The 110930-nt window shown below is 37.6% G+C and overlaps 9 protein-coding genes and 5 long non-coding RNA genes across 21 annotated transcripts; 5 read left to right on the forward strand and 9 right to left on the reverse strand.

Moving 5' to 3' along the window:
* Window positions 1-34051: 34051 nt before the first annotated feature.
* On the reverse strand, window positions 34052-41172 carry LOC692763 (cyclin B homolog). Of its 2 annotated transcripts, XM_012693671.4 has the most exons (8): window positions 41091-41172; window positions 40613-40900; window positions 40327-40538; window positions 39726-39861; window positions 38421-38888; window positions 37670-37792; window positions 36655-36875; window positions 34052-35194 (listed from the first exon to the last, which is right to left on the reverse strand). In XM_012693671.4, exons 2-8 carry the CDS (start codon window positions 40640-40642, stop codon window positions 34807-34809), a joined length of 1578 nt encoding a protein of 525 aa, XP_012549125.1. In that variant the 5' UTR covers window positions 40643-40900; window positions 41091-41172; the 3' UTR covers window positions 34052-34806. The 2 variants fall into 2 exon arrangements, with proteins under 2 accessions (XP_012549125.1, NP_001037343.1); NM_001043878.2 differs by lacking the exon at window positions 41091-41172 and having other exon boundaries at window positions 34059-35194; window positions 40613-40793.
* A 1039-nt stretch (window positions 41173-42211) lies between these two features.
* LOC693084 (guanylate kinase) lies at window positions 42212-51256 on the forward strand. Of its 2 annotated transcripts, none has more exons than XM_062668464.1 (5): window positions 42212-42449; window positions 42520-42791; window positions 46208-46427; window positions 47638-47745; window positions 49248-51256. In XM_062668464.1, the coding sequence occupies exons 2-5, from the start codon at window positions 42531-42533 to the stop codon at window positions 49280-49282; spliced, it is 624 nt and encodes a 207-aa protein (XP_062524448.1). In that variant the 5' UTR covers window positions 42212-42449; window positions 42520-42530; the 3' UTR covers window positions 49283-51256.
* On the reverse strand, window positions 43665-45522 carry LOC134198912 (uncharacterized). Its single transcript, XR_009973197.1, has 2 exons — window positions 44033-45522; window positions 43665-43783 (listed from the first exon to the last, which is right to left on the reverse strand). It is a non-coding gene; the product is annotated as an uncharacterized LOC134198912 (long non-coding RNA).
* Window positions 50832-56621, reverse strand: LOC101740936 (retrovirus-related Pol polyprotein from type-1 retrotransposable element R1 4). 2 transcript variants are annotated; one of them, XM_062668657.1, is made up of 2 exons: window positions 55459-55598; window positions 50832-55236 (listed from the first exon to the last, which is right to left on the reverse strand). In XM_062668657.1, the coding sequence occupies exon 2, from the start codon at window positions 53000-53002 to the stop codon at window positions 52001-52003; it is 1002 nt and encodes a 333-aa protein (XP_062524641.1). In that variant the 5' UTR covers window positions 53003-55236; window positions 55459-55598; the 3' UTR covers window positions 50832-52000. The 2 variants fall into 2 exon arrangements, with proteins under 2 accessions (XP_062524641.1, XP_004930238.1); XM_004930181.5 differs by having other exon boundaries at window positions 53763-55236; window positions 55459-56621.
* On the forward strand, window positions 56621-59986 carry LOC134198913 (uncharacterized). Its single transcript, XR_009973198.1, has 2 exons — window positions 56621-56816; window positions 57389-59986. It is a non-coding gene; the product is annotated as an uncharacterized LOC134198913 (long non-coding RNA).
* LOC101740198 (uncharacterized) lies at window positions 57786-69140 on the reverse strand. Of its 4 annotated transcripts, XM_062668658.1 has the most exons (9): window positions 69007-69140; window positions 68453-68645; window positions 67334-67999; window positions 62938-62977; window positions 62105-62499; window positions 61511-61722; window positions 61230-61431; window positions 60227-60474; window positions 57786-58066 (listed from the first exon to the last, which is right to left on the reverse strand). In XM_062668658.1, the coding sequence occupies exons 3-8, from the start codon at window positions 67371-67373 to the stop codon at window positions 60260-60262; spliced, it is 1104 nt and encodes a 367-aa protein (XP_062524642.1). In that variant the 5' UTR covers window positions 67374-67999; window positions 68453-68645; window positions 69007-69140; the 3' UTR covers window positions 57786-58066; window positions 60227-60259. The 4 variants fall into 4 exon arrangements, with proteins under 4 accessions (XP_062524642.1, XP_037866905.1, XP_021206262.1 ...); XM_038010977.2 differs by having other exon boundaries at window positions 57786-60474; window positions 68453-68671; XM_021350587.3 differs by having other exon boundaries at window positions 57786-60474; window positions 68854-69104.
* Window positions 69141-69937: 797 nt separating this feature from the next.
* LOC101740649 (small proline-rich protein 2H) lies at window positions 69938-71076 on the reverse strand. The gene is made up of 2 exons (XM_004930179.3): window positions 70370-71076; window positions 69938-70213 (listed from the first exon to the last, which is right to left on the reverse strand). Exons 1-2 carry the CDS (start codon window positions 70601-70603, stop codon window positions 70025-70027), a joined length of 423 nt encoding a protein of 140 aa, XP_004930236.1. The 5' UTR covers window positions 70604-71076; the 3' UTR covers window positions 69938-70024.
* A 70-nt stretch (window positions 71077-71146) lies between these two features.
* Window positions 71147-72760, forward strand: LOC134198911 (sperm mitochondrial-associated cysteine-rich protein-like). Its single transcript, XM_062668659.1, has 3 exons — window positions 71147-71790; window positions 72237-72482; window positions 72628-72760. The coding sequence occupies exons 1-3, from the start codon at window positions 71449-71451 to the stop codon at window positions 72667-72669; spliced, it is 630 nt and encodes a 209-aa protein (XP_062524643.1). The 5' UTR covers window positions 71147-71448; the 3' UTR covers window positions 72670-72760.
* Window positions 72761-74184: 1424 nt separating this feature from the next.
* LOC105842204 (uncharacterized) lies at window positions 74185-74975 on the reverse strand. Its single transcript, XR_001139934.3, has 2 exons — window positions 74685-74975; window positions 74185-74540 (listed from the first exon to the last, which is right to left on the reverse strand). It is a non-coding gene; the product is annotated as an uncharacterized LOC105842204 (long non-coding RNA).
* Window positions 74976-77646: 2671 nt separating this feature from the next.
* Window positions 77647-78533, reverse strand: LOC101739977 (uncharacterized). Its single transcript, XR_209945.3, has 3 exons — window positions 78372-78533; window positions 78172-78260; window positions 77647-77957 (listed from the first exon to the last, which is right to left on the reverse strand). It is a non-coding gene; the product is annotated as an uncharacterized LOC101739977 (long non-coding RNA).
* Window positions 78534-84464: 5931 nt separating this feature from the next.
* Window positions 84465-85110, reverse strand: LOC101739886 (uncharacterized). The gene is made up of 2 exons (XR_209944.5): window positions 84724-85110; window positions 84465-84650 (listed from the first exon to the last, which is right to left on the reverse strand). It is a non-coding gene; the product is annotated as an uncharacterized LOC101739886 (long non-coding RNA).
* Window positions 85111-86372: 1262 nt separating this feature from the next.
* On the forward strand, window positions 86373-92273 carry LOC101739749 (uncharacterized). Of its 2 annotated transcripts, XM_012693847.4 has the most exons (5): window positions 86373-86646; window positions 86964-87719; window positions 88588-88642; window positions 91245-91656; window positions 92107-92273. In XM_012693847.4, coding segments are annotated over exons 2-5 (552 nt in total). In that variant the 5' UTR covers window positions 86373-86646; window positions 86964-87717; the 3' UTR covers window positions 92190-92273. The 2 variants fall into 2 exon arrangements, with proteins under 2 accessions (XP_012549301.1, XP_004930231.1); XM_004930174.5 differs by having other exon boundaries at window positions 91245-92273.
* A 1532-nt stretch (window positions 92274-93805) lies between these two features.
* Window positions 93806-96837, forward strand: LOC101742027 (uncharacterized). Its single transcript, XM_012693887.3, has 3 exons — window positions 93806-94233; window positions 95941-96042; window positions 96626-96837. Exons 1-3 carry the CDS (start codon window positions 94027-94029, stop codon window positions 96764-96766), a joined length of 450 nt encoding a protein of 149 aa, XP_012549341.1. The 5' UTR covers window positions 93806-94026; the 3' UTR covers window positions 96767-96837.
* Window positions 96230-110653, reverse strand: LOC101739608 (1-acyl-sn-glycerol-3-phosphate acyltransferase alpha). The gene is made up of 5 exons (XM_004930173.5): window positions 109629-110653; window positions 107384-107517; window positions 99193-99374; window positions 98850-99021; window positions 96230-97088 (listed from the first exon to the last, which is right to left on the reverse strand). The coding sequence occupies exons 1-5, from the start codon at window positions 109817-109819 to the stop codon at window positions 96943-96945; spliced, it is 825 nt and encodes a 274-aa protein (XP_004930230.1). The 5' UTR covers window positions 109820-110653; the 3' UTR covers window positions 96230-96942.
* Window positions 110654-110930: the final 277 nt, after the last annotated feature.

The raw sequence follows: 110930 nt of genomic DNA on the forward strand, positions 1-110930 counted from the left end.
ACTGAAACTTTCGACAGTAGTTAGTATTTTCAGCGTAGACGTTTTTCCGAAAATTCCATTGGTAGAACAAAAGATGATCTGGACGTACTATGAGCATTGAAAACTGCTTCACTCTAGTTTTGTTATTGATCCATTTTGTTTTAAATAACATCGAAGATAGGACTTGCGTATTCAATCGTAGTTCCTTATTCCGGTGACGTTTTACAATCATGCTTTACGCGGCAGTCATGTGCGACGATATCGTAAATGTAGTGTCGTTGAGAATCAAAGCTATAAACTGTAGATCGGCAGCAAATCGGCGAGCGTGTCGCGGAGACTGAGAAGGCTTTAGGACAAGCGACGTGCGACAAAGTTTTTATTTCCCCCGGGACACACCGATCGTAGTGCCGCTCAGGTGCTCCCCGCACTGATGGAAACCTATATTATTTGTTTGAGCAAAACTTTCTGGTCTCGCGTGAGATAAGTAAATTATGTTTGCGTCTCGAATGCCATCTTCTATTCAATGTCTCGTGCACATCGATTCTCTCCGGCAGTGCCTATAAATATTTCCAATTTTCATTTCGAGCGCAGTATTTTTCCTTCGCTCGAGTCTGGTATACCTTATAATATTAATTCATATGAAATAAGGATGAAATTTTAGGAAATGTGAATGAAACTTCAACTTCTTGAACTTATTCTTTCCACTAAGTCAAAATTTACTAACAATATTGCGCGTTTTCTTACGATGCGTATCTTAAATTTTGTCTTGCTCAGTATTTTCTGAACATGACTAATGATGTCAGATGATAATCCTATCTCAAAGGAGAATGCAAAGTAGCCGAAGTTAACACCACATTGTTCGAGCACTCGTTACGTAGTCCAATTGAATTCTCAATGGGAATATGTTTCGGCAAAATGTTACTCGATGGTTAATGAATCTAATTTTTGCTTCGCAGCGCAACGGGGTGTTTCTTATGAAAATTGTGCACCATTGGAATGGAACGCTCGCGGAGAAGTTGAGAAGTTGAAATAAACTGTCTTGTCGTGACTTGCACGCCGATCGAATTTGATAACACATGTGGCAGCTAGCTCATTTCTTTTACAATTTTATTTACACACACATAGCTTACAATAACAAACAAATACCTGTTCAATTTTTATTTTATTAATAACGTTAATGGTCCGTTCCTGGCCAATTCAAGAAATGCCGCTTTCCTTGAAAAATTAAATGAAAGTTTCAATTTAATTGGAATAAAGGCTATCCCTTTAACAGAATGTATGAATCCTTCATCGTAACTATTGTTACGCCGGTGAGAGCAAGCCATCAATCGTCGAAGAGAAGAAATGAATATCAAAAGAACTAGTAATATCAAGAACGCTCGAGATGTATAACGACATCTATTGTCAAATAGCGGAAACATATATCGAAATACTCGACTTGCCAGGAATCTTCTCAATAATTCTAGGGATGTCGTATCGACTATAAAAGCGAGTTGAAAAGTGTTCTGTAATTATTTAAAGTGCCAAATAGAGCTTTAATTTGTACTTCGTTGGAAGTTTTATTTATCCCGAGCCCCAACACGTAACGCTATTAACAAAACAGCAGTAATATCCTATACGGATCCCTAAGCCACAATAGTATGAAGTACTGGTATATTTAAAACAATGTGTAAGATTAAAGTCTCATCCTAGCAATTTTATTTTAGAGGAGGTTGTTTTATTACTAAGAAGATAAGTTACTTGAATTAAAAAAAAAGATGTGTTTTGGACACCTGGTTGAAACAGAGTTCCTTTTGCTATACCCTGTTTTATGTTTGTATTAAGAAATGATAAAATAATAAATAAATAGTCAGTATAAAATAATTAAACGAATCATAAAATGTGAATAAATTCGTCGTGAAGTATATGATGTGCAGATGAATTTCCGGAATATTAGTAAAAAAATATCACTATTCAATTTTATTTTTATAATATATAAAATGCCCTTAAAATTGCCGGCAAACTGAACCTACAGAAAAAAGTTTCAATTTCCTAGATGATAGGGAAGTGAGTTAAAAACCGTTGCAAAAAAATGGCGGTTTTTGGTGTCGTCATTCATTGTTATACTTTTTTCAGACTAGCCCCTCAGCCCGCAAACAAAGCGTGCGATAAGGAATTCTGTTCTAAAATACTATGAAACTGAACATTTATTCCTCTGCAATCAATAATATACTTATTTTTAATAATTATATCTTTTTTATTTGATTGGTTTTGTTAATTTTAAGTATGTTTCAATGATACTATGTACACATATGGACTTGTTGTTATAAAATAAATCATTCATTCATCATTCATTCAATATAGTAGAGAGTACCGCAGTAAAAATAAAAAGTTCCAGAATCGCTTTTCGCAGTGCACGTAGTACAATTGTAATAATGCAATGAATCGACCTCATCGCTAGCGTGGAAAGAGTACATTTATTATGTCGAGTCACGGTACTCATTTGGGTATTAGAGATAAAATTAAAATTTACGCTTTGCCCAAAGCAATTTGTAACCGCCCGGTGTACTTCGCGCGGAAAATAGGCTTTGGTTTATCCGCGTTTTACATTCATTTTCATAAGTGGCTTTACATTCAACGGATGCGGTCCAGTCCGGTTTTTGAGGAACGACTCTGAGAAAGGACTCAAAGTTCCATTTAATATTTTTTGATGACGCGACTCGTTTCGGCCTTTGAATGTTTCTATTCGCACGAACTTGATTTCTTTAAGAATCCCCTAATCGACTTCGGCGTTCGAAGGGTTAACAAAACGAAACATAATTTATTAAGTTTTACTAACCATATTTAATTCTAGAAGATTGAACATTGGTTGTGTAAAGTCAATCGGTAAAGAAATAAATACATAAAGAAACAGAAAGCTTTACAGAATCTTAAACGTCTCCAGCACCGATTAGTCAAAAGAAAGGAGCTTAGAACAAGAATCGCCAAGATAATTTGTCAATGAGAATTCATTGTTGTTTGGTTTAGTGTAACCCGCTAGTGAGACTGATAAATGTCCTTTCAGAGTGCTCCGTCAGTCAAATCGCGGTTGCCTGCCCGCAAGATATATTGTGGACCCAAGGCTTGCTCTCGTGGAACCCCCAGGCTTCCCTTACTTTAAAATTAACCGTTTTAATTATTATTTCCTTTATCTCGTTTGACGAAAACTCTATTTCCACGCGTTTCAAAATGTGAATTATTGTCTTTAGACCCAAACAATTCTTAATTCATAATTCGTTAAAACAGACTAACTTTCTGGTTAAATCTAGGTAAACAAGCATACGGCCTACCTGATGATGTGTGGTTACAGTCCGTTAGCAATGTTAGGTGCATAGCCAAGCCGTAAATTCGGATGGTATGTGAAAAAAAAATGTCTCTGAAAATGTACCGTGGATGAACGCAATGATTCCAAATAATAGGGATGAATTAAGCTTCTGTGTTGGGCGGTGCAACGTAAAAAAGAAATGAAGGAATAATTTCAAACAATTTCTCTGAGCACTCCACATGGAACATACGGAAAAAAACTCAGGTGTCCCTCCGTAGGCCCAGAGGATCTAAACTATGTGTAAGAACAAGTTTATCGACAATCTGAACGGACGATGTTTTACGCCAAAACTTACTTATTTGTAGCTCGTTAATTGTATCAAACCACAATTCGTTTTTCTGTTGAAATAGATGGGCGAACGAGTTCATAGCACACCTGGTGCTAAGTGTTATGGAGATCCCTATACACCACCACATGTAATCTACAAGAATAATCCAATGGGCATTGATTTTTATACTTTTTTTTTTTTTGTATCGATGGGGAATCCTAGTCTCTTTACGGATACTCTGCCGACGGGGGTCGGACCGGGTTATGTCGGACTCCGCGCCTCCGGTGGAAGAAAGAGGAAGAAGTCGCGAACCGAGGTCCGCGCCCTCAACCAATTGGTCCATGGAGACTACGCCTTTAGAAAGGCGCGCTGGGGTAAGTTCAGCTCTCGCCAAACCCGCCCAGCTTAACGACTACCGACTAAACCCCAACGAGGTCCTCCACTCCGGCTGGGCGGGGACCCAGGTACCGCCATGTGCGCGCCATAGGCCCGCCTTCGCCGGCTCCCACCCCAATGTTACGTTGGGCGGGATCTGCCACCGGGGACTTCTTCCCCCTCTCATCTCCACGACTCGTGAGGGGCGCACCGGAACCACAGCGCACCACCACCCCACAGGACCTTAGTGCCGAGCACCGGGCGCCCCCGCACCCAGCAATCGACGGCCCCTGCAGGAGCCGGGTGGGGGCTTTCTGCCCGCACCACCCGCTCCGCCTTCACTGCCTACGAACCGAGGTCCACGACCTCCTCCTCACGACTTCCTCCTCGGTTCATCGGCATGCCCGGTTCTTCATAAAGCCCCGGTCTTCCTTGTGCCCGACGGAGGCTGGACGTCCATCGGAGTCGTCGTCTCGCCGAGTTGACTTCGGTCTGCAGCAACGGGTGCGGCCGCGGGTGCAGCGACGTCCTCTCTCCTCGGTTTTCTCGGGGGCCTTGCACAGGCCTTGCCCCCCGAAGTGTGGTCCACTGGTTTCCCGGCGGAGGCGCAGACGGCGCATCGCGGTGCCAGTGTGCATCCGGATGCCACGTGGCCGGTCTGTCCGCACCGGTAGCAGTCGTGGCTGCGGTCGACCGACGACGGGCACCGCGCACCCACATGGCCCAACGCGTGGCAGCGGAAGCATTGTAGCCTCCGGGCCTCCAGCAGGTGGACGCGAACAACGCTCCACCCGATGCGCAGCTTCGTCACTGTAACAATTTTCTTCGCCGCTGCTATCGGGCAACAAACGAGAACCTGGCCCATTCCTCCGGATCCGGGCTTGATAGAGCCAGCCTTGACTGCATCGACGGAGCATTCGCCGATGCGCGCAAGCTCGGTGCATATCTCCTCCTCCGTCAGCGAATCGTCAAGTCCGCTTATGCGGATTGCAGCGGTCACCATCGGTCTTGTCACCGTTACTCTCTTGGAAGAGAGAACCTCCTTGAGCTTCTCGGCCAGCAAGTCGGCCTTCGCGATCTGGTCCTCGCCGTTCACTATGAGTATTAGATACATAGAAAAACCATTTTAAGACAGGATATTAATTTTATATGAAAAATAATCTTCAATTACCAATATATTTATAATTATATATATTTCACTTGATTTTTTTATTTTATTGCTTAGATGGGTGGACGAGCTCACAGCCCACCCGGTGTTAAGTGGTTACTGGAGCCCATAGACATCTACAACGTAAATGTGCCACCCACCTTGAGACATAAGTTCTAAGGTCTCAGGTATAGTTATAGTTACAACTGCCCCATCCTTCAAACCGAAACGCATTACTGCTTCACGGCAGAAATAAACAGGGTGGTGGTACCTACCCGCGTGGACTCTCAAGAGGTCCTACCACCAGTAAATCCTGATCTCTTTATCCTGTACATCATCATTGTTATCTTTATTGAAAAAGATAACTTAACCTATTTTTTATATACTCTGTGTACTATGTCGGTTTTGTTATGAGCAAAATGAAATTTTTATCAAATTAAATTTCACGTGCAAAACATATTTTTTTCATATTCCTACGGTTCGAACAGTAAGGAAATCATAAGCCCCTCAAAAAATATAACATTTTCCTAGTTCAATAAACTTACTTACCGGTCAATCGTTAGTCGATACACCACCCAAATCACCGAAACATCAGTGTGTGGCACTTCGACCGAGCCCGGTACGTCCGACTTTAATTATTACGTTGTATATAAAACTATTTGGTTAGTTTGACGTGGGTTACATTTAATTTGGGAATACCGTTAACGTTCTGAAAACGTTTCGACTTAGGCCGACCTCAACAGCCACCAACAAGAACAAAGTAATTAAACACATCAAACGGAATGAAATTGAAGATGTGAGTCAAAGCGGTGCCCCCGCAGCCGCTTGAGAACGGCTTTCAAGCTTTATGATGTGATTTCATAAATCAGACCACATATTTCTCTGGATCGTTTGAAGGACTTACGATTATGATTGTTATATACTAGCGACCCGCCTTCGCTTCGCTTCGGAAACTGTAATTTATTATTGATTTCTCCACTATTTGATGGATGTTATTATACATATAAACCTTCCTCTTTAATCACTCTATCTATTAAAAAAAACCGCATCAAAATCCGTTGTGTAGTTTTAAAGATTTAAGCATACATAGGGATATAGGGACAAAGAAAGCGACTTTGTTTGATACTATGTAGTGATAATGTCATTAATCGTTGACTTTGTATTTACATTGAATTAAGGGCATTGGTGCCATTACATAAAAATACTTTATGCCTTTTTCCCTTCACCTCCTTTTACAAGCATATAACCCGTCACCGGAGCAGAGCAAATCCCTACTACTTAGAATCACTGAATTAATCAACACTATTTTTCTAGAGTCAATTATTGCATGTCACCACCCGCCTCTGGATCGAATTTCGCTTTTGCATTTGCTGCTTTATATGACACGTTTTCAAGTGAGATTTTGATAGGGTCCTCCACCAGGTAGGGTATCATTGAGCGACGTCCACAAATGACGGTAACTATTCACCATCAGATGAGACCTAAGCTCGTCTGCCGACTGCAATACAACAGTATGAGTCAATAACATTTAACTATCAAGAGGTGACTTCTGATAATTAATTAGCATTTTCTTTCTTTTATACACTTAAAATATCCTACTTTTCTTTACTGTAGTTATTTTATGGTGAATTCCTTTGATGTTCTTGACTTGACCCTTACTAGTCAAAACCCAGGGCCCGCATTGCCAACCAAACCTCATCAAAGTAATAATTATGCAAATTAATTACATTTGTATTAAATCTATTATTATAATGAAATGGCTTACCATTATTTATAGCTTCTTAGAATTGTCTTGGGTAATTAATTAAATAATAATTATGGCCAAACCATTTTTTTCCATTTTTAGATACTTCAAGCGTCTAATTTATGTCACATAATAGAATTTGGGCGGCTCATTAACTTGAATTCATAATATCAACGTTAATGTTATATTATAAAAGAAGCAAATTTAAGAATCAAAAAAACAATCGTGTTATTTTTCTTTTCCAACAAGAAATTTGTATCACAACTCATTTGAACTTATTTAATACATACACAAATGTTCATATATATACATATATTTTAATTTGAGCCTATTTATCATAACGGAAATGCAGTTCGGCCATTATTGATGCATATCCAGTTAACAACAATTAGGGATTAGCATAATTTGACAGCTATTAGATGAGCTATCACTACAACATAGAACCAAACGTATGTATGTATAGACCTTTTTAAGGTACTCTAATGGGACGTGAGATCGTATGAGAGAGAACACGCTGAGTCCAATAAAAAAAAACTAAAATTTTTAAATTGTGAACCTTGTAGGTAATTCACAACACTCAATACATTAAGGCAGACCACAACATGCTGATATCTTACTTCCGCTATTTATAGTACAGATACCAATTGAAATAATGGCATCCAAACTTATTCAGTCTACATACGTATGAGGCACATTTGTAAAAACTTTTCACAACAATCGAAAACTAAAAATACTACAGAGCCGTGTTCAAAAGCTACACGGTATAATACTGTGGTTAGGAATGAGAGTACTGCGCTAAAGGATGTCCCTCGACATTAACACAAAATGACTAAATAAACCATTCAAATTTAGGTTCAAAGAGCTTTAGACAGAAACGATCTTGTAATGGATGTCGAAGGATCAAAACGTAAAATACCGTTTAAAACTAAACATAACTAGACAGCGGTCAAACCAAGGGTCAGGTTTAAAAATCATTAGCTTTCAAAAATAGCTAAAACGTACAGAATCTTTTGATTGTTCAACTATCGTGAACTACATTAATTAAATCTCAAAGAGTGTGATATAAATCAACAATTAACGATAAAATAAAAACTCTATCACTATTATTATCGAGATAGAACATCGGATACAAAAAAAAAACCGCGTACACCGAACGTAATTACAAATAACGAACGGGGCGGCGAGCAATACGTATATTTTATCGGATTACATGTGTGTTATCAACACGGGGCCGGCCGTACGAGACGTTCAGGGCCTGTCGATGGTTAATTAACGCCATAACACCCTCTACAAGACCATCTAATTATAACTACTACGTAATACGTAACAGGCCTGCTGTATTTGAGGTAATCCACCCGTAGCTTTTCGTCGGTAATAAGTAATTATTTATTTATTTATTTTATTTTATTTATACTTTATGCACAAAACAAAAGTTGTACACCAGCGGACTTAATGCCATGGGAATTCTCTTCCAGTCGACCATAGGGTCGTGCAGAGATAATGCATGGTAGGTGCATTAACAAAAGAATAACAAACAATAACAAAAAACAAAAAAAGAACAAAATCAAAACAAAAATATTCCTTAAAGTAACATCTCAGTATTATAGAATTAGAAATAGAGGCCTGAAGAATGTTCTGCTAAATGTAGAGTAGAGCTCATCCAATACACCTGAAGCCACTGCGATTATCCACAGTGCGTTTCCAGAGATCTTTTTTGCCGGTGTTTCCCGAGCGCTATGACATGTCCTTCTTCAAACGAGGCTTGTGGAGCGTATTAAACGGTAGTAGCGGCTTGGCTCTGCCCCTGGCATTGCTGACGTACATTCGCGACGGTAACCACTCATGTGGGCCGTATGCTTGTCTACCTACAAAGGCAATAAAAAAAAAGATGATACCTTAACATAAATAGATTTTTCAGTTAATTGAAAAACAAAATTCGTCAATATTTCGGCTTAATAGGTGTGATATTCGATGTAGTCATACGATTGGTACTATACTGGTGATAGGACCTCTTGTGAGTCCCCACAGGTAGGTACCCTGCCTATATCTGCCGTGAAGCAGTAATGCGTTTCGGTTTGAAGGGTGGGGCAGCCATTGTAACTATACTGAGACATTAGAACTTATATCTCAAGGTGAGTGGCGCATTTACGTTGTAGATGTCTATGGGCTCCAGTAACCACTTAAAACCAGGTGGGCTGTGGGCTCATCCACCCATCTAAGCAATAAGTTTAAAAAAAGATTGTGTCGTGGTTCGAACTTGTGGAATATTATTATATTCAATTTTATACTAATTTTCCTTAAATTAATATAATAATATTAATTAATATATAGGTATTAATGTTCTTGACCTAATGAATTCGCCAATGACCCATTCTGTAAAGGTAGCAACTTCCTTGAATAAATGCAATTGCGCTATAAGTCTGCATGATACATGCCCACAGCTACTATCTTGTCTTATTCACAGTGAAGTTATCATGTTTTTCCATTTTTCCATTCTAAGGCTTATAAGACAACTTCGAACTTATTTCATAGTAAGCAGCGGTATCAATACCAGCAAGCGCAGTTAAAGAACTTTAACAACCGCTTGGTCCATAAGCACCTTTTCCCAACTGCCATAACAAAAACCGTAAACAATTACAAACAAATTGACAAATTCTTGAATTGAGACGTACAAGATACTGAGAGGACTTTATGATATACCTGGATTTAAAAAAACTATATACATTTAATAACTAAAGATAATAAGACAATAAAAAAGAATAAACTAAAGAAATTTTAAAGACCACCAAAAACTCTTGACCATTTAATCGAAGCATAATCTCAAAGACTGATCTCATCTGCGTAATTTTTGAGTGCATGGAATAAGATCTACAATGGATATTATGGCACCATAATTTTACTCCTTCATTTGATGAACGTTCAGAAACTATATTTAGTTAGAAATGTGTGTTTGATACATAATATTATTATGTGGTATTAGAATACCTTGATAGAAAAGAACGCCTAAAAATTTAGGAGGTTTAAACATAGCACCTGTGAGAACAGAACTAAAAGATGATGCAGTAGCGTGATATGACGATGTTATGAAATGGATAGGGACATCTAGCTGTAGAAATATTGAATATAGAAAATGTATAAATTAAAAAAAAACCAAAGCAGGCCGAAAACGTTGTAATTTGAACAAGTAAAGACAAGTAACAAGTAAAGAATGATACTTTTGAGAAAATATGAGAACTGTTATGATTATTTGTATCTTGAAGTACTTGAAAATACAATTATGTTGGATCGATCACACATATTGAAATCAGGGCATGCGAACGAAAGCCGAAGACATAATAATAATTTAAAAACATAATTTCATCTCCTATTAAATTAACAAATTTATCTACATCATCATCATCATCATCATGCTTTCCTATTACCCTCTGCTGGGGTGTAGGGCTCGAATCAAAATTTTCCATTTATATCGGTCTTGGGCAGTCTGTTCTAGCTCACGTCACCACGTCATGCCCAAGACCCCTAGCTCCTGCTCCACCGAGCGACGCCAACACAAATACATTTAAAATTGGTGATTAAAATCATAGCAAAGGAAATTCGAAAGCAAAAGAAGAAAACATACCTGTGAAAACAAATGGATAATAAGGAAAATAGAGGCTCTTAGCAAACTCGTAACGGCACTTAACTAAATGTCTTCGTATAAACATTTTTATTAGTTACTAAGCTTTCTCTAAAGGTGGAATATAATAACGTTCTCTTGCCGTAGAGAGTTCGTTGCTATTCTGAGTTTCAAAATTAACTGCCTTATAGGCTTTTCAGTTTTCAGTTAAAATAATAAATTGTTTTTTGCTATCCAAAATTTTACGGCCGTTAATGTAAAAATACACTCACAGACGACATGGTATGAAATGGCTTAGAGTTCAATGACACCGTGGTGCGAATACCACTACATTGAGAAACCAAGCCGAAGTCTTAATTGCATTAGAATTAAAGCTCTCCTAGTCTTGGGACCGATACCTGCAGATTCATAGCATCCTGTACAACTAGACATTAAGATATATGCGAACGAGTTGGTATGAAAAAATAATAGGTTATTCGATTGGTGAATTAGATTCGATCAGTGAACTTCATCAATTCATTTACGATCAATACAAAAAACGTAGAAGAAGAAATTATAAATAGCACTCTTATTGGCAGAACACTCCATGATTTATAGATGTGATGATTGACAAACTAATTATACGAGGGTAAGAATATTTTATTAGTAACACCGGAACGTAATTTAATTTAAAAATATAAATTTAACTTATAGATGCTATAAACACAGATCAACAAACAGTCTAAACTAAAATTGATTTACCTATTGTATTTAATATATACCTACTCAGTTTTTTTTTTTTATTGCCCTTGTAGGCAGACGAGCATACGGCCCACCTGATGGTGAGTGGTTACCGTCGCCCGTGGACTTCAGCAATGCCAGGGGCAGAGCCAAGCCGCTGCCTACAAAATTCAGCTTCAAATGATATTTGTTCAAAGTTTTTAAACTTCGCTAATCGCAACTCGTACATGGAAATAATAACAGATAACTTTCCGAACTCACGATCCGCTGAGGAAAGACGTGGAATTACATTTCACAAGTTCACGTCAGCCCTGGCTTCGTAGCCCCGGGGCCAACGCTTTGTACCGTTGATTGGCATACGACAATTCTGAAATTGTTTTAAAATAAACAACATTTTCTGACATCGAAAAATGTTTGATCCAATCTGGCAGTAATTTTCGAGATTTAACAGTATAAAAAAAAATTAAATTGAATGTATTAAATTGCAGTATTCATGTTATGGAAAATAAAAATATGTTTGCACAGTAAAATTACTGGATTTTATAATATAAAATATTTACTGTTAGGACTTATCAAGACCCTGCACAGCTGAATGCCATATTAATTTATATATATTATAATATGTATAATATACTGAAAAAAAGAACACGCTCTGTTGAATTACATACATATATTATGTTATAATAATAGAAATTTAATTATTAATACAAAATGAGTAATTTAATAATAAACCATACCTGGGCACCTATAGTTAGTTGTAACTGTGATTTGAAGCTCCCATTTAAAAGATTTAAAAAAACTATCTTTGCGAAGATCCTATACAAGCTAAATTTTTGTTTAAAAATTGGAATAGATGAGAATTAAATCAGAGTAAAAAATCAATTTTGGATAAATCTAATTTGATTTGATTTAACATTTTATAATCAGTGATTGAATAGCTTACTAGGCTAGCAGAGCTTAAAGCTAAAACTAAACGATTACTGAAGTTCATAGATACTATAACATATGCATCATTAAGCTCACGTATAAATGAGTCGACTATTATCAAAGCCGGCAATGTGACTTTTGGATAATTATTGGTAAATCAGAAAAACGAGTTATTGACTTTGTATTCCATTGGAAGTCATAAAACTCTTCTGAACGACATGTTAGATAAATAACAGGTTAAGTATTAACCTTTATTTAATGTAGGTTTTGAACCGTATTCTTTGAAGGAGACGATTATATTCAAATCAATCTGTATTGAAATATCAATTTTTTTTTTTTGTCCAAATGCACAGATTGCCACCTTTGATAATAGATGACTCAAATATAACATTTCTCATTTCTTTGTTATTATAGCTACCTTATCCATCAAACAATAAAACATCATTGCTTTACATAGCAGAGATAAGCAAGAATATGCTCTCATGCTTTCTTTTCACGTTCCTTTCGATTGAAAGAAATACCCTGTTAGATTAGGAACTTTAGGATCACGTTGAATAAAGATGTACACCAATATTTTAGACCTTAAACAGTATTCAACATTAGCCTCCAGGCGGACAGACCGCTGACACGATACCCTTGTAACTAATGCCCGACATTAATAACCTTAGTAATTAATTGTTTGCATGTCCGCTAAAGAAACGTCCCATCTCGTGAATACCCCGCATTATTTAAATTAACGAACTGTGGCAACACATCTGACACGATACGGAAAGCTTAAGAAAGGTTCGTCCAGATATTTTAGTTGCGATCCCGATTAAATCTGTAAACCCATTTTATGATTAGTTAGTTCGCTCTATTTTCGATATTCGAACATAACGACTGACACCTGAAGACTTAAATTTATTTAATGTAGTACATTTTACATTTGTTTTTGAAGTGAAACTTCTTTAGAATCGTTGTGATTTGAAACTCGATGAAACGAAATGGAACGAAACGAAAAAATAAGGCCATAGAGACACAAACACATAAATGTATAGGATTCAGCCGGCGAGAGAATGAGATAGAAACATTATACGTAAAGTTAAAATATCAATTCACAGAGGGCGCTACCTCATACTATAAAAGATGATTTACAATTATTTCTATTTAGTTTGTTATCAACAGATGTCACGTAAATTCAACAAGTCCTGAATCGCGGTGACGAGATATTACATAGTTGATAGACTTTCTCGTATCTACCTGGCGTAGGGATACCGTGATCATGCAGGCGGCTCCCCCAGGGTGAGGCTGCTCCATTGCACTAAGGAGTACTTCACCCTTGCGATTATTTTAATTTTTTTATAAGTATCACTTCTACCGTGTGTGACTTGCACACACACACACACACCTTTTTTAATTGAAATTTAAAAAAATAACTAAATCCGTCGTCACGTCAATAATCACTCAAGAACAAAAAGAAAAACGACTTACAAGCGGTCCAGAAACAAAGTAACAAGCGGTTTTTTTTAGCTTTTACATTTAAAACAAAATCAGATATGATGATGTATCTACTCAGAATGGATGGCAGCACTGAACAAGATAGATAGACAATCATAGTGAATCTTTAAAAGTAATAATCGTACGCAGTAGGGACGAAAAATTTAGAAGCCTCTAATTCTCTGCAAGACTCCGTTTTATTGATGTATATGTCTTCTTTTAAGGTTCCTTTTTTCGTGTCATCTAAATTCAAATCATTAAGAAATTTTCACTCCAAAAAAATATTAGTAGTATTTATGTGATTAGGCAGTAATTAAAAAGATTTAATTTTAAATATTTGATTATTAAATGATATATTTTTTGTATTGAAATACTTATACTCATAAATAATACTCAAATACTCATATAAATTATATTTGAAGGTACAGAAATGCAATAGCCCTCTGAGTTTAAGTTTTGTTTTGCAGTATCACCAAACGACAACGTTATAAGTCCATCCAATTTTTGACCGTTAGTACTGAGGATTATGAGAAAACATAAAATCGTAAATTATCAACGGTTTATGAATCACTAAAACATTAAGCACATAACATCATTAATGTTTAAACAGACAGTTCAGAACGGCAATATTTCGTACGTTTATTAGCGAAGAAAGGTGCCCCTAGGCGCTATGGATCGTAAAATATACGACACTTCAATATACACGGATGAAAGCAGTCCGTTTACTGCCCACTTAGAAAAAACGTTGGCTTAATTCAGCACGTCGTTTCCCTTCTTTCCCCTATAAATATAACCGAGCGATTCATGCGATTTGATGGCGGAACTCTCCAGACTACGATGGGATAATTAGCTTTTGCCTCGGTTTGTTCGTCGTATATATATTTTGTAAAAAATGTTCACGATCTCTGAAGTTGGTAACGGGGTTCGACAAGCCGTATTGATATAATCTAAATTTGAAAATTAGTAGTATTAGATCCATAATACAGATTGATAACTAATTTAGATTTGTTAGAAAATTTGAAACACAAGTTTTTTTTTTATAGTTTAGATGTGTGGACGAGCTCACAGCCCACCTGGTGTTAGGTGGTTACTGGAGCCCATAGACATCTACAACGTAAATGCGCCACCCACCTTGAGATATAAGTTCTAAGGTCTCAGTATAGTTACAACGGCTACTCCACCCTTTAAACCGAAACGCATTATTCAGAAATAGGCAAGGTGGTAGTACCTACCCGTGCGAACTCACAAGAGGTTCTACTACCATTAATACCTATACTGATTTTTGAGCCGGACTCTGTTTCGCTTCAAATGATGATAAATAAATTAAAACACGTTTAATACTTAAAGTGTTGAAAATGTAGACCGTCAAATCATTGCTGTATTTTTAATTCTAATATTTAATTAAATTTTTCAATTTTTTAATTCAATTTAATTTAACTCAAATGACAAAATTTGTTTTTGCAAATTATATATAAACTCTTACAGTACGTAACTACATTAAAATTGCTAAGTCTGCTTCTATTTATCTGTGCGAGGTGTCTTTCATCTGGAATATCATTCGTAATATTCATTAGCATAACTTAAGACGGAATCCTTATTTTCTCTGATACCCTCCCGTTTCTACTTAAATTGTTTATTTATTAGGTGGCCCTTTTAAAAAGTATCTTTTGACGTAAAATTAGTATGAACATTTTCGATGCAAATTTTATTAATTATAAAAATTTTTATTGCACTCAAATGGTTCGTGTTTTTTTTTACTATACATTGCTCCCTTGTTAAGCGGTTGCTAATATAATAAACACAAGATAAAATAAAATAAAGATATTTTTTTTTATTGCTTAAATGGGTGGAGGAACTCACAGCCCACCTGGTGTTAAGTGGTTACTGGAGCCCATAGACATTAGACATCTAGAACGTAAATGCGCCACACACCTTGAGATATAAGTTCTAAGGTCTCAGTATAGTTACAACGGCTGACCCGCCCTTCAAACCGAAACGCATTACTGCTTCACGGCCGAAATAGGCGGGGTGGTGGTACCTACCCGTGCGGACTCATAAGAGGTCCTACCACCAGTTCCAACCTATAACCTATGAGATCAAAATTTTAATTTACATGGTTCTAAAATAGGTTGTTAATAAGAGTATATGCTTCTTGATATCATATATCAGCTTTTGTCTGGTGATATTTTTAAGAAACAGATATAAATAAACGAAGTATTTCTGTTCAGCGAAGTATGTTTTGAAAAGGCTTATCGTCGATTCTTTGATATCTTTACCCCATTTCGAGTATCGTCAATGAAAGGAAAAGTGTGAAGACTGTGGAACAAGCGAAGCCACATAAAGAAGCCCACGTACCTGCCGCTCAAAAATAGTCATACCGTGAAACTCACACAAGTACTTTGATTGGTACCGTTAACAATATCGAATCTTTTCTAATTTAATGCATATAACTTTGGGGAAGGCTCAGGAAACCCGGTAGCCGTACTCGTCGAACTCAACAAAGAGGTCGACGTGCAACGTAGCCCATGCATCAGCCCGCTGAGTTTCTCGCCGGATCTTCTCAGTGGATTGCGATTCCAATCCGGTAGTAGATTCATTCGCGAAGCAATTGCTATTGAGTTGTTAGGTCTCGTTTGGAGGTGCTTGGGCAGTTGTTAACAAATCCCACCCCTCCTGGCTGAGCCTTTTGCTCGCCCACCTGTCCTGGTGAAACTGGAAAGGCCTCCAGGCCACCAGTAATCTTTCAATCGCATCTTTTGTAATTTAGTGCATATAACTTAGGGGATGCGAAATTATTAAATATCCCAAAACATAGCATAATGCATTTGGTAAAATAAAATTACGTTTATGAATCAAATAAAGAAAAAGAAAAAAAACTGAATGATAAATCTTCGACCATCGTGAAACCATTAAAATAATTTATTTTAACACTTGTATTTTTATTCAACAATGCACACCAACCAAGCAACCAAGAAGCATCCAGTAACAGTATTATGTTATTTGCTAAACAATGCTTGCAAGTATAATTAGATTCGATTCATACGTTGTGAAAAATAACCAAAATCATTAATAATACTATTGATGTTATTCTTCACACGGTATCAAGGTTCGAACGGCGCGACTTAAAAGCCTCGGTATAAAGGAAAACATGCATCCGGTCTCGTGGCTATTGTTGCCGACGGGTAACCTCCCTCGCCGAGACGAGAGTTTCGTACAAATCCAAAGGGATCTTCTACTTACTGGGTTCACATCGATGAAACATCGCCGATCAAAGAATACATTTGCCTGGTGCATTTGTTATCAAATCCGTTAAGAAATATCTTAAGAGGATCAATGACATCGTCATTGCGACAATGCGAACATAACATGATCAGTCTATGTTGTTGTGTTCTGATATCCCTAAGTTCGTAGTCAGATCTTTACTTTATCTTTGTACCTAACTCGTAATTCTCTGCCTAATCATTGTCTTCAATCCTGGAGGGCCGATATGCCACCTTTTAAAGTGGAAAGTAGGATTACTTCGCGATAATAAGTTATTTCCTATAATTATATTAATTATATACAATATATAATTATAATTTGCGTAATTAGTGGCGGTAGAACCTCTTGCGAGTCCGCGCGGGTAGGTACCACCACCCTGCCTATTTCTGCCGTGAAGCAGTAATGCGTTTCGTTTTGAATGGAGGAGCAGCCGTTGTAACTATACTGAGACCATATAACTTATATCTCTAGGTGGGTGGCACATTTACGTTGTAGATGTCTGTGGGCTCCAGTAACCCCTTAATACCAAGTGGGCTGTGAGCTCGTCCATCCATCTAAGCAATAAATAAAAAAATCCACTACGAAATTATATTTTCGCGCGAATTTTGTTACACGCGACATCATTGATCATGTGTTCTGGTTTGAAGGAGAAAGATTAGCGGTTATCCAAATAGAATGAAAACTTCAGCACTAATTCCTAAGCTAGCCCGGAGCATTCGCTTTGAGGTGACTGTGACTACGGTGACCCTTTAATGGAAGGCTGTGCGCTCGGCTGACCGTCAAGGAACAATAACCATTTCCATTGTTCAATTATTATACGAAACACGAGAAATGAAAAAAAAACAATGATATTTTTTTACGTTTGTATTTTACACAACAGCATTGTACAACAATACCTTAAAACACACAGAAAAATTAGCTCAATTAATTAAGCATTACACGCGCCTCCTGCCTATAGAATTCGAGCAGTTCATGTATTCACAAAACTCGCCCTCATGTAAGTACGAATTCATTTAAAAGGAATTTCTAAACAACAGGATCCCGAGTTCCCAATGGTATTCGAACAAAGCCTGGAAGTTGTAGAGGTATTCGAAATTGTTTACAAAATTCAATCCTAAAGCTTCGAGCCAGATTAAATCTAATTTCAACTTGAAGGTAAGTCTGAAATAAGTCTTCATAAAACCGGAACCCTTTGATTTAACCCTTCCCGAAGTTCGGCCTGCTGATTGCCCGAAAGTTAGTCCCGCTTGTATTCGCGCTGTCTTTTTTCGTTGGAAAAAACAAATCGAAAACAAGCGAGTAAGTAATGGCTTAAAAGTGACTTCTGGGATCGAGTTCGCCCCGCGTATTGGGAACCGGCCGGACGAACGGAGTCTGAGTCGATTCTCTGCCACTCGTTACATCATGGCGATTACGCGTCTGTAATAAACAACAATTTTTTTTTTTTGCGGAATCTTCTTCTTAAATTTAGAAGCATAATATCCTCTCGTAATAGTTCAGACAAATAGTGAATTGTAAACTTATCAAATACATTATTTTTTTATAGTAATTTATAGTACATTTATAGTACATTATTTTATAGTAAGAAAAGTATAAAATAATACTATGAATAACTCTTTGCTGGGGTAGGGGTTAATGCCCCTGACTACGGCACGGGAGCTCCAATCTCAGATCGGACTTAATATCTTTATTAAATGTAACGTTTTACGGAATCTATAGTACAGCTTAGCTTACTACTAAATACAATGTCCTCTTGGACTAATCATCTATCCTATCGTCGCTCTTTCAACAGACATAATCTATTCTGAAAAGACACGACAGCAAATATGAAAATCATTTTGTTTATTTTATTTAAGACTTTTTTAAAATGCCTAATAGAGAAAATTTAGCAATGTTAAATGTAGTGCCTGAAAATTCTGTTCCGAAAATACGACATCGTTGCGACCGGGTTCCTGATAGGACCCGAAGGGGCGTTCATTTTTGTAACGCTTCATTTGCAACCGAAGTTTTAAGTAGTTCAAGTAACGCTCCAACTCCGTATTCCCTCTAAACAAAATATCCCTATTTAGTAGAATCCTACCCAGCCCGAATAGAAGTTTGTAAATTTTATTTTAGTTCATAGGTACATTGAGAACGAAAATTTTGCAGTTACAGAAACTATGTTATTCATTCATGTTAAATGAGTTATCGTCTAATCTAATTGAGAAATGATGTTTATACTTTTTTACGGTTTTGTCACCAGATAGATGAAACGGAAGTTTTATTATTTCATCTGGTTCGCCTGTCTGTTCGTATTTATCTGCCATTTTATTCAATGAAAATTGAGACCTGATACATCCAAAAAGCTTTGATGGTACCGGAATACCTATATTGAACAGATTGTAGGACGGTAGTAGGGCGTATTTTGAACCCGCGTGGGACATGACACCATTCTGTTTATTTCTGGCGTGAAGCACTCGTTATTTGCGGCTTAATATATATTAATATTGTTACGCGCTGGTGTTTGGGATAAATAAATGCTCCACCAAAGTACAACTAAAAACTGCATTCAACACTCAGAACACTTAAAACACTCACAAACACTTTATAATTCTCAATTCGATCCGTTCGCTATTTCTCTTCGAGTAGTTCCGATTACTGACTGACTGCGTGCCATCTCTGTAACACCTTTATAGTCGAGACGAAATCCCTAGAATCGTCGAGAATATTCCACAAAAGTCGAGTATTGTGTGTTTCCGCTATCTGACAATAGATGGCGTTGTACTTCTCGAGCGTTCTAGATGCTACTAGACGCTTTGATATTCGTTCGACTATTCGGCGATAGATGGAGTTACTCATCCGGTCGTAACAATATGATAGACATATCGACCTCTTGTGTGAAAGCGGGTGGCGGCATTCACCTTGTGACACGTTAATATCATAGTTCGGTCACGCGTCACAAGTGCATCTATATATTATTACGTGAAGCAAAAACTTTGTATCTTTTTTACGAAAATTTCGCGGGCGGAAGAGTATGAAATTTTCCACACTTATAGAGAATATAGAGAAGTGCACAATGCTAATATTTTTTTTAAATAATGCATAAAAGATACATTAAATCAATAAAGAAAACATTACACACACTACATACCATGTATTTGACGCACACACGCATGCATAATATTAATTCTCAAACTTTTGTTTTTGAAGTCTGTGGTTAAATTGAGAATAGAATAGATATTGTTTGTCTTTATTAATATTTTTTTATAGTGTAGCCTTGGCGATATTTGTGATTATAGAAGTATACAATACAATCATAATAGTGTACCAAGATAATATACAATTCCAATTAATTATAGTCGAATTTAGACTACTGCGGGACCTCTAGTACAATTAAAAAGACGTCAAGAAAATAATACATCAATGTTACAAAAAAGTAATGAATAAGGATTTGCACGGCATCGACTACTATACGTATTCCAAAAGAGATTAAAAGGGCTGCACTATTAATTAAGTATCGATATGCGCAAAGTACGCTGTTATAAAATTAGGGGACGCTGCTACCAATACTCCGGTGAATCTAGTAATCCGGTCAAAACAATCAAAAAAACAATTAAGCTAAAATTAAATTACATATGTTAAACATACATTTGACAAACTTCTGTCTCTTGTAGTTAAACGAAAATCTATATGAAAGCGATAAATATTCGTTGAAATCGCCCGTATTTTTCAACTGTACAGCTAGAATGTTCTAAGTGAGTATCGGAGTTATGAATCTCCGCCGGTAGTTGACTACTGAAACGCCGGAACCGGAAGGGATTCAGCAATCGACGCCAGCCCCCCGCTGAGCACCGCAATCATGTCTATGATCTCGCAAACTCTCAATTTACACTTTTCATTGAAAACGACACTGGCATTCGCCAATAAAAAAAACTTGTCCACGTTTTTAATTAAATTCATCGACGTTTAATTAAGTAAGCTTACCTCATTTGTCAAGGCTTCCAATTACGAGATTTGTGTTTTTCGTGTCTGTGTTTCGACATATTATTCTCTTTCGAGGTTTTCTCTTCGTAAATATTATTTAATTAGCTGCCTGTGTGTGGCTTCGGGGGATTCCTTCTCCGTTTCATTAAAGATTGATAATATGTTTTGAATAAGCACCTATTTAAATGTAGTTAAAACGGGCTCTTGGAAAACTCTACATTACGGAACGAGGAAAAAAAAATTGGTATTTTTACGCACAATGAAAAAAAAATAATATACTGTATTGCACACCAAAATACAATTAACATTAAAAAAAAGTAGATACATATATTTGTACAAATAGGCAAAAGGCATAAGCGATCTCTTCCAGGCAACTGTTTTATTTACAAAAGTTATGCAAAAGATAAAGACCAAGCAGGCATGTTCCGGTGTTCTATTAACAATACATTATTAAAGAAAATACATTTTATTAGAAGTTAGTTTAATAAAAGTGAAACCCGCAAAATTATAATTTGCGTAATTACTGGTGGTAGGACCTCTTGTGAGTCCGCGCGGGTAGGTACCACCGCCCTGCCTATTTCTGCCGTGAAGCAGTAATGCGCTTGGGTTTGAAGGGTGGGGTAGCCGTTTTAACTATACTAAGATCTTAGAACTTATATCTCAAGGTGGGTGGCGCATTTACTTTGTAGATGTCCATGGGCTCCAGTAACCACTTAATATCAGGTGGGCTGTGAGCTCGTCCACCCATCTAAGCAAAAAAAAAAAAAACTACTACACTATATGATAGACACTATATGATTTATATACCAATAAACTTACATACACATAATAATAAGAGCAAAGAAAAGAAAAAATAGCCGTCTCACGATCGCAATACTTTACGGCGAGACGCATTCGAGAATCGCTTTCTGTTTAATGTCGGCTTCACTTGCATCGACAATAGGCAATTTTATGGTTGCTCTTAAAACCGCAGTTTTACGTTACGTTTTGTAATAATGTTTAACCATTGTACACCATAAAGGAAATTGAGACTAAGTAAAAAATATGTATTGCTCTTTCAATTATATAATAGATAAACTAGCTGTACACGTCCACTTCGCTGGGCATTTCAAATTAACATTATTATTTCTCACCCCCACAAAGATTCTCATCTTTAACGCCTCCGCAACTGGTGTAGGGAGTCTAACACTCATATAAATATTAGCCTATCCATTAAGAACATGTATTTTCTACACGGATACCAAGTTTCAAGTCAATCGGATGCACGGTTCAGTAGTTATAACGGAACATCCGTAAAAACCACTGTAGATTTATATATTAAGTATAGATAGATGTAGGCTCGAATCGCTGCTATTACGTGGGTGTACCTACACAAAATACGTGAATAATAATTCAGACCCTGCCACCTTTTACGAGGACATCGATAATTTGCCTGTTATTTTATTTGCACGACGGGGCCAAACTGATAGATGGAGCAATCACCCCGAACCGGGCCTTTGCTGACGCAGATTCCCACCAACAACCCAACAGGGAATTTATTTATTACATCCTCTAAATCTTGTATATCTAACAAAGGTTTTAAGAGCTTCGCCGGTTGGGATAGCTGGATCGAAATATACAAACAGACTAATCTCAAATTGACTTCGGCCAGAAGCACGTATTGAAACGCTAATCTTTACGCGGAAACAAATCAAATGGCGAACGTGAACGGAGTGACGATACGCTACCTGTCTTCTACGGGGTGATTTAAAGCCGCGACTGCTAATAAAATAAGCTGCCTAATAAGAGTTCCTGATAGGAATCTTAAAGTGATGTGAACGTTGTCGATATTAAGTTATAACGAATCTTATTCAGTTTTCGTGGTCACTGACGACTCGCAATTATATTAAATTATAACGAATCTTAATCAGTTTTCGCGAGTCGTCCGTGACCACGAAAACTGTAACGTTTTCGAAAACTCGACGAATGAAGGCGAGATTAAACCGTAAAAGTCCTTCTAATTTCATCAAACAACGTTGTCGTATATTTTCATATATTTGACAGATGCAAGTAATAGCATTGTAACTCTTGCCTTTTCTAAATTTGATTTACAATGTTATTCCGTGCTTTTTTCCCCAACCTATTCGTTGGTAGCCTAAGGGGCTATTCCAGCTACGACCGGACAGGTAGGCGGGTTCAACCTGAGCGAGTTTTCTAACACTAGCCCTAGCAAGAGTAGTGCTTCGCAGAATCCACCTCCGAATCGGAATCGCGACCGACTGAGAGGAATCCCGTGTAGTTGTCAATATTTGCTATTATTATAAAATTACTTATTCAATTAGGATTCGTAGCACAGTTTATATCGTATTAAAACATTTGATGCATCAACTTATTTAATAAATTAACATTCATAAATAAATTACATATTTTTATTATTTTAAGCCGAAATGTATTACTGTTTTACGGAGAAATAGGCGCAATGGCGGTGGGCACTTACCCATGCAAACTCACAATACCACTAGTAATTATGCAAGTAATTAATTTTGCGCGTTTAATTTTTATTACACGACGTTGTTCCTTCACCTTGGAAGTCAATCGTGAACATTTGCTAAGTACGTATTTCTTCAGAAAAATTGGTACCTGCCTGCGGAATTCTAACACGGGCCCAGTTGCATTACTCGATACGAATGCACCATGTGTCTTATCCTTTAGGCCTTTTTACCTTTATCTTTTATTATTTTACCTTTACCGTTTTGTTATATATTACCTTCATACTTATAGAGCAGTCACAAACTGGGTTTTAAATACTGGTAATAATATTACTGTGCACAATATATAATTAATGCATAATTCATAATATTTAATTTAGTTAAATAAAAATTTAAGAAATGTCTCTCAAGGAAAAAAATTTCACTACTTACCTTTTATATAAAACTAAATTTTAAAAATACATTACGCAGTTTTTTTTTGGTAACAATTTGATTCTAAATTGCTTGATTCTAAAACACGACCAATAGTAGCTCTAATTGAATGAGAGCTAGAGATTAGAGAGGTGGAAAATGAAAACGAATACTCGTTTAATTAATATTTAAAACCATCGATATCGAGACCATCGATATGTTGACCTCACTATGTAGTTCTCCATCCTTGGGCGTCGCGTCGCGATCAGGCGCGCGTCGACAGTTTTCACCCCATTTGGGGCACGTTTTTACGGCATCTACTCATCTGACCCTTCACCTCGTCCCACGAATAAACTGAAAAGTTTTGCGATTCCAAGAAATATTATTGAAATTTATTTTCGTTCAATAACAATTATTAAAATAAATGACAAAAAAATGCAGTCTATTCTAAATCTTAATTATATGTACACAATGAGCAAATGAGGCTTAAAACTCATGTCGCAATATGATTCAGGCGTACACATTGTTACGTCAATTGGCTCCAGTAACCACCGGGTGAACCGGGACTTCTATACAATAAAATACAAAAAACCCATCATATAGTCCAGAAACCAACCACTTTACTTAAAATTTATAGTTGGTTTTTAATCCCTCTTAAATCAGTTTAGTCATATAAATGACAGGTTTCGAATAAAAAATGTATGTATTACAGTTTTAAAGTCAAAATCAAAATCCCTCAACGTAATAATATTATACAGTATTACTTCGACATATCGCTCAAACATCTAAACACGGTTTCATGTTTACGTCATGTTCCTTTTATTTTTAACTGCGGACTCGCGTACCTGCGGTCGTGTATTTCGATTGAATTGGCAAATGGAAATGAAAGAATATCGTAAAATATCGTCGGCAACGTAAATACTGTTGGCTGCGTTATTTATACGGCGCTTTTGAATGGTGCCCCTTTTAACGGGAGTTTTAAGTGCTACCCTGGCCATGGCGGCCGGCCGGGATCACTGATCGTTGTAATATAATTACAAGTCACTAGCGATTAAATTACAATAAAAAATATCTTAGCGACAATGATTACTTAATTGTTATACATTTCGTACATTGAAAACTGCATAGCTACCAACATCAGTATATATCAAGAAAAAACTCACACAAATGCAATTTCAGATGTAATCATAACTAACATCATTTACTTCCGAATTAATTAATTGAATGGATTTTTAAAAACATAAAAAGCAACTAAAACAAACAAATAAGTAAATTGAAATTAAAATCGCTTTCTTCTTTGGTGTGTACCAAATAAGTCAATGCTTTAATGTATTTAAGAAGGTTTTTCATAGACACTCATAATGTCATCTTCTATTGTTATTTTTTTAGGTAAAATTATAAATAATTATCATAGATATTACAAATCGCAGAGAGCATTCGTAATTTAATGTCAGGTACGTATCTAATGACCGTGGTTTGCGTTCCTAGTCTTTCGAACGACTTGGACGAAAATGAAATCACATGGATAATGGAATGAAATCAATAGTAATCAAAACAATTCCGATGTATCTATAACTAATAGGATATAATTAGGAAATGACCAAAACAGTTCAGTGCTTATTCTCCTCTGTTTGACCTTTTTTTACAAAATTACGAAATTGAAATTTCCAACTCACTAGTCGATATGACCTGCAACATTCAAGTTGTTGTTTCTATTTAAAGAAACTACTACTATCTATGTCTCTAATTACTATAATTCTAAGAGGAAAACGAGTTACGTCTTGTCCACTAAAGCAAATATTGGAATATTATATATTTCGATGTGTTAGAGCAGTGTGTCCGTAGTCCCTTTATTTGAATTATCTTTCATAAATCAATAATTGAATCAAGAAACCATTGTCTAAAATACTGAAAAACAGCTGTTTTCAAATGTTAAGTAAATACATTTCATGTTTAAAACAAAATTAAAACAAAGGTGAAAATTTTTACGGTCAAAGACTTATTTGAAATATTTGGAGAATAGATGTATTTAAATGCGACATAATTTCGGAGAAGGAAGCCAGGGAATACGAAATGTCGATTTTGGCCTTTTCCATAGGTGTCTTCAATCAAAAATGTATTTGTTCCTTTCTTTATATTCATGGATGTCTGAGAAAGACAGCGATAGCTTTTTTTTTTTTTTTTTTCCCTACCTATGCTGATAGCCTTGAGAGGCTATTTCAGCTTCACCCTAACGTTTGTAGGTGAGCTCGCGGGGCTCAACCGGAGAGTTGCTAACACTGACCCTAGCAAGAGCAGTGCTTCGCAGAATCTACCACCGGATCGGAAACGCGACCCACTGAGAAGATCCGGCGAGAAACTCAGTGGGCTGTGTCTATGGGTTAGTTCGCTCGTCGAGCCCTTCGTCGCAAGCGACGGGTTCGACGAGGACGGTGACCGGTGCTTGTGGTGCCTAAGAGCACCGTTAATGGATCAGGAGGATCCGTAATGACGTGCTTTGGGCGACGTCGACGGTTTACCATTCGGTCTACTGGGTCGGGTATGTAATTTCCAGCGGCTACGATGAGAGGGTTCTCATGTCGTGCCGCCTTCTCAAAATGGCGCAGCGATGCCGACTGTAGATACTTACTGACAGAGTCAAGCTCCAGGTCATCGTGGAGATCCACGTTCCTCAGGAACCATGGTGCTCCGACGGCTATCCTGCAGAATCGGGATTGAATAACCTGAAGGGGCTTCAAGTTGGTGCGGGCTGCGTGAGCGAACACTACGCTTGCATACGTCATAACGGGGCGTATGCAAGTTTTGTAGAGAGTTACCTTATTACGGAGGGACAGTTTGCTTCGCTTGCAAAGCATAGGGTAGAGACGTCCTAATATGAAGGCGGCACGGTCGCGTACCGTTTTAATATGGGGACGGAATGTCATCCCTCTGTCGAGGATGACGCCTAGGTATTTGACCTGCGAGGCCCACTGTATGGGCTGGCCAAAGAGAGTGACGGGGCTAACGGCGGAGGTGTTTGCGCGCCTATTAGGGAGTGGGATGCTCGAAGTGGTATTCGGAGGGCGACCCCTTTTGAAGAGCACCGCTGTGCTTTTCGTGGGGTTGATGTCGATGCGCCACTTCCGGAACCACTGTCCCATGGTGGCTACTGCGATCTGGAGTCGCCGATGAAGCAGCGACATCTTCCTACACGAGTAGTAGATAGCCGTGTCATCGGCGAAGAGCGCTAGATGGGTCTCCGAAGACCGGGGTATATCATTGATATACAAACTAAATAATAACGGGGAGAGCGCGGAGCCTTGCGGGACTCCGGCAGTCAGTTGACGGGGACGAGAACGAGTTCCCTCTACTCGATATCGAAACGAACGGTTCGACAAGAAGTCTCGTATGATGAGCACGAGTCTGTCTGGCACTCCCATGTTGTACAGTTTGTAAATTAAACCGTTGTGCCAGACTTTGTCGAACGCCTTCGCGATGTCGAAGAAGAGGGCGCCGGTCGGGATTTGTTTACGCCTATTTAGTCCTATCAGGATGTGCTCCGTGAGGCGGTGCACTTGTTGTACGCACGAGTGTTTAGAGCGGAATCCGAACTGTTCGTCTATGAGAATTTTGTTCGCGGTAACAAAATCCCAGAGGCGTTTCCTAAGGAGCCGTTCGTAAATTTTTCCTATCGTCGGGAGGAGACTAATCGGACGGTAACTAGAAGTTTCGTTTGTCGGTTTGCCCGGCTTATGTATACCGATAACGTCCGCTTCTTTCCACACCGCGGGAAAGATGCAGTGCGTCATAGCGGCATTTAAAATTGTAGCCAACATTGCTATCAGTTGGACTGGCAAGAGTTTTAGCGCGCGGTTGCGGATGCCGTCGGAGCCGGGTGCCTTCCTAGGTTGGAGGTTGTGGATCGCGTCTCTAACTTCGTCAGTGGTAATGGGGGGTAACGCGTCCGAGGGCGGCAGGGAAGCTCTGCGCTCGACCTCCCTGTCGACTAACTCGGTGTGTTCGGGGTCCGCGTGTTGAGTGCTGGTGGTGCACTGCTCTTGCAGTGCATCGGCCAGCAGCTCAGCCTTGTCATCGTCATCGAATGCCGGTGGTTGGCCTGAAGGGCGTACGAGGGGAGGCATAGTAGCGGTAGTTTCGGATTTGAGAGTCCTAGCTAGTCGCCAGTATGCTTGGTGGGAGGGCGCGAGTTGTTCTAAATAACTATGCCAATTATCGTTACGCGCGTCACTTAGGCGGGAGTGGACTTCGCGTTGTAGACGACGCATCCGAATCCGGTTTGAATGCGTGGGAAGACGATCGTAGGCCCGGATTGCCGCGTTCCTAACTCTTAAGAGATTCCTAAGTTCGGAGGACAGTCTGATGCGGTGGAAGCTGTCCTCCACATCGACTTCTTTTGAAGATCTAATGATCGCGGAAGAGATGTGATCGGTAATGATGTTTATGGATTCGACGGTGTCCTCGGGGGATAGATTCGAATCCGGGCCGTAAGGGAGGATTGGCGGAGCGGCTTCGGCTAGGCACGTGCCCAGCTTATTCCAATCCACCATGGTCCTCGTAACAGTGGCTGGGTTGTGAGGGCGACCGAGCTGCATAAGGACAGGTCGGTGGTCTGAGTCGAGCTCTGACAGTGCTTCGATGGAACGTAAGCGCAGAGTTACGTTCCTAAGCAATGCCAGGTCTATAGTGCTCGGACGGAGCGCGATGTTATACGGATAACATGTTGGAGTTGGGGGACCGACTACTTCAAAAGTGAGGTCGTCTATAAACGCGTCGAGACGCCTACCGTTAACGTTCGTACGATGGCAGTTCCACCTAGTGTGGTGGCAATTTAAATCGCCTGCCAGGATGACGGAGTCTCCCATGCCAAACAGTGACTCGATGTCACTGCTCAGGAGGGGCTTGTCCGGGGGGAGATAAACGGATGCAGCGATAGCATTTTCCAACTAACAGTATTGTGCTATTATTAGTATAATATGGATAAATGATTGTAAAATCAATACTGCGTTGCGGCTCACAAATTTTTAACAAACAACAAGATGGCTATATTTTAATTCGTAGGAAATGTAAACATCTGACGTCAGCATTTAACCGGCGATGTCTTAATTGCGCCTGTCTCGCGAAAACGTTAAGACAATATCAGTGGACCTTTATTTAATTAAGTTCCAGTTTAAACATCATGTAGCAGTAGCATGTGTTGTAAGAAGTCGAGCCGGTCGTCGTCTTTGGTAACATTTCCAGTCCTGTCCGACAAACTCGTTAAAAGTTAGTGAAACAACGGAAGCAGCGTTACTTCGGAGACACTTGCGACCCCCGACGCTAAGTACAAAAGTATTACACGACAATAATATGAAACATTTTGTTTGTCTTGCAACTAGCGCAAGGACTGTTTAAGCCAGATATAGCCTAGTAAACGTTAGCTAGACTGTAATCATTTTCAGTGTTTTCTTTTCGTATTTAGTGAAGGAATAAAATTGTGAACATACATTTATACGTATATATCACTTTCTGCGGAAAGACGACGCCACGGATTTTAATTTTTTTTATATAGTAATTACCTGCCTACAATTGGATACTCCTATCAGCAGACCAAAGAGGAATGATCTATATAGTTATTCTTTTGCCTTCATAGTATACCATTATTTCCATTAATATTGTTATAAAGAAAAAATCGTTTTTTTACTTAGGTATATTAAATATTTATTACTGTAGTATTTGATATTTCATTTATTATTTTATATTAGTTTATACATTAGTATAATAGGATTTATTTTTTATAAGAATCTCATCTAAAATTAAATCCACTGAACTTAAACAAATGCTTAAACGTTGTGGCTATTTATTATTGATTGAAACGTGCACTTTGTCAATAGGAAAATTGGCCACTGCGAATCTTATGGAATGTTAGAAGAACTCAAAATTATCAATTGTCGAATAAACAATCGCATTTAGTTGGGGACTAGACGACAACCAGTCTTCAGCTCGAAGTCAGAAACGTTTCTTTCCAGTTGCGCTAGTGTGGATCGAGGTTTATGACCCGGTGCTCTCGTCTTACTAAAAGTAGTATTCTATTTAATGGAACATGGTGTTGTTTAAATTTTAACAACTTTCTCGAGAATCATACCTTTATACACCTCGACCGGTGTTTTGATACAAACTTTATTATTATTATTTTTTTTTTTAATTTTTAGGCCTTTTTTTGCCAAAGATCAAGTAGTGCGCTCTACGCTTTGCGTATATATGAATAGATTTACTAAGTGCTAATTACGCGCAGAATATCGTTCGATTTGAATAACCCACCGCTTGTCATCTCCTTGTCAGCATTTATATAGTTAATACAAATAAGATATGTAATAACAAAAAAAATCGAAAGCGTTAATGATAGTCCCTATCATTAACTTAATCCTTAAATCCTTATTTTATCCTTAATCCTTATTTTAGATACAGCTACGCAATACACAGTTCGACAACTGTGTTTTGCGGCTTAAAAATCTAATCTAATCTAAAATATAATCGGCTTAAAAATCTAAATTCAATATAGACACGACTGTCTATATAATTCAATATAGACACGACTGTCTATATTGAAGTTAGATTTTGAAGCCGATTATTGTTGTAGTTTATCACTTAAAATATCTAAAGAACGATATAGGCACAAAAAATTTATTACAGTATCAATCCTTTAATCACCGTATTAATTCCGTTTATTCACTTCTATTTCAGTTTCTAATGGAAAGCCCGTGAGATAACAGATTTAACTGCAAAAGAGTACAATGTCTCGAGAGTAATTCAGAAGTAATCTAGAGAACAATAGCGGTTTAGTATGGTCGTCGTTAAAATTATAAATACCCGGGGGCTCACTAACAGCCCCAGTATTCCGTTAAGAGGATTCCCAAAGCGGTAAATTGCGTGCGCAAAATATTTATGAGACAGCCTTACGCGGCATTACAATGACTCTGTGCATACATTGCAACGCTCGCTTGTTGCAAAAATGTGGCGACATGTACTGGCTACGCCATTAAACGGACCGCGCAAACTAGATAACACTGCAGTTATTGGGTTTTAAGATGTCCCTATCACAAATACTGGCCAAGCGAACACGTAAAATTCGACAGCAGGCTATTACTACTTCTTGCTCAAATCGGGTTTTATTAGCTTGAAATATTTATTTTGTTTGAATGTAACGGAATCGTTGAACGTCATTTTCACCGACTTCAATACATCCGATTACCTCGAAAAATTGCACACGGCTCAGAGAATAATTTTATAAATTCGCCCCGACCAACTTAAGGTACCTGTAAGTATAAAGTAACATCCTTTATCCATATGAAATCTAGCCCTAGTAAATACACGGATTTGAAAGGTTTTACTTTTGTTATATTATACAATTATAATCCATCATCATTTCTTGAACATGTAATATGTATTAAATTTGAAAATGTTCTACGTGACAACAACTTTTAAATTATTAAATACTTACTTATATTAATAACTAGTAGGTAGCTCTGTTCAAAATAATTATGAGCAATCTAAACTAAAGTATTATTTTATTGTTGCTCTTTGACGATAGAAAACAACACTTGTAGCCACACCGATGCAAATTGCTATTCGGATTTTTTGGGATTTCTTCGGTAACTCGCTCCACTGCACTGCAGTAGTCCCGTCACAGAAAAAAGTCAACAAGAAACGACCGTCTAACCGTCCAGCTTCAAATTTATGAACGGAAAATAACAATTTTAAAATTTCAGAAAAACAATTTCCCTACGCAACTAAAACGGGATTGTATTGTAGTATTGTATGTAAAAAATGACTAATACTCGTACATACGTACTTTTAATGGATTATAATAGAGCCCAAACATTTATCGACAGATAAAATCTTTACTAGCCTATACGATATTTTTTTCATTACGCAATCGGCCCAACTCTCTTGTCAAGTACATTGCAAAACGGTTTCGATTCAACTCACAGTACAGTTACTGCAAGGAATAAGGATAAATTATCAATCCATCCTTTGTATGTTCGAAAGCCTAACAAGAAAATAATTGGCATCTTAAGTGTTGAATATGCTAGGCTCCTATACTATCAGATTGTTGCTCAACTTATTCGATCAATGGTAATTAAGAGTAAAAGTTATCGATCAAATTCAAAATATGTACCTTTTAATGAAGCCAACAAACTATCTGGACAGCCTCTCGACGAAAAATTCAGATAAACAAATGGTTTTTACAGAAACTCTTACGGCTGGCTTCAAACGGTAGTCTGGATTTAAAAAGATTTAATATTTATTCCTACTAATATTATATTATAAATGTGAAAGTTTGTAAGAATGTATGGATGTATGTTTGTTACTTTTTCACACAAAAACTACTGAATGGATTTTGATGAAACTTTACAATAATATAGCTTACCTACACATCAGAATAACGCATAGGCTATAGTTTATAAAGAAATAATGTGAATTACCAAAAATATTACGATAAGGGTCAAGTAGGAAAAAATCTACCATCTGAAAGCTATTCTAGCGTGCACTGCGAAAACCGTTGAAGTTAGATATGTAGGTATACTGTATTATGGAAATGTTTATCTTAAATAGTTCTACAAAAAAGCCCGCGACAGCGTATACCTCTCTTTTATGTGTAAACCATAGTGAACCAAAAATGCAATAAAAATTGATAATTTATAATCGCACATTTGCTAGTCACAAATTGATTCTTAAATTAAAATAAATCTGGTAATTAAAGTATGGAAACTTTGTTTTTTTCACTACATCATTTGGAAAAATATTTGAATAGTTATGAGCACACCTCCGATTACCCTCTTTAGCCAACCCCATTACCCTGGGCCAGGAAGGTGTCACCCTGAATGCATCCATGACATTCCGCCCCCATATAAAATCCGACGGCGACCATGCCGCGTTTCTTCTCGGCAGACTCTACCGGAGCGGAGTAAAATGTCCTTTCGGAACAAGGTGACACTTTACAAAACTTGCATAAAGCCCGTCAAGACTTACGCAAGTGTGGTGTTCACTCACGCGGCCCGCACACACAGAACACCCTCCAATCTCTACAATCCCACTTATAAAGGCTAGCCGTCGGAGCTCCGTGGTTCGTGAGGAACGTTGACCTACACGACGACCTGGGCCTCGAATCTATCCAGAAATACATGAAGTCAGCGTCGGAACGGTACTTCGATAAGGCTATGCGTCATGATAATCGCCTTATTGGTGCCGCCGCTGACTACTCCCCGAATCCTGATCACGCAGGATCCAGTCACCGTCGACGCCCTAGATACGTCCTTACGGATCCATCAGTTCCAATAACCCTTGCATTAGCTTTAACACTAGGAGTAGGGACCCCGGTAACCGTGGTCCTCGAACTCGGCCAACCTAACCTAAGCATCAGCCCGCTGAGTTTCTCGCCGGATCTTCTCAGCGGGTCGCGATTCCGATCCGGTAGTAGACTCATTCGCGAAACAGCTACTCTTTGAGGAGTTAGGTCTCGTTTCGAGGCGCTCGAGCAGCTGTTAACAAACCCCACCCCTCCTGACTGAGCCTCTGCTCGCCCACCTGTCCTGGTAAAACTGGAAAGGCCTCCGGGCCACCAGTAACTCTACTCTACTGAACTACCAGTAACGAATTCTCTAATATAAAAAAATAAATAAAAATAATGAGTATAAACAACCGAGTGCGCGATATCACGAAAGATGAATAATAGAAAATTCAATAAGATCAATAATAAATTACAGTTCCCGAAACAAAGCGCGGGCGGGTCGGTAGTATGAAATAATTTACTTTGCACATTCCAATTTAATCTACCAGAAGTTCTGTTAATGCAGCAAATAGGTAGGTACTATTAATTAAATAGCGTAGCGTTAATTTTTTTTTTCCTACCTATGCTGATAGCCTTGAGAGGCTATTTTAGCTTCACCCTAACGTTTGTAGGTGAGCTCACGGGGCTCAACCGGAGAGTTGCTAACACTGACCTTAAGTGTATAATCTATGCACTGACCCTAGCAAGAGCAGTGCTTCGCAGAATCTACCACCGAATCGGAAACACGACCCACTGAGAAGATCCGACGAGAAACTCAGTGGGCTGTGTCTATGGGTTAGTTCGCTCGTCGAGCCCTTCGTCGCAAGCGACGAGTTCGATGAGGATGGTGACCGGTGCATGTAGTGCCTAAAAGCACCGTTAATGGATCAGGAGGATCCGTAATGACGTGCTTTGGGCGACGTCGACGGTTTACCATTCGGTCTACTGGGTAGGGTATGTAGTTTCCAGCGGCTACGATGAGAGGGTTCTCATGTCCCCGTAGCGTTCATAGGTTTTTAATTAACAAACTAGTCGCAATAAAACAGTTTATTTGTACATCATTTTTTTATTTATCAACAAACGACACCGTTAAATCTAATCACAGGTCTAAAAATTACATTCTAAAATATCATATTTAAACACAAGAACACTTTCAATATTATATCAAAATACCACCCAACACATTGTTCGATTCATGTCTTAAAATACGCGGGCAGCGAGTCACGTTTTTACCTCATTTTCGTTAAGAAAAACAAAAGAACAAAAACAGTTAAGGAAATAGTTAAATCATACAACCCAATCTCTAGAAACTATATTAATTTTGAAAATATTAAGAAGCATGCAGCATGTGAATATTGATCAGAATATTCAATATAGTGAATAAGTCGACGTCATGTCTAGTTTGTATACAAGTCGTAATTTAAAATCATCCTCTCGGACAAAAATCTTTACCATAATGAAAACACTATACAAATAAAGAAACTACTAAAAACCTGAAGTGATTTTTTTTATAATATAAATAACAAAAGGTTCAAGTTATGTAAAATGTAGTCCACTTTCAGATATAAATACATAAATACAAATAATATCCATGTCAATACAATTCTATCAGCACTCACAGTCATCATATATTTTATCTAAAAACTAAATTATATCTAAATTTAAAACATAAACAAAGCAGGTACCTTAAAACAAGCTTAATATAAAACTCAGTCCATTAAATTAACATTACAAATCAGAAAAGTACACACATGTCCATATTATTTCTATATTCCTACATATTTTGGTAATTGAATTTAATCTAAGGGCTTGGGCTTGATATCTTTGCGAGTTCATAAATCGCTTCGCTTTTCAACTGCGGAAGACTGGAAACTTTAGCCAACGTCGTGTCCAAATATTTGTTATATACGGCTTTATATTTGGAATTTTCAATGTTAATAACAATCTTTGCGATTTTCCTTATAATCGGATCTATGTGGTCAAGATCGTACCCAGAGTAGTAAGACAAGGTAGACGTCCATACTTCGGAGAGTGTCTTGCTCGATAGCAAATGAAGTGAGAGGCAGATTGCTGCCGCTGCTAGTTCTGACGGTCGATAATGGGCCATAGTATATTCGACTAGACAGAGATCAACAAAGTATTTGGCCAAATGATGATTCCTCGATGTACCACGTGCGGCTTTTACAAATCTAGAATAACATAAAAATTATCAATAACACGTCAGCGCAAAAGTGGCCTAACCCATAATTCATATTCGTGCTTATGTATTGCAATTTATTTAAAACATAATAAATTTTGATGCAAAATCGGCTTATCCTTAGTTTCATCCATAGATGCCTTTTGGAAACATCATTTTAGCGCATATTTTTTTTGCCTACGGAGTATTGTAAAGGTAAATTCGAACTTCATTTTCTCCATACTAACTATGGTAAGCTTAGGCCACTTTTGCGCTGACGGCCTCATATATAAACAAGTTTTTGACTGCATTACTTACATTTCAAATAATACGATGACTGTCTTGCAGAAAATAAAAATTTTATGCAAGTGGACCTAACAATTTAAAATTTTGAAAAATTGATATATCATGAGGTCCTTTCCTGAAGTGGTGTTAAAGTCTTAATTTATGTATAAAGAAATTTGTTTTTAGGTATAAACGAACCCATTATTCACTTAGTATTAGGTAGTTAGTTACCAGAGCCCATAGAACACCATGATTCCGACTAAAACAAGAGGTTGAAGTCTCAAAGGCACTATTAAAAGCACACCCATGATTCAAACTGGAACGAATTGTTTTATTTTTTTTCCTACTTAAGCTGGTAGCCTTGAGAGGCCATTCCAGCGGAACCTTAACTAGTAGGTGAGAGCTCACGGGGCTCAAACCTGACGAAGTTGCTAACACGAACCCTAGCAAGAGCCGTGCTTCGCAGAATCTACCACCGGATCGGAAACGCGACCCTGAGAAGATCCGGCGAGAAACTCAGTGGGCTGTGTCTGAGGGTTAATTTACTCGTCGAGCCCTTCGTCGCAAGCGACGGGTTCGACGAGAACGGTGACCGATGCTTAAAGTACCTAAAAGCACCGTTAGTGGATCGGGAGGATCCGAAATGACGTGTTTTGGGCGACGTCGACTGCTTTCCATTCTTTCCGCAGGATCGGGAATGTAGTTACCGGCGGCCACGGTGAGAGGGTTCTCGTGTCGTGCCTCTTAATCGAAGTGGACGCTATTGTAAAAATCGTTTGCGCACATAGGAGCCTGTGTTAAGTACGTATTTACTTGATTTGCCTTAATTGACACCTGCCTACAGATTCGTAACAATGGCATAGTTTCATTGCTTTATGAGAATGCACCCGACGTCTTTTCTCTTTATGATGACTTAACGTAACATTACGATTATACCACTATTTTTCCAAACAAATTAATTCTGTTAAAAAAAAGTTTTAAATTACATATTTCAGATTTATTGTTTGTTTTCTACTACCATCTGCAACCTACCACTGCTACCACCAATTCTTCAATGCACTTAGTCCAAAGGTTCTACTATTCAATTAGGACAAAGTTGCCTAAATCAGGAGAAGGATGGAATTCGTTTTCATATTATAAGATGCTCAATACATCAATATAGAAATAAAAAAAAGACAATCACAATACCTTCTAAGAAAACTCAAAGGTATCGGTCTCGCAAGACAGAAGCCCAGTTTGCACATAATGTCTCTCTCACAGCGGAATACATCAGACTTGGTGTAGGCATTATCAGTGACATAAACAAAATCGCCAACATCTGGAGCGTAGATCTCTTCATACTTGCTTGCTATGAACATAGCCGTCACACCGACTAATTGTAATTGATTGCGCTGGACATTTGGAACAACCTGTACAAAGCAGTAATGTTTAATATTTGGTCATTTTTTGTTACTTACATGATAATAATACTCTTTTGAAGTCCTCGTGGCCTAAAGAATAAGACGTCCGGTGCATCGTATCTAACGATGCAACGATGTTCGAATTCCGTAGGTGGGAACCAATTTTTCTAATGAAACACGTACTTAACCAATGTTCATGATTGACTTCCACGGTGAAGGAATAACATCTTATAATAAAAATCAAACCCGCAAGATTATATTTTGCGTAATTACTGGTGGTAGGACCTTTTGTAAATCTGCACGGGTTGGTACCACCATCTTGCCTATTTCCGCCTGAAGCAGTAATGGGTTTGATTTGAAGGATGGGGCAGCTGTAGTAACTATACTGAGACCTTAGAACTTATACCTCAAGGTGGGTGGTGCATATACGTTGTAGATGTCTATGGGCTCCGGTAACCAGTTAACACCCGGTGGGCTGTGAGCTTGCCCACCCAGATAAGCAATAATAATAAAAAACTCAAGTTTCTTAACTTCTCACCCTTTAATCCTAATATTCAATCTATCTGGTGATAATGGCTATTCTGAGCTAACAAAGATCAATACTATGGGACAGTAGTTCTGTTGTAATCACATATTCTGACTTGAAGAGTAGAGCCAGCAGGTAATACATTTAAGACTGAATTTAGTCTTAAGGATGATATGGTATTTCAATTCCCACAGAATAGTCATAGGAAAACAAGTATTCCCCCCATTAAACCAGATGGTTTGCTTTTATGCTGCACATACTACTTAGATCACTATACCTGCAAATATCTGTCAATAATGCCAACAGTGAGATGGAATGTCTCCAATACTAATGAGAATTGGCGTTGAACTTCCACAAGCCAATCAATGAGTGTTGCTCTCATTTTGCCAGTTATAACAGTCTGAAATAAAAAAAATACATGTTTCAAAACCTATTGCAAAAAGGCATGCCTTAGGCTCAAATTTATTGTTGCATTCAATGTTCCTAAGATTTCAATTACTTTAGATTACTTTACTCTAAAAAATATGTACAATACTTATCATTCATTAGTTTTACTTACATAGCCTTCTTACATCATTTAATGTTCAACAGAATTGGTTCATTCAACTCAGATCAGACTCAGCTACCCACCATTATAGTCTTAAATTACAAAATCAGACTGGAACACATTATTGCTTCATGGCCATAATGGACAGGCTGATATAAACGCAACAAATAGTGCCAACCAGATTATTGAAGCACAAGGAAACATTACAGCAAATTACTACTAATAGAGAGAGTAATAAGACTGTATAAATAAATTTTATGACAAAACTTTATTAATGCTCAAGGCAGCTGTCGCATATTATTATTAACTATATTCATTATAATCCTATATTATTATAGTCTAAAAGTTTTCAATTATTTCTAGTACCAATTCAAATTTTCTTTTCTTTTTTTTCTAAATATAATAAACAACATACGTAATGATAAACCAACCAGGTAGAAATTTACAAAAAAGTATTAAATATATGAGAACGACAGTTTACCTGCTTTTTTAAATGATCAGGCTCAATAGAATATTTCTCTTCCAATTCAGTCAAGTATTTGTAAATGTCCTTGATATACATAGACATTAGCAAAGGGCTGTTGTTGTCTCCGGCATCAATATCTTCAATATCCTCAGGCAGTGGAGGTGTAATATCAAACACAGTTTCAAAGAATTCAGCTTGCTTTTCTACCTTGGCTTTATCTATTAAGCCCATTCCCTTCTCAGGGTATGTTTCAGCTAGTTTTAACTTTCCTAATGATTCGATTGGGTCTTTTAATGCTAGTTTTGTTTTCCGTAAAGAGTCAGTTCCATCTTTTAGATGTGATTTGGATGTTCTTAATTCTTTATTTTCCTTTAGCATGGGCAGCTTTGTCTTTTTTGTGTCTTGACATTTCTTAGTTTGTATGTAGATGTTAATTGATTCTTTTATTTCATTTGGCTTGTTCTGATTATCTTTTAAAGCGACCTAAAAATATATTAATTAATTTGGCATCTTAATGTTTTTCTCATCTAAGCATTTTACATTTATTTATTTATTTTTGTAGTAATCTGTATGGACTCAAAACCTAGATTGTCTTTAGTGGTTACTTGAACCCATAGATATCACAATGTGAATGCTGCCACTCACCTTGAGACATAAGTTCAGAGTCTTAGTTTTAACAGGACAACAGCTGCCCCACCCTTCAACTGTAATGCATGGTGGTGGTACCTGCCCCATGCTGGCTCACAAGATGCCCTATCATCAGTATTATCACCAGTAAATAACCATACCAGTAAATTGCTTATACAGGTGGCCATGACCTCGTTAACCCATATAATTCATAAATAAAAAATTATAATAATAGTAGGCTGGGTGTATTTGGACCACATCTTTCAACTTTTCAATACTCACATGTAAATGCAGGTGACATTTGAGAATACAGTCCTATAGGCTAACAGTAGGTGTGACTGTGTTTAGTTTTCAGATAGCTATATTGCATTAGTAACACGTACCATGCTCATGAATGATCACATTAGTAATGTGCCATTACTATAAATCTTTATTTAAACTATATGCACAAGCATAACTCAGATTGACCAGCTAGCTGATGACAGCAATAATTATATGTGAACAGCAATACCAGATTGTGATGTCTTTTGATGTACAATGTTAGTAGTTTAGTCTAACTATAATATCAAAATCTGTCAGTAATAGGACAATAGTAAATCTGCTACTGGTGCTGGATTATTTTCTACATTACTACAGTATTAATGTCTACATAGAATACCATATAACTCAGATATGTTTTACAAAGGTTTTTACCCTGGTACGAGTTACAGCTCTGGCGGTCAATCCAGCAGTGCTCTCTTCACGGCGGAGTGGGGGCCTTGAAGATGGCTGAATAACATTTTTGACAGCTAATCCTGTGTCTACTTTTGATGTTACATGACTATAGTTGCTGTAGAAATAAATTAAGTAAAAATATTTGTATTCATCATCATCATTGCATTAATGTTAGTATTACAAATATAAAAGCTGATAAAATTATACTATTAATTTATCATTCATAATTTACATTTTAAAATTTTGTTGAATATGTGTGAAAGACGATGTGTAAAAGGGGACTGAGCGAAGAAATGGTATATGATAGAAAACATGTTGCGCCAGCCTCAGGTGAATGGGAGAAGGAGGAGGAGGAGGAGGAGAACAGGAGAATATTATATTATATCTTTCTTTATAGTATAGTATATACATTGAAATTAAAATTACAGTTCATTTAAATGTCAGTTATATTTAAGGATTCTATTCCGATCCGATGATTATTTCTGTATAACACGGAGTTTTTTTTTTTTTAAATATGGGAATTATGTTAGATCTTTTAAAATGAGGGTAGTTACTATCAAATTCTTATGGATTATCTGACCTTCGTACTACGCCACGGTTTAGGGTGGCTTTTTTCTCAAATTCAGCAGTTGTAACGGCAACTTTGCCGAGAGCTTCGCGTTGAACTTGCACATTTGTGTTCAAATCACCTAACGCCCCACGTACTGTTAATCCCAGCCTTTTTGTAGGGACGGCTCCATTACCTTTCCCGCGGACACCAGCATACAGATTTTCTTGGTCTTGAATCTGTGCCTGAAAATGTTTAAATTACATAAAAACGTTAAACATTCAGGTAAAAATGTTTTGCACATTTTAATTATACTTACCGATCTATGCCGCCTTAGTTGAATTTCCATGATTGTTATATTGTCACGATTCTTAGTTTTCACTTAGTATTCAAAAACTTTGTTGAATGTAAATAAATTTACATTCAAACAATTTAACTGCCTTTACCGTCCAACGATGTTTTATTTTAGTTATTTCACCAATATTTTCCCAATGTAACGGTTTGTCGTTTGGATTTTAGAACGAGTGAAATTCATTGGGCATTAACGTGATTGGCTAAATGTTGTAAATTCTCTCATCGTTCATTGGTTCTTCATATTGACCATAGACTATAAACAAAATTTATCTATTGACAGAACGGAAACCAGACACGAATCTTCCAAAAAACATATCACGGAAACAAATGAATGTTTAAAAGTTAGAAAGATGGCAATTTGTACGAAATAAACATTGAAATAATTTTATCAATTTGAAAAGTAGCATTCACTTTTTGCAAAAACTATTTTTACATTTACTAACCAAAATTGATACGAAAGTCACCAATGGCAGCTGACCACTGTATCGAGTAACAGATAAGATGTATTGTACTTACGTACGATAAAAAGTATCAAAACGTTTTATTCCAATTTCCCCGGTATTGCTAGCGTCAATTTCGTTTTTCCCTTTTTGCCATCAGATCCTGGTAGACCTTTAACTACATAGCCGATCCTACGGACCATGTCGGAGTTTGAATATGTAAGCATGGCAGGCAGCATTTCACACATGTAAGGTTACAGATTTCGAATATTGGAATGCTTATTTAAATGTTTAAAACAAATAATTTTCTTCTCTTCAGTGATGACAATGACTTCTCATCTAGACACAACCGTGCTACATCTTTAGAGATTTATAAAATAAAACATTTTAATGGTGTATTAATGTACAAATACAATTACGGGTCGTATAGAGGGCAAGCGCGCCGTGGGCAGAACACCAGCCAAATGGTCAGACCTAGTAAGAGAAGTGGTAGTCTGTACCATTCGGTCCATGCCACCCATGATCGAATACAGTAGAAAAACGTCACATGTGGTCGCGATCCCCAGTAGTCCGGAAACGATATAGAAGAGAGAATAGTGTACAAAGTGTTTGAAATATAATTATACTAACAATGAAGCAGAGTGTTTATAAATAGCTCCTCACCTCCAGAACCCAATCCCCTCAAATTTAACCGTCCAACAAACCAAATGGTAAATAGTCGACGTCGCCCAAAGCACATCTCGGATCCTCCCGATCCACTAACGGTGCTTTTAGGTACCCCAAGTCGTCGAACTCGATTTGCGACGAAGGGCTCGGCGAGTAAATTAAACCACAGACACAGCCCACTGAATTTCTCACCGGATCTTCTCAGTGGGCCGCGTTTCCGATCAGGTAGTAGATTCTGCCAAGCACGGCTCTTGCTAGGATTCGTGTTAGCAACATCGTCAGGTTTGAGCCCCGTGAGCTCACCTACTAGCCTGGCGACGCTGACATGGTCTCTCTAGACCATCATTCAGCATAAATAGGGGAAAAAAAGAAAAAACGTATTAGTCTGTGAATGTATCGACAACCAAATATTAAGTGTATAATCTGAGCCAAAAGGTACACTAAGCAATAGCCGTAAACAGAAAAACTGAAAAATTATATACGCACTGTGCAGTTCATAGATTATACATACACTTATTAAATTTGTGAGTGTAGTTGTAAGTAATTTTACAAACGTTTATTTAAGTTTATGAAATTGTGCTTGTTTTATGCGAGGTAGTAAAGTAAATTTTAAATATTAATAGCCACTGCCAGATCTTGTGATTTTATCGCTTACTGAAAACTGAATAACAACCCTAACCACGTTCTTGAAACTCTGTAAGTATCGAAATATAATAATAAACAAGCAGTTTTTTGCGACCTAATATAATTAAATTAATATTTTTAGTTATTGCTACAATGGTTCAGAAAGGGCCTCGTCCTCTGGTACTGTGCGGACCTTCAGGCTCAGGCAAGAGCACGTTGTTGAAGCGGCTGCTGAAAGAATTTCCCGACAAGTTTGGCTTCAGTGTCTCCCATACAACAAGAGCACCACGGGCTGGTGAAAAAAACGGAGTGCATTATCATTTCACTAACCTAAACGATATGTCAACTGCTATTGAAAAAGGTGAATTTATAGAAACTGCAATTTTCAGTGGAAACATTTATGGAACAAGGCAAGTAATTTTTTATTTTTTTATTTAAATTGCATTTCGTTAAAGAAAGCTTATGAGATGGCCACGTGCTCTTTGTTTCAATGTTTTTATTGGCTTTGAGCCAAAATAAGAACATCAATGTTGTCATTCATTTTTGAAAACATTTTTAGAATTATATTTTAGAATAAGAAATAAAATAAGATTAATATGCAACATTTCTTGACTTAACTAGAAAATTAAGCATTTTTCAACAGTGAAGAAGATTTATTATGTTTTTAAATCAAGAAAGAGAGTTAACACAAAGATCAGAAGAAAGACAAAACAAGAAATAGAGTTATTATGGCAAGATGAATAATATTCATTAAAAAAAACATTGACAATATTATTTCCCATGTACAAAAAGATAAAACTACAAAAGAATAAAAATAATAATTTGAAAGAACTTTTTTGTATAAAAATAGGGAATAGTCACAGTCATAGTTGCAATTCATCAATTATATTTTTAACAGTGGCAATGAGTTTAAAGTACATAAAAATAAAATAAATTAATTTAAACTCATTAAATTAATATATTTTCATATATTAATTTATTCAAATTCAAGGATTATAACTCAATTAAATGAAATGTAATTTTCAACTATAAGTCACCTAAAATTTAAAAAAATAATTTCGGTTTCATATTTTTTCTACTTTATTTACTTACATTAACAAGGCTCCCATTGTTCAGGTTATTTTATCTCATAGTCCGAGATCTGTAGGGCATCCAGTCGGCTTTAAGATGCCGGCTGGCATTTGCGTTCCTTATTTCCCGGGTGACCAGGAGAGATAGAAGAAGTTAATGTGGGAGGGTAATTGAGAGGGGATGCAGCAAAGGCTTTGTGGCCTCCATCAGTGGGTCACGGCACTAAATCAGTAGTACGATTTTTTTGCATGGTTATTTTTGTTTATTTCTCTTTGTTCAAATGTTAACAGGAAGTAACATTTATTTTATTCAAATGGACTAGTATAAAATACTTTCTGGAAACATTTAGAGTTCGCACAAATATCAAGTTCCATAAAATAAAATTCTTTAATTACATATTAAAAGTAATAATAATAAGCATATTAAATTTAAAGGCTGTATGTACATACATTTACTCTTTCTACAGTATAATTTAGGATACAAAACTAAATTTTGATACAATAAATACCAGAACTTTCGAAAATCCAATTTGTACAATCAAATTTAAGACACCCTACCAATCGAATCTATACTTATATACTTACGAGGGCTGCACTAAAAGTATCGGGAATGGAATATTTCCACTGTTCCTGTCATATTAAAATCTTTTTAATTGAAAACTCCTTGGTTTTAAAAATCGAATACCATTTATTTATTTTAAAAAAGATTCTCGGTCTTGTCACTAGGTTTTGTCAAACTTGTTTAGTCGTTGAGAAAATGGAATTGACTCGAGAAAATTCAAGAGCGATGATTTATTATGACTTTCGAAGTGGTTTAACATGAAAACAGTGTGTTGACCGGATGATTTCTGCATTTGGTGATGAAGCCCCATCCAAAACCACAATTTATCGCTGGTTTGCTGAGTTTCAACGTGGACGTGTCAAGCTCAGTGATGATCCCCGTCAAGGTCGTCCAAAAACCGCAGTCACCCAAGAAAACGTTGATGCTGTGCGTAAGCTGATTGAGGAAGATCGACATGTGACATACCGCGAAATTCAGGCAACTTTAGACATTGGCATGAGTCAAATACAAATAATCTTGCATGAACAACCAGGTGTAAAAAAGTTGTTTTCCCGATGGATACCGCATTCGCTCTGTGAAGAGCAAAAAGCGGCTCGCGTTACTTGGTGCGTCAGAACTCTCGAAAGATTCCACGCAGGATCCTCAAATGCTGTATACAACATTGTATCAGGTGACGAATCCTGGATATACGCGTACGAACCCGAAATAAAAAACCAAACACGAGTTTGGGTGTTCGAAAATGAATTAAAGCCAACAAAAATTGTTCGTTCACGGAGTGTTGCAAAAAAAAAAGGTGGCCACGTTTGTCTCCAAAACCGGCCATGTTACGACTATTCCTCTTGAGGGACAAAGAACGGTTAATGCAGAATGGTATGCTTGCATTTGTTTGCCACAGGTCGTTTCTGAACTCCGTAAAGAGAACTGCAACCGCCGCATCATCCTCCATCACGAGAATGCGAGTTCTCACACCGCGCACAGAACAAAAGAGTTTTTAGAGCAAGAAAACATAGAATTATTAGACCATCCGCCGTACAGCCCCGACCTAAGCCCTAATGATTTCTATACTTTCCCTAAAATAAAGAATAAATTGCGTGGACAGAGATTTTCATCACCTTTGATAGGGTGGACTAGCGGCTATAGCAATTAATTAAAACGTAAATTAAATACTTGAAAACATTGTGTTGACTTGTATAAGAGAAAATATAATTCAGAATGACACCGCACATCAAAAGTAAAAGGAACATAATACAAATTCAAATATAGTGCATCATAGACAATTATACGTGGACAGCATCAAGACCTTACAACCTGAAGAAGCTGCGGACGCCTACAAAACGGCCATTTTGGAGACGCCAACTTCCGAATGGAATGGTTGCTTCAATGATTGGTTCCATCGTATGGAAAAATGTGTCAAATTTCGCGGAGAATACTTCGAAAAGCAATAAATACATTTTTAAATAGTAATGTTGTGTCACTTCGTTAATTCCCGAAATTTTCAGTGCCGCCTATGTATCTATATATATAAATAAAATTGGAGTGTCTGTTTGTAATATTGAATTAACAGCTTTTTACATGTGTACCGTATATATATACATGCATATGAATATATATATACGGTACATAGACTGTCATAGACCAAAATAACATTTTTTACAATTTTTGTCTGTCTGTTTGTTCCGGCTAATCTCTGGAACGGCTGGACCGATTTTGACGAGACTTTCACTGATAGGTAGCTGATGATATAAGGAGTAACTTAGGCTACTTTTTTTTAGACTAGCTTCGCCTCGCGGCGTCACCCGCGATAGAACAATAACCGCGGGTAACATCGCGGGACTCGACTATCAATAATAAAATTTAATGTTTCCGAAGCGAAGCGAGGGCGGGTCGCTAGTATATTAATTAATATAAAAATATATATCTAAATATCCCTTTATTAAATTTATTGAAGTCGAAGCCCAAGTCTGGTCCAACAGTAGATAACTGTGGGCTGATTGTAATGATGATAATGCTCCTTTATTCCTAAAATGTTTATTTCTTCGTCTGTCTGGTGTATGGATGACAGAGTACAGACTACGGCAATTTTGGAATACAAAAATATTCTGTATGTTTAGAACATAATATGCTACACAATAGAAAGTTTCTTTTACGAAAAAATTTGCACTTGAAAATTTACCTAAAAATTTGTGATTTCCAGCAAGAAAGCAGTAGATGATGTACGTCGTACTGGCAAAATATGTGTGCTGGATATTGAAATGGAAGGGGTGAAGCAAATCAAACGCACAGACCTGGATCCCCTGTTGGTCTTTGTGATGCCACCATCTATAGATGAACTGGAACGAAGACTCCGCGCCCGTAATACGGAACAAGAAGATAGCTTGAAAAAGAGATTGGAAACGGCACGAAGAGAGATTAAATTTGGTAAAATTTATACATTATTTTATAACTTTTACGTAAAGTTACATATACCATGAGTTTTCATCTAGTGGTCGATATTATTCGACCAAAATCGGATGCATCAAGATTCTATGCATTACAACTTAACACCCTCTATTAGCTTTCTGAAGTCATCGTGGCCTAAAGAATAAGACGTCCGGTGCATTCATATCTAGCGATGCACCGGTATTCGAATCCCGCAGGCGGGTACCAATTTTTCTAATGAAATACGTACGCAACAAATATTCACGATTGACTTCCACAGTGAAGGAATAACATCGTGTAATAAAAATCAAACCCGCAAAATTATAATTTGCGTAATTACTGGTGGTAGGACCTCTTGTGAGTCCGCACGGGTAGGTCCGCCCCGTCTATTTCTGCCGTGAAGCAGTAATGCGTTTCGGTTTGAATGGTGGGGCAGCCGTTGTAACTATACTGAGACCTTAGAACTTATATCTCAAGGTGTGTGGCGCATTTACGTTGTAGATGTCTATGGGCTCCAGTAACCACTTAACACCAGGTGGGCTGTGAGCACGTCCACACATCTAAGCAATAAAAAAAAAAATTGTCCCATTATCTACCCATTTACATATTAAATAAATCATTCATCATAATTTTCATCAACATCAATACCTTTGATTTAATTGAAAATATTGACGCAAATCACAAAGACCGATGATAATACAAAAATTATTATTACTTTAAGATAACATAATGATTGGAAAAAAACTATATATTTAAATTTCGACGTGCTATTTGAGCCTTTTTCATTTTTAAACTAAATTTATCTAGTAAGCTAATATAGTAATACAGGGGCCTGGCTCTGCCGCTGACATTACCGAAGTCCATGGGCGACGGAAACCACTCACCATCAGATGGGCCGTATGCTCGTCTACCTACAAGGGCAATAAAAAAAATATGTATTTAATATAATGTACTTTAATGCCTGTTTTTTGTTATCCAAAAAAAATTTTTTTTTTATATTCATTTCTTGTTGAACTTTTCGTATTAATATAAAACGTACATCAAATTAATTCCTTATCATGTTGTTTGTTTTTCACACCATATTTGAACTTTGACTTCTGAATTAAAAACAGTATCACTTATCTCCAGTCAAACATAGAACTTACATCCCAGTGTCATAATAAAATAATTATTTTATAAATTAAAAGATGTTATTATGTTGAAAACACAGGTCAAGAACCGGGAAACTTCAATATCATCATTTTGAATGATAATTTGGACAAAGCCTATAATGAGCTGCGTGATTTTATTACACAAAATATTGAAGACAATGATCAAGGTAAGATCAACACAATGTATCAGCAATGAAAAATGTTTAAGTTATTGTTGTTCTGGACTTCAACTAATTCCATGTAAAGTGACCTTCTCCTACACCTTGCCTAATAATCAAGGACCCAATGCTATCCGATATAGTGTTTTATAAATCAGCACATAATTATCAGTGCTTGTAAATAATTTGTTGCAATAAAACAGACGGTCAATACAATTTAACGTCACGAAAACTTGGAAGAGGATTTTTTATCCATTGGAAGTTCTTTTTTTTATCTCAAACTGTTCGAAATATAAAAGCAAATCAATTTTGATTATTAATTCTAACAAATTTGTTTGGAATTCCATTTTTATAATTTTAAGTTGCTTAGTTAAGTGTAGTCGAAAATAGACTAAAAGCAAATTTTACATAAAAAACACCTTGTATAAAAAATATTAAAAAAGCCAGTATGATATATATCCAGTCAGAATGAATTATCTTCATTATAATACAATTTTATCACAAATTGAGTTACCGAACTGTGGCTTGGTCTTAAACGATATTAAGCTAATATTTTTATAATTTCGTAAGGGATATTTCAAAAACTGTTCTCTTTTTAGGATTTTTAAATATTATTTTTTATGTGTACATTTTTAAAGTTTTTCAACGTTCCTTCCGTTTCGAGAGAGTGAGAGTTTTTGTCGCATTTAAATGCATAATATGTTTCTGCTCTGTTATGTTGATATAACAGCCGAATGCGAGGCTTTTAAACAATGTTGACTAAAATAAATAATTGTATTTTTTGCAAGGTGCATGGTGATTTTTTTTATCGTTTATTTGGATCGCATGTTTTTTTTTATTGTATTGATGGGTGGACGAGCTCACAGCCCACCTGGTTTTAAGTGGTTACTGGAGCCCATAGACATCTAATACGTAAATGCGCCAACCCCCTTGAGATATAAGTTCTAAGGTCTCAGTATAGTGTATAGTTACAACAGCTACCCCACCCTTCAAACAGAAACGCATTACTGCTTCACGGCAGAAATAGGCGGGGTGGTGGTACCCACCCGTGCGGATTCACAAGAGGTCCTACTACCAGTAATAAAGATGTGCGTAGTTAGGACGCACAAAGACTTCTGGCAAAGCGTCAGTAGATGATCATTTTAAAGTCTATAAAAACTTCCCAAACCTACAGGCTTTAGTTCTTCACTAACTCTTAGGTTATTGATCAGTGCATCCGAATCTAATCTCATTTTTAATTTTGTGTATTTAAAAAACTTTGTGTATCATAATGTTCATCATAATACGAATCTGTTAATGTTCAAATTTATACTAATAGAACTGAAAAAATGGACACCATAGACAAAAATCTGAGTAGGCATGTTATACTTGATTTTTTTTGTATAAATTTTGATCTTCAAATTAATTACGTAAAATAACAAAACAAAACCATTGTGTATATGGAAATAAATGAAACGTGATGACATGCTTTGTTGTGGGTCACTAACTACTTTATTGCTAACGTTTTGCAGATGACACCAATGAGAAAACTACAAACAACAAGTGAACACTGCATGGAGCATGATCTTTTATTAATTAACTGCTATTTAGAAATTGGTGTTAGATGATGTTGTAGATTAGAATTTATGTGAACCTTAATAATCTGAAAAATAACTTATTGATCAATTTGATGATTTAAAATTTAAAATTAATATAGTAATGTAGTGTGACGTAATGCCCCAAAATAGAATAAGTCAACTGGACAGGAATGTTCTGAAACTACCTCCTTATAATATTACAATTTTTTAATATAATAGTCAATTTACATAATAGTTCATTTAAGAATGTAGCCTGATCATTGCGCCACCATATCATATTTAAATGGATAAAAACATGCATAATAAAGAAAAGGGCGGAATATAATAAAAAACTTAACAAAGCAAACCTTACAATTTGTGCCATTAACCTTGGAGTTCATTCGCTGTATTGTGAGTGAGAATAATAAATTACCTAATTTGATATTAATAAAATTATCTCTTAAAACCTAAAATAATAATGTTTCAATAAATAATCTGTTTAATGTTGCCAGAATGTTTTATAACTGCACATTAAGAAAGTAACAAATCGTCTTGATCTGGGGCTTAAGGTCTTCTACAAAACAAGCATATTCTCAGAGACGTGCAGACTGGAATATCCTACGCAATCGTGGTATCACAAGAATGATCACCTTTAAACCTTACATCTATCGCCGTCATAAAAACATCCATAAATGATGATAATAAACAAGTAGAAGGCAACATTCGTATGATTGCAACAAGAAAAGTAGCTGGTATTTTCGCCTTGCTCATTGGAAGAACTCTAGAACTTAGCACAGGATTTTGTGGCGCACTCATAAAACCATGAAAAACATCTGAAAAAATTTAATTTGTAAACGTGTCACAATTCAACAATAGAATTTTTTAACACTATTGTTTCACTTTCTATAAAGTTTAAATTTATTGTCACAGTACCACCAGGCTGGTTTGCATTTTCATTAGTTTTATTGTTAAGCAATTTATATATATAAATGATATCTGTTCACTCAGATACAAAAAAAACCTTTAATCCACAGATTAGTTTACTATGTTTTTGTTTAAAGATATTAAATATCGAAATAGTAGTACTTTAAATAGAAGTGTACCATCATATTGTTTTAAGTATTAGATATTATAATTATATACAATTGTTTGTTATTTAAGGTTTGGCCTGCTATAAATGTTGATTTATTGACTTAACGATTGCTTACTGTACTCTTATAGACTTATAAACTCTTTTTTCCCATCGCGCCGGAAGCCCATCCCAACTGTCCAAACCCACAGCTGGCTGTTGCCACCCTAGGGTCTCAAATGAACTACCCTAAACATATTTTCTTGTGCAGTATGTCAAGTCATTCTTTGAAGGGTTCCCAACGATAGGCAATAGCTTGATTATGTCTCACTGTCACTCACTCTGTTGCTGAGTATGAGCGACAGTGGCCACTCACCACAAAATGGGCCACATACTCGAAAAAAACCTGAACAAGTGCCAAATTCCCGAGTATTTAATAATAGTATTTATTGAATATTGATGCAAAATCATTGTTTTTCTTGATATTTTATGTATTCAGAATTTAGCATCAATATCAAAAAAGTTCAGTACTTAGAAAATATAGAATTAAGGTTATAAAATGTGAACATATTGCATAATATTATTCTTGTAAACGCTAATATGTAGGTAATCTTCGTAGAATTTTAGCTATTTATGAATTATTATATCACGCTGACATTTGTGCATTTTGTGTATTTAAAATGCTTGTTATTCTAACCAACATCAAGTCGCCTCCATTTCGGTGTTTATTTTAAAAACCATTCCATTGTAATCTTCGCGAAAGTATACTTGTTTATTACTAAGACTTGTGATTGCTAAGATTTTTTTAAATTAATTTAAATTAGTTTCTGCAGTGTTATTAGCTGTAAAAAAGTGTAAACCATAGTAATTACAAGTAAATGTTATAAAAAATTAATGGTGTTTAATTTTTTTATACTTAAATGTTTTACCCATTGACCCAAAGGTGAGGAAGGGACGACCTAAAAAGACTTGGACGAACTGTGTGAAAGAGGATATGCGAAAGAAGGATGAAACAGAAGGGATGACGTATGATAGGAATTGGATTAAGAGGACATGCTTTTGTTTTTTTTGTGCCGGGGGCCGAACCTCCTACGAGGTCTCCGCGCCTAGGGTGCGCGCGGGGTATGTGAGACTCAACGATCTGCAGGTGTTGAGAGCAGATCGCGGGCCCAAGGATTTTAGGGCCCACCCACTAAACGACTCCCCTGCACTCTTACACCCGACGTCCGATCTCCGTCCGGGGTCAGAACCCGGTCAGAGTAGGGGGGTTCCCGCGGTCAACATTACAACCAGACACGCGGCGCCACCCCGAGGACGCCCGACCGACGGGTCGTCGAGGCGATAGTCGACGACCGACGACGTCGGTCTCCGCGGTACGGCGGCCCTGCCAGGCCGCCCAGGCGATGCCGCTGGTTTCCGGGATACCCCGCTGGGCCAGAACCAGCCTGCCGGGTCGGAACGCGATACACCGCCGACCGGGTTGCTCTTCCACAGTATGTTCGGCGACGACAGCGACGACGAAAAACCGACACGTCGTCCCGTCCTCCTGGTGCCAGCGCGCTAGAGTGACGGTAGCGTGCGGCGCAGCCTCAACCCCCTTAGGTCGCCCCGTGACCATCACCGGGAGGAGACTGCCTCCTCATAGGGGCCGGAGCTGGACAAACACCCTCCTCCGACCCCCAGCTCGGCGGCGGCGGCACGGCGCCGAGAGGGAAGAAGAGCTCTCCCTCTCCCGTTCCGCCGCCTCCTTCTGCGACATGATGGACTCGCAGAAGTCGAGCATCGCCTGCCAGGACTCGTCGCTGCCGAGCATCGTAGCCACGACGGTCGGAAGCGACAAATCTGGTCCTATATTTGCAACGAGGACGCGCCGCTGCTCCGCAAAAGCGGGGCAGTACGCGAGCGTGTGCTCCGCCGTGTCCTCGTTGCAGCCACTGCAGTGGTGGCACTTCGGCGTCGGCTCCCTCCGGGCGACAAGGTGCAGGTAGCGACCGAAACAGCCATGTCCCGTGAGCACCTGCGTCGCTCGGAAGGTGAGACGTCCTCGGTCGCGATTCACCCAGTCCGAGAGGACCGGGCGGATCGCCTCGACGGTCCGTCGCCCGTAGGCGGGGTCCGCCAGGCTGCGAGACCACGCCTCGAGCACGGCACGCCGAGATTGAAGCTTCCGCGCTCGAACTTCCGCCGCGCCGGGACGCGGCTCCCCCCTGGAGCGGAGATCGCATCGCCACGCGTAATCCGCAGCGAGCGCCTCCGCTTCCAGGTTCCAGGGAGGCGTCCCAGCGAGCACGCACGCTGCCTCGAACGAGACGGTGCAGTACTCGCGAACCGCCCTGACCGCAATCGCGCGCTGCGGACGTCGCAACGCCGCAACATTGTCGCGAGTCAGGGCGTGGCACCACACGGGAGCCCCGTACAGTGCCATCGACCGCACCACCCCCGTATAGAGGCGGCGCACCACCACGTCAGGCCCCTCGACGTTCGGCAACAGCCGACTCAGCGAGCCGGCGGCCGCCATCAGTCGGGGACCTAATCTCTCAAAGTGAGCGCGGAAGCTCCAACGACCGTCCAGTACGAGACCGAGGTACCGCAGCCCTGTCGCCTCGATCTCGACTCGAACGCCTCCGATCAGAGAGGACATGCTGCGCCAACCGTACGCAGTGGGATAAGGGCAAGAGGGGTGAACAAAATGGGAAAAAAGGTGTTTAGTAGTATAATGCTATAACGTATCTTGAGATACCTTCCACCCTTCTAACCGGAACGCAGGACAGTCTCGGGGAAGACAAGTACATAGGTTAGTAAAACCTACCTACGGGCTAACAAAACTTATGAGTATTGATTAAGCTTCATAAACCTTAATGAATTTCATTTTTATATTTCACGACTATCACTATCTTGAACCAAATCACCTTAGCAGACACGGCCAAAAAATCAAAGGTAAATAATGCAAGGTTGTCGTCCAATTTGTCGTTTTTAACCTTTTCTTAACTTAATATATTTTATTATGTGTGGAATCGTCTTCTCAGGCCATAGCTATTAGTAGGAGGATATGATTACCCCAAATGGGTAGGTACTTCTACCTGTTTCTACCTCGAAGCAGAACAATTTCAGTTTTGCTGAAGTCCATGGGCGACGGTAACCACTCACCATCAGGTGGGCCGTATGCTCGTCTGCCTACAAGGGCAAAGGATGGATAATGATTATACAATAAGAATAAACAAGGACATTGTTAGACATGCATATGGTTGGCATACTTATTAACAGACAAAGTATCTGAGATTTCAAACTCCTTTATGTATTTAGGTGGATGCTGAAATAATGTGATGTGCAACAGATCAACAATGGGAGTGTCAACCCAAAAACAAAAAAGTATAAAAATATTGGGCAAAGTAAACAAAAACCCCATTAGATTATTTATTCATAGTCATATCAAATTAGTACGCGTTTTATAGTTTTTACCTTCTATAGATGTATTGTAAATATTATAACTGAATTGTCAAAAATATAGTTAACAAAAGATAATAAACTAAATTTCTTCTTGCAAGTAGTATATAGTACTATCCCCTTAAAATTACCGCACAGTACAAAAGCAGTATAGCAGCAAATTAGTTTAATATCTATTGGAACAAAATAATTATTAAAAAGGTATAAACCATATTCACTATTTGTATATTGGAATCATTTCTTCAGTAGAAAGCAAATTGAAATTATGTCAATATTTCATAGTACAACACTGCTATCTTTATCCCATCTATCACGATGTGAGTGTGGTGGTGTATTTTCACAGTCACCACTAATGATGGATGCTTTTGAAATATTTTTCAAAGATATACTACTACCTGCTGGCAGTATTTTAGACTGTTTTGATAAAGACTTCAGTCTTGGAATATGAGAAATTTTTTTACAATGCTTTATGTCACTTCCTTTTGGATCAAAAACTGTGTTTGCTGATTTTGATCTTGTATGACCGGTATCTGCTTTGTTTTTCATACATGATAATGGTGTTCTCGAACCATCATTACTGGAAGATTTTGACTTTTTTGGAGTATTTTGTAAGTCTATAGACTCATCCTCATAAACCAATAATCCATCTGAATTTGTTTGTGCTTCTAAACCATGTCCAATTTCCACATTACTCTTTTGCAAAACTTTCAGAAGGGTATCATCAGACATTTCTTCGACATTGTCCACACTGTCATTGTCATCTATTTTAGGCACAACTAATGGAGTCCTTTCAATTCCTATAGAAGGAGAGCGAGGATCATATTCCAAAATTTTAAATACTGGCATACATTGTTCTCTACTATCATTGACTTCGGTGGAATCTGGATTTGACATGCTGTTTCTCTTACTATTAAATTCTATATCACAAACTTCATTACAATCAAAGTTAGTTTCTAACAGCTTGGTTGGTTTATTCTCATTAGACTTGTTGGCTTCCAGGGTTTCTTTGGAGGCAGTTGATGAGCCCAGTGGTTCTTCATTATCTTGAAGGGTATCATTGAAAGTCGAGTCCAAAAACCCGTTACACAAATTTTTTGGAGAAATCAAATCAGGACTGAATTCTTTTGCTTCCATATATGTTTCACAACTATTATCTTTATCTTTACTAGTAATAGGACTTGTACAACTATCACTTATTAGTCTTAAATTTTCAGTGTCATTTGTCAAATCATTAATTTTCGAAGATATAATAATTGGAGTTCGTTCAAAATCTTGAGTTGGAGATCGGGGATCATATGATTGTAAATGGTTTTTTATAACAGCAGATAGAATGGGGTTATTGTGTATCAATTTTTCATCTCCGTTTGTAGATTCAAACGTCTTTCTGAGGTCTATATTTTTTGTTATGTTATGTTTAGCGCCATTTTTTCCCTAAAAAATATTTTTATACATTGACTTATACTAATTAATTTCTATTATATTTATTAATTTCTTTTTAATTTCACAAAATCGCTACTGTTTAAGATTATAGTTTTCAGGATATAAAGTTAAATTGCGTACTATATTTACATGGTATGTACATTCGTTGCGTGTTCTTGGATTAGGTCTATTTATAAATAACACGCTTAGATGAATCAATCGGAGAAAACTTACTTGCAAAGGAGTCCGTGTTATTTCAGGTGTTGGAGATCGAGGGTCCGAGTTACCAAGTTCTAATTCAGTTTTTAGTACCAAAGAGGTGTCGGTTGGTTTACTTGAATTACTTCCCATTTTATTATTAATATAGTCCAATAAAGAGCTTCAGAAATAACTTGTGTAATTATACTACATCCAATGAAACATAATTAATTATTCTAGTAATAAAATAACATTTTACGACTGTTACAAATAAAATCTCAAAAACATTTAACGGCCGCTAATGTCAAATGCAGTTCGAATTTTAAAACATAAAATGATACATTATTGCCAGACAGAAAAAGAGGTACCCATATTGCCTAAAATTAAACTGCAATTATAGAGGTCATCCAAAACTTTTCTAAGCCTGTTCTTAAATACTACAGAAACTTAAGCGTTATTATCTAAACGTTATTATCTAAACTTAACGGATATGAACCGTTATACCGAAATATCAAACCGTGGTCTTAATTTAATGCCAAGCCATATTTCATCTTTTATTTACTGAAATCTAATTTCATTTTCTCTCACATACAATGATATCTCATCTTACCTGGTTTAATTTTATTAAAAAAATAATATATTTTAATTGAGAACAATAATTATAGAATTCAGACATGGCTTCAACCCTTTTCCGTGAAGTTTGGCTGTATGAACAAAATTTATTTTGCCTCTCAAATAGACGAATCAGACTAGCCGACTTTCTGGCGGGAACGCGAGGAGCAGCCCTTTCCCTTTAATTTGTTGGATTTGTTAATTTGGTGCTTCTTTACGTATAATATATTTAGTTTTTTAATTATTAATTTAGTTTATTAACTATTGAGTATCTTTGAAAGTGCATAATTGTGAAACGTGTGTGGAAAATGAAATAGAGCCGCTGGACATGATTTCTTTGTTTCATCTATGGAGGGTAGAGGTAAGGAGACCCGTTTCTGTGTAAAAAAGTGTCCGTTAAAATCTGCTATTAATTACACTGTCGCTACCTAACTACTCTAGTCATTAAATATATTAAATTTCCCAACTCAGCATACTGCAATCAGATAACGGCTCAATTCATAACATACCCTGTGCCTATGCTTGCGCCATTCTGGAGGATTTTTGAACTGATATTTAGTGCTGAAAGTGGGACACTTTTTCAATCTTCTCCCATATGAGACGGTTCTCCTTACCTCTACCCTCCATAGTAAATAACAACCACTTTACTGAGACTATTTCATTTCATTTCATCTCATTCTATTCCATGATTTTTGGAGGAGGATTTCACTTACGGTGTCATATAAATCAACTTCATCTCATTCCATATCATCCTTCATATCATTTTTCATAAAACGGAATATGTAAGTATAGATTGGAGGGAAAATTCTTTGCGCCCATGAGGGTAACATTTTTACGGATGAAACGCAATAATTTAATAATAATATTAGTGACACGAAAATGTAGGACGTTGTTACCCAAGAAGAAGGGGAGATCGATCGAGACCGATTGAGAAAGAGTGAGAGAGAAAGGGAGATCGAGAAGAAATACACGCTATTGGTTGATGTATTCATTTAGTAGTTAAATACTAGACTTTTAGATGGCAATTCTGTCGCATAACAGCTTGTAAACGCAGATCTTTTCTATTTTTTTATATATTATCATTAGCATGTATAGACAGTGTAAACAGTGAGTTAAATTTATATATAAACAATTTGTGATAAATTTGTAAATAATCCTATACTAAACAGTTGTTCGAGGATCCGCTTCAGACATACAGTAGACAGTCTGATTTTGATGCCCAGTTGCTTCAATATCGACACGTTAGTCCGGAAGGCTGTCCACTGTAAGGCTGTATGTCTGAAGCGGATCCTCGAATATTTTGGTCACATTGCGAGGAAAGACGGCGATAACCTGGAAAAACTTATGATCACAGGGAAAGTTGAAGGCAACAGATCTAGAGGCCGCAACCATACTCGTTGGTCCGATCAGATCCGCACCGCTTTGGACAGTACAGTGTACAGCGCGCTGCATGACGCCGTGGACAGGGGAAAGTGGAAAAAGATCCTAAGATTGAAGCTCATGGGTGATGGTGGTCACGACCCTCAGACATGAGGAACACGACTCGAGGAGGAGGAAACAGTTGTTCAGAGTAAGTAATTTAATTGTTATATTTTTGCTAATTTACAATTTTTTATGTTAATTTGTTTGAAGGTTAGGAAATTTTAATATTTACAAAATTAAATAGCATGTGGCCTTTTAATTTGCCACTCGTCATTTGAGAATTTAAAATACTATTTTTCATAAAACATAAAATAAAAATATTTCATAAATTCTCTTTTCTAAATTTTTATTTCAAAAAAATATTTAATTAATAATTTCTAATGCTGACAAAAACACGTGGAATTTTAATCTAATATTCATCATCTGAAGTTTTACTATAATTATAACGCACGCACTTATTTAAATATTCTTTATTGCAAAAATGGGTGAACGAACCCACCTGGTTTTAAGAGATCACCGCAGCCCATATTCATGAACCTCGTCAATGCCACTGTCTATTTTGAGAGATTAGTTCTAATTCTCCGCTTTGCAGTACAACAGCTGCCCCACCCTTCAAACCAAAACGAATTACTGCTTTACGGCAGAAATAGGCAGGGAGGTGTTACCCATCTGTGCGGGCTCATAAGATGTCCTGCCGCCAGTAAATATATATAATAATACCTAGTAATAATATAAAAATGGAAAATTTTGATAAACTCGATACTGGCAACAATAGCATCGCAAAAGCCATACTGAAAAAAGAAAAAGAACCACCGATCTACATTTTTGTTTAATAATTTATTAAGTGTATTATCAATGGGTTATTATTATATGCCAATATTTCAGTATGCCAATAAGTTTATTACCTATGATGCTGGTGTTGAGCTCCTAACCCAAGACGTTTGAGTTGCCGCTAATCCTAATCTCACGGATCGTTTTTAATGTATTAAAAAACAATACGGAGGGACTGGTTTCCTTTGTTTTATAGTATGGATCCACTTAGAGTGCGTACTTGTAGCACTCATCGAAAGTGCGTTTCGAGAGATATTTTTTGTGAAGGTTCTGGAATCCAATCAGCCATAGTTTTTCTTGGACACTCACTTATTGTCCTTTTGCAAATAACGTTTCAAAAGAGTCCCTACAGGTAAGACAGCTTCTAAAACAATGGCTGTCATTTCAAACTCACGGTTGCTCCGTGGCAGGGAATGAAATGATATAGTGCCTACCGACTACCGTGGATATGGAACGCTTAGTATAACTTTCATTTAACCCGGCGTCATGGGGGTTGGGTCAAAATAACCCGAGACGTTTTAGTTAGCTTACAGATTCGTAATTACGCAAGTGACAGTGCCGTACCTCTCAATAGCTGGAATTTATGACTTCCTCTAAGCATTGTTTACAATAATTTTGTTGTGCTGCGACCGTGCTTGGGGCTAACTGTGACCAAAGTTAAAAAAAGGTAAATATGACCCATCCCCGTACTCGGTGTAACAGTTTTGCGCCATTGATTCCAAATATGGCTTTTATGCTTTTTCATTGTTTTATGTGTTGTTATTTTACATTTTATGTTTGAACTATCGTTTCTTACTATTTTACTATCTTTTTATTGGTATATCGAAAAAAAAATGGATCGAGAGGAAGGAGAACGAGAACGTATTTTATCAATTCTTGAATCATATGACTCAGATATCATGTCCTCTGATCAGGAGTCTGCTGATGTCAAGTCTGTACTATGACAACAGTATTGATAATTCAACTGGAGAAAAGCGAAAGTCAGAAATAAATACGTATTACAATTCAATAAAATATGGAGCGGATATGGCTGATGAGTTATACGCTCCATAATATGACGTGTGTCGCAAATCAAAAAACTATTTTTTGAGTTTTCTACGCCTTTTTCAAAATGTTTGCTGTCAACGGACTTACATACATACATGGAATCAATAATGAGTCGAACCAAAAGCGATGTCAATATCTGAAGAAACTAGGCCTTGCCCTTGTGAGTGAACTTCTGAGATTCCGCCAGATTGTAATACGTTTGCCTCGAGAAATGCGAAAAAAATAGGATTATTTGCTAGCGGAGATTCGGAGGAGCCTTCAGCTAGGAGACCCAATACTCATAAGAAATGTTAGGTATGTCCTGCGAAAAAACACTACAAAACAACCCATACATGTTATGGTTGCAAACAAATATATTTCACCTGAACATGTCGTACTTTTCTGCAGTGATTGTATTCACAACGATGATTCTGATTAGTTTTAAGTAAGTTTTATTTAATGATATCGTAGTTAAGTTCATAAAAGCTATAAAAAATTAAAGATTATCAATTAGTGCAAATAAATATGAGATTAGGCTAAGGAACGCCATTTTTGTTAATTTTTACGTGTTTATGTTTTGAAAGGCTTAAAGATTTAATTACGATATTCTGCAATACAAATTCTTGTTTTATTTACTAAACCGTAAAACAATAAAGTCATTACCATAAAATAATTAATTATTTATTTTAATATTATTGAAATATCTTAAGTCAAAATATCGGGTAGATATGACCCACCCCCACGTCCGTGTAGTCATTTTCCTCCCCCATGACGCCGGGTTAAACACACTTCATTTTAAAATCATAACTTACCTACGTGTTGATATTAACTTAATGTCATGTTTTTGGTGAATATTACTCAATAATATCGCAATTTAGCAAATCACTCACATAAATATACATATGTAATATACCTATAATAAATAGATGTATCTTTTAACTAGTATTTATCGTTTTCTGTTCTTGTTCTGACATGACAGTTCATGCGTCCAACTACCACGATGACATTTTGTTACAGAATGAGAGCTTTTACGCCATCCTTTGTCACATTTTAATTTACATGTCGATCCCCCCTTGAGACCTCGGCCGCTTGATACTGTTGCTCCATTGCAGCTGATGCGGCCGTGAGATGGTGGAAACGGCGGTTTACACCATGAACGAACTGAAAAATAAAGCATCACTTATTCAGCTGTACCGATTCAAATTCATCGATTTTAGATCCATCAATTTATCAAAAAAAAATGTTAATGTCATTTAAATTTCGGAATAAGGTTTGTACCCGATTTCCGCAGGAAGTTGTTTTCGATGGTATCTACATTTGTACACATATATTATATCCACTTCCTTACATTTTAATCATAAACTTAAGCATCATAATGAATTTCAACAAACTTATGAAGTGTAATATTATAATACTCGTATTAGTATTTATTTTAGTATAGTGTGTGCAAAAAAAGAATAATAATATTATTTGAAATGAAATAAAATGAAATGATTATTAAATGAAACTAAAACCGACTTCCATTAAAAAAATCCTAACTAAAAATAAAAAATAAAAAACCATGTTTCCGCTTAGACACCGCTAATTGAACGATTAGATTCCAAATCTTAATTTTAATTGAATAATTTATTGTTCATCAAAAGTACAATATTTTCAAAATACTTGATGTTGAAAGATAAAACAAAAAGTACACGAATTAAATATATGTCATAATATTTGAAAAAAAATATGCTTAAGCGCCTGTATCTTTTTAAAATCTGTAGGTACTGTTATTTCTTTCGCGGTCTCTATGGGTTCGGATAACCTGGTGGCTATGAGATCACTTACAAATCTGCGTTACTCATCTCTGAAGAGTAGCTATAGTACGTTAGTCTTGTAAATTGTAGGCATAAGTAGCCATAGATCTACATACGTACCATTACAAGAAGGCAAATGGCCATTCCATTTCAAATCATCACGACATGTGAGACTATTAGCACCGGTAGGCTCAGTAGTGGGATCACGACACGTAAAACTGCACGTTCTATTTTGGTTTCTGTCGCAGTTTATATTTAAATATTTTGGAACTTGACAAAACTGAGTCACCACGTGAATTTGCACTTTACAAGCCCTCAATATCTAGAACAACATTTATTTATTTATTTCAGTGTTTAAAATTTTTACTTAATCCTTATTTATTGCAAAACGGAACACTAACTTGATTTTGGTACACGATATGACCGATCATAATGTATACACCGCTTTCTATTAAAGTACCAAGCTTAGGTCCGTACTTGGTAACGAATTTAAAATCTCGAGGTGCTTTTCTTCCGGAACATGTCTGTAAGCGAGGAGGCTGCAACATCACTCTACTGACGCCAACCTTAGCAATCAACGTTCTATCTCGCGGACACTTGATGCAGCTGATGTCTGAAATTACAGTAATTATGACAATATTGATGAAAACCATCTGCAAAGTATAGTAGAGTTACGATACAGATTTTTTTTGCGAATCAAGTTCGCGTTTATTATTTTCTCTCAGTTGATTCTTTGTGTTTAAGAATCGTAAACGGCAACAAATAATGTATCGAAAATTTGTCGGTAGTTAGTAAGTACCATCCGCAAAGGTCGAATAAGATTTTAATCGTCCGGACCACAAAGACTGAAGTATTAGAAACGTCGGAAATAACAAACATAAAAATAATAGTAATGCAAATTAAAACGTGAAAATTTGATATGATTATGATGATGATTATTATGATTACAAAAACCGTAGGAAATACTAGATTGTGAAGACATTTAAATTACTTACCGTGGGGAATTTCGTTTATTGTTCTTGTTTTTATCCGAATAGGCTTCGCGGAACTGTCCCTTCCACCACCAGTTCTAACAACCGCTCGTCCCAAATAAGTTGATGATAGTTCTGGGCTTAAATTTTTCCTATTAACTTCTTGAAGATATAAATCAGATTGATAGAAGAGGCGTGGGTCTTCTCGTGGCTTGTGGATTTTGATCGGCGCCTTCGTAGCGGCAGTCGTTGGGGTATTGTATAAAAATTGCATCGTCGCATGTTGTCTGGTGAACCCACGGCTACCAACGTCATGATCATACTTTCTACGATAGCGATCGATATCTAAAACTGATCGACGAGTTTGAAAACTGAATGAAGTTCTGTGACGGAAATCTTCTTTTGGCAAGAGTTTTATTCTGAAAGCATTTTTTTTAAATCAAAACAAAGTTTAAATGTTAAACAAATTTCAGATTAATTTATTATCGCAGAGTTCTACTTTTCCATAACGAGGGATCTGAATGTAACACAGTTGTTGCAAGAATATAATAATGCTTTTGACCTATTTTGATGATTGAAATACCTAGTTTCGTTAGATATGGTAGTCCGCTTAAACCCCTATGACGTAGAACTGGTATTTTCGTTGTAAACACACTTTACTCAAATATTTTGATAGGAATTTAACAACACTTGGATATTTGCAGTTAAAAATGTGGCGTAGTCTGATGCTGCGTACTCGGTTTACGGAATATAACTGAGTCAGTGGGCACAAAATATTTTAATTTAGAAATGATGAAACTATCGGCAATCCTGCACATATGGTGTCGTGCCAAAATATTTTGCGTCAACGTACTAACCTGTTGATGTCTATGTCCGGCTGACGGGCTCCAAGAGTTCCTACGAAAACATAAAAACTAATGTAGACATTTTAACAATATTATGACTAGGCACTGAAAAATAAAGAAGTATTACGAAAATAAAATATTAACTTGTGATTTTTATTGTTATATATGATTAAAAAAGCAAATATTTCATTAAGAATTGGCTTGTCAGGTCGGCCTAAGATAGTACCACTCCATCTCTTCCTGTATGAGGAAATGTACTAAGAACACGTACTAAGAAATTTACCATTCTCTATGCTGATGCCCAGAGGTAAATTTCTTACATTTTACATTATACAAACTTAATTATACAAACGTACCTCGCCAAATTGAAGATCATAGATCTTAATTAGGTTTGGTTTTAATAAATCCATTAGACATGCTAACATTAGGCAATGCCTTTTTTTAAATTCTTTCACTGTCTACAGAAATACTGTAGTTCAATAATTAAATCTTTGGGTTTGACAAAACCATCACTTTTGATTATTCAACTTATTTCTTCATTATTATTTGACAAAGCAACCAAGTCGCAGGGCATTGTCATATAACATATGTTTTTTTTCTTTATAAGTATGTATATTTATAAGAGGATCCTGAAGGAGGAGGCACTCGTCGCTAATTATTATTGACGACGTAATCAAAGTGAGCCACGTCCCTGCTTTAACATTTTTCAAGCTCGGAAAGTCGAATCCCGGCTGCATCCTCATCCTTCTAGCTCTTACCCCAAATGCTTTAAGTCCTCTCACTTTCCAGATTGAGAACAAGGAAGAAATGCCCAAGAAAGCCACGTGTAAGTGGTTGCATAAAATACTGACGCGCATTGCTATGCGGATGAGGCACGGAAAATGCGCAGAAATAGGCCAGTAGAGTTAGTTGCTTTCGGATCACGATTGATGTGAAAGAATAGTTCTTAAGTGGAAAAACGGGACGTATGGTATCCGAATGGTGTGAATTATTTAGATTCAACCTATTGAAGACACTGATTTGCGAATAAGAACATTTGTCATAGTACTGCATTTATAAGACATATGACATAAACTTCAGAGAGCTCCAACGAAATCATTACGTGACTGCTGCCACTCAACTTGAGATATAAAGTCAAAATTCCCTCAAGCCCTAAATAATTCGCGGATTCGCTAAAAGTAAAGACATACCGTAATCTAAAGTGTTTCATCCACTATTTCTAGGGTGAAAGAACAATAACACGAAACGCTCCACCACTAATAATTGTTCAAATTATTCTGCGTTTCAAAATTATATTATACGATGATATAATAGGGACATTATAATATGGCTTCAAATATTTCATAATTTAATACTTTAGCAGACTTGCTGACAATATGTATTTTCTATGCTTGCCAAGGTCCAAAACGGTAAAATTTAAAAAAAATGTTCAAAGCTAACTCTAAAAACAACTATTAAATTTATTTATTTATACACAGATTATTTATTTTGTTCAAACTGTTTGATTCAATACAGCAACGGTATATGGCATTAAGGCATTACTTTGTGCACTCTATTATAATATTATAATGATTTTTATTAGAAAATTATGAACAGGATAAGTGGTTGCGTCTTTTGATTTTGCATTAAAATAGCATGCAGCTGACAGCATGTACCATTAACTTACAATTAATGCGCCACATCAAAGGCGTGATGTCATGTCTATTTAAAAAGGTCTTCGTAATCTCATAGATCTTATAACTTTATTTACTAGACTAGTCGAACTAGAAAAATATTTGTATTCATACATATCTAGAGTAAAACAGAAAACGTCAAACACATTATTAAGCTTGTAATTTTTTGTGAAGTAAATGGTTCATTGTCTTCCTACTTGTACTTGTATATCTTTAATATTAGTTCCGTTGTAAATCGATTTTCTTTTTCTTACGCACTCAACAAAAACAAAATGTTATATAATTTAAGTAAGCGATACTGCGCAAGCACTTCGAGTCATGGCTTTATAACTGAGTCCTAATAATAGGGGTTAAAGTATGAAATTGCCGTTCTATTGTAATAGGTACTTCGAATTGATATAGAACCTTCATGATTTGAGATTTTTGAGTGGAACACTTTCAAATGGTACCTGTGAGGTTCTTCTTTTTAAAAAAGTGCAACATTCGATTATACACTTTGAGTTGTTTTTTCCTATTCGGCTTAGACAAGAAAGATGGATACTTCGAAAATTCGAATGATTTTTGAATACGAGTTACGACGCGAAAGTAACGCTGCAGAAACAGCTCGCAATATCAATGTTGCGTTTGGAGAGGGGACTGCTAATGAACGCAACGTGCGATTTTGGTTTAAACGGTTTCGTGATGGAAATTTATATTTGAAGAACGAACCACGTGGAAGACCGCCCACACATGTGAATAGCAATGAATTGAAAGAGATGGTGGAAGCCGATCCGAGCCGAGGAGCCAAAGAATTAGCGGCATTGTTTAACGTCACCTTACCAACAATATTGACTCATTTTCGTCAAATCAATATAAAATATGAAAAATGGGTGTCCCATAATTTGACTGATCTTCAGAAAGAAACACGTGTTGAAGCTTGTGTTACCTTGTTGAATCGATACAGAAATGAAGGAATTTTGGGTCGAATTGTGACATGTTATGAAAAGTGGATTCTTTACGATAACCGAAGGCGAAAAATGCAATTATTGACCCCAGGTCAAACGCCGCAACAGTGGCCTAAAGCAAAGCTTACCAATAAAAAAGTAATGGTAACTGTTTGGTGGTCTCAGCATGGTGTTATTCACTATAGCTTTCTCCGATCTGGTCAAGCAATAACGGCAGGTGTAATGATAGCAAATCTTACATTGAAACAGCCCCCACTCATGAATCGGTCTTCACCATTATGGCTCTATGATAACGCGAGACCTCATACAGCACGAGAAACCGTTTTGACTCTACAGGAGTTGCAATTAGAAACCATTCGTCACCCTTCGTATTCGCCAGACCTTGCTCCAAGGGAGTACCATTTTTTTCGTGATTTGGACAATTTTCTACGTGATAAAAAGTTTTCATCCCAGGATGGGGATGTAAAACCACCGTCGCCCGCAACATGTCTTATCAGATCCTCTGAATCCACTCTGAGTACTTTTAGGCTCTTCAAGCACCCATTATTACTCCCTCATCGAACTCGTCTAAGCGAACTAACCCATAGACAAAACACGCTGAGTTTCTCGCCGGTTCTTGTCAGAGGTCGCAAATCCGATCCGTTGGTAGACTTTTCAAAGAATTGCTCTTGCTAAGGCGTGTTAGCATATTCTATGAGGTTGAGCCCTTTGAACACACCAACCAGCCATGGTGTAACTGGAATAGTCCCATAGACTACTAGCGAATAGGCAGAGGGAAAAATTCCCAGCTTAGGCTTAGCATGATCATTTTCAAGACCTGGTTGAGGTTTGTATTGGTTTATTATTGTTTATGCTTATTATATATTATGTATGTTGATCTCTTAATATTGCGTTTGATTTTCCATGGTAAACACGATAACAGCAGAAACTGGTGCCTACGCCAGGGTTAACCTTCACCGTTAATAAATCTAAATTATTATTATACACAAGAAAGTGCAGTGATAACTAATCGAACTGGCTCTTTACCAAAACTCTGTGCTACTAAATTCTGGCGTTTTCAGAAGCATAATACTCCTTTTTCATTTCTTTTCGAAAACGCATTTCAATGTGGTAGCTTTGTCGCAATTAATGTATTTTTTTCGCCATTAATATTTAAAATCTCACTGCAATTTTGATTTTTTTATTTCTCGTCTATAAAAGAAGAATATTAGCAGTGACATTTAGGTTTTACATAGATAACAAATAACTTTCCTATGTAAATTTAAGCGTTTTGAAATAATGGTGAATTAATATCGAAAATAGCCTTGTTATATTCTACAAAGCTGTGTATTTGTCTAATATGTGTGTTTGTATATGTTTGTTTGTATGTAACAGAATCTTTGAACGTCATTTAAACGGACTTCAAGAATGTCCGAATAACTTGACAATATTCACATGCATATATAGGACCGATAGCAGTGCAATCATTTTATTCAGTTCTAATATCAGACCTGTATCAACAGGTACAAAATATGAAATTATTGATTCGAGATATTTAAGGACGTTTTTTTAGTTTTTAAATTATTATAGATATATTTAATAATAGGTTTTGGATTGATCGCCACTGGTTGGTACAACCACGGATTTCAGGTTATAAACCAAACCCTTGTTCTAGTACAATTGATACTTCAGCACTTACAATCAAACACTTGTTGAATAGAAATGCAGTAAAATAAATTGTTAACTGTATGTAGTTGCTTCTATAATATCACTAGTGTAAACTGCAAACTACCAATTTAATTCAAAACTCACCAATAAATAAAAGAATGACTATAGCAGGTATAAAATACATTTTCTAACAATCACAAAATTGCACTTTAAAAATATCTTAAAATTGCAATGCCGTAAAATTTTCACTCAAACTGTATAAATTTAATGTTTTTTATACCTCTTAAAAGCCAACCGTTTGTGAAAAGCGCGCGAAAAGTACTGTCTAAAACTCAATACTATTCAGTAGATACAGACGTGGGCGGAACGAAGCCAGAACATATTTACAAATATTATTGAACAAGCACTATTATATGAACTGAGACATTAGACTGAAGACTAATGGGTTACTCAATGTCATTCTAGACTCTTTTAAAAGTGTGAATAAAAAAACAAACATGTTTAATTTTTGTTTTAAGCTGTGTTAACATAATGATACCCAAAAACGTAGATAACAGACTAATCTGTCACATAGACAAGACATCAAGGACACACAGGTTTGAGCTGACTTTCTTTTACACATGTCTGTTGCACGTATGGTAACAACATGGATGGTAAGGTGGATTTGGGCAAGTGAAGGCTTGACAGGGAAAAACCACCGGGCAGCATTCTCCTGGATACCAAACAGTACGTGCGTATCGACCACTGGGCCTTGTGCAAGCGCCGTGATTGAAGCAATCCGCTTTGCAAGGAAAATCATAGCAGCATGGTCTGTAACAATGTGAACATGGAACTTATTAAGATATATTCATAGAATATTTTTCCGACACCATTTTGAAATTTCAGTGCTAAATTTTGTAATCTGTTTCCTCCGTCAGTATGACCGTAATGCAACTTATTTCCACTATGACCTTTTTTGCTGTAGATCCATACGAGCTCAACATCGACAAGGAATGAAATGGTTGTCGGTACCCATCTAATTACAATGCAAAGGTCGTAACCGCAAGGCATAAGTACAACTAGAAAGCATGATTGCTCACGGCTGAAATAGGCAAAATGGTGGTATCCAACCATGCGGGCTCACTATTCACCCTAACATTAAGACTGCATTTCAGTGATAACCCTTCAACATTAAGACTGCATTTCAGTGATAATAATCATCTTTGCTTCAGTCAAATCATTCAAAATTCATTGATGATCAAAAAGACAATTTGAGTCGCTTACTTTTCTAAGGGAACATTACTGGGTCCTCCACAATAAGCCGTTGTTTCCCTCTGGTGTGGTTGCGGCCTCGGTTGTCCACATCGAGGTCTTTTATTGTAAATGCTACTTTCAGCTGTTACATATCCATACCTTGCAATTGGCCTACAGTTTTCAATACCTCGTGGCAGTACTGACATTTTGCCGCTATTTGCTTCTGTTAGATATTAGTCAATGCTGTAACTTTTGGTTTTGTCAAAACAAAATAAATTCTAGGCTTACGCAAATGCATGATCATTTAATTGTACATTTAATGTACTAAATTTTTTGTTCAAATTATTAACTCTCAAATTTTCAAGTTAAAATATGATATTTAAAGTTATACTAGCAAAAAAGTTTTATGTTTTTTTTTTTAACAAACGTACTTATGATTCTGTTTTACTTTGTAACACCTTATCAATATGGGTTTCAGCAGAGACAAGCCACAGCCTCGAATAGACAAAATTTGTCTTGCGGTTAGAGTTGCAATTTATATAAACGTTTTAAATGGTATGGTATAACGTATAACTTAAAATTACCTTATTTTTAAGTTTTTTTGGTTTTTATTTATTTTACAATAATTTTTTATTTCATCTAATTAGTATTTTTAATCAAAACTGACGTTTACGGAAATTTTATTATAAAATTCTAGTTCTTGTGGTTTTGCTACATAACCAAGGAGTATTTAACAATGTGGAATTGCAAGAGTTCATACCCGACTTTATGAACAATACTCGTTAATATACGGACAAAGTCAGTACCAATAATCGAAGAATATGATTACATATCATGATTATATATCACATCCGTGTTCAAGTTTCAATCTATTGCTTGGTGACTTTTAACTGAACATACTTAATTTTAATTAAAAGTACTTTTACGGTTTTATCTCGCATTTATTATTATCACCGATTCATTCGTTCGTGACCATGAAAATTAAGATATTAGAAATTTCGGTAATTACATTTAAATGCCAATATTAAGCGAGATTAAACCTTTAAGTGTCTATATTCAATTATGTCTACGGCTCGCGAATGTCGGAGATATTAATATTCTTTTTATAAAGTTTCTAATCTAATGGGTACATTTGTTTTATATCCATTTTATGCGTTCTAATAAACCAATTCTGTTTTATATCTTGATCAATCTAAAGCTCAAACATCTGTATTAAAACCACTTGTTGTGCTGTTTATGGATACACGATATGAGCAATACCGGAAATCTATGGGATCACAGTCGTATTCGAAGCGTTTCACGCAATGTTATAAATATTCCTTAATTTCAACTAACGCATTTACATACATATTATAGCTTTTTGTTCTTGGAACAAAAGCAACAATAGGATTCGTCATAAAATGGTAAACAAGTCTTAACAACTATTCATAAGCATAAGTATGGTAGTAGAGTAGGGCTTATTATGAATCATCATACGTACTTCATTTCATCCATATAAAATTATAGTAAAAATCCTTATTTTTTAAACGTTTATTACATAACACGTTAAATACAATTTCCAATGATATAACAATTGCATATAAGATTCCATCCAAACAAAAATCACCAAATAGGCATGCTAGGTCCGCAACCACCCTTACAGACAGGTACTCCTGGATAGCTGCAACGTTGCGGCTTGCAGACAGCTGGTTCGGTACAATACGACGGGCAGGGCTTGCAACGGTTCGGCCTGCATGCTGGAATCGCTATGGTGTCGTAGACTAGTATTGGATCTGGTTTGCAAGTAACCGGCTGTAAAAGAAAATAAATAAAGGAAAATCTATTCAAATTATAATAGCACTGTAATAATTGACGAGTTGCCAAAAAACAGTAGGTACGATGAGTTGAATGAAGCGATGATACAAATGTCCATGTATGTTTTGCTTTTTAGTAAAAAATAAAACGAACTTTTTCACATGGAGGGCACGGAGGTAGGTTTGGTAATACTGGTATCGGCAGACAAGGCTCTGGACACGGTCGAACAGGGGGCGGGCAAGGGGAACACCCTCCTCCAGGACACACGGAGCAAACCCTCAAGTCGTTACACGATGCAGCACAGGGCTTTGTCGTGTACGGATAACATGCACCACATGGCATTCCAGAGCAAACACAGGGATCGTAGCTGTAGAAAGGAGCACTCATTTTTATTTATTTTTAAATTATTAAAATAGTTAATACGAAAAATTTTAAAGTTAAAAAATATGACACTTGTGATGTTCTTTTTGGACTGAATTTATTTGCAAAGAGTTTATAATTAAAAGTTTAGAAATGTGTATAGAAAATTACTGGATGCGGTCATGCTCTGCCGAATCTGTAATTTTATTTTGTGATGCATTTGTGATTTATTTTTTATGTTTTATTACAATTTTACGAACGTAACTTTTTACCACTGAAGTTTACTTTATAGGTCTATGTTTTTTACCAAACATTCCCCAGTGATGCGCTAATCAATAGTATTTACTTTTCATTTCAATATATTGTGTATTGTCTTAATAAGAAACAGTGATTTTTTAACGCAAGTTTTGCTAGTAATTTTCTTAGCGTTACTTGTATCTTGAGTAGCTTTTTAAAAACAGTAATCTTATTGACGTTTTAGTTTAATATTATTATGCCAATGAATGCGGAAGATCTCGATTTTAGATAAATAAACAGCGGGTTTTATGAAGGTCAACCTTTGTATAATTCATAATATTGTTATGAAAATAAATTCACCAGAAATGTATGCATCCTTTGTGTATCATGCGTTATGTTATTTACACGGTTGTCAGGAAACTGATTAACATAGTTTGAACAGAAGTATCAACATTAATAATTTATTAAACCTTTTTAATTGAAAACCATAGAGTACATTTTTACTGTTTGAAATAATGAAACTTCAATAAAGGTTGACTTTATTTTGAAAATTTTTGTTTGAAGAAAATAATCTTGAAAATTAAAAAAAAATTACGAAAGACATTAAACGACAAAATAATATTTCTGAATTCAAAATGTGTTCCACCTCTTTTTGTCCCACATGCCCACCAATATTACCATGTGGGCTAGGACCATGTTGTTTTTCGTGTCCACCACCTACTCCCTGCTGCCAGCCCTGTTGCCCTCCACCACTACCGTGTACACCTTATCCTCCATGTAACTGCAAACCAATATGTAGGCCGAGTCCAGCTCCTCTTTTGCCAGATATAATGCCTCCAATAGTCCCGGTTTTACCGTGTTGCAAGCCACGTCGCGATCCTCCCAGTGAACCTCCTCCACCTTGCCCGCAAAAACCTGCTTATTGTCCACCAGTTTTGCCTTGCTGTCCACCACCTCAGCCGTGTGACCCACCTCCAGTAAGTAATAACAAAGAAGTATTTTTCTGTTTAGTTTCACATATATTTTGAGTCCACACGGGTAGGTACCACCACCCCGCCTATTTCTGCCGTGAAGCAGTAATGCGTTTCGGTTTGAAGGGCGGGGCAGCCGTTGTAACTATACTGAGACCTTAGAACTTATATCTCAATGTGGGTGGCGCATTTACGTTGTAGATGTCTATGGGCTCCAGTAACCACTTAACACCAGGTGGGCTGTGAGCTCGTCCACCCATCTAAGGAATAAAAAATATGTATATATATGGACATGTGAACACCCAAATTTAAATTCGAACACAGCTGAAATATAAAACGATATTTTTCGAATTTCATTTCGTTATACTGTTATTCTTTTATTGTAGAAGTAATTAATTTACAAACAATTCTGTGATGACAAATCAAAACCAAGGTTTCAAAATTATTTACAGATGAAACGATGTCCCGAGCCAATAAGATGCTACTATCCCGTGTTGCCGTGCTGCAATCCACAGTGCCCTACGCCAGCTCTTCCCAAGCAACGACCTATTTGTCCAAGGCCGCCCCCCGCTACATTTCCTTGTGTTCCTGTATCTCGCCGATGCTGCCCAGACTGCGAAATCGATCCGATAACTGTTCGCAGACCCCTAATAGTTCATAATGGCGTATTGCAAAAGAAGCCCGCACCTAATCCTATGGTATGCTTCACGATCCATTACGTTAAATTTTATTAGTCAGTTCCGTGAAGTAGGTTACTGGTTCGCCAAAAATAAACATTTAGTATATTTTTACATTAGATCCGCCTAGAAGGAGCTGGATAATAAAAAATAATCTCTTTTGCAGAGCCCAGGAGGCGCTTACGCTGTGGATGTCCCTTTAAGGTAGTGAGAAGTTTCCAAGAAGAGAAGACTTTTAGAATGTGGATGAAATTTCATTACGTCTATTTTTATTTAATAAAAACGTTTTTATTTCTTAAGGGTTTATTTATTTCTGTCACGGTAATAAATAAATTTAATTTTGGTTTGAGGAGATTCATCAGACGTGGACAGTGGTTTGCTTTGCCCCTGGTATGTCTGATGCTCGTGAGCAACGGTGACATCTTACCATCAGTTGGGCGTTATGTTAGTGTACCTACAATGGCTACAAAGACCTTTAAAACAAGACTGATGACGCAACCTGCCAATTCTGCTCGAAGGATGTGAAAATTGTTTCACCTATATAATCGTCCTCTGCAGCGTGGACATCGTCACACGTCAGAGGTTAGCATCGATCGTATTTAATTGCTCCAGCCCTAGAAACGTATCCGAACGTAACGGGCTCACATTGCTGCTTATGCAATAGGGTAACAGTTAGATAGATACAACAAATAAAAAAAGGATATGCTGCTACATCGTCTAGTCGACGACTAGCCGTCGTGGCCTAAAGCACAAGACGTCCGGTACATTCAAGCAAACATACATATCGAGCGATGCAACGGTGTTCGAATCCCGCAGGCGGGTACCAATGTTTCTAATGAAATACGTACTTAACAAATGTTCACGATTGACTTCCACGGCGAAGGAATAACATCGTCTAATAACAATTAAACCCGTAATATTTTAATTTGTGTTATTACTGGTGGTAGGACCTCTTGTGAGTCCGCACGGGTAGGTACCACCATCCTGCCTATTTCAGCCATGAAGCAGTAATGCGTTTCGCTTTGAAGGGTGGGGCAGCCGTTGTAACTAAACTGAGACCTTAGAACTCATATCTCAAGGAGGGTGGCGGCATTTACGTTGTAAATGCTGTGGGCTCCGGTAACCAGTTAACACAGGTGGGCTCTGAGATTGTCGACCCGTCTACGCAATAAAAGAAAAAAGAAAAAAAAAACGAACGGTTCATAGGTGGTAAGTGATGGTGGGTGCTTGTTGTAGCAGTATGATTGATTGTTTGGTAGCATCTTTGTGTTGTTACTTGTTAGCATTAATGATGTCCATAAACAAGAGTGATTACTCACCATTAAGCGAATTAATAAAAAATCAGATTAAAAATACAGACCAAGTAATCGATATAGTTATTGTAAGTAATGAGTTTTAGCTGCTAACTAATCACAATTACCAACCGTAATTATTGAATCTACAATACAAAATAGTATTGGAATATTATTTGAATATACACTATTTTACCTTTAATGGTTTGCGTATTTTGCTGTGTTTATTTTATACAAGGATTGTTGCTGTGGCATGGTAGTCGGTTATATTCAATGCGTCCCATTCAGATGTAATCATCCCCAAGACACCGCTTGTAACAGAGGCCCCAAAAACGAGTATTCAAGAAGATAAAAGCGGTACAAGAAAGTTTTAAAGTTTTACATTATCTCCTCCTATCCTGACTTTATTATGGATGAAATGAAACACGAGATTTTTGGGCCTCCTGTTACTGTTTCGTTTACTTTATTGTCTTATTACTAAACCACCTAGATTTAGAACTAAGCCAATTTGTAGTGAAATGTGGCAAAATTCAACCGTAGAAACGTACGAGTATATATACATGAAATCAAAAGACATTAAAATTCCGAAATAAAAACAAATTGCAATTATCTGTTCGTAGTTAATGTAAAAGATTTTAACATGATAAATTAACCTAGCAATTTAAATAACTAAGTAGTTACAAAACAGGCAATTTCAGTTTTGCTATCCAACTTCTAGAGTACGTTGTAATGAAAACAATATCTTGAAAAGAAAACCCATCTGTTTCGGGAAAAGAAACTTGTAAGACTGCAAAAAAATTACAGCCTAATTAATACTTTTCGCAAGAAAGTTAAATTTGATTTTATAATCATAATTATATCATTGAAACTTCAATAGATTATTAGCGACAAGTTTACTGTACATTTTACAAAACAAGTGTGTGTTTCTAACCATTTTTAAATTCACTATAGAAATCGTCCATTGCGTTACATAATTTGAGTGTAACAGCTGTATATGTTGATGCAAGGATTTACAGGATAGCACCGTTGTGTTGGTGGCACGCTGCTCTGGCAAAGGAGCGGAGATGCAGGTCCACAGATCGGACGACAATCCGGAGGTGAACAGACTGGTGGACAATAACCCATTTTTTACTTTTTTAATTTATAGACTTGTAAATTTAAAAAACTTTACGAATATTTCGATTAAATGAGATTCTCATAGCAGTGCAATGACTCTTATAGGCATAGCGGAGTCTACTAGATTTTTATTTCCAATCTACTAGGTTAAGTTACGAACAATATAAATAATAAAAATTGCGAGGAAGAAATCGGAAAATTGATTTGAGAAATTTTTTCGGTATAATTGAGTCTTGTATTATACGATAAGCATCATTGATTGACTTCACATTTTTAATTAATACAAAATTCACATACAAATCCATGGTAGTTTGATAGAGAATTAATCCAACAATTACTTATGAAAGGTTCTGTATGATGATATCATTTGATTCTAATTCCATCACAAACTCGCAAACAGCTTGTATTAAATTAGCGTAACTCGTGACATCGTATTATTCGCTTACACAATCCACCAAATCTATCTAAAGGCTTGAAGTAATCTTGCATTCCAATTTGACGAACGTTAGAATACTATTAATATTTCGACTTCACGATAACTGCAACTGACTAAATACTTGGTTATGGACAACTCTAGTCACTTATAGCATTAAAAAAGTTTAAAATCGCCGTGAGATCATCCTAGTGAAGCCGAAAAGGCCTAACAGCAACTAGTAATCCGTTCTTCTTAAAATAAAACACCCTGGGTTCAATGACCTAGTTAAAACTTTGTTCCCGACACAACTAACGCCACATTTCGCATTCAAAAACACAAATATATGTAAATTGATTGGGGTTATGCTATGCTATGAGCGTATCTTGCCATCATATCATTTACATAGGGGCGGTTAATTTTCACAACCAAAATCGCGGTATTTTATATGTTTTGGTAGATCGAGATGGCGATGGTGATTGAAATATCCCTATTATGTTTCCAGTATGTCTTACATACATATTTTTTTCATTAATTTATTCCGATAATGCAATAGTGCCAATTTATAATATAATAAAGATAACTACATCATTGAAGTGGTCTATAGGCCAATTGCATGATTTCATTGAGTCAGTGAAATGAGTATTGTTTTATTGTTCAAGTCTACTTAGTGCTACGTGGCTACCAAAACCTACACATACTAAAGCGTTAAAGTCCCCACTCCCTTGAAACATGAGGTCGAAATCTTAGTTGTATTGTAAAAAACAACCTCAAATAATACTGCGCTCTGCTATGCTTTTGCTATATTTGGCTATACTTATATTTCATTTCCGCATACTTTTTTTAAATAGTACATATATTTTAGTGGCATGCATAGTTAGGTAGGTAGGTAGATACTGCTACCATCTAGACAAAAAAAATAGAACTCACCGACCACACCTCATAACGTCAAACGGTACAAAATCAGAAAGAACTAGTAGCTACAGACAGAAATGTTCCATACAATCTGTACGATTGGGATCATCGAAGACCCAATCCACTTTCTTTTTTTTTATTGCTTAGATGGTTGGACGAGCTCACAGCCCACCTGGTGTTAATTGGTTACTGGAGCCCATAGCCATCTACAACGTAAATGCGCCACCCACCTTGAGATATAAGTTCTAAGGTCTCAGTACAGTTACAATGGCTGCCCCAGCTTTCAAAGTGAAACGCATTACTGCTTCACGGCAGAAATAGGCAGGATGGTGACACCTACCTGCGCGGACTCACAAGAGTTCCTACTACCAGTAATTACTGCCTTCTTCTTTATAATCATAAATAAGAGCAAGACGCGACAAGGCTGAGCATATGCATGTATTCGGTGCAATGTGCCTATAGGGTGTTCCAAAAGATGTATACCAAGCCGAAAACAGTAGTATTCTACTAGAATAATCGATATGACGAAAAAAGAAGTTCCTGAGTAAACATTTTCGGAATAAAGAGTACTTGAATATAACGAACAAACTGCTCTTCTGCCAAACCTTGAATTTAGGTTTCACGTAAGATACCGTAATATGCAGAAAAAAGAAGACTAACCTAATATAAAAAATATGCGATTTTTTAAATAGTTTATATGTGCTGACAAGCATATGGTTCACCTAGTATTGAGTGGTTACTGAGGCCCATAGATAACGTAAATGTCATCACTGGCCTAGAAACTTGAGTTCTAAGTCACAGGTATATAGCCCTAAAGACTTATTAGGTAGGTAGGAAGGTATAACAGGCAGATATAACGGCCTTAAACTGGAACCCATTACTTCTTTGCGGCAGAAACAGGCAGAATGGTAGTACCTACCCGTCCGACAAACAAAACGCCCTACCACCATATGATTCTTCTGCTGAGCGCTTTGCTCAAACCTCGTTTGAAGAAACACGTTATGCACTCAGAGCACACCTTGGAGTGATTACTGGTGGCCCGGAGGGTTTTCCAGTTTCACCAGGACAGTTTATTCCAGATCTAAATATGCGAATGTTATGGCTTTATGTTGAGGCCCCCTGGCTAGGTGGTGAGATGACGTCCGGACGGTGGCCAGCAAGAACTGAATGAGGGGAACCGAGGACCGGGCTCAGTGGTGTGGATTGGGAGAAGCCTATGTCGAGCAGTCGATTTGACTTCTCGAACAACCCCCGACATCAAGAATCACAACATTTAAGATTACAATTTATTATTATTATTCTGTTCTATCTGTATTCCTAGTGCGTTGATGAGTTGGCCATAATATAAAAAAGCAGTACAGCTCATTTATTTTCTGATTCGCTAAAAGTGCTTGAAGCTCAGCATAGCTTGGTACTGATTTGTTAGTCTAATGCCTTAATGAAATAAATCTTAAACAATTAAAACATATCAATTATATTCTCTTTGGTAATGAAGTTTCCAAGATAGGGTTTTGCAGCAGATGTCTTCTAATTTGCAAATATTAACAAGATACAATACACAGATTCACAAAATTATACTACTTTTGCCACTAACACAGAACATATTTCTAGGACATTATAACATTAACAACATAATTTGATTTCTCGTGTTCGACTTGTCTCAATAGGTTTTGATATTCCGACCGTGATGACCGATCGCTATAGTAGCTTTGTCAAAGGCAGCAATAGGACGAGGAGGTTGGCCTATAGCTAACACAGCATCTGTAAGATAAAATTTAAAATTTGACATATAACTTAAAACAAAATTCTTCACTGAAGTTCTCTTGGAAAATTGTTAAGCCGGGGTATTAGTTAATACAATTCATTTGGAAACGTATTAGCTAACTTTCATCTATTTTAAATTATTGATATAAATTTAATATATTTTCATATGCCTTATGGTGTCTGGAAAATCATTGGATATGTGCTACTTGACTGTAAACTGTGACCAGAGATCCTCCGCTGCAGCACGGAGTACAATTTCTGGTGGAGTTACAGGGCGATGGGCATCCGCTGCAACCGCCTCTGAAATACACAATAAAGAAAATACATTTGCAAGTAAAAAATGTGCAAAATTTTTGCCAAGTCACAAATATAAATCAAGCGATGTTGGAGGTACTATTTCAAAAGGCTTACCGAATTGCGGACATAACAGTTTGTAATTTATTAATAGCATCCATGCGATCACACATTTTAGATTTATTCTGTACTGTAAATTTTCTATACTTTGAAATTTTATCTTTTGTGAAAATATTATAGCATTAAGTGATGTTACCTTAATCGATAAACTATTTATCGATCGTTTAGATACTTAAACGGGCTGACTATTGCGCAGAAAAAATAATTCTCATGGAAATAGTAATCGTTTATAAAATTATTTTTATGGCGTAAACAGTTAAACTCATAACAAACCTAGTGTTAAGTGGTGACCGTACTCATACCTCATAACAAACCTAGTGTTAAGTGGTTACCGTACTCGTACCTCATAACAAACCTAGTGTTAAGTTGTAACCCATATATATCGCAACGTGAAGAAGTCAACGTGAAGTTTTTAGAAGTCGTCGTGCCCTAAAGGATAAGACGTCCGGTGCATTCGTATGTAGCGATGTACCGGTGTTCGAGTCCCGCAGGCGGGTACCAATTTTTCTAATGAAATACGTACTTAACAAATGTTCACGATTGACTTCCACGATGAAGGAATAACATCGTGTAATAAAAATCAAACCCGCAAAAATTATAATTTTCGTAATCACTGGTGGTAGGACCTCTTGTGAGTCCGCACGGGTAGGTACCACCACCCCGCGTATTTCTGCCGTGAAGCTGTAATGCGTTTCGGTTTGAAGGGTGGGGTAGCCGTTGTAACTATACCGAGACCTTAGAACTTATATCTCAAGGTGGGTGGCTCGTCTACCCATATAAGCAATAAAAAAAAACGTGAAAGTCACCTTGAATCTATATTGCTATAATGCTTGAAATTATAAGCTATGTAAAATGCTTGTTTCATTTGTGAACTTGAGCTAAGCACGTATTTCATTAGTAAAAATGGTTTGCCAATTGGCTTACGGGATTTGAAGACCGGCTAGTCGCATTCCTTTAGGCTACTACGATTTTGAAAGCGTGGTGTTTATAAGTTGGTCTGTCAGTGGAGAGGGCATAATTTGATTGAAATTCTGTCCATCATCGAACAGCAATGTAAAAATAAGTAAATTAGTTACTGTTTTATTATGGCTATTTATTCCATTACTACCCACAGAATAATACAAAATGATACATTCAAAGGTTTTCGCTTGCCAAATTTCAAAATGAGCCCAAGCCGTAGCACGTATAAAATAGCGAACAAACGAGTGTTTTCATTTCATGATATTGTACATTTACTATTACTTTAAATAAGTAGTCATGTAAATTATTGTAGAAGAAAAAATTACATGCATTACATTTAAATTGTTTTTGTTCATGAAAAACGAGGGATTCATCGATATAGAACTCTAAATTTTTAACGACACCTTATAAACCCTATAAGAATATAGTGACGTTGCATGACATTAACTTTCTTCCAACACATATGTTTATGATTTCCCAAAAAGTTTTGTTACGCGCAAGATTTTGCCTTCAATGTGTGGAAATGTACTAAATTCCATTCACACCGTTCGGAGACACACACCAAATTTTGATCGTCTCTGAAGTGGGCTCAAGTTCGTTCACGCGCATGTTGTAATAAAAAGGAACCAGCATGCGTTAGAGAGTGCGGTTATCCCTCACCTTCTTTTACTTTCGCAAGAGTCGAGTAGCTTACGTGTCTTCATGGGTCTCTGGCGCTGGTCCCTAAGGTGACACGTAGAGGGAAGTACCCGAAACGCTTAAGGGGCAAAAATTAAGGCGGGATCTTTATCTTGTTTTTGTCCTTTACGGGTGGTATTAAAATGTAAGTTAATAGATATCTACCCACCGATAGACTTGTCTACAGAAGAGTTGATATATATAGGAGGGACAATAAATTATTGTTTTGATGGATAGAAGTGCATTTAAAACAAGGCACTTATAAGTACAGTGAGGAATTTCAATCAGCACATTTCAGTAGGAGTGGGTGATATAAATCGTATATAGATTCAATATCTATATATCGCAGCAATATCGTTGAATCCGATATCGCCCCGCACGAAATCTATATATCGATATCAGCCGATACACGATATTGCTCGATGTGATGCGCATCGCCATATCGGACCGATTCGTGAATCGAAATCTATATTTCGATATCGGCCGATACACGATATTGCTCGATGTGATGCGCATCGGCATATCGGACCGATTCGTGAATCGAAATCTATATTTCGATATCGGCCGATACACGATATTGCTCGATGTGATGCGCATCGGCATATCGTACCGATTCGTTAATATCAGCAATATTCGTTTGGTTCGTATCGAATCGGCCAGAGTGAGTGAGCGCACGATAGGGATATCATGTGATGAATGAAACAGAAACAGGCATTATCCATACAATTGTAAACCTTATATTTAAGTCCATATGTCTGTAGATTATTCTTAGCGTATCAGCAGGATACAATTAAGGAAAGAAGTTTCAACTTTCGACCCTAACTTGAATGCAGTATAGCCTATTTGCATCGTTGAATTTAATTTCACGCGCTTTGACCTTGAACTAGAATTTTTGGACAAGTGTTTATAAATACTTAAAAGTTTTTTGTGTTTGATTTTTAAAGTACACATTTTTCTATTTTTAGTTGAATCCAAATAATTGAGTTTATTTCTTGTGTTTGTATTAAACTTTTGAAATCTACACTCTTTTGGTATATTTTGTAATTTTAAATTAAGACACAAAATACTAAAAACTGAAAATAATGTAGCCAGTCCTAAGCCTGGTAAAAGCATGAAGGAAAGTTTTTTTGATATTTTTATTTTCATGTTCTTTTTATTACTTTAAGATCATATTATAAATTGATATCAGAAAACCAACCGTATAACGTTGACTTAAATCTATATCTACTACGATATTATATCAGCGTATCGTTTCAAATCTCAAATATCATGAATCGAGAAAATCTACTAGCATCCATCAATATATAGATTCAGAAAATATATAGATTCAATATCCGATTATGATCCTCGATATATAGATACGATTCGATACGCGGCAAAACCGATATTACCCACTCCTACATTTCAGTGGTTCACAGACTTCAAATTTCTTTACCGACATCTACGTTAAAACATTCATCAGAAAATAAATTCATAAAAAGATAGGAGTGGGTAATATCGGTTTTGCCGCGTATCGAATCGTATCTATATATCGAGGATCAATATCGGATATTGAATCTATATATTTTCTGAATCTATATATTGATGGATGCTAGTAGATTTTCTCGATTCATGATATTTGAGATTTGAAACGATACGCTGATACAATATCGTAGTAGATATAGATTTAAGTCAACGTTATACGGTTGGTTTTCTGATATCAATTTATAATATGATCTTAAAGTAATAAAAAGAACATGAAAATAAAAATATCAAAAAAACTTTCCTTCATGCTTTTACCAGGCTTAGGACTGGCTACATTATTTTCAGTTTTTAGTATTTTGTGTCTTAATTTAAAATTACAAAATATACCAAAAGAGTGTAGATTTCAAAAGTTTAATACAAACACAAGAAATAAACTCAATTATTTGGATTCAACTAAAAATAGAAAAATGTGTACTTTAAAAATCAAACACAAAAAACTTTTAAGTATTTATAAACACTTGTCCAAAAATTCTAGTTCAAGTTCAAAGCGCGTGAAATTAAATTCAACGATGCAAATAGGCTATACTGCATTCAAGTTAGGGTCGAAAGTTGAAACTTCTTTCCTTAATTGTATCCTGCTGATACGCTAAGAATAATCTACAGACATATGGACTTAAATATAAGGTTTACAATTGTATGGATAATGCCTGTTTCTGTTTCATTCATCACATGATATCCCTATCGTGCGCTCACTCACTCTGGCCGATTCGATACGAACCAAACGAATATTGCTGATATTAACGAATCGGTACGATATGCCGATGCGCATCACATCGAGCAATATCGTGTATCGGCCGATATCGAAATATAGATTTCGATTCACGAATCGGTCCGATATGCCGATGCGCATCACATCGAGCAATATCGTGTATCGGCCGATATCGAAATATAGATTTCGATTCACGAATCGGTCCGATATGGCGATGCGCATCACATCGAGCAATATCGTGTATCGGCTGATATCGATATATAGATTTCGTGCGGGGCGATATCGGATTCAACGATATTGCTGCGATATATAGATATTGAATCTATATACGATTTATATCACCCACTCCTATAAAAAGATAATTTGTATCGCGTCAAAAATTTTTCCGACAAGACCGTTTTCATTTGTGTTTGCTTACCTGCAAGCTTTAACAGCGTGAGTAAAATAATTGTCTTCTTATTTAAAACATATATTTTAAGTGATGACCAGTCAATTCACTGTCGAAATAATTCAAAGTTTTTAATTTGCTATCTATAGTATGTAGTATGTATGTTATTATACTTAGAACTTTGTGATCGCGTGTTGTGGTAAAGGAGCATCTGAAGTAAGTGCACGAAGACTAAGTGATTATGTGATTATGCTGCAGAAACTAATGATTTCCAAAATTTGCAAAGAGACTGACGTCTTTTCTAGCAATGGAAAACAAATTGTTTACAGAAATTAATCAGAATAGAAAAACACAAAAATAATCCGTATACGGACTATTCGGCTACTCGTAATACGGTTGCGAATACGGTCAGCCTGAATGTAGGCAGCCACGCATTAGCAACCATAATAACAGTTAAGGAGCTATTGCTATTATGAATTATTACAAATGCACGTGAAGACGTTGCAGTTATTTTCTACATTAACACGTTGCGTTAAATAAATAACAAAAAAATACTGGGTGTATCCTAATTTGCCAACACGAAAGCATGCATTAGATATATTTTAAAGTTGAGGATTCACTAGGATCCCCGCTCAACGCTTTGCTTAATAAAACCAAATAAAACATTTTAAAAAGGAAACAAAAAAAACGAACGAAGATTGTCACGACATTTGTCATTGAACGTCATTTGACGGCGAGCACCCGTCCTTACCCCGATCTGTAAGCGGAGTAAAATGTCCCTTCGGAACAAGGTGACACTTTACAAAACTTGCATAAAGCCCGTCATGAAGAGCGTGGACTCAAGCGGCTCGCACACACAGACACCCTCCAATCCCTACAATCCCGCTTTTGCAGGTTAGCCGTCGGAGCTCCGTGTTTCGTAAGGAACGCTGACCTACACGACTTAGACCTCGGATCAATCCTGAAACCTGAATTTAGCGTCGGAACGATACTTCGATAAGGCTATGCGTCATGATAATCGCCTTATCGTTATCGCTGCTGACTACCTACTCCCCGAATCTTGATCACGTAGGAGCCAGTCAGTCATCGCCTTGGACCCATTCGGATGCATCAGCTCCAATAACGCTTGCATTAGACGCCTTTAGCTCTAACACTAGATGGGACCCCGGTAACCGTAGTGTGCAACCTAACCCAAACAGTTTATCGCCGGATCTTCTTAGCAGGTTGTGATTTCGATCCGGTAATAGACTCATTCGCGAAGCTGTTACTCTTGCTTTGTTAGGTCTCCGTTGGAAGACACCGGCGTTAGCAAATTCAACTCCTAAGCTGAAATGCTTCCGGGCGACCAGTAACCTCTCAAACACAATGAAACCCGATAATCTGGAGAGTATTTTAGAAAAGGTCTTCCTACAGCACTGCCAGAAATTTCTCAACAACAAAGAGTTGCCTGTTGATTTCCCCTGCAAACGGATTAGGGACAGATGAATCAGCTTAGGGAGCTGAACAGAATATCGGAAATGGGAAATGAATAGTCCGATTTCCACAAAGAGCGAGTATCAAGTTGGAGTTTAGAACGTGCGGTGTTTTGTTGTGTGAATTCGCAATATTATCGCGTGACATGAAATCAAATAAGGACAGTGCTTATGTATACCGAAAAAGTAATTATTGGGTCCGTTCCGCTGGCGGTGGAAACCGGGCTTTTGCCATGTACCATCCGGCTTTGGAATGAGCTCCCCTCCACGGTGTTTCCCGAGCGCTATGACATGTCCTTCTTCAAACGAGGCTACACAGGACACCTTGCGACGTTGTAATCGCATATAAAAGGCAAAAATTACACTTATTTTTTATTTACACAAAACATCACTATTGCACTTAACACTGATGGTTGTCATCGACGACACCCGCGTCGATATGTTTCCGAATTTAACATATCTTCGTGCAGCACGTGTAAATGGTGATGCACGGAGAGCAGGGGCCGCAGCATGGGCCGCAGCAAGAACCGCAGGGTCCTCCACACCTGTAGGAAAAATTTATTCTTGTAATTAAACGTATCGTGGATATCGACGTCCTGGATGCTCCTGTATACTTACATATTCTTATAGAGATCGAAGCAAAGGCTAATATTTAAAAGTATCAAAGTTTTCACTTCAGCGTTTCTGTAAAATTGGTATGAATGGTTTTTTTAGTCTTTTTATGTTTTGTCACTTGAGAGATTTTGTTGTACTGATCGAGTATCTCGACGTGCTTTTATATTATACCATTACATTCAAATCGAGAACATGGTAAGATTTTTTTTAAATTTCGAACAAGAAACATGTTTCTGAATGCCAGTTTCTAATTAAAGCCAGATATGAATGATACGATTTGGCACCTGATTGGAAACCCACGGCATGTCTTTTTATTTTATTTTTCTTATCTGGTAACAACCGAATTACGATTTACGCAGAGCAAATGTAATAAAGTGTGCATTGAGTCCGGTTCGCGTTTCTATTTATTTTTGGCGCGCATTCAGCTCTGAAGGATAGAATAGTCATTATTTTCATGCAATCCAAACTTCATCTTTGTAGATCCACTATTGCTCTTGGATATCACAACGTGAACGCCACTAGCCACCTTATGAAGGTCGTAGTCCAAATTATATCATTCATGCTGTTGATGTCAATGGAGTCCAGTAATCGCTTGATACCAAGTATTAAATTATTATAAGACTTCATTAATTAAATTTGTTATAAAAAGTATTAAATTCCTCGGCTCTACTCCAGCCTTTCATTTATCAACAACATTTATTTTTATTTATGCAGTTATAAATCAACATTATTTTGGTATCGCGCTACAAGCAAGAGATCAGTTGTATTGGAGTTAGGTCAGCGGTCGGAAATTTAGCTGTGGGTATTTGTTTGTGTATGTATGAAGATGGAACACACGATCTCAATCTTAAAGATAATTCGATTGAGCAAATCTAAAATCGTACCGTCTGTAGAAACCTTTACGAAAAAAGCAGCTAAAAAGCAAAAACTAAAGCTTAGTTCAGATAATACAAGAAATGAAAAGAAGATTTCAAAATTGAACCATTGCCAAAAATTTAATGGATCATCAAAACACTTCGGTATTTTGAAACAGATTTCATTTATTGTTACTTTGCGGAAACAAAACTAAAGTCCTGCTCGCTTTCATAGTAGGTGGACGAGGTTACTGTCCTCCTAATGTTAAGTGGTATGCTAGGCTAATGGACATTAGCAATGGACGGAAACATGCACTATTTATTAAACATTTAAAAACCCTTGTGTTTTCTAATGTGTTGTTTTTTTTGTCCCTCAAACCCTGTAGCCATTTGTTCCATATATAGCACTGGTTATACAATTCAACTGAGACTTCATCCTCATATCTGAAGGGCATCGGTCGCATTCATATTTAAATAACTATGGGCCGCTAGGTCGTTCACCCATCTATTCAATAGACAAACAACGATTAAAAAAAACTCCCTAGTAAAAGAAAAAGTCAAGCTAAGTCTATTTCGCCATTTAATTGTCTGAGCTACGTCGGAGAAAGTTGCGTCGTTTGGTTATTGGATTCTTAAGCCTAAGGAACAAATGCTATGGATAATAAAAAATTTGAAAGAAAAAGTTCCTTGATCTTGAAAATATACAAAAAATACAATTCGAAGCCATCTCCAGGATTAATTAAAACTACGAAGGGCTTTTACCACGAATGCCTATTAAAAAATAAATCATAGATTGTATTTTTTCATTTGTCCGAATGATGACAAACACGACCAACCAGACTTTAAATTTTTAACAAATTTTTGTACATTTTAAAATGGTTGATGCAAAATTTTAGTGAACTTTCCGCAAATGCACATTTAATAAATTTCCAAAATTCAAAGTAGAGAAAGAGAACTAAAATATAGATTTACTACTAAAATTATGAGTTTATGAGTAAAAGTTACTTTGGCATGACAATAATCTTCGAGGCTGCTACTACTTTTTAGAGTACGAGTATAAATCCCACTAAAGGTATGTGGAATTCATAAAACTACATAATTTTAAAGTACACAAAGCTATTTAAAGTACTCTATAAAAGGTAAAAACGGTAAGTGGCCTTAATCTGTCAATTAATAACAATTTTATAGAAATATATCGAAAATATCATTATCATTGAGGTTCCTTAACGTTTCTAGAATAAAATACATGTTGATAGAAGGTTTGCTTAACACTAAATGTTTTTTCGGAATTTTCTCAAAATGTAACTAAAGGTGATCATATTGACTGGCACGATAATTACATTATCTGATTACATTTCATTGTTTTAAAACTAGCTCTGATTTCGATAGATTTCTCAAAATGAAGCGAAGCGTGAACTGTGTTCCAGTCCGGACCTCGAAAAGCCGGGAGTTACGCGGTAGTATTTTGTATACTGATTGCTTTTGTTTGCGTCGGAACGGCCTTCAATACGACTGCCGCAGAAGTGGCTGCCAAGGGTCGCAACTGTGCCAAACCTTACCAAGACCCCTCTGCGAACCAGCCCATGTAGCATGCACTAGTCACTTTAAAAACCCTCATGCGGAATCATTGAGAGCGATATGCAAAATGCAAGCAAAGCTTAAAAATTGCTAAGTTAAAGGCAATAAAGTGGAAAGATGATCCGTTTTTTCATGAATACAATATGTAGTTGAAAATTACATTGCATTGTTCACGCAAGCTTATGCACAAACACTGTTCCAAACAGTTGAATGGTTTTCGTTGTTTATTGAATAATTATCAACTGCAACTTGAATAATTTGAAAAAAAGACAAAAAAATAGGAATAAAGAAATCTTACAATGAGTACATAGCACATAACTAATTTAAATAAAAAAACTGGCATGCTAGAACAATTTTTAAATTTGGAACGTAATGAGAAACATGAAAGAAAAATCATTTAATTTGACAGAACAATTCAGATGCTCATGGATAACTGATGTAAATTTTAGTGTGAAAAATATATAAAAATATATTTTATAGAAAAATTACAAGTGATTTTTACTAACTTTATGAGTGAAAAATAAATTCAGCTCCCTCCTCCATTTGCCTGTATTTTACTACAATCATGTAAGTATAGTTTTAAATCAATATTTCCAGTTCTTTTAATGATATGACGATTGATGGACCTAAAGAAGATTACTAGAGAGATGACTTTTGTATTTTTATTATTTCTATTTGCTTTTGTAATGTTATGAGGGGTTGTACTAGCTTGCTAAACATGTAGGCGAACTCATGTTGCTCAGACTGGAAGACCTTGCTAATATCGGCTTCTATGTAAGAGCTGGAGGGTCGTGCATATTTGGCGAATATGAACATCACTTGAAGAACTTGCTCGTCGGTCGGTACGGTTCATATAGCCCACTGAGTTTCTCGCCGGATCTTCTCAGTGAGTCGCGTTTCCGATCCGGTGGTGGATTCTGCGAAGCACGGTTCTTGATAGGGTTCGTGTTAGTAACGTCAGGTTTGAGCCCCGTGAGCTCATCTACTCGCCGGTTTACGCTGATGTGGTATCTCTAAAACGTCAGCTTGCGTAGGAAAAAAAACGGTTCATACACCCTTTTGTCTATCTGGAAACGTCCCTTAAACTTGAAAAACGTTAGAATCGTAAAATAAACGTGTCTTGTGAGAGCACGCTCCATTGACGGCGATATTCGCGTGGGCGAGTGGCTATCATCAGTATCTCGAATATTCCCAATACATTATAAATTAGTAATCTAAGTTTTCATTGTTAAAACTGCTTTTACCGCGACAGCCGTGGTCATCCATGACCACGAAAACTGTGTAAAGCATCGTCGGATATACTCGTAGTTCTGTTAATTGGCAATAAAAAATCAAATCGTAAAAATAGTTTTAATTGTTACGACTTGCGAAAATTGACAAATAAATTGTTTCCATAGCATTTTTGTAGTAAAATCCATAATAATATATATTCTAGGTGTACTCCATGCGGCCCTATGGTATGTTACAAATATGAAGATTGCGGTCCTCCGGTAAGTAATTGAGGGTTATTGAGAAAATAAGAACGGTAGGCACTCAAGATAGTCGCTCTTACCCATAATGAATAACTTTAATTAGATGCCTATGGTTACTGTTAGGCTAGCATACCAGCTATAGAAAAGTAATATCTCGATCAAATCCAGTTTTTCATAAACGCCCGACGTTTTCTTCCAGCATTTGATCTGATAAGTATTCGTACCATTCTATTTTGCATAGCCATGACCGCGCATTTCGCATTAAAATTTAATCTGTGCGCGACAGCGTTGAAGACACGAAAAGCTTTGCACCAGTCCCTGTTTTTGGTGGTATTTGATTATCTGTAACTAACCAGAGACACAATTCGCTTTTTTAGATTGGGGAATGTTCGGCTCATCCTATTGACTGCAATTGTGTTATAAATGTTGCGTTTTTTTTACATGATGTATTATTTAGTGTAAAACCGATCTAACCCCGACCTTGTGGCATCGCTTGAAAAGTTTTAGAGCACGACAGTAGCGCTTTTATACAGTTACCTACTTATTCAATGAAAATCAAAATCAGCCGCTCTGAGGTCTTGCCGCCGTCGGCATACTAGCTCTGCTGGTCAATAGTGACTCTCACTTTGTATTCTAGCGTATGTTAGCCCAAAGCGCTATGACTGCATTAGTGTTTAGTACGATTATCCCTAAGTAATAAATAAAGATAAAGAGGAGCGATACGGTGCCCCGGTGCTTTTTTAGGCCTCTCAAGCACCGGTTACCATCCTCGTCGAACATCGAACAAGTTCGACGATCTCATCCATAGACACAGCCTCGAGTTTCTCGGCGGATCTTCTGAGTGACTCGCGATTCCGATCCGGTGGAAGATTTTGCGAAGCACTCCTAGATCCCTAGTGTTAGCAAATTCTCTCAGGTTAAGCCCATGATCTCACGTACCCAGTCCGCACGCAGCTAGAATAGCCCCTTAGGCTACTAATAAAGGGGGTAAATAAAACTAATTCGTTAATAGATTTTAAAATTCATTTAGTGCGCATACGATTGAACGAATACAAGGAGATTTTATATCGGAACTCCCGGAGAGTTCAACCGGGGAGTCTTTGTTCCAACAATATGCTTTTTTGAGTGACCACTTTTTCCCTTTCCCACTTTAACGGTTATGTTACGAGCACAAAAACCATTAAATGGTATCACAAAATTATTTATTATTTACGAGATTGCAAGATTCGCATTATTATAAATTCACGATATGGTCGTTTTTAATACGCTTTTATTAGCTTCGGACGTGTATGTATGTTAGTATGTAACGGAATGTTCAAAGAACATGATTTTGACACCCCTTCAAAACTTTGATTAACTCGAGATTTGGTATACTTATTAAGGAACGATGACAATTCAATATTAAAAAAAATTGAAAAAATTGAAATTCAACAAAAAATATGAAATAATTAATAACAGTTGACAAAAAACGCTTTTATAGTCGTCGTGGCCTAAAGGATAAGACGTCCGGTGCATTCGTATCGAGCGATGCACCGGTGTTCGAATCTCGCTGGCAGGTACCAATTTTTCTAATGAAATACGTACTCAACAAATGTTCACGATTGACTTCCACGGTGAAGGAATAACATCGTGCAGTAAAAATCAAACCCGCAAAATTATAATTTACGTAATTACTGGTGGTAGGACCTCTTGTGAGCCCGCACGGGTAGGTACCACCGCCCCGCCTATTTCTGCCGTGAAGCAGTAATGCGTTTCGGTTTGAAGGGTGGGGCAGCCGTTGTGACTATACTGAGACCTTAGAACTATATCTCAAGGTGTGTGGCGCATTTACGTTGTAGATGTCTATGGGCTCCAGTAACCACTTAACACCAGGTGGCCTGTGAGCTCGTCCACACATCTAAGCAATAAAAAAAAAAAGAATATCCAACTAAAAAATTTAAAATAAATTTTAATACATTTGAATTAAAAATAGTGCAAGAAAAATTTTTTTAAAATCTTTTTACAATAAAATCATTTTTTCTTGCACTATTTTTAATTCAAATTTATTAAAATTTATTTTCTATTTTTTAGTTGGATATTGTAAGTTTCAGACAAGACCAGTACCAAAATGAGTAATCGCCATTGAGATAGATTGAGCAAAGAACATCACGAATACGCTCTCAATTTATACAAATGTACCATACACCTGTTGCAAATAGCGTAAACGGCTAAATATTATACAACAATACAAGAACATACAATTAAATAATTTGTTTTCTAATTGAACTTTAATTATTATTACTAAAACTAATGTATTTTGATATTCATATAGCTCCAGTGTTTGCCTCGGTCAGCTTTCAAGCGAAATGGCTTACAAGACTGCCAGTTTTTTCAACAAGGTTCGATTCGCTACCTGTGCCGTGCCAGCTCTAGTCCTCAACCGTGTCCACCGCCCTGTCCGCCGTGTGTGCGATGCCCCCCGCCCGGCAAGACATACGTCACACGATTCAGTGACTTTGATCTAATGTCACAATGGTAGCCACCTCGCAACACTACGGTTTTAGGTAACGACAATCTGCTTTTATTATCACGGCGGACAGATTTGAATGTAGCTTGTTTAAAGCAAACGTTTTTGTTTCAGAAAAAAAAGTCGGCCGATGGAAACAGCGGAGCGGAGGAGGGTGGCTCCAAAAAAAAGGATGAAAACGAAAATCAGTTAAAGAGAACTAAAAGCCGTGAATTGCGAGGTGGGATTATGTATTACAGCTGCCACTGCATCAAGCGTAACGGCTTGCAGCACGATTGTCGGCGAACAGGTTGCAGCGGTGAGCCGACCTGCCTTGCATTACCGGACCCCTTATGCGCACCCAGTCAATTAGCTCGCGCCAGGGGCCTGGCTGACCCTGCGGCACTGTCTGCGCATTTACAAAATCAAGAAGGAAGTTCGTCTGGTCGGGCTGAAGTCTCCGGCTCCACTGGCGGGAACAGGTTTATTGTCTGCGAATTAAAAGGCATCGTCCTCGGAACCTCTGCAAATACATCTGAAAAATGCTGTAAGTGTCCTAATTTTGTGGCTACGCAAGTATCAAAGAGCGAAAAAGGCTCTAATTCTTGTGTTTGCAAAGATAATTCTTGTAAAAAATCGCCCAGCGATGTAAAAGGCGGTGTAGGATCTGTATTTAAGTTTGACGAAAATACTTTAAATTCAATCTTAAAAAGCTTTGAGAAAAAAGAGCTCATATCTAAAGGTACGACAGGACATGCTCGAGAACTTAAGGAAAGAGAAGGCCCATGTACAAGACCGGGCTGTATACATCGGAAACCGCCTCCACCATGCCTTTGGAATGGTCCTTGTAAAGCAGATTGCTTCGAAACATCGCCTAATAATCAAGCGGGACATAATCAACTAAGAGACGATGGTGAAATAACTACGGATTCTAAATCTTCGAAGATCGATAGACCACCTCTCCATTCGCTTACAATGAAACTTTTGAATCCCACAGGTTGTTCTTCTGGTGAAGATGGTGCAACAGGTAGCAATGGACCACTATCCAGCTTGCCAGTGCTGTTGATGAAGCTGTGCTAACTTTCATTTTTCTTGTTGGAAGATTAAGAAAAAGTGTAAAACTACTTTTATCGATACTATCTAGAAATAAAGTAATAATTTGTACTTTGTTGTTTATTTATAATTCTACTAAATGAGACGTAACCACCTAGTATAAACTAGGTAATACTATATTAACTACTGGATTTAGGTGTCACATTTTTTCGTTACTGTATCGTCATGACTCTCAATCTAGAGAAATACAGACCATAATCTACGAATCTACATTAGGTATATTCACAGCAGTACACTCATAAAGGACGTGTTTAATCGTGGTCTTTACGTTCTGATAGTTCTTAATCCCAATCAACTCAATGCTGTTGGATGCTACTACTGCGCACAGATCTGTATCCGTCGTTGTAAAACTTAACACGCCCACATCAGTCCGCTGAGTTTCTAGCCGGTTCTTTTCAGTTGCTTTGATTCCATCCGGTAGTTTAAGCATTCGCAAAGTAGGTGCAAGGTTCATTAGGTACTATATTGGTCACGCACGGGTAGTTAGTAAACGCAGTTCCCCGCTGAGCCCGTGGATATAAAGAATCTAAAGGTTTTAAAGATAGGTGCCCTTTGCATCGTCGTGACTTACGCCGATTCAGAATGTACCTACACCTCGGATATATACCTACCCTAGAAATCAGTATTTAACTTTAATTCGGTGCACATAGCCTGATTTTTGTTATACAAAGCATGAGCTTTACTTGTGACAGCATACGGTTAGCCCACACTACGTACCATCCAGCCTGTTTCGATCGCCAAGTAGTCTCGCCTTCGGTTGAAAAGTGGAACAGCCGTTATTCGATACAATTGTCATTTGGCCTCTTGTCTCAAGGGGGTGGTGACATTGAGGATAAAAAATGTTCTTCCACAAAATGCTTTTACACACTTTGTAGAATCTAGATCTCCAGAATTCTATCGCAAGAGTATAATTATTAGATGGCAGCAATGTAAAGATAATAATAGTAAATATTGTGATTTAATAAATATGTTAAATGAGACAAAAACCGAATTTCAATTGTTCAGTACAAATCAGCAATTTCACATTTTAACCCCTAAAGTGATAGAGCTTAAAACGCTTATAGCAATTTTTTTTTGTGACTGGTAACTAAGACCTTTAGGTCATGTCTTATTTTAATTTATATTCTTATGTTTATGAAAAATGATAATATGGAGTGAAATTAAATAAAATGAATTGATACATTAATTAACTGGGATGAATTAAATGAAATGAGATGAGATGATATGGGATGAAATATAATCTCAGTAAAGTGGTGGTTATTTACTGAAAAATTTTCAGTGGACTTTTTGGAGGATCCCGAGGAGTTACGTCCAGCGGCTTTGTTTCATTTTTCCACATTTGTGCACTTTCACAGATATGAAATAATTAATAAACCACCGTTATTACATATTTAAACCCGAAGAAACACTAAATAGACAAAATAAAACAAATCACACAACTTCACTCCTCGCGTTCCCGCCAAAAAGACCGCTTAGAGCTAAGATGCGCTACCACAGGCTAAATAAAAATTAAAGGTGCAATTGCATGATATCAAAGAGATTTTAATCACCTTAAAAATCACAATTTTTTTGACAGAGTGACATAAATGACATTGTTCCTTCAATATCTGCTTAAAATAAAACGTGAGTAAAACACGTAAAAAAAATTTACATTTAAATTTAAAATGTGATTTTAGAATTTCTTGAATAAATTGCAAAAATGGGCGTGAATTAAATACTTAGATTATCTGCTCTTGCTAAGTATAAACATTGAATTATGTTACGATAAAACAAACACACTAGCCCCTATTTTCATGTAAAAGCAATGTTTTTAAGAAAATTGACTCAATTTACATTGGTAGGCGCGCATACACGAAGCTTAAAAACGATTTGTTCATTATTACTTAGCAAGAGCGGCTCAGATGATAAATCGGGATCAAAGGGTGTTGAAACTAACAAGGAAACGTGTCAAGAATGTCCTTCTTGCGCCTGCCCTAGTGATTTCAACCCATCAACTCCAAGCATGTACGATGTAAGCTCATGAAAATGTTAATTTAAAAAAAAACATTATCAATAGACTACTAACTTCACCTGGCAATAGACCGATCTCAATTTCCGCTACTATCATCCGTAAATACCATTAGCTTTTATTTCACTACCTTATAACTATTAAGTCAACTTATTTTAACTGAATCAAGAGGACGTTCTCTACTAGACTGTATATTTTTTTTAGTTTCATATCGATCTCAACGTTGTACTGGTTAGCTTTTATCTGTCGTCAGTCTGAAATTTAGGCATGGTATAATTAATTCAACCCCGTAGTGCATTTCCTAATAATACAGAATTTAATATGAAGTCGTCGTGACCTAAATAATAAGTCGCGTGACGCACGCGTATCGAACAATGCGAATAAGTCAGTATTCAAATCCTGCAGGAAGTTGCATTTTTTTGTAAATGAATTGAAGCTTAATATAATATATTCACAAATTATTTCAACGATATAGGTATATAATTGTGTAATAAAAATCAAACCCCCATAATATGTAACTCAAGCTGGGAGGCAGCGTTTGCGTTATGATGCCTGTGGGCATCGCCAGCCACTTAACACCGTTGAAGTCGTCGTGGCCTAACAGATAAGACGTCCGGTGCATTCGGGTTGAGCGATGCACCGGTGTTCGAATCTCAAGCGGGTACCAATTTTTCTAATGAAATACGTACTCAACAAATGTTCACGATTGATTTCCACTGTGAAGGAATAATATCGTGTAATAAAAATGAAACCCGTAAAATTATAATTTGTGTAATTACTGGTGGTAGGACCTCTTGTGAGTCCGCGCGGGTGGGTACCACCACCCTGCCTATTTCTGCCGTGAAGCAGTAATGCGTTTCGGTTTGAAGGGTGGGGCAGCCGTTGTAATAATTATACTTGAGACCTTAGAACTTATATCTCAAGGTGGGTGGCGCATTTACGTTGTGGATGTCTATGGGCTCCAGTAACCACTTAACACCAGGTGGGCTGTGAGCTCGTCCACCCATCTAAGCAAAAAAAAAAAGTTAATTTACAATTTACAATACAATTACTCTCTCATGAAAGCTCATCAGTAATTAATGTAGATTTTGTTTTGAATTATTACAAAAATGTTGTCCATTATAACTAGTTCTACCACTAATTAATTACTAAATTACTAAAAAATTAACCACTCAAAGTTAACACAAATTTTAATAACTGTTATATAATGTTATAATTTCGTTATGGGCACACTATTAAGTTGAAGAATACTATGTTTTTGTAAAAAATAAAGTGACTAACTTTAAATAAAAAACGTTTATTATAGCGTTTATAAATAGCAAATAATCTCACGAACAGCAAGCAACGACATTCATAATATTTCCGTAACTTGACAAAGTCAATAATGCAAATTTTCACACGTTACGTAATGTATCAAAATACTGTTCTCGAAGACGGAGCGATGATATAATTTACAATGTGGGGCCATTCCTAAATGCATACTCATCTACTACTATTGTTCTCAATTTAAATATTCGTTTATTATATAATAACAAATATATTAAGTGTATAATCTATGGTATAATAAATACTACGGTAAATACTAGAAAATGTCGTCATTATGGACCTTTTTTTGACAAATAATTCTACGTCATAGCTGCCGTTAGTTGTGTGCTGAACTATGTGACTGCCTCATTAAATAGTAATTATTTTCTATTGTTTGCTTTTCAGTGTCGGAAATATGGCCACTGTTTACCTTCAAATGATCTCATAACTCGGTTCGAATGTCTTCCTAATTTTCCAACTGGTATATTTCGGTGCACCACCGGTGAGGTAAAGTTATATAAATATACGATAATAGTTTTTTCGCGCGGCTTTGCTCTCCTTAGTTTAGAGACAAATTATATTCTTATAGCATTCTTTTTCTACATAAAATATACCTACGTTTTATTTTCTGTACCTCTGGCAAATTATAATTATCTATTGAGTAGTTGATTCGTAAACAGATAAATAAACAACCTGGTTTTTCATTTTTTTATTCTTTTTTTATATTTTTCATTTACTTCAGAATTTGCATCCATATTACACTCATTAACATTTCATTTATACTAGAATTAAATAAAAATAATAACTACAATCTCGCACTAAAACAAAAGCAATAATAATAATAATAAAAACAAAAAATCAAATAGTAATAATAATAAAACAAAAACTCAAAATTAACATAAAAACTACCTTAACCTAAAGTTACTTTAAATTTATAATACATATTTATATGGATGTAGATCAAAATGTTACCTAATTAGCCGGCATTTTATTATTTCATTGTAGCGAGTAGATACGATTGTTTCGTTGTAATTCGAAAACAATTTTACACACACACCGGTTATAACTTAATTTCCTATGTTTCTTTCAGACTCTTGGTAGTGGTGCTGATAAAGGTTGCTGTTATCAATGTCCGGAATATTTCGCCTATCAGCACATGACTTTTTACGATTTGCATTTATATCTTAGGCCCTGCCGGAAACCTAGCGCTAAAACGGGAAGAAAACCTTGAAAACCACCAACCACACCATTTGGAAATGTCTTAAATATTAACTTTAAATCAATAAATAAATTAAAAACGTATATAGGTACGTCTATTAACCGGCTGTTTGTGAGAAAGTGAATCTGAGTAATAATTAAATAACAAATTGATTTCTTTATAAGCGCTTGCAATTAAAATAGCGTATTTCACTTATTTTTGGTCATAATTTCGTCCCAGAGTTTTTCATAGGTACTCGACATGCTTTCATGTATCCGGTCAGATAGTTTTCCGATATCGTCTGTCGTCAAACCAGCTGTAGGTATAGGCTCTAAGCACTGGATAATAATATGACCTGGAAAACAAAAGTTTAATGACTAAAATGGTAATGTCAAAACTGAAAAAAAAAATATAATTTATTATTGTTAATTCTATGTTCATAATTATGTATTAAATATTGAAGAAACTTTGTTTTGGTTCCAAAAAATCTTTAAATGTTGGAAATAATATAATGTTAACAAGAAACACGAGATTAAGCCGTAAAGAAGAAAATTTTAGATCAGTCTATGTTTTATCAAAGTCTTATTGGGAGCTGAGTATCAATTCAAATACTTTAATTTACTCCGTGTAATTACGATCCACCACGTTAATCAATAAGCCAGCTTGTATTGGATGGGTTGATAGAGGTACTGTGGTCAAATGAGGTATTCGTTGTATTTGAATTGAAGATTTTGTTACGTTATTAGAATATTAAACATTAATCATTCTAGAATATTTGCAGGTATAGTTACTTATAATCCAAAGATACGTTATAAGTTTTGCCTCTTGATACGCAACAGGCATAACCTCCAAATGTTTTCTTGATTATATTCAGATTAATGTGGGTTATTCGTCGGTTGAACTTCCTTCAATTAGCAGGTTATTTAACGACAATGTGCTTTTTATTTATTTTTTTCAAGAGGAAAAGATAGTAACAAATAATATGAAATATTTATATTAGTACATATTAACATTATGTTAGTAAGTGGATCTCTGATACTATGAAAAATGCTCACTAATTAACATATGGTAACAAATGTGGCGACAAGAAATACAGAATGTGCATGAATGAGGTCAAAACAAAAGACAAGTTCAGTAGACTAGTTCATTGCCCTCTGTTCATTTACGAGGCTCTTGCACTGCTAAAACATTATCTGTTAGTATTGAAGAAAATATAATGTTTCGGTCGGATTCAAAACTGGATTTGCTTCTTTGCTGTGGATTCCGGGAACACATGCGAGTATGAGACAAGAACAAGTCGTTGATTTGTCAGTCCATTCGCTTGTTTCTCTAGTTGCTGATTTGAATCAACCCGTTCTCTTTGTTTGCATTTGGGTCCACAATTCAAATTGAATGTGTTTAGAATACACTAACAAGATTATGTCTGACTAGACAAAGCTACAATTTTTTTTGCGTATTTTTCTACATTATCATCTAATTTTAATATTGTGCGCAATAGGAATCTAAATTAAATAGATAATTTACTCGGAGACCTTGAAAACTACAATGTTTGAATGATGCATTAAACAACTTAGATACCTCTTGTTTATATTAAAATTTAATAAGGTTTTACGATTTTCTGTACTAATACATTAAAGTTACCGACATTAATATATTATGTAGTATCGCTTATTATATTGCGAACGTTAACGCGTTTTATTGCTGGAGATGTACAGACGAGCTCACGGCCCACCTGATTTTAAGTGTTCACCGCAGCCCATATATTATTATATACATTGCAATGTTTTAAAGTACGGCTTTGCAACCCTTCGAAACAGGAGAAATGAGCAGAAAGATAGTATCTACCTGTGCTGGCTTTTAATATGCTCTACCACCAGTGAGTCTTCTATATCAATCGCGTTTTAAGCTTTCGCGGCTATCTAAATTATAAACACTAGTATTTAACGGCTTACCACGGTTTTCATATTAAATCACGTCCCGATATTTTGTCCGCAGCCTTAAAAACAGCCATAAGAACCAGTAACCCGACAAATGTTATTGTTTATAATACATATATCAAGCTTTATGAGTGTTTGCTATCATATTATATAAGTGATATTGTTAAAACATAACCGACCTTTGTCAAAAGTAAACGTTTTACTGTCCATAAAATAATACGGCGAGAATACAACGGGAATGATTGGAGCTTGCGACTGAATTGCCATATGGAATGCCCCTTTCTTGAAAGGCAGTAATTTTCTGTTTGGATTCTTATTTCTCGTTCCTTCGGGGTATATCCATATTTTTGTCTAAATTAAAAGAAAAAAATATATTAAAATATTTTGAAAATTGCTTAAATTATTTCGTGGAATACAAAAAGTGCCAAGTAAAAAAATGTGAAGTTGTACAATAAATAAAAAAAAACAGTGAGACATTATTTTTAAATGTCTATTGTAAATGGAATTTTTTTAGAAGCATACCTTATTTTTAGTTAATGCTTCGTTGGTGTCTTGGATGGTTTTATGAGCATTTTTTGCGTTTTTTCTATCTATGTAAATCCCGCCGCCCAGGTAAGCTGCTATTCCGAAGGTACCGGCGTAAAATAATTCTTTCTTCATTATTACACACATTTTTCCCGCTATTTCCCACGCATTGAACATCCCTGAAATTATTTAGTGATAAACTTTAATGTTTATAATCGTTATTGAACTTGAACTTGTGGTAGATATTTTCATCATTTTTGTTAAAAATGTTGTCAGTTTATTAATTTTATTCTATACACAAGCTTACAATATTGACTGTGACAGAAACATATCTTATCACCCACGTAGAATTTAGACTAAAAAGATGTTTCAAGAAAATATGCGTTCCAGACCATAACCATTCGTGTAAGAGGAAAAACCAGTGTTTTCCTTGTTATATTGCTTTTGGCGTGTCTAGGTTATTAAAAACAATTATCACTTGTGTGATAGGGCGTCACTCAATAACGCGGCTTGAGTATTTTAGCTGATTTTTTTGGCGCTATATTCGTTATTACCAAGAAAAGGATGGTATAAAATGCTTTTTTTGTGAAAAGTCTACGGGTTATTTCATTTCACCGGTGTATTACAAATATGTAGTATTTTCATCGGTTTTTCTGTATCGTCCATTACCACGAAAACTATTTATAAACATTATCGAATCGTCAGAAATACGAGTATGTTACGATTAATGTTATATAATGACAATAAAAAGTGCGTGGTAAAATAATTTTAATTATTCATATCTATACACGCATTTGAAGATAAGATTTATATAAGTGATGATCGGAAAAACGTAGTCTAGACTTATGATACCAGCAAGAATACCTACAAAAAGTGTTTTTTGAAAAAAGTAGAATCGACATTGAGCATTTGATCACGAGTTATATTTTATTCTTCTAGTCTCTTACTCTTCAATCACACTGATTTACATCGTGATTTTTTTCATAGCCTACCAGTCACGAGAAGGGTTGACAGTCACCCCTCCTATTTAGCTTATTCGTTAACGATATTCCCCGGTCGCCACCGACCCATTTAGCTTTATTCGCCGACGACACGACTGTTTACTATTCCAGTAGAAACAAGTCCCTAATCGCGAAGAATCTTCAGAGCGCAGCCCTAGCCCTAGGACAGTGGTTCCGAAAATGGCGCATAGACATCAACCCAGCGAAAAGTACTGCGGTGCTATTTCAGAGGGGAAGCTCCACACGGATTTCCTCCCGTATTAGGAGGAGGAATCTCACACCCCCGATTACTCTCTTTAGTCAATCCATACCCTGGGCCAGGAAGGTCAAGTACCTGGGCGTTACCCTGGATGCATCGATGACATTCCGCCCGCATATAAAATCAGTCCGTGACCGTGCCGCGTTTATTCTCGGTAGACTCTACCCCATGATCTGTAAGCGGAGCAAAGTGTCCCTTCGGAACAAGGTGACACTTTACAAAACTTGCATAAGGCCCGTCATGACTTACGCGAGTGTGGTGTTCGCTCACGCGGCCCGCACACACATAGACACCCTTCAATCTCTACAATCCCGCTTTTGCAGGTTAGCCGTCGGAGCTCCGTGTGCGTGCGGAGCGTGGTTCGTTAGGAACGTTGACCTACACGACGACCTGGGCCTCGAATCTATACGGAAATACATGAAGTCAGCGTCGGAACGGTACTTCGATAAGGCTATGCGTCATGATAATCGCCTTATCGTAGCCGCCGCTGACTACTCCCCGAATCCTGATCATGCAGGAGCCAGTCACCGTCGACGCCCTAGACACGTCCTTACGGATCCATCAGATCCAATAACCTTTGCACTAGACGCCTTCAGCTCTAGGAGCAGACTTAGGGACCTCAGTAACCGTACTCGTCGAACTCGACAAAGAGTTCGCCGTGCAACCTAACCCATGAATCAGCTCGCTGAGTTTCTCGCCGGATCTTCTCAGCGGGTCGCGATTCCGATCCGGTAGTAGATTCATTCGCGAAGCAATTGCTCTTGAGTTGTTAGGTCTCCTTCGGAGGCGCTCGGGTAGCTGTTAGCAAGTCCCACCCCTCCTGGCTGAGCCTTTGCTCGCCCACCTGTCCTGGTGAAACTGGAAAGGCCTCCGGGCCACCAGTAATCCTTCAATCATAAAAAAAAAAAAGGGTTGACAGTCGGCGGAACAGTCTCCTTGAAGCCAACACCTTTTACATCATAGGTACTACATGCTCTGGCAATCCCATACCAGGGAAAAAAACAACAATAAGAATGAATACCCTGCCCTTTAAAAGGGAATCTATAATTACTGAGATCCAGAAATAGGCCAGGCATTAGATCCAACCAATGCAGACTATAAAAAAATCACACATTTTTTTAGTTCCGAATACAGTCAAAACTGTTATTTGTTTCAACTTGAACATATTAAAATTAGGTAACATTTGTGACCATTACTCTAGTAATTACACATGTACATTAAAACTAAAAATACTCTTAAATAGCGAACCCAACTAAGAAATAATAGCTCTTTTGTTTGATATCCTGTGGAAACCGTACTGATATTTAAACTAAATTCATTATTTTATTGACCGCGGCCTTTGACGCGTGTACAAAATTTCAAGTTTATGTTGCAGTCGGTCTAAATAAAATAATAATATTCCGTTATATAAAAACAAACATAGATACATATATGTTATACCTAAACAAATTAAAATTATTAAAAATTACAAATCAGTTCTGCTAAGATTACACAAAACGACTGATAATCAGTAAAAATAAAGACAGAAAGGTTGCCTGCTCACTTTGATACGTAAGTAGCAGCGATTTTTAATTCCCGTGTCCATTCCGATTTGAGCAACCGACGCGCGTGGACGTGCTCATTGTTCGTTCGATTGCCCGACCTCGGTTCGTGGCACATCTGGCGTCCAAGTGTTTTGTCGGAAGTGACTACCGGTGATAATAGATTATTGTTCGTGGCACATCTGTGGCCCAAGTGTTTCTCGGAATTTGTACCTGCGTCTAATTGCAAGGCATTGCCGCCCGGGAACTGTGCAGTGGTTCTATTCACTCTAATTCTATTATATTTATTCTATTCACTAAAATTTCTAAAATTCCTAGAATCGCTTCGGCCAATTTAGTGTTACCGACGCAGGGGCCTCGCCGCAAGGCGAGCGCGTGTTTAAGTCCCGGGGCAGCCCCCCCTGGGCAGTCCGAAGAAATGGAGTTCTCTCCAACCAACACACTGCTCGCGGAATTCTTAAGCGAGAAATACCCGGCCCTCGAATCAGAATTTTTAGCTTACAAAGCTAAACGCGCCGTGAACTGTTCTGCCGTGCCCGCCGCGCCCGCCGTTTCCGCCACGCCTGCCGTTCCCGCGTCCCCTTCAAGCGCGCGCAAAACTCCCGCGACATACACCGCAGCCTCCGTCGCGCCCAGCACACCCGTGTCCCCCATACTCCCGCGAAAAACTCCCGCGTCTACCGCGGCAGCTTCCGTTCTACCTCAGCGATCGTCTGCGGCCTCCGTCGCGTCCGCCGCTCTCGCGCCTTCCTCCTCGTCCTCCGACTCTGACTCGGATATGGAGGTTGACCTCGTTCCCGCCTCATTGACAGATGGATTCACCCTCGTGCAAAAGGGTAAGAAGCGTGCCGCGGAGTCCCGAGCTTCCGCGGCCGCTAAAATAAGCAAAGCCGCGAACGCGTCGCGCCCCCGTCCTCCGACCCCCGTCGCTCCCTGTCCCCGTGCCACGCCGTCGCCGCGCCCGGTGGCACAAACGAAAAATCAGGCCCCTCCTCCGTTGATTCTTCAAGAGAAGGCTGCTTGGGACCGTGTCTCCCTGGCCCTTAAGGCCAAGAACATAAAATTTGTCAGTGCCCGTAACCTCGCGAACGGGATACAGATAAAAGTAGCAACACCCGACGACCATAGGGCCCTCTCAAGCTACCTCCGAAAGGAGCGTATAAGTTATCATACGTATACGCTCCAGGAGGAGCGTGAGCTCCGTGTAGTCATACGTGGCATCCCCAAGGAGTTAGATGCCGAGCTCGTAAAGGCCAACCTACTCGAACAAGGCCTACCCGTAAACTCCGTGCACCGCATGCACACAGGACGCGGGAGGGAGCCATACAATATGGTTCTCGTCGCCCTCGAGTCTACCCCCGAGGGTAAGCAAATCTTTAACGTCCGAACGGTCTGTAGGCTTTCCGGAATCACCGTGGAAACCCCTCATAAAAAAGGCACTCCGAGCCAGTGCCACAATTGTCAGCTGTACGGGCATTCTTCCCGTAATTGTCACGCGCGCCCTCGATGCGTCAAGTGTTTGGACGATCACGCCACGACTCTTTGCACTCGCGATCAAAAAACCGCGACGGAACCACCTAGCTGCGTCCTGTGCCGCACACAGGGTCACCCCGCGAATTACCGTGGATGCCCCCGAGCACCTAAAATAAATCGCCGCGTCGCGCGCCAAAACCGCCTCCGAGCTTCCGGCCCTGACATCAAAGCCACGGCACCCTCTGTGCCGAAGGCTAAGCCTGCCTTCGTGCCGGCGCCGGTGCCCAGCGGCTCGGCCTGGGCTAAACCGTTGCCGTACACGAACACGGCTGTAGCTCCCTCCCCCGCGATTCATCCCGCCCCCGCGATACGTCCCTCCCCCGTGATTCGTTCCCCCGCGACCAGCACTCCGACCGCGTCCGACAATCTCGCTCTAGCGATCGACTTTTTTCAGTCGATCAACTTTGAGCGTGTTAATGCTTTGGGTGACGCCATTCGCGCCGCCTCCACTGCACAACATTTCATCGCCGTTGTGCAAGAATACGCTGACGTATACGCGTCGTTAAATACGTACGTCCTCCCCTCACTCCGCCGGTAATCAATGGCGTACATAAGTAGAATAAAGCCCCTATCCGTAACGATAGGATTTTTTAACGCTTACGGTCTCGCAAATCAACGTGATCAGGTTTGTGATTTTTTGCGTGACCATCAAATTGACATCTTTTTGGTGCAGGAGACCCTGCTTAACCCCGCGCGCCGCGACCCTAAAATCGCGAACTATAACATGGTTAGGAACGACAGGCTCGCTGCTCGTGGTGGTGGTACCGTCATTTACTATAGACGAGCCTTGCACTGCGTCCCACTCGACCCCCCCGCGCTTTCTAACATCGAAGCATCAGTATGCCGAATCTCACTGACTGGACACGCGCCGATCGTTATCGCGTCCGTTTATCTTCCACCGGATAAGATCGTTCTAAGCAGTGATATCGAGGCGCTGCTCGGCATGGGAAGCTCTGTCATTCTGGCGGGCGACCTAAATTGTAAACACGTCAGGTGGAACTCACACACCACAACCCCGAATGGCAGGCGGCTTGACGCGTTAGTCGACGATCTCGCCTTCGATATCGTCGCTCCGCTAACCCCGACTCACTACCCGCTAAATATCGCGCATCGCCCGGATATACTCGACATAGCGTTATTAAAAAACGTAACTTTGCGCTTACACTCGATCGAAGTAGTTTCAGAGTTAGATTCAGACCACCGTCCCGTCGTTATGAAGCTCGGTCGCGCTCCCGATGCCGTTCCCGTCACGAGGACTGTGGTGGATTGGCACACGCTGGGCATCAGCCTGGCTGAATCTGATCCACCATCGCTCCCGTTTAGCCCGGACTCTACCCCGTCTCTTCAGGATACCGCTGAAGCCATAGACATCTTAACGTTACACATCACCTCGACATTAGATAGGTCATCGAAGCAAGTTGTAGCGGAGGACTTCCTTCACCGCTTCAAATTGCCCGACGATATTAGGGAACTCCTTAGAGCTAAGAACGCCTCGATCCGCGCCTACGATAGGTATCCTACCGTGGATAATCGTATTCGAATGCGTGCCCTACAACGCGACGTAAAGTCTCGCATCGCCGAAGTCCGAGATGCCAGATGGTCTGAGTTCTTAGAAAGACTCGCGCCCTCCCAAAGGTCTTACTACCGCTTAGCTCGTACTCTCAAATCGGATACGGTAGTAACTATGCCCCCCCTCGTAGGCCCCTCAGGCCGACTCGCGGCGTTCGATGATGATGAAAAAGCAGAGCTGCTGGCCGATACATTGCAAACCCAGTGCACGCCCAGCACTCAATCCGTGGACCCTGTTCATGTAGAATTAGTAAACAGTGAGGTAGAACGCAGAGCCTCCTTGCCACCCTCGGATGCGCTACAACCCGTCACCCCGATGGAAGTTAAAGACTTGATCAAAGACCTACGTCCTCGCAAGGCTCCCGGTTCCGACGGTATATCTAACCGCGTTATTAAACTTCTACCCGTCCAACTCATCGTGATGTTGGCATCTATTTTCAATGCCGCTATAGCGAACTGCATCTTTCCCGCGGTGTGGAAAGAAGCGGACGTTATCGGCATACATAAACCCGGTAAACCAAAAAATCATCCGACGAGCTACCGCCCGATTAGCCTCCTCATGTCTCTAGGCAAACTGTATGAGCGTCTGCTCTACAAACGCCTCAGAGACTTCGTCTCATCCAAGGGCATTCTCATCGATGAACAATTCGGATTCCGTACAAATCACTCATGCGTTCAACAGGTGCACCGCCTCACGGAGCACATTCTTGTGGGGCTTAATCGACCAAAACCGTTATACACGGGAGCTCTCTTCTTCGACGTAGCAAAAGCGTTCGACAAAGTCTGGCACAATGGTTTGATTTTCAAACTATTCAACATGGGCGTGCCGGATAGTCTCGTGCTCATCATACGGGACTTCTTGTCGAACCGCTCTTTTCGATATCGAGTCGAGGGAACCCGCTCCTCCCCACGACCTCTCGCGGCTGGAGTCCCGCAAGGCTCTGTCCTCTCACCCCTCCTATTTAGCTTATTCGTCAACGATATTCCCCGGTCGCCGCCGACCCATTTAGCTTTATTCGCCGACGACACGACTGTTTACTATTCTAGTAGAAATAAGTCCCTAATCGCGAAGAAGCTTCAGAGCGCAGCCCTAGCCCTAGGACAGTGGTTCCGAAAATGGCGCATAGACATCAACCCAGCGAAAAGTACTGCGGTGCTATTTCAGAGGGGAAGCTCCACACGGATTTCCTCCCGGATTGGGAGGAGGAATCTCACACCCCCGATTACTCTCTTTAGACAATCCATACTCTGGGCCAGGAAGGTCAAGTACCTGGGCGTTACCCTGGATGCATCGATGACATTCCGCCCGCATATAAAATCAGTCCGTGACCGTGCCGCGTTTATTCTCGGTAGACTCTACCCCATGATCTGTAAGCGGAGTAAAATGTCCCTTCGGAACAAGGTGACACTTTACAAAACTTGCATAAGGCCCGTCATGACTTACGCGAGTGTGGTGTTCGCTCACGCGGCCCGCACACATATAGACACCCTCCAATCCCTACAATCCCGCTTTTGCAGGTTAGCTGTCGAGGCTCCGTGGTTCGTGAGGAACGTTGACCTACACGACGACCTGGGCCTCGAATCAATTCGGAAATACATGAAGTCAGCGTCGGAACGATACTTCGATAAGGCTATGCGTCATGATAATCGCCTTATCGTTGCCGCCGCTGACTACTCCCCGAATCCTGATCATGCAGAAGCCAGTCACCGTCGTCGCCCTAGACACGTCCTTACGGATCCATCAGATCCAATAACCTTTGCATTAGATGCCTTCAGCTCTAATACTAGGAGCAGGCTTAGGGACCCCGGTAACCGTACTCGTCGAACTCGACAAAGAGGTCGACGTGCAACCTAACCCATACATCAGCCCGCTGAGTTTCTCGCCGGATCTTCTCAGCGGGTCGCGATTCCGATCCGGTAGTAGATTCATTCGCGAAACAATTGCTCTTGAGTTGTTAGGTCTCCTTCGGAGGCGCTCGGGCAGTTGTGAGCAAATCCCGCCCCTCTTGGCTGAGCCTTTGCTCGCCCACCTGTCCTGGTGAAACTGGAAAGGCCTTCGGGCCACCAGTAAACTTTCAATCATAAAAAAAAAAAAAAAAAACCCGTGTCGATCTTAAATTAGACAGGCGACCAGTCATATACACATACTGTCAATATTGATGGTAGGGCTTAGGGGAGAAACGGATGAATTGAGTTAGATAAATATAGCCGGTATAAAGCATTGGCGAATTATGCATAAAAGAGCCATCGGAATGTAAAGTGAGCATTAAAATAATATACTGTACCGAGTGCATCGAAAATACATTGATGGTTATTTAAGATGACGGCTCCGTAGTCGCCAGACAGATATTCTCCGTTTCGAATGTGCCATTCAATACCCAATAGTTTGTTCATATGCTTCATCACACGAGCGTAAATGCTGAAACACCAAATTAGATATGATCCATGAGAGATTCTTTACTAGTTAGTCACATATAAAATCAATAAAATAATTTCATAAGTTTAAATGATAAATATATATATACATATATGATACATGCACCAAACACTGACATAAGTTAAACACATCAATGTTCAAATAATTCTACAAGTTTTTTTAGAAAATTTGCCGTATAAACGTTACCATCAGTAAATATCCTCGACAAGTATTAGGTTGACAATAATATTATTATGAATGCATAATGCATAAAGATGCCATAAAAAATAATTTATTTATACCTACACACTCCAATAGCGTGCATGTATATGTAAGCCCATTCCGTTAACCAATACAGGGTATGGATTCCGACAAAATTAGTGAAGAAGGAAAAATTTATATAATAGGTTGGGGAAAAAGTCTTTTCGCATTATATAGTATGTATGAACATGTAATAAAATTTCTTTGGCTATAGGTACTATTTGTATCTGGCTGGTTTTAGAATAATTCAAAGTTTAAATTTTAAAGAAGATAATTCCCAATTCAAATTAGGAAAATGTGTTATTTTTATTTATTTTTCGTACTGTCAAAATGAGTGAATCTAATGAAGAAATTCGATACATTTTAAATATTTACTACAAAATAGGTAAAAATGCAACGCAAGCCGCGAAAAAATTTGCGATGTTTATGGATCTAGTGCAGTGTCTGTTAGAGTAGCACAAATTTGGTTTAAGCCTTTTCAATCCGGAAATTTTGCTGTCAAAGATGCACGTCGCTCTGGTCGCCCTATTACGGATAAAATGGATGCCATTTTTGAAAAAGTGGAGCAAGATTGGCATATCAGTAGTTACGACGTAGTTGAAGAACTGGGAATTGACCGCAAAACAGTTTTGGCGCATTTGAAAAAACTGGGCACACAAAAAAGCTCGATATTTGGGTACCTCACGAGCTCACTGAAAGTAACCGAATGAACGTGTACTCATTTGTGATTCTTTATTACGACGTAATTAAACCGAACCATTTTAAAAGAAACTGATTACTGGTGATGAAAAGTGGATCATGTACGACAAGAACGTGCGAAAAAGGTCGTGGTCAAAGGCCGGTCAGGCTTCACAGACTGTGGCGAAACCCGGGCTAACTCGCAACAAAGTGGTGCTGTATGTGTGGTGGGATTGGAAGGGCATTATTCATTATGAGCTGTTTACCACCAGGTAGGATCATCGATTCTGAACTCTGCTGCGAACAACTGATGAGATTAAAGCAAGAAGTTGAGAGAAAGCGGCCGGAATTAATCAACAGAAGGGGTGTGGTTTTTCATCATGATAACGTTAGACCTCACACACCTTTAGCCACTCAGCAAAAATTAAGAGAGCTTGGCTAGGAGGTATTAATGCATCCGCCGTATAGTCCTGACCTTGCACCTTCAGATTTCCACCTGTTTCGGTCTCTTCAGAATTCTTTAGGCCGTGTCAGGTTAACATCCCGAGAGGACTGCCAAAAACCAATCGTCGCGGTGTTTTCATCAGAAGCCCCAACATTTTTATAACAATGGGATCATGTCCCTACCTACAAAATGGCAAAAAGTTATCGAACAAAATGGTACATATATACTTTAGTTAAATGTAAATAAACTATATTAAAAAATGTTGCGAATTTTCTTAAAAAGTGCGAAGAAACTTTTTCCCCGACCTATTATGTAGCTTTACACGCAGTGTGACACGGTTAAAGATCAGCTGTCCAAGAAGGTCAACGGGGAACTTGGTCAACTGACGGTTGTCTTTCTTCATGGATCACTCAACATGAACTTATCAAAACGATAAGCTTACATGCTTAGTTTAATATCGTTGTTCTGGCTTAGTTTAATAAAGTAGTTTTGTTTTTCAAACATATTAATATACAAAATGTTATTACAAATTTAACTAAATCAGTGTATAGCACAAGAGATGTAAAAGTTAATAATTGAAACCATACGTAATGTCTAGGATAATAAGTTAATTTTAAATAGAAAATGTTATTAATGGTATAAGCATTGACTTAATAGAAAAATACATAAATTCATCCGGCTTCTTAACTTGTGGTAAATGTGTATATTTTTAATAGAAAATAAAACTTACGTTCCATTCTTTACGTCCCTCGGTCTCAGCAAGAACGGCGGTATAACAACAATAGAACTTAGGAAAATCAAAAAATAGAATAGAAAAATTTTAAAATAATAATTTAGGCGTTTCAATCTGTGTCCGTACAATGCGGTCACTGCATAAAGAATCGTGCACAATATAAACGGCAAATATAATATTATCCACATTTCACCAATTCTAACTTAAAGCAATTAAATTTCTTGAATTTACGTGCACGTGCCGTATGTTCTGTATACGTATTAAGGCAAGCCAGTCTAAACGGCTTGCTTGTAGCTATCAAACTGAGACTCGACAAATTCGTAATCATTTACAGTAACGATTATATCAGAAACTTGTTCTAGATGTTTTGTCAATTTTGAGTTTTCGTAGTTTCAAACTTCATAGGTGCGCTAATTTTGAGCATTAATAAATATTGGTTTTGATATGCATATGCCCTGTTAAATTTATTTCTTAGTTCACGGTAAGATAGGAGAGAGTCATTTTCTTTTTTTTATTGTACAGACGGGTGAGCCAACTCGCGGTGAGTCAGTTACTGTTAAGCCCAGACATCACAGCGTGGAGCGGCCACTCACCTTGAGACTGGTTTGAGTTTCAACAGTATAATGGAAGAAATAAGCAGGTAGTAAAAATTATCGGGTGGAACACTAATTATTTCCAGCCTCTATTGTTTTAGTCTGGGTCTAGATTATGCTAATTCTATTTATAATAAAGAATGTCTTCAAGACCAGATTTCAAGTTAATAATTTAAAACTTAATTCGAAATATAAGTAAAATACATCGTATTTTTTTGTATTGTGGTTGTTTAATACGCGTACTAATTAAAAACCAAAATAGGTAATTTAAAATCTTTGTATTCACAAGTTGTCTAGTCGGCCAGTAGGTACATAGAAAAAACACAAAATATGTTCGAGATTTCAGTACAAACTTTTGATTTGTTATATTATCGAGTACATTTGTTTGCTGGGGTACTGGCGCCCATAGATATCACGACGCTCAACGCCTATCTAATCAACCAAACGCTTGGAAGTTTTGTGGTAGGAAGTTGACACCTTGACAGGTTACAATGCGCCCTAAGATTAATATGTAAGTTTGATAATTTATGACGCGTTTGACGTTATTACACGACATTCATGAAGACATGTTGATCTAAAGCTAGATATAATCGCGGTATATTTTCCTTACAATTTTTTTTCCTTACTTATTCGGTGGTAGCCTAAGAGGCCATTTCAGTTACGCCCGGACAGGCAGGTGAGCTCACTGGCTCATCCTGAGAGAATT

Source organism: Bombyx mori, chromosome 5 (assembly GCF_030269925.1).
Source record: "Bombyx mori chromosome 5, ASM3026992v2".
Lineage (NCBI taxonomy): Eukaryota > Metazoa > Arthropoda > Insecta > Lepidoptera > Bombycidae > Bombyx > Bombyx mori.

Coding starts and splice junctions, on each gene's coding strand:
- LOC134198911 (XM_062668659.1), top strand. CDS start 71,449: ATGTGTTCCACCTCTTTTTGTCCCACATGCCCACCAATATTACCATGT. Junction 71,791..72,236: donor AGCCGTGTGACCCACCTCCA/GTAAGTAATAAC, acceptor AATTATTTACAG/ATGAAACGATGTCCCGAGCC. Junction 72,483..72,627: donor AGCCCGCACCTAATCCTATG/GTATGCTTCACG, acceptor TCTCTTTTGCAG/AGCCCAGGAGGCGCTTACGC.
- LOC101739749 (XM_004930174.5), top strand. Junction 88,643..91,244: donor ATGAAGATTGCGGTCCTCCG/GTAAGTAATTGA, acceptor TTTTTGTTTCAG/AAAAAAAAGTCGGCCGATGG.
- LOC101740649 (XM_004930179.3), bottom strand. CDS start 70,603: ATGAGTGCTCCTTTCTACAGCTACGATCCCTGTGTTTGCTCTGGAATG. Junction 70,214..70,369: donor CGTGCCCTCCATGTGAAAAA/GTTCGTTTTATT, acceptor TTTCTTTTACAG/CCGGTTACTTGCAAACCAGA.
- LOC101742027 (XM_012693887.3), top strand. CDS start 94,027: ATGTTTTTAAGAAAATTGACTCAATTTACATTGGTAGGCGCGCATACA. Junction 94,234..95,940: donor CAACTCCAAGCATGTACGAT/GTAAGCTCATGA, acceptor TTTGCTTTTCAG/TGTCGGAAATATGGCCACTG. Junction 96,043..96,625: donor TTCGGTGCACCACCGGTGAG/GTAAAGTTATAT, acceptor TGTTTCTTTCAG/ACTCTTGGTAGTGGTGCTGA.
- LOC101739608 (XM_004930173.5), bottom strand. CDS start 109,819: ATGTGGATAATATTATATTTGCCGTTTATATTGTGCACGATTCTTTAT. Junction 99,375..107,383: donor ATGTATTTTCGATGCACTCG/GTACAGTATATT, acceptor AAATAATTTCAG/GGATGTTCAATGCGTGGGAA. Junction 97,089..98,849: donor AACGTTTACTTTTGACAAAG/GTCGGTTATGTT, acceptor TTTGTTTTCCAG/GTCATATTATTATCCAGTGC.
- LOC101740198 (XM_062668658.1), bottom strand. CDS start 67,373: ATGTATTTTATACCTGCTATAGTCATTCTTTTATTTATTG. Junction 62,978..67,333: donor AGTCATTCTTTTATTTATTG/GTGAGTTTTGAA, acceptor ATGTTTTCGTAG/GAACTCTTGGAGCCCGTCAG. Junction 61,432..61,510: donor ATATCGTGTACCAAAATCAA/GTTAGTGTTCCG, acceptor ATGTTGTTCTAG/ATATTGAGGGCTTGTAAAGT.
- LOC101740936 (XM_004930181.5), bottom strand. CDS start 55,575: ATGGGAAGTAATTCAAGTAAACCAACCGACACCTCTTTGGTACTAAAA. Junction 55,237..55,458: donor TAACACGGACTCCTTTGCAA/GTAAGTTTTCTC, acceptor AATATTTTTTAG/GGAAAAAATGGCGCTAAACA.
- LOC693084 (XM_062668464.1), top strand. CDS start 42,531: ATGGTTCAGAAAGGGCCTCGTCCTCTGGTACTGTGCGGACCTTCAGGC. Junction 46,428..47,637: donor ACGAAGAGAGATTAAATTTG/GTAAAATTTATA, acceptor TTGAAAACACAG/GTCAAGAACCGGGAAACTTC. Junction 47,746..49,247: donor TATTGAAGACAATGATCAAG/GTAAGATCAACA, acceptor AACGTTTTGCAG/ATGACACCAATGAGAAAACT.
- LOC692763 (XM_012693671.4), bottom strand. CDS start 40,642: ATGGAAATTCAACTAAGGCGGCATAGATCG. Junction 38,889..39,725: donor GAGCTGTAACTCGTACCAGG/GTAAAAACCTTT, acceptor ATATATTTTTAG/GTCGCTTTAAAAGATAATCA. Junction 37,793..38,420: donor CTGATCATTTAAAAAAGCAG/GTAAACTGTCGT, acceptor TTTTTATTTCAG/ACTGTTATAACTGGCAAAAT.